Raw genomic sequence first — 144,179 nt, forward strand, 5'->3', positions numbered from 1 at the left:
AGAACAATGCTGCCCTGTCTCTTTCACGATTAACTAGATATTCGGCCATCGTATTGATAAAAGATTCGTAACAATCTATGTGGCTCTATGCGCCCTACCTGGTGTGTAAATAGTGGAACAGGAGAAGTTGAGGTGTGCCAGGTAAATAGCGCTGGAGCAATTTAGTGTACAAGAAACAATTCAATTGAACCTCAAGGAATAGGGTGCAGCAACCTGTGGAAAAAGCGGGCACCTCAAACCCACTTAACAAGACAAATATAACATTTGGTATTCCCACATCGTGGATGCGCTCCCACAAAACACTTCGAAAGAGAGGTGATCCTTGTGTAGATTTCCTTTACGATAAATGTTCTGAAATGCCTCAATGATAAGAGTTTCAAAAGTTAAATCTTCGTTACATCCAAGGTATGATGTAACTAAACAAAGACAAATGCCCTGAAATGCCTCAATAATAAGAGTTTCAAGAGTTTAATCTTCGTAAAGTCCGATAATGTAACGTAACAGAGAAAGATGCCTGTTGTAAGAGTATCCAAAGTTTAATCTTTGTAACATCCGAGGTATGATGTAACATAACAGAGAAAAATGCCAACACGTGTTTCGACCTCTCTCGGTCTTTCTCAAGGCAAAGCTCTGTACAGCAAGAATATGAATGCAATATTGTAATCCAACAAAGGTCCACATCAATAAACCAGGACATAAGGTACAGACAGCACATACAAGCAAAATTATTAAAAATTGCAAATATACATTACCAGCAGGGTGGATATAACATGATCATAAGCAGCACATAGAAAATAATAAATAACACGATTTAGAATTCAATCCGGAAAATCTGACAGTAAATACCACATGTACCAGTTAATATAAGTGTCTAAAAATTAGTAAGAAATACCTTCTGAAATCAAGTTCTAGACCATTCATAACATGAGTATATTACCCGAGGATAACCTCCCTAAAGTGTAACATGATATGCATTTGATTCTCTGTGCAACATACACCAGTGTGTATCACTTCCCAATTTCCATTCGTGCATGTGATCGCCAGGTGCCAATCCATAACCGGCACTGCACACAATACCGCACCCGATGGGTCAAACCTTGAACCATGTCCAAGTCGTCACCAATTGGTGTTAGGTAATGGATTCTTCTGTTCTACGTGGCCTCATTGGTTTTAACTATTTCTATTTTGCATGAGACGACTTGGACATGGTTCAAGGTTTGACCCATCGGGTGCGGTATTGTGTGCAGTGCCGGTTATGGATTGGCACCTGGCGATCACATGCACGAATGGAAATTGGGAAGTGATACACACTGGTGTATGTTGCACAGAGAATCAAATGCATATCATGTTACACTTTAGGGAGGTTATCCTCGGGTAATATACTCATGTTATGAATGGTCTAGAACTTGATTTCAGAAGGTATTTCTTACTAATTTTTAGACACTTATATTAACTGGTACATGTGGTATTTACTGTCAGATTTTCCGGATTGAATTCTAAATCGTGTTATTTATTATTTTCTATGTGCTGCTTATGATCATGTTATATCCACCCTGCTGGTAATGTATATTTGCAATTTTTAATAATTTTGCTTGTATGTGCTGTCTGTACCTTATGTCCTGGTTTATTGATGTGGACCTTTGTTGGATTACAATATTGCATTCATATTCTTGCTGTACAGAGCTTTGCCTTGAGAAAGACCGAGAGAGGTCGAAACACGTGTTGGCATTTTTCTCTGTTATGTTACATCATACCTCGGATGTTACAAAGATTAAACTTTGGATACTCTTACAACAGGCATCTTTCTCTGTTACGTTACATTATCGGACTTTACGAAGATTAAACTCTTGAAACTCTTATTATTGAGGCATTTCAGGGCATTTGTCTTTGTTTAGTTACATCATACCTTGGATGTAACGAAGATTTAACTTTTGAAACTCTTATCATTGAGGCATTTCAGAACATTTATCGTAAAGGAAATCTACACAAGGATCACCTCTCTTTCGAAGTGTTTTGTGGGAGCGCATCCACGATGTGGGAATACCAAATGTTATATTTGTCTTGTTAAGTGGGTTTGAGGTGCCCGCTTTTTCCACAGGTTGCTGCACCCTATTCCTTGAGGTTCAATTGAATTGTTTCTTGTACACTAAATTGCTCCAGCGCTATTTACCTGGCACACCTCAACTTCTCCTGTTCCACTATTTACACACCAGGTAGGGCGCATAGAGCCACATAGATTGTTACGAATCTTTTATCAATACGATGGCCGAATATCTAGTTAATCGTGAAAGAGACAGGGCAGCATTGTTCTCCCCCAAGGCGACCCCAGGCAATGCTTTCACGGGTAGCAATCCACAGATAGAGACCTTAGCGAACAAATTCGTTAAACTAGAAAGATTAGCCAAGAAAGAAACTAATAAGTATTGGGAAAAAGTCTCACTTGCCAACTATCTAGAGCATAGCATGATACCAAGAGGACTTAGAATTCTAATCTTTCCTGATTTTACCAATGATGCTGATCAAGATTTAGCTCGTGAATGGGAGGACAATTTGACAATTAGTTCAGAAAAAATGTTGCAACTCTTGATTACACATGCCGAACGTGAACATGAAAGAGTTTCAATTCAAATTGAGGCTCTACATAAAGAAATTGAAACAATGGGTAATCCGAAGGCAGTTAAAGATAAAAATTATACTACCATGCATAACATATTGAAAGATTACCAGGATGAGATTAAAATTCGCAAATTTCGCAAATTCTTTAGGGATGAGAGAGACTACAAGAATGATCGAGTGTACACGTTCCAAGCTAAGTATGATAAAGACAACACAGGCCCATTAGTTAAAACACCAACTGGCAGTCCAACTTCCTCAGAGGTGGACTCTGAGGAAGAACCCGTGGGCATTACAGTAGGTTCAGGGGGAGAAAATCCAATCCCGTCCTCTGCACATCGCAGGAGAGGGTTTATGGCAGAAATTAAAAGGTACAAGAAAGGTAATTTTTCCAATTATAATGCTACTGTCAACAAACATGTTAGATTTACTGTCCCTTTAGGGCAAGTTACTTTAATACCCAATACATCTTCAGAGGAAGAAGAGGAAGAGGATCTAGGGCAAGGTACAGGGCAAGGTACAGGGCACATTGCAAACAAACGCCAAACCCGGGCCAGTCTCAGGCACCTACAAACCAAATCGATTCTGAAAATCTAGTATATAATCTTTCTTCTAGAGTTCTAACCATGGCGGAAGTGTCTCTTTTGAATAAAGGTCTCTCATTTGCACCAAGTTGTCAACCTGATTTTATTAATTTCCAAATAGATTTGTTCAAGTTTATACGGAAGTTGAAGCTCAAAAAATTTTTTCATACCAAGGTCAAGCAATTCTCACCTAGGAATATTCCTAGATCTCCAAGTTCCATCACAATATCAGATATTGAAGACACAACATTATTGTTGTCCTTGTCAGAAGCTCCTGATCTGCAGCAAGGACAGCTAGAACAGGAATTAGGTATACAACAGCTACCATTTGAAATGTTAGAACACAAGAAACCTTCCAAATTTGTACCACCATCACAAGATGAGAGTGTAATAGATACCTTTCATCAGGCTGTTTTGCAAGATTTGTATCTTTTGATGGACCACCCCAAGAATAGGTTACGACACTATAATAACCTTTCCGAGGCAGAACAACAAGCCTTAATCACATTAATGTTGGATCAGGATATAGTTATTAAGGAAGCCGACAAAGGCGGTAATATTGTTCTACTCAATAGAGATGATTATATTCAGATGGCGAATGATCACCTTGCTACTCCGGGTTGCTATCAACTACTGTCAGGCAATCCCTCTCTGCAAACGGTGGCAAATTTGTCTGACCTAATTCAAAAATGGCACTTACGTGGGTTCATTACTGATGACGAAAAATCTTTTTTGTATCGGACGGCTCCAGTCATGCCGACCATGTATTTTTTACCCAAGATACATAAAGATTATATTCTGCTACCTCAAGTGAGACCGATTCTGAGTGGTTTAGGTTGGGCCACAGAAGGGCTTTCCCAATATATAGATACTGCCATTAAAAGCTTGGTTGCCACACTGCCTGCTTATTTACGAGACACCACACATACTCTTCAGGTTCTAACCTCCATCAAGTGGCTAGACCACTTTTTGTTAATTACATATGATGTTAAATCACTTTACACCGCTATTCAGCATCATTTGGCTCTTGATACCATTGACTTTTCCTTTAGAAATCACTCTGCTTCGTATGCTGACCATATATCAATGATCAAGGATTTCTTGGCCTTTACGCTTCAACATAATCAGTTTCTATTCAATGGGCAATATTATGCACAAACTCGAGGAGTAGCCATGGGGGCAAAATATGCACCCTCCTTGGCCAATCTCTTCATGGGTTTTTTTGAACACCGTTACATATACAGTACGCATCCATTTCAAGACTGCATAGTACTATGGAAAAGATACATTGATGATATTCTGGTGGTTTGGAGTGGGTCCATCGAATCTTTTCAGCAATTCACTGACTATTTGAACAATAATACATTTGGCATTGAATTCGTTGGACATTTTAGTACCAACAGAATGGAATTTTTGGATCTTGTTATCACAATTGTCAATGGTTGTATACAGACCCAAACATTTAGAAAACCAACGGCGGTGAATTCTATTTTGCAAGCTACAAGTTGTCATAAAAGAACGGTGATAGATAATATACCATTTGGAGAATTTTATCGCGCAAGACGTAATTGTAGTATCCCAGAGGAATTCACTAATGAGGTATCACAAATTACTGCACGTTTTAAACAAAGAGGATATTCAAGCCGTTGTATTCAAAAGGGCATAAATCGGGTGAGTGATATTTCACGCATCGAAATGTTAATGGACCAGAGGAGGCCAAGACCAACTGGGTTTTCCGATGTACGGATCATCACCAAATATGTTCACAATTCGGAGATGTTATACAAATTATTGAATAAACATTGGCATTTATTGCAACTTGATTCCAATATCACACCTTATATCACTGATCATCCCAGATTTATCTTTTTGCGGAATCGTACACTCAAGGAACAGCTATGTCCTTCATTTTTAGCTCCCAGAACGTGTTCCACACACTCTCGAACATGGTTACCACCCAAACCAAAGGGTTTCTTCAAATGTGCCTCATGCAATTTTTGTCAATTTGCCATACAGGCTGATAACTTTGTTTGTCATAATGGTTTAACAGTGCAAATACGCGATTTTTTGAACTGTAAGACTAAATATGTGGTTTATGCTATTTTGTGTATCTGTGGTAAAGTGTATGTGGGTTCAACGATTAGGGAATTACGGATACGTATCAGGGAACACCTTGCAAGCTTGAGGAAGTTTGATTCTAAACTACCGTTAGCCACACATTGGCAGGAACAGCATCAAATGGACAATGTGAATGACATCAGGTTTATAGGCCTCTTGCAGGCAAGACCTCACCCTAGAGGTGGGGATCGCGCAGTTTTGTTGCGACAATTAGAAGCACGCACCATCTGCAGGTTACGGTGTACCACTTTGGGCTTGAACAGCGATACGGAACTGCATGTGTTTCTGTAGATGGGTAGTTTTATATGTGTCAAATAAGGTGGATTCCTTTTTCGTGCATGTTTTTGCGGGTGTTGATTGGACCGGTGGGGCATTCTTGCTGTACCCATGGGCCAACAGAACTGATATATAATGTTGTATGTGCTGTACATTTTACTTGTTTGACCCTTCTAGATTAACGCACATTTAAAATTATATCTAGATATCATATCAGGCGTGAATGGGTTCACGCATCTCTGTTTATATTTTATTTTGAACTAGCTAGTTTTGACGAGGCGCTAACTTTCTATGCGACCCGTGAGGGAACTTGTGATCCTCAACACGGGATCGCAATCCTTGCTTTTGCTTTTGCCTGTCCATATACAATGTCTTATTCATTGTACCACATTTACTTGGTTGACCTTTTAAGAGAAATATACATTTAATTATTTTCGGATATTATATCAGGCGTGAATGGAATCACGCATTTTTGTTTATATAAACCTGTTAGTTGTGATGAGGTGCTAACCTTCCAATGCGAATCGTGGTTGAACATGTGACTTACATCACGGGTTTGTAACTTTTTCTATTTCTTTTCTTCTTCGGGACGTACGCACGGCTCTGTACATGTGACCTAAGATCACGTGTACGGAGGGTGCTTTTCTTTATTCTGTTCTCACGACCTTTTATAAGGGGACGCGGATCGCATCTCGTTTAGAAATGACACGGCAGAAAAGGGTTCACACAGACGTGAGATCATGCTGGTAAGAAAGCGGCACACTGCTTTATGCTGAGGGCGTATGATGAGTTACGCAATTTGGTTCTGGGAATTCCTCTACTCTAATAGAACATTTGGTCTATTTTAATTGACAGGCCAATCTAGGCGGGACGTTACTTTGCAGGACCATGTGCGAATTGATTTCAACTTATAAATCTAGAATGAACAGGTATTTGGTTAATATTTACTAACACTTTCACTGGTGACCTGGGGTTTCACCATTTTGATTGAGTTGCTTCACGACTGATTTCATGTTCTTTTTGTATCTTCGGGCTGCACATCATATTCAATACGTCTATATATTGCTTCCATTAATGGTATTTTATCTTAATGGATTCGGGTAATTCGTCACAATTGGTGTTAGGTAATGGATTCTTCTGTTCTACGTGGCCTCATTGGTTTTAACTATTTCTATTTTGCATGAGACGACTTGGACATGGTTCAAGGTTTGACCCATCGGGTGCGGTATTGTGTGCAGTGCCGGTTATGGATTGGCACCTGGCGATCACATGCACGAATGGAAATTGGGAAGTGATACACACTGGTGTATGTTGCACAGAGAATCAAATGCATATCATGTTACACTTTAGGGAGGTTATCCTCGGGTAATATACTCATGTTATGAATGGTCTAGAACTTGATTTCAGAAGGTATTTCTTACTAATTTTTAGACACTTATATTAACTGGTACATGTGGTATTTACTGTCAGATTTTCCGGATTGAATTCTAAATCGTGTTATTTATTATTTTCTATGTGCTGCTTATGATCATGTTATATCCACCCTGCTGGTAATGTATATTTGCAATTTTTAATAATTTTGCTTGTATGTGCTGTCTGTACCTTATGTCCTGGTTTATTGATGTGGACCTTTGTTGGATTACAATATTGCATTCATATTCTTGCTGTACAGAGCTTTGCCTTGAGAAAGACCGAGAGAGGTCGAAACACGTGTTGGCATTTTTCTCTGTTATGTTACATCATACCTCGGATGTTACAAAGATTAAACTTTGGATACTCTTACAACAGGCATCTTTCTCTGTTACGTTACATTATCGGACTTTACGAAGATTAAACTCTTGAAACTCTTATTATTGAGGCATTTCAGGGCATTTGTCTTTGTTTAGTTACATCATACCTTGGATGTAACGAAGATTTAACTTTTGAAACTCTTATCATTGAGGCATTTCAGAACATTTATCGGACTTGGATAGTGGGTGAGTACATGTCCCATCACACTGAACTTGCAGTACAAGGGACATGCAATGTGAGGGGGGTACCATGCATGGAGATTGCATGGCCTAACAAGTCTCTGTACATGCAGGACCTGCCCACACAACCCACAGGAGTAAGACATGACTCATGATGCAGCAGTAAATGGCCAAGGCATGTTACCCAAACAGGCCATCTACACACACTGGATTACAGGTACCACAACGCAACATCACACATCCCACAAAATACATGGGCTGCCAATGGGGGGCTGGGCCCCTTAGGGGCAGCCAAAGTATGTCCAGGCGGTGCCCAAAGAGTCAGGGAAATAGGGTAAAGAGGAGAGTTGGCAAAATCACTGATGGCCAAGGTTACCATCCATTCAGAGAAAAACCACACAGTACAATGTTTAACAATGATAGTAGTTGTCCCAAAGACTCTCTGCAATTCTGAATAGCCTGGCCACCCCCAGATACCCTTTGTACGACCTGAGGTGGGTGGCAAACAACTAGGTGCATGGCCCACAAACACTGATTGAGCTCCTGGCATGTCCATCATGTAGAGGTTTTAAGAACACTGCCATATATGAAATGACATTCCACTAAACTGCAACTAAGGGACATGTCACTGGCAGTTGACAAGGCATGTACTTTGGTGACCATGTATATGAATCCATCATGAAATCCACACAGACAACCTGCACATGTAACCCAGATTCCCATCAGTAATCGTGCATGAGAGAAATGCACAGGCCCTAACCACCCACCATTGCATGCTGCCCTGTCAATCACAGACCATGAAAGCAACAAGTGATGGCTATGTGCTGTGCAAAAGGTACTATGACAGACCAAACACACCCCCTGAGTATTTGACTCCACATTCAAGGACTGGAATGGGAAATTGTGTTGTGCGAGGAAACATGTGACACAGGCTGTTTATTGTGGTGCTGTTGTGACAGGCAACAGATCCACAGATCATCATGATTGACACCTACGTCCTTTGCCCTTGCAGGTGACTGGATATCCCGAGCTTCTGTGGCTAATGATCCCACTGTGCAATCACCAGATGGCACAGAAGATTGTATACAACCAGGCACATGTATCGACTAGTGTGTGTGTGTCGAGCACACCTTGGTCCTGTTGAAGACTTGCTTCAACTGTTTACACCACTCTGGATTGGCCCTTTTGTGTAGGCCCAATACGGTGCAAAAGATTGTCCTTGCACGTGCAATGTTGCACAATATTTGCATACCACGGACCATCCCCCAGATGTGGACAAGCCACCCCCTGATGAGGACGACACAGTTCCTGCAAGTGATGGGCATGCACTCACTGTGTGGCTAGAGGCCAGGGAGGGGGACCTCGCTCGCCAGGAACTGATAGACATTTTCTTTCTGAGAACCATCTCATTTCACATCCCTTTCACCTTTGTAAATTGTCACTTCTCACATTAAACACTTGCACACAATAAGGAATGTCCTAGCATTGAATTAAGTGGAACATATGTTTATGGGTAGAGGTGAGTTGACCTTCTCCAAGACAGCATCCAACCTCCCCAACAACCCTCCTCAACAACCCTCCCCAACAACCCTCCCCAGGTTCCATCTCAATACACCCTTGCAGTCTATTGCCTGCTCCTCTTGAGCATGGGGGCCTTCTCATGCTCCGTGGCAGTGAGGTGGCACTGTGAACAGTGCCTTGCGGTGCTGGGTAGGGAGCCTTCCTGGCCGAACTGCAGGGTGAGCGGGGTGGCTTGGTTGAGTGACTCCACAGAGGCTGAGGATGACTCTGTATGCTCCTGCAGTCTTTGTCCCAGTGAGACCATGGCAGCAGTGGCATGGCTGAGTGACCAGGCAATCCTGCGGTTACACCCCTGCAGGCAACCACGCATGGCCTGCAATTCATGCAGTTGCTTGCCTACATGTCCCTCTATGGATGCCTGCTGGCACTCAATGGCATCTAGCCTTGCCCATACTGCTACCATGTTGGTCACAGGCAGAGATGGTGGACTGTATGGGCTTTGTGGTGGCTCTGGGATGAAGCATGGAGATGCCTCCTCCTCCTCCCCCTCTTCCTCATTGGTGGTAGGAACATGGGTCTTGCCACAATGTACCAGTTGCTGTACTTCATGTGATGGACATGAGGGCGTGCTGGAACAATGACAACTGCGCACCACTGCTGGGGTGGCATCAATGTGTGCCATGACAGATGGTGGCTGTGGCATGGCGGTGGTGGCTGTAGTGACAGATGTGGCACCTGCCTGGCTGGTGTAGGGGCCACTGTGCATCACCATAGGGATGGTGCCATCCTCAATAGTAGCTGATGTTTCCACTGTGGTGTTGGGTGGAGGAAGTATTGGTGGTGGTGGCCTTGTCGCCCTGCTCTGCTGCTTGCTCCCACTGGCAAGGGGACTGGACTGTGCAGGGGTGGTGGCAGCTGATGCACCTGCAGTAGAGGGTCCTCTCACGTCGCTGTCTGTGGACTGTGTTCCTATTGAAAATAGAATGGCACACTGTCAGTCATCTTGCAGACTTGTTTGTGGCCTTGCAGAACACTCGTACAACAATGTGGGTGTTCCAAAGATGCCCATTTTGTATGATTGGAATGGGTGGTATTGGTGCAATTGGTGCTGCCACTTCTACGTTATGGTAGTGCCTGCTGAGGGTCTATACGGTGCATGCATTTGCTCACCCTCAGTTAGCCTGCCAAGGTGGTATGTTGTCCTGTGTGCAGTGGGGTATCACTTGATGATATGGATTTATATGGCACGCATGGATGCTTCTCATGTGTCCATAATGTGACATACACATTTCACATACAGTGCATGTACATGACTACATTTACCTGCCTCCCCTGGCACATGTGTGTCCTCACTGTGCATTTGCTGTGATGGCCATATGGTGTCCCATTCCTTTGCCCATGTTCTATATCTCTGCTGGGGGATGCATGCTCCTGGTCACGGCATTCACATGTACATGGGGTCAGATGGACTCACCTGCATCACTGTGGCACCCATCTCTGGCCTCCGTGCTCCCAACCCCCTCGATGTCCTCCATGTGGAGGATGGTGCTGCCCATCTCGTCCCATAGCATGAGTTTGAAGGGTGTTACCGTGCCACCTCCTCTGGCAGCACTCTCCCTCCTGTGTCAGGCTACGAGGCAACGCATCCTTGCTTTTAAATCATCCCACCGCTTGTAGCAGTCCCTGGCAGTGCAGGGTATGCTGCCCACTGCCGACACCCTTCACATGATCTCAGCCCATATGCTGTCTCCCTCTGTGGAGAGGTCTTGTGCTGTCTGCACCCAAATTGCCCCTCAGCATTCCCCACAAGTGCATCAGTGAGTGCAGTGAGCTCTGCCTCTGAGAACTGTGTCTTCCGCAGCTGCAGTTCTTGGAGGCGTTCCTTCTTCTGTTGTGCCATGATGATGCCACAAGTATCAGAACTGGGTGGCAACAGGAAATGGGGGATTGGGAATGGATTATGTTTTTAAAGATTGTCTCCGCTGCACTTTCTGCTCTGGCGGCAGCATTATTTTCGCAGCCGATATTACCAGTCATGCTAATACCGGCAGGGGTGATACCGGCTGATGTGTCACCGGTCTCGGTAATACTGCTGTTTATTTGGTCGGTGTTACCAGCAAATGCGTGTTGTTGCCGATGATACTTGTTCGGCAGTATTACCATTACGGCTGCGGTGTTGCACGTGCCCACACATGATCGTAATAAGGCAGTTCTTCAGTCGGTAATCCTTCCAGTAATGGTAACACTGCCGAACCGGTATTACTGCTGTTTTACCGGCATACTCCTGATGAGGTCCAATGTTCCGAACCTGTCTTCCTGGCAGTGGAGGAAGCTTGGTTCAGGGTCTGGGTTGGGGCAAACTGTGACCCCTTCTTAGCCTGTAACCAGGGGATGCTAGTTGGGTAGCTCCAAACATGATGTTTCACTGGAGAGGTGTGGTGGCTCATCTGCCAGCAGTGTTTTGCTAGTATCTCAGTGGTGCTCATTGTCTCCCCTTCTGAAGGTTTTCCATCCTGCATATTTGTATTTATTTGAGCTTATATAGTGCTTTTGCCAAAGCGCTGTGCAATTTAGAAAAAAAGGTACAAAATGTAAGTTGTGATCACACATTTTATAGTCCAGGTTTAGAGAAGTCAATTAGTGAGTGAGTGAGGAGAAAATGCTTTAATGCAAGTGTGGAAAGATGCAGAGAAGAAGCAGACTGGATAGAGAGAGAGAGGGCGTTCTAGAGTTTAGGTGCAAGAAGTAAAAAGGAGCGGAAACAAGAGGAGGAGGGAACAAACGAAAGTCACTGGGGCACGGGGAGGAGGCAATAAACAAAAGTCAATGAGGGCATGGGGGGAAGGGGGAACAAACGAAAATCACGGGGGCATGGGGAGGGAGCGGTGAACAAACAAAAGTCACGGGAGTGTGGGGATGGAGGGGGAACAAACGAAAATCACTGGGGGCAAGGGGAGGGAGGGGGGGAACAAATTAAAGTTATGGGGCAAGAGGAGGGAGGGGGTAACAAACGAAAATCAGGTGGGGCATGGGGAGGGGGGAACAAACACAAGTCACTGGGGGCATGGGGAGGGAGGGGGGAACACACACAAATCACGGGGGTCATGGGGAGGGAGGGGGAACAAATGAAAGTCACTGGGGCATGGGGAGAGAGGGGGGAACAAACAAAAGTCATGGGGGCAAGGGGAGGGAGGAGGGAACAAACAAAAGTCATGAGGGGCAAGGGGAGGGAGGGGGTAACAAACGAAAGTCATGGGGGCAAGGGGAGGGAGGAGGGAACAAACGAAAATCAGGTGGGGCATGGGGAGGGAAGGGGGAACAAACACAAGTCACTGGGGGCATGGGGAGGGAGGGGGGAACACACACAAATCACGGGGGGCATGGGGAGGGAGGGGGAACAAACAAAAGTCACTTGGGGCATGGGGAGGGAGGGGGACAAACACAAGTCACTGGGCCATGGGGAAGGGGAAGAAATGAAAGTCACTGGGGGCATGGGGAGGTTTGGGGAACAAATGAAAATCACGAGGGCCATGGGGAGCGAGGGGGAACAAGCGAAAATCAAAAGGGACATGGGGAGTGAGGGAGTGAGGGGGAACAAACGAAAGTCACCCGGGGAATGGGGAGTGATTGGGGAACAAACAAAAGTCACTGGGGGCATGGGAAGGGAGAGGGGAACAAACAAAAGTCACTGGGGGGATGGGGACAGAGGGGGGAGCAAATGAAAGTCACAGGGGCAAGGGGATGGAGAGGGGAACAAACGAAAATCACGAGGGACATGGGGAGGGAGGGAGGAATAATTTGGCAGCGAAAGTTCCAGCAACGTCTGGACCCCTACCTCCGTCAGCTCAGTCGCACTTGCAGCACACATTTCATCGCTATCGCTGTATGCTTGGGTTGCAGGATTCACAGAAGGCACGCTGCTTACCTAATCAGCACATATTCTGCTTCATACTCCGCTGCACACTGTATTCGCTGGGGCGGGTTGGGGGGCACGTGTGGTGGAGGGTCAGCACTCAGCAGGGTTGCTTGCGTCGTATCACAAACATCTTTCGTTCAGGGGCTGGTGTTTGCTCTTGAACGCTAACAATAATCTGAGCTGTTTGTGGCAGACACAGGCATCGTGCATCATCTCACACTCGTCAATATAACTCATGAGCAATGCAAACGAGAACGTGTTTCAAAAGGAGCTTTTACGTGTAGAAACAAATATCACATGTTACTGAAAACAACATGTTTTTCCAGGATTACCTTTGCACTGCTGCCGTGCGGGGTGACAGGGTCCCACTCATAGCCGTCTGTGCATTGTTGTGTGTAGAAGACAGGGAAATAAAACTGCCAGACAGAGACAGTGGTCGGAAATTGAATCATCTGCGCGCCAAATGAAAGTGTCTCCACACGCTCATGCCACGCCACTGCACCCACCTCAGCAGTGTTAACAAATTTCATTGGCTGATAAACTTAATGAAATTAAAGTAAACTTTTGTTACCATGTAGATTCAGGCCTGGCCTGTCTGCTTTAAGACTGTGTTTGTTGCGCCTCTTGTATCAGGTGCAGGGATGGTACAGTAATTAAGACGCCGGCCTGTTAACCTGGGGATTGCGGTTCGAGTCCCGGGGACAGATGCTTTCAAAAAAAGAAAAGAACGGATGTTTCTTATTATTATACACATCCATCGCCTCTAAAATACCCAGGGGGACGGCGCAGCAATGAGTTCCGGTGCCCAAAAAGGAGTGCCGGTGTTGCAAAACACTGGCACAAATTAAGCACTGAGTGTTGGGTATGTGGGTATGCGGGAAAAGAAGGACAGAGAGTGCTCAAATATGACACAGAGATTTCTTTTTCAATGGGTAAGAAGGCAAGAGAAGTTGGGGGAAATAACTGAGGGTGGGGAGGGAGAAGGGCGAGTGTTAGCAGGAAAGAAAAGAATCTCAGTTTCAGCAGAATTGAGTTGAAGAAAAAGGGGCATCATCCATAATTGGATAGAAGAGAAGTAGTTAGAAATAGTAGAATGAAGGCAGTCAGAGAAAGAGAAAACGATTTGGGTGTCAGCGTAGAAATGGCAAGATAGGTTGCAGGAAGAACTAATGTCATATAGAGGAATAGTACACAGGGAGAATAGTAGGGCAGCCTTGAAGGACTCCATGGTGTAGTGATGAGGTTTAGCAATACAGCCAGACCAAGGCATTGAGTGGTAGCAGTCCAGCAGGTAGGATTTAAACCATTTGAGGATCGATCTGGAAAAACCCAAAGAGAAGAGTGAAGACAGGAGGAGGGAGTGATAAACAATGTCAAATGCTGCATACAAATGCAGACGAATAAGTATTGCTTAGAGGATTACTTAGAATGACATGCAGAAAGAAGAGAGTTAGTAACATAAAGAAGATCAGTCTCAGTAGAATGGGAGGGGCGATAGCCAGATTGAAGAGAAGGAAGGAGTGGGTGTAGATGTAGGTAGGAATACACATGTGAATAGGCAGCAGGCTTGAGGAATTTGTAGGTGAAAGGGAGAAGAAAAATAGGTCAGAAACTTCTGAGAATGGTCAGATCAAGGGTTGGTTTGCTATGAATGGGAATGATAATTGTATGTTTGAAAAGAAATAGGAAACATGCAGTATTTAGAGAGATATTCAAAGGACAGGTGAGATAGGGAAAAAGCTGGGAATAGACAGAAGGAATGAGTAAAGAGAGAAGTGATTTGAGGGAGGAGGCAATACGATGAACTTGAGAAAGGAGAGCAGTGGTGTCTTGGTCTGTTGAGGGGGATAACTATGAGAGTGATGAGACACAGAGGGGGAATAGAGGAACAGAGAGTATGCGAGAAAAAGAGGAGGAATGTAGGGATGAAATCTTAGAGGTGAAATAGTCAGCAAAGTCAGAAGAAGAAGTTGGAAGTGGCTACGAGGGTGGTGTGACAAAGATGATGAGATCATAAAAATAGCACTTCTTTTGTGACCAGAAAGTGGTCATAGGAAGAGTGGAGAGAAGAGAGTGGTGCGTTCAAGTGAAGATTGGATTTCTTCCAGTGGGGTTCAGCCCTGTGTAGGACTGTTCGCAGAAGAACTACAGAAGAGATGAGTCAGGGATGAGGGGGCTTAGGAGGAGGAGAGGAAGAATGCAGAGGAAATAAGGAATCAAGAATGGAGAGAAGAGGCAGCCTGATCAAGTGAGATTGTGGCAAACTCATTAATAGAGGGAAGAGAAGAGCTTGCAGAAAAAGAAAGATGGAGAGTCAAATGACCGTAAGTCATGATGAGAAAAGGTAGGGGACACAGAAGTTGAGGAAAAAAGGGAAGGAAGTATAGGCGAGAAACATGGAAGGAAATTATAAGAGAGAAAGGCAGGGTGGCCAGAAACAGAGAGAGTAGCAGGAATGGAAGAGAAAATAAGATCAAGGGAAGATCCAAAAATGTCAGAAGGAGGAACAGAAAACTGGGTTCAATGTTGTACATCAAGAAGAGAGAGAAGACGGGAAGTGAGATAAGTGAGCGAGAGATGGAGTTTAAAATCTTCAAGATCATCATAGCAGTCCATAAGTGGGCCTTGAGATCGATACAATATAAGGAGTGGGAGGGGATGAGGTTTAGTGAATTAAGCAAAATTATATACAAAAGAAAAGAAGCGGGAGTACACACACTCTCGAAAAATGTGTTGTTGATAGTTACAGACAACGGCCCTCATTACGACCCTGGCGGAAAGTAACTGACCTGACCGCCATAGCGTAAATAGCGTTTCCGCCATTGCACGACAGAGTAAAGTGCGGCTAATTCCGACCCATCGGGCACGAGCACTACGCCATGGCGGAAGTGCAAAGTCTGCGATGGCGGAAATGTCCCCAAAACGCCCCTCACCGCCGTCGTACGGCACCCTAGGTGCAATTCCGCCACCCATCATAGCGGTCACCGTAATGAGCGGCAATCGGAAAATACGGTGACCGTAAATATACGGAAACGGAAGTAAAAACATGGTCCCGGAACGGGAAACAGCACGCCGTACACCTATAAAATCAGAATTCCCACACAACCATTAAAAATACTACCCTGAGACACATCCCAACCCGTCATCCACCCTAGTGAAAACAATAAAAATGGGAAAAGTAGCGAAAAAAGCGCGTGACCGCAAGCGGCAGGTCCACTTCTCCCGTGAGGAACTCACCGTGCTCACAGAGACCCTCCAGGAGAATGCTGCCGTCGTCTTCTCGACGCAAATGACCAGGACGGCACTTGCGAACAAGAAGGCCATATGGGCCCTGGTGGCACAGTGGGTAAGTGCGGTGGGGACCGCATCCCGCAACCCACAGCAATGCAGAAAGCGATGGGACGACTTGCGGATACGCGTACGGAGCATACTATCCGCCAACCGTAACATTGCCACAGCTACCGGGGGAGGATCGGAATCACCCATCAAGTTGACCCCCTGGGAAGAAATCTGTGCCTCCACCATTGGAATGGAGAGTATAGAGGGAGTCGGAGGGATGGAGAAAGGAGTGCAGACATCCGAAGAATCAGGTAGGTGGCCCAAATAAAACAATGCTAAATCCACAATGTCCAATCATGTGAAGTACCATGTGTCCACATAGTGCAACAGAAACACATGGCCAGGAGAACGTCCACATACATTGGCCTGATAGCGCACTTTAAAACTCACATTAAATACATAAATAATTAAAAATCCTAAAAACACCCTCTACACGTGCAGCAGGCACACCCTAACTGCAGGCTGCAAAACAACTGCATCCTCAATCCACACAAAAATGAAACCACCTCCAAGGCCCTGACCCAAATCACCCTCAGGTACCACCCCAATGCATGTGATACATTGCCATTCCAATTTCCACAGACCCATCAATAACGCTCGCCCTCCTTTACTCCACCACAGGGTCCGATTCAAACGACGAGCTCCAGGACACCCCTACCAGCACACCTGCAAAGAGGGCCAAGACCAACGGCCAAAGACCCTCCACCTCAGCTGCACGGATCAAGACACGGCAGCAGCACAAATCAAGTGGCAGCACACAGGAGGGGACTTCAACAGGCACCCCAGCAGCCAGCATGCCCACAACAGCACCACCACAGGTCCCCCCAATGGATGCCACAGAAGGCACTGCTTCTGGTGGCAGCAGCACCATAGGTGACACTGCATTAATGGCAGCATGCTCCAACACAGAAAACGGTGATGTCGATGTAGGATCCATCCATGACCTGTCTCAATCCCCCTGTTTGTTTCATCCTGTACACCATGAGGATACCACGCAGGGGCACCCACAAGACGACGACTGGCCATCCCCCACAAGCCCTGTGGCAAGGCAACATGAGGTGATCAGCCCCTCTGTGACACCACCGCAAATGGCCATGGCACAGCAGAGGCAACAGTCCCTCGACCAGGTGATCGTGCAACAGCAGCAACTGGCCACGCTCCTCAAGGACCATGCTGATGAATGTGGGGGTACTAAGGCAGCCATAGAAACATCTACTGAGACACTTAGGGCAGAAATGGAGAGAAGTACAGAGACACTAAGGGCACAAATGGAGAGAAGCACTGAGAGCCTGAGGGTACAAATGGAGAGAAGCACCGAGAGCCTGAGAGTACAAATGGAGAGAAGCACCGAGAGCCTGAGGGGGGAACTGCATGCGACGTCCAAAGACGTATGTGCTGAACTTGCCGCTGTGCGCCGTGTGCTCACTGAGCTCTCACAAACCCTTAGGGACATGCATGGACGTGAGCAGGCAGAGACATCATCCGTTGCAAGTTCCGTCCAGGGCAGCCCCCAATGTAGATCTGGGAGGAACCTGCGCTCCACAGGCAGGGGTGCCCCTGATACCCGGAGAGGGGGCTTGCAATAGCGTCTGCCCACTGACAATGAGCATCTTTGGACACTGGTGTTCGGGGGGGAGGTAGGAGGGTGGAGGGGGTGTGTTGGGCTTACTTGGGTGGCGGGTCGATGGGGTGTGTAACATAATTTCACATATGCTATAAACATTGCACAATCATCCAATGAGATGTGTGGACATTGATCTTTGTGTACGAGGCCTTTATAGGCGTACAGTCCATATTGTGCATGTTCCAGACACACACAGTGCCACAAGTCCCGTGTCCATGTATCAGCTACCAGGCGTGAGTGCTAGAAGCATGAATCTATGATAATCTGACGAATTTCACGGCCCTCCTGTGCCTCGCGGACTCCTTGAGGTGCTGCCACATCCCCACCCTCATCATGACCATCTTCAGGTGCTTGCAGTTCTGCGTCAGGGGGCATGGGCACATTTCTACGTACGCACATGTTGTGTAGCATGACACATGCCATGACCATCTTTGCAACCTTCTCATGGCGGTACAGGAGTGCCCCGCCAGACCTGCTGAGGCAGCGGAAACGAGTCTTCAGTAGGTCGAATGCCTGTTCTATGACTACACGGGTACGTGAGTGGGCATGGTTGTAGTCCTCCTCATGCTGGTTCTGTGGGTTCCGGAGTGGTGTAAGGAGCCATCTCTTCAGTGGATACCCGGCATCACCTGTATGTGGACAATAAAGGATGTTTGTGGAATGACATTGCTACATACGCACCCCCCCCCCCTTCCTGCCAGGTCATTGCCGCATCACATACCCCACATTATCATGCATGAAATGAGACTCACCGAGTAGCCAGGATCTGTTCCCTGCGTGTCGCTCCATGTAGCGTGGTATTGTAGAGTTCCTCAAGACCATAGAATCATGGGTTGATCCAGGAAATCGGGCACAACAATGTGTAATGATCCTGTTGAAGTCACACACCATTTGTACATTAAGAGAATGATATTGTTTTCGGTTGCGGTACTGGGCCTCCATGGCATGTGGAACAACCAATTCCACATGGGTGCAGTCGATGGCACCAATGCAACCCGGTATGCCGGCAAGTGCATGGAATCCCACTTTTGTGTTCGTAATTTCCTGCTCCGAGCGTGGTAGAGAGATGTAGTCGTCTGCGTGCTTCAGGAGGGCATCGAGCACTTGCAATAGTGTCCGTGACAACAGTGGCTGTGAAATGCCATGCAACTGTCCGACTGTGTGCTGGTAGGTGCCTGTGGCCAGGAAGTGGAGTACAGACACCACCTTCAGTAGGGGTGGGATGGCGGTTGGGCTATCTATCATGCTGACAAGGTCAGCGTGTGTCATGTCCACAATGGCGGTTATGGTGTCCCGGTCCAAACGGTAGAGGGTGTGGATCTGCTCATCAGTGAGGTTGAACGGATGTGCTCGGAGGCGTGGGATTGCGGGCTGCCTGCGTGGTGGTAGTGGCTGTGCTGGTGGGCCTTGCTGGCCCTGCCTTGCCCTCCTCCTCCTCCTGCGTCTCCTCTGTGCGGCCGGTTGTTGTAGTAGTTGGTGTTCGTCTTCTTCTTGAAGTTGGAGTACTTGCAGTGCTATCAGGTCCCCCAGGGCCAACATCGCTAGTCCTGCCGGTAGCATTTTGGAGTGGGTGTGGTTGTGGGAGGGGGTTGGGTGTGCAATTTATGTGTTTTCAGGCTGTATAGCCTCCACCTGTGGTGATTCATTCCACCTGTGTAAGCTGCAATCCCCTTTGGGCGTGCACGTCCCGCACACAACGCTGCAATTCGACGCATGGCATCTTGCTATTACAATCATGTATTTAATCCCGATGGCAGTGAAATATTGGTTCATATGTTCATTCTGCTATGGTCCCATTGTTTCACATACTATCTTTGCAGTCGCGAACAAACTTGTGAAGGGTCAGTGGAATGTAGTACTCGATTGACGGTGGACCCTCATGCAGCACTGTACCGAGGTTCACCGACGGGCGGGGCGTCCCATTTGTGAGTGAAGCCAGTTGCCATTTTCACACACTGCCGCACTACATGGATGGATTTGTGATTTCAAGCGGTCACAGATGCCTTTTCGACGTGATGTTGCAAATGAGGAATTCGAAGGACAGCGCTTTCGGTTTTCAGCTAGCGGCGAGGAGACGCCCACAGGTCTGACTGCAAATATAACGTTCTATTGTTTAATGTCCTTGGGACAGGGGCCATGGCGAGAATGCAATGATTGATATGAATAGTATGGGATGCGCAATAGCGTAGTGGACGATAAGGCAGGACGTTCCCAAATACATGTTACTTCACAACACTGGAATTCCGGGCTGGAGCACAGTGGATTTTGCAGACTGCATTACGCACAGACTCAATGGAAATTTCACATGTTATGTGAGTAAATAATCAGGCGTTTTCATACCGGGATGAGGGAATGATGTATGGATGCATGGACAGATGATTTAATAGAGAGTTTGCCATGTACAGGGCTTTTTGGAATCTATCCACTTCCCCTGCGCTATGTGATGCACGGCTGCCATAGTGGGACCATCGTCTATCTGCCCTTGTTGAACCCTCCCTGTCTCGACGCGCCTTCAAACACTTGTGTCTATGCACGTTACTAATCCCATCTAATGGATTCTGTTTTAACAGACGCATGCACACAAACACTCGTTTGTAATAGTGTTTTCACCTCGATTTATATAGTTATGATTCGCAAGTGATTTTTGGGTGGGAATAATCCTTTTGAGTGGGCTAGCATGCATATGGCTGTGGATTTAGTGTGATCATTGAAGTGAGTAATTCAAATGAAGTTCTGATGCCCATACTATTCTTTTTCATTTCATTTGGGTGACAGGTATCTCCTCCCCTTTTGCCGCTGCCATCTGTATGCCACTCCTGCAGATGGCTTTTACTCCCGACACCTGCTGCTTCGTGTTAATCAGTGGAGCACCATTACGATCTTATGGGACGATCGCCAATGGGCCACATGCCCTTACGCAGTACTAGTGGCTAGGAGCAACATATCGACCTTTCAGCTGGACTAGTGCCTACCTAATGGGACGGCCCTGCGGTTCTAGGCGCTTCCATGTTGCCTTTTTGAACGTGAATGTAGCCCCTGTGTACCATGAAGGAACAGGGCGTCACACAAGAAGAAGCTGGTCATTTATTGCGGATGCAGCCCACAATAATGAAATATATTTTGGAGTTCATGACCTAATAGCTGTATGGGCTTGGTGATTTTGTTGTGCATTAAATTTTGATTATGATATTGACCGTGTAGCGTTATTCTTTGCAAGTAATGTAGCATATTCCTATTTGTGGAGCGATGTATTGTGAGAAGATCTGCATTGGGTTCCGGCTTCTGAGTATAGTTGCGTGGTACTGTACTGGGCGCGTTTGCCTACGAAGCCCAGTGAGGTCAGGGATAGGGGCTGCCATTATGACTGTTTTAATGATGTCATGCTCAGGGGCGGGGGATTAGCTTTTGTGTAACAGATGCCGGTCAGCCAGGTGGATTGGTGGAATGATGTGATTATCAGAATATGGCTGGTCACAGGTGCCTGTGTTTGCGTGCGTTTCTTGGAGGGAGACTGAGGTCATGTCCATTGGAATAGCTTCTGTATTCGTGCCATCTGTGCCCTGCAGCTCCCATTGGCCCCTCTTGAGATGAGCCTGGCTGCTCAGTCACTCTGCCAACTTGTGTGGTACATGCTTATGCTGATGGTTGGTTTGTTTACTGGCAGGAGTACAGGGCTGGTGCAGTCTCACTCAGGATACTGCTTTGAATGTTGCCTTACACTGGTGTCAAGCGATGGGGGGCCTGTTTTTGTTTGTCTCATATTTCAGTTCATGTTGCTGGACTTGAACCTTCACATGCCTGTGCTGCATCAGTACGGCAATGGTGCCATGGCAAATATGGATGGCCACTCACAAGGCACTTGGAGCCCCTAGATTCATTTGTTCGTTGGCATGCATGGGTGACTTGTACATTTCACTGGTTGCATTGTGTGACTTCATTGCACCTACGAGGAGTTGTGCAATGTGGCCAGGGAGTGGTGTACAGGCACTCAGTAGGGCCTTTTACGGTTGGTTCGCGATGCCGTACTTCTCACCATGGCGGAATGGTACTTTCCGCCATGCTTGATGGCGTTAGGTATATGTCCGCTAGGGTCAGAATTCGCGTACCGTTGCGCCATGGTGGTAATTACGGTTTCGCATGGCGCGCGTGCGCGTACTTGGTGCAGTTAGCGTTGGCGTTCACTACGGTGTCGCTAATGGCATCGTACTTTACGGTGACGGGTCATAATCGCACCGAGCGCTATTCGATGGCGGTATTGCATTTCCGCCATCGTTTTTCGATTTCCACCAGGGTCGTAATGAGGGCCAACGTCTGCAGATGCTTTACAGAAACTGCTGCTGCACATGGAGTGAATACTCATCTATCAACGTGCAATGGTTTTGCACACTCTCTCCAAACACTTTTCTGAAAGTGTCTTGGCAGATGGGGCGAATGAACATCTAGGCCCCCCTGGACCAGGTGATATAAACAGTTGTGCCCCCCAGTGTGGCGTGGGCTGGGGTTCGCTAGTGGATGCCCACAATTGGTGGGGCTGCCGCCAGAGACCACATATCTCCCTTCTCCACTGATCTGTCCATGACCAGGAGAGTTTCCATTCCCCCTTACACCTTCACTAATTCCCAAGGCTAAGATCCACATTAAACTACCAACTGCCAATGCCCCCAGCCCCCAGAAAACATCCAGGTACCGAATACTAATCATGCCCACTCTATCCCCATGAATATAGCTAAGCAAGTATATGTTTGTATGTCCATGGACGCTGCCGACTGCTGCTGCCACGGGCCTGCCCATGGCCCTGGGCTGTGCTTCTTGCTGTGATTTAATGTTCTGATCATTAGTTGGAAACAACAAATAAGACATCAGGTCCATCACAGAAGGTTATTGGGCCAAATTACTGTTAAAACAAATGCCCATTAGAGGGGCCCCACTAGACTACATGCATATTCCTGGTACCGTGGTAACAGCTATGAATGTAATATCTAAATCCCTTGTTTGTAGCCATTCTCATCAAATCTAATATATACAGTAGGGAAAGCGTTATAGTTCAACCATCTCTACATTACACTGCAAAAGGGTGAGAATGTGGGCATCAGAGATGCAGACATGTTCAGCCCCTTTGGTGATTCTGATGAAGACATGTGTCTCCTGCAGTAAAGGGAGACATGTGTGCCTCTCTTCACTACATAATTGACTGTATTATATGGCAGTATTCTACCTTATGAGTCAATATTTGCTGCCGGCACATTTCCTATGGAATATTGCTGGTGGTAAATACTCCTTAATGCCCAGGAACAGTTGGGCACTCTTCACCTACCCTTTTAACGTCACTCCTTCCCCTCTGAATGATTCTGTTCTGTCACTTTTATGAACACCACCCCTTTCCTTTTCTCCTTGTTCCTCAGAGGTATTCATTCAACCCTCCTCGTCTTTCGACTCTCCACCATGCTTTCTGTTACCTCCTCCTTCTGTTCCCATCCCTTGGTCTTTCTTTTCTCTGCTTTGCTTTCCATCACCTCCTCCTTCTATTCCTCTTTCCAGGTCCTCACTTTGCATTTCACTATATCCTCATTCTATCCTTCTCTCCAGATCTTTCCTCATTCCTGTCCCTCCTTAAATTGCCTCCTTCTTCCTTATATTTTCACCTCTCTTTTACTTCTGCAACTCCTCCATCACCTTCCTCTTACTTGGCCTATTCTCTCTTTGCTTGCCATTCCTCTCTACCTCAGATCGCCACCACTCTCCTCCTGCCAATACCTACACCTACCGTTGAGTGAAGGCTGATTATGTAACAGCATGGACCCGCCTCTCGGGGCTCGGCACTCTGAATCCCCCTCACCGTTGGTGCTGTGGAAGCTGGGCATGGGAATTGGTTTCTTGAGTTTGAAAAGTTCTTCACAGCTGCACTTATGTGTTCTTCGCATTCAAGCGCAGTTCTGTGGACCAACACCTTAAGATGGTCGACTGCCATCTTGAATTTCAAATGATTTCCTGCTGCCATTCTCTTCCTCTGTGGCCACTAATTAAATGCTCTGATGCAGTCTCTACGGTTTTATGTGATATTCTCGAAAATGAAAGGTTGCATACAAAAAAATACTGTTTTGTTTCAGCCGATTTGGTTTTCCCTTTAATATTCAGAAAATATCTCTTTTCACCCACCTCCCCGCCCTCACTCCTGAAATTGGGCAGTTTCACCACCCGAATTCCCCCTTTAGCCCTGTGCCTTCTCCCTGTCATAACCATCACTACCCTCAACATACACACAAACACACGTGAAGATACACACACCTCCTCTCCAGCCCCCTCCCCTCCACACTACAAACACTACCCCACAACATACACACAGACACGGAAACAGACACTTACCTCACAGCCTGCTGCAGTCTTCCCCTTCCTGACCTGGATGCGCCTGTCAGCCTCTGCAAATGCTTGTGTGCTTGTTTGTTTGTTTATTGATTTGTATGGCACACCAAACCCAAAACTATTTGAGGATGTTACATCTAAAGCTGTAATAGGATTGATCTATTCTAATGTCCAGTGGGAGTGCTGCGGGGGCGCAACAGTTAGATTTAGAAAGACCGCTCTGAGCGATCTCAGAGAAATCGTTCTAAATCAGTCTTTTATTTTTCGAGTAACATAAGAAGACTTTTCCACTCAATACCTTCTGTACTCCAAGAGAGCTCTACTTGGCAGTCTGTTATCTGCCAAATGGAAGTACATGGCGGTTTTCCTCACATTGAACCACTGTTGAATAGAGGTTTGGTTGCAGGTAACAGGATCTGATGGCAGAAGATTTCCTCACAGGTCCCACTGTAAAGGATTACCTTTTCTATAAATGTTGCTGATCACAAGTCTCACTTGTAAACATGTGTTCTGTGCAAAGTGGCTGCATATCCAACGTCCATTCATTAAAGGAATCCCACAGGTCTGGTGGGCCTTGACATAGAACTGGGTTTTGGGAGGCAAGGGGCTTGGTGGATGGTCTGATCAATATGGGTGATGGGTGATAATATAGAGAGAAAGGGACAGGGCAATGATGGTGACATCCCATGCTAGGATCGTCTGGGGAGCCTGATGGACCTTGCTTCATCCTCTTCCACCTACATATACCTCTATCTACATAATGAAAGAGGAAAGCGAGGGCACCACGCCCCCATGATCTCCTCAGCCTCACCTCCTAACCATAGGACCTATCAAATTGGAATAGTAATGGATGAGCCAGCTGTTCAATAAGATAATACATGATTAATTGTTACAACCTCCATGAGTTCAAAGGAGCTACAATTGTTGTGGAAGATTAAAAATTAACTCTTCTAAATAACTGTCAGGTGGCTGATATTATCAGTATAGTATCTGAAATCTGAAATATTTTTACTGTATTGCAGATTTTAGATATCTCCTCTCACCATTTCCCTTTCTCAAATATTCTCTTCAAATAGCATTACTTAACTTCTGCACTCTCCTTGCCCACAGAAAGTGCCAACCAGTGCCAAGGTCGGAACAAAAGAAGAACCAAGAAGCAAACAGAAACAGGGCACAGTGACAGAAAGCAGGAGTGAATAGATAGTACAGTGAGGGTAGAAGTGGTCATGATTTGGGGAGTAGGCAAGTAAAGACAAGCACTGGCAAAACAATGAGCATTACGGCAAGAGAGATGATATTTAAACATCCTGCTTTTGATACGTGCTACACGTGGTTTTCAACACCTAAACAGAACACGATTGTTAGGGAGAATTCTCCAGAATGGCTAATTTCCCTTACCTACTGAGTCCCTCAGCAGCTTTGCTGGATTTCTGGGATTTTTTTTTGTTTTACCTGGTAAGAGTGTGAGCCTTTTTTCCCACTCTTACATGTGTTTTGCTGTGTGTTTTACATTTTTGTGTTCATAGACTGTGGAGCCTCACCTACTCCATAGGCCTCATCTTTTTACTGTGTGTCACACAGCACCTTTAGTGCAGTGACACAGTGTTGTCTTTTTCAGACTTCCCACTTTAAACTCCATTTTCTGGGACTGACTACTGTCTCCCAGAACATGTAAAGTTGCCATTGACTTTATTAGTCTTTTTAAATTCACAGACCCAGTACAAACTATCTTCCCTAGAGTACTGGAAAGGGTTAATAGTTATGCCTTGTTGTCTGTTTCTCATGGAACATTATTTCGTTCCCCTTTCTTTAAGATTTGGCTGATGGCAGTGGTATCTACCATATTTTTCCTACCGCGGACTATGAAAATAGCCTTGGTACTGTTTTAGGCTAAATTAGTAGCCTCGAACTTTAATCCGCTGGACCCCATTTACTTTTATTTGGTTCCGGCTGGGTTTATTCACCATTTCTTTTTTGTAAAGGTCTTTCTCGTGTTTTACTATGCGCGCCAATCCAGCTTTGGTTCCTTTGTTCGCTGTCCTTTGGCGGGCTTCTGCACAAGCCCTCCTTAGCTGCCTGAGAGTCTAGGTAGACAGGATGTGAGGGAGGGGTATTAGGCCCCCTGCAAAGTCACACTCTTGTTTGATTGGCTAGGTGACTGTCCTGCCAAGACAGCCACCCTGCTGTGTGATTGACAGCCAGGCTGTGTGAATGGGGGAAAACTGCATAAAAAGCAGGTCTCTGGGACTTGGAAGGCAGAGTCCCCACTGGATCAAGAGAACCGAAGAGAGGCTGAAAGAAGGGAACTGCTGCAACTACTGAACTTCCCGGTGAAGCCCTGCTGCGGGTCCGAATCTCCTACACTTCGACGACAGAGAAGATCTGCAAGGAATCTTCTTCCCTTGAGCTGGTGGGACCAACCAGTTCGCCAAACACCAAGCAAGGCCTCCCTCCCTTGGTCGAATTTGCTGTGCATCGCTGCAGTGAACCAGATAGCCAAGAGGACCGGACCCTGTTTGGGTTTTAAGGAGCACACCTTTTATTTGTTGCTTTGCTCTGCTGCTGGTTTCTTCCCTGGGTAGTGCTGGACCTTCCAGTCTTCCTTCTTCGTGTCAGTCCGACAGTCGCTTCAGGAACCGTGAGCTTGCAGGATCTGCCAGGAACTTCTGCCTCAGCTACAGCATTCTTCTTCTTCTAAGGTACTGTTCAAACCCGGTGGTTCCTTTCGTCCGACCGCGATGAAAGTGTTTTAAATCTTTTGCCAATCTGAGGGCTTGTCCTTCTCTACTCTGTTAAGTAACTTTTCTTCCGACCAACTTCGTTTCGGACTCTTGGCAAAGACTCAACCATGAACTACTCTGAACTGTGTGATCCGCTGCAAAGACGCTGAACCATTAACATTGGCCCAGGTCTATTGATTTGAATCTGCTTTGTAGTAAGCCTTTTCTAGATTGCACTGCCTACTTACTTGTTGGTGCTGCTTGATTATGAATAACCTTGTCTTTCCCTCCCTTTTTAAATTGCTGAAGTGCCATTTTGCTCACACTTCATTTTGAGCTTAACTTGTCCAGAATTCATTGGGTGTTGTGCAGTGTATTAAGATTGTGGTTTTCTGCTGCTTTACTTAGAGAACTTTTTTACAAATGATTGTGTATATAAATGTATATTATTTTACTCAGAAACCTTGAGTCAGTGTTTGTTTGAACCATAGTAATTGCTGCCGTTTGTGTAACTTCTGATACATGCTCACTTACTTTTGAGATACGTCTGGCTGCTCAGCCATCGCTACCACTTTACTCTGTAGTACAAAGGTGAATTTGTACTGTCACTTGTAGTCTTAATTGTGTGTGGTGTTCCCAAAGGGTACTGCATATGATTCTGCCTAACGATTTAGTAATAAAGTGAATGCAGCACCAGGATGGGATCACATCTCTGACTCTCACATATGACACCCGACACCCAGTGTTTTCTCTTCAGGCACCCTTTCACCCAGGGCCCTTTTTGCATAAACTGACCAGGATAATGCAGCACTGTGCTGGGGATTATCAGTCTCTTTTGCCACACATGTACCTGTAAAATGTTGCAATCATAATGCAGTGCACTATAGAAACACATCTCCTGAGCTTACTCACTTTTACGGCCACGAAAGGACCAGACGCAACTTCCTCCATGCACTCAGAAACGGGTCTCTTGGAACACAGATCTAAGCAGCTTGCCATATGCCTCCCCCCTTGCAGGTAAACCTCTAAGGGCCCAAGAGACGTGCCCTAGAAAAATACTGATGTGTATGATTGAGTTAGTGAGGGCATGGGGCCATATACGGAGCAAGCATTGCAGACTAGACCACTCCATGGCACTGCTCTACACAGGCCAGATGATAAATGAATCTGGGGCTTAGCAGTTGTAAGGAAGGGCATTTAGTTGTGTGCTGAAATGCAGATAGTTATATTCAAGGCAAAGAGAAAAATTGAGTTTGCTCCATTGAAGGGGGCCTCAGGTGCCCAAACGTCTGCCACATCTGAAAGTGCATCTGGGTTCCACAAGAGGAGTCTGTCACGACATTGCAAAGGTTGAGGAGTTCAGCATAGTTGAATTTGTTATCCATGTAGTCAGATGGTGCACTGTAACAGATGTGTAGCTGAGGCAGAGGCACTTGAATGACACATATCATTTCATAGAAAGCTAATATGAAACCGTGTGGGCCTTATAGATGTGCTGTTTTGGGAGTGCAAAAAACAAGTCTACTAGTGCATTCGGAATGGCTTGCAGCTTTTGAATGGAGGAGGTTGGTGCACCAACGAATGCGTTATTATAGTACTGTGTGATTTGATCAACCCTCCTACTACATTCCCTCTGAGATTAAAAGGGAAAACATGGAGAATTCATTTTAGCTTACTCATATGGAAAATACATGACTGTGTTACCTTATTTGTGTGAGGAAAGATGGACATGACTGAGTCCATACTGAAGCCTAAATAACTGATATGCGGTAGACAAAGAAGATAGTGAGTGAAGAAAAGATGGGATAATTAAGGGAGGTTTCGACAGTTGCTCGAGGCAGCCTTAGGTAGCGAGGGAAAAGGTGGTCAGAGGGGGCACTAGCGTTCCAAATTATTCCAAGTCGAGTATTGTAAAAAGAGTTCTCCCCGAGAATATTTTTTTAAAAATAATTGTGTGAAATGGTGCATTTTACAGCACATTCTTTGGGAAAAATGGGTGATGGGCAATGCAATTGGCAATTATTAGTGCACGTGAATACCAGAAAAATCAAATAAATGCCAGGTTACCAATATTTTCAGATGCCCAGGCCCAAAGGCCCAAATTATATCGAAACATGGCCACAGTGAACACCTCTATGGTGCTGTTCTCACAATTTATACCAGCATTCCCAATATAAAGCATTTTCAAGATTCTGCAACCACGACATGTGATAACATTTCCACTGTATAGCTTTCATAATACTGAGCTTACAACACATGCCAGCATGCCCACTGTAAAGCACTTTCCTGAAGCTGCACACACGAATTAATGCTAGCATCCCCAATGTAAAATAATTTTATGATGATCAGTTCGCAGTAGGTGGCAGTATTACCAAGTTAAACACTCATGATGATGTGCACACAATATATGCCAGCATTCCCATTGTAAAACACTTCATGGTGTAGTGCAAGAGATGGGTGGAGGTTAAGAGAATGGTGCATGCCATAACTTGATGAAAGCTACTTTTAAGTAAAACTCAAAACCATGCAAAGGCAATATACAAATGGTGGGCAACAGCCAGCAGAACATCGTGGTCTACTGTATCTAAGGCAGCAGAGCAATCTAGTAGTAAAAGCAGTGCAGATCTACCATCATCTGCTGCCTTCAGCAAGTCATCCCATAATGACAAGGCCATCCATGTTCTACCGGTCAAAGACGTTTACCTAGAAGAGAATATACTCCAAGATACAAGATTGAAGGTTCTGGCTGGCAAAACAGTCTAGTGGGTTTCTTTTTTTAAACACGATGCACGCCAGCATGTTTAGAGCAAGTCAAGAGCCCTTCTGCAAAGGAAACATTTAAAATATTGCCCAGAAAAGGAACAAGGATGTTAAAGAAGGCTTTGTTGAAGGGACGTCCATTTTCCAAAACGCAACGGGCAGCAGAATTGATAACACACACCCAGTGGCATAAATGGAAGTGTGATAACATGACCTTTGACCCCAATGATGACATAGGGCATGATGTTGCATGGTATTTGTCACTAATTACATCACAGGAAGTCACATCACAATTGTAAAAAAATAAAAAAAAGTGTAATAAACAAGTGATGTCAGCATCGGGGTGAGTGTTTTGACTTATTGCCACGAGCGCGCTTGAACTTAGGGCAATGGATTCACAGATAACATTAGCGCAAGGTGGCCACGCCCAACATGTTGTTTTCGCATGTGTAAAAGTGAGGAAAACTAAGGTAAGATGCATAGGAAAAACCTTTACGATCGTTCACCATATGCTTTTAACGACCTGCCCGAACGATTGTGACAATAACATTTTTGAGCGCACTATTCCTTTAATACCAAATAGTACAAAAGCTGACCAAAGCCTGTTTTAATTGCCAAATACAAATTAACTAAGGTGTGGACTTGATATGACAAGGAGCACTCATGATATGTGGAGGGAACACACAGCAGTGCCATTAATGATTATGCAAACTGACTTCATTTTCAAGTAGAGCTTCCCATATCCAGGCACACTCCTAATATGCTAAGTGCAGCCTCGTATACCTAGTTAGTGTCATAGTATGTAATGCTAAGCCTCAAAGGCCAGGAATAAACCCCATATGCAAGGAAAAGCCTCATAAACTCAACTAATGTCATGGTAGGTCAGGGGAAGCCCCAATCACACAATTGCTGCTAGATTAACTCTAATGAGCCATGTATAATGATCATATGTAAGGTAAAGGTTCAAATGCCTAGCTGCTGCCAGAATGTAGAACACACAATCACACGCACAGTGGTATCTTGATGCTGAAACAGATAACAGATGTTTATTGTTATCCAACTCAATGGAATTCAATTGGCCAACCTCTGAAGGCTAAAGGGCTAGGTGGACTTGTCAGGATTCGAGCCTGTGACCATGAGATTAAAGACAGATTGCTGCAGTTGATGCATTAGTCCACTGAGACCTAAACGTAACTTTATTTTCCCCAAGCTTAAACGTGTTCTGCTAGGCCCTCAGACAACACCATCATTGTCAGATGTAATACAGAACAGGCCCATAGGCAACAATGTTAAAATATAACCAGGGTGTGTGTGTGTAGGTGGGGCAGATGAAGGGATGGGTTTTGACATACGAAGATTACAGATGGGCGTGTTAAAAAAGCTGATCTGCAAACCCCAGGCTATATTGATCTAATAATATAAAATGCATCTTCATAGAAACAGACCGGGTATCAAAAGTATGCTGCTCAAATAATTCTTCAATTTTCTAGCATTGTAGACAACAGACCTGACTGTTTTCCAACTTAAGTCCACTCAACAACAACTTAATTGTACTCAATATATCAACATAATATAGATGAAAGCCAGCTCTACTTGGATTCAAACCTGTGGCAGGCTGTAGGATAAGTACAGTTACTGGTAGAAAACACTTAACTCACTGAGCCGTTTCCACCCACCTCTGTGTACTGTATAAAAACGTTATTTTGGAAATCTACAACAGTCCACAGAAGTTATTGCTCTTCAAAGTGTGCAATTAAGTGTCACACGTAACACACGAAAAGGTACACTTAGTGTTTGGTAAACTGCAAACATTAAAATGTCCCACACACAAGACAGTTTACACATCTATGCAGTAATCATTTTAAAGGTCACATTTTTGGTGATAATGTGGAAACATGTCAGATTGCTTATGGCAAAGGATCAATAGATGTATTTATCACTTTAGCATGGATTCTGTGTTTTACTGACTCGGGCATCTCAGGCACCGAGTGCCAAAACCCAGGTGATGTATTTCAGGCCAACGTGTGTTAAACACGCCAAAACAACTCGTGCTGAAATAAGAGACGTTTTGACACTTATGTGCATGGCCCAGTCGTACCCGACAATGCTTTGTGATCAGTGGTCGCAGCTGCTGTGCCAGAGGTAATAAATGGAATGAGGGAGGGAGCAAGTGCTACCTCTGGCTGCCCTGATTGACGTCCTGCGCCGATGACAGAGGATGAAATAGGATCAACTAGGGAGGCATCAGAGTTCATCGAAAAAACAAGGATTGTTGCATCAGTGAATAAAGGAGAAAAGAAGAAGAGATCCATGCCAGGCTAGGAGCGGAACAGCAAAGCCAAAAGTGGTGACTGTACTGTATTGAATTAAGCCGAACCTCTGGCGATGCACTGCGCAGATTAGGAGAGGCAGCACAAACATCAATCTTGGGTTTACCCTCTTGGTTATAAGTCACGCTGCGGGTGACCCCTGAGTCACGAATTTGTTTCATGAATGAAGCAATGTTGTTAGAAGACCATAGGTAGTAGTAACAGTGTTGCCTTCTGAGGGAGTACTGAGGGAATACAAACTATTGTGGTCGAAAATCACTGCGAGGGCCCTTTTAAATGAGGGTGGAAAGCTTTGTGAAATTTTGATTCCAAAGCCTGTGCTTTTCCTTGTTATTAATGTGTCAGAGAACCACAAGACGTTACTTATGTTTTATTTGTATTGGTAGGGTTAAGGCAGCAGGGTAAAAAAGGTACATAATTTCGCTGATAGTTTAGCTGGAGAAGTGATCCCTGCACAATCCTGAAAAGTGGCCATCTGGCAGGTAGGCTAAATGTGCTGAGCCGGTGGTCACAATAGACCTGTTCTGAATTGTCCAACGAGAGTATTTTGGGCAAGGTGAAAGTCTAAGGGTTGGTATTTGTGTCAGATGTGTGGGGGTGATTGATGATTTTCAAAGTAAATGTTGAGGTCACCCAAAAGAAGTAGGGATGCAGAGTTTATAGGCAGTTCAGAAGGGTTTCAAACATGCCCGTCTGCTTTAAGGGATGTGTTGGAGGCATATAGAAAATGGGACATGTAAGGCGTGGCTGTACAGAAGGTCATACCTTTCATATGAGCCCCTACCGGGAATATGAGGACTGAGTGGGAGCTCAGATGCCTTTAACGAGTTGTGAGTATTCAGGGTTGCACCTTTGACTCAAGGGACAGTGAAGGATAGGTCAACGTCGTTTAGAAAGCCAGGTTTCAGAGAGATCCAGGAGAGATGAATGGGTTACATGCTTACTGCAGAGCGACTGTTGATGCGTCTGCATGTGATAGAAGCGAAGGGGTTGGCAGCTTGATAGAGTGCTAGTTTGACAGTAACTTCTGGTGGGATCAAAAAAGGAAGCATGACGGAACCGGAAATGTGTCATGTAGTCGGAAGATATTGAAGCTAATGATCTCAGAGAAAAAATGCTGAGGAGCAACATCAACATCTCTGATCAAGCGAGAGGCAGGCTGCAAAGATTTCTGGGACTCATAGCCCCTGACAGTGGCAGGCAAGGTCTGGTCTGCGATACACCTCTTTTTCCCCCCAGAGGAGAGGTGAGGTGAGCTGAGCAGTGTCGGGCCATTGAGTAGCCAAAGTCTGTGGACAATAGAGCAGCAGCACCTGCACAGGCACGATTCATCTCAGTGAACACAACTTAGACTTTTGTCCATTTATTATTATTTTCAGGCACTTCTACTGGATGTGTCCTGTACCTGTCGGGACACTGGCACTGAAAACAACATGAGATTTCAAACCTGAGGGGTAATACTAGATAGGAAATGAGTGTTCCTCAAAAAGATATGCCTGTCCGATATGGTTTTCCTGAGCAGTGCCTATGTACAGTAAAGTTCCTTCAGCTAAAGCCGGGGTGCTTCCGATTCCTGGCATGTGTCTTGCGATAGGAAAACATCTGATCATGTGTCTTGCACGCAAGCTTCTTGCACTCAAGCAGTCAAAGAGCGCAAACTCACACAATCTCCCTGTGCCCAGACCTTAGATGTTCCCATGCAAGTGCCCTTAGCATCTCTGATGCACTGTCCATATACACGTAAGCAAGAATCCTTGCGTCATTTGGCAAAGGCAGTTATTTAGTGACTAGTCCGAGCCTCTGAAAGAAACCCCCATCATCTCTTTTTAGAGCCCAGAGCCCCCTCCCCCTCTAGAGTGAACATGTGTTCTACATATGCGCAAGTACACATGCATCGTCTTCTCTGTGGTCAGCAATCATCCCCTTTTGCAAAACAAACCTCATAAAAATGAACTCATTGCATAATTGCTGGAGGCATCCTTCTAGGACCCTCTCTCTTGCCCACACTACCTTACGTGCTACAGGGTCTAGAAGTGCGCATGGCGAGAAGCAAAAGGTAAAATCGCTTGCCACACACAGTTAATGACCATTCTTTGATTTATTGTGTTGTGTTCTAGGACTGCTAGGTTAGAATTAGATCTGTACGCTTTGGTGTAAACAATCATCACTCGTGACTTGCAGAAACTGGCAGTGATATGATTTATGTCATTTATAATGCAACTGTACACAAGTGTTTCTATGCACCACAAGACAAGAGAGGGAGAACATAGGGAGGACAAGACAAACGATCCCATTAGGTCTTGTCTCATTCGGATCATGCAAGTGCGACAATAGAAGTGCAAGGAGAGGGTTAAGTGCAAGGGAGAGGAGGGGGGAGTGCAAACAGGGCAGCATGTAAGTGCAGGAGGCGGGGGGATCTAGGGGTTATAGTTACAGCCCCTAAGTGTACAGTGGGCCAGAAGGCAGTGCCTTGGAGACTAGTTGTGGATGAGCTTGGTACTCAATGAGACTCTGAGGGAACCAAGCAACCAGACAGGTAAGTTAGCAAGGGAACGAGTAAGAGAAGGCAGAGGATAAGAGGACAGTCTTGAGCTGCTTTCGGAACTTCAGGTGGTCCAGCTCAAGTATGAGCGGGGCAGGGAGTCATTTCCAGAGGGAGGCACCTGCAGAAGAGAGAGATCTACCGCCCGCCCCACTCTCTGCCTGGAGAAGTGTCTGACCCTGGTGCTATCTGAGCAAAAGGCTCTAGAAGGAAGATATTTCAGAATAGAGAGTTGGATGTAGTGAGGTCACTTGTCCGCGAAAACCTTGTAGACGATGCAGAGGGTCTTGAACTTCATCCTTACAGTGACCGGGAGCCAGGGGAGAGATTTCAGGGCTGGAGAGAAACAGTTCCTGTGCTCGAGGCCAAGGATAAATCTTGCAGTCCTGTTCTGGATTAGTTGCAGGGAGAGAAGAGTAGAGGTAGGCAGATTGAGAAAGAGGCTGTTGCAGTAGTCCAGCCTGGAGAGATCCAGGGCCCTGGAGACAGTGAGATTCTGGGGGAAAGTGACGAAAGGTAGAATACCTCTGAGGAGGTGCAGCAGGAAGTGGGCCTTTTTAGCAAGGTACGTGATGTGAGGAAAGAAGGAGAGGGTGGAGTGAAGATGATGCCAAGGTTTATTGCCTAACTGGAATGTGAAGGTAGAGGGCCCATGGAGGGCAGCCAAAGTGAGAGAGGGAAAGCGGGAGCAGGGGTCCCAATGAGAAGGATCTCCATCTTACTTGCATTAAGGCAAAGATCATTGGAGGTGCACCAATCCTGAATCGCGGATAGACAGTCAGGAATGAGCGAGGGAGGGGAGGAGGCAGAGAGAAGCCTGAAAGAGAGCTGAGTGTCATTCGCATAACACTGAAAGTTAGAATAGAAGGAGGAGATCAGGTGGGACAAAGAGGCCAGATAGACATTGAAGAGCCAAGGTGAGAGGATAGAGCCTTGGGGACAACATGCGGAGAGAGAGGTGGTGGAGAAACAATACCCAAGTTGGACCTGGTGAGGACGGTCCAAGAGGAAGGAGTTCAGCCATGCCAGGGCCTGAGCCGTGATGCCCAGATTCATTCAGAGTCTGTAGATCAGGATGGCGTGATTGACCATGTCGAAAGCAGAGGAAAGGTCAAGGAGGATGAGGACAGAGGGAGAGATGGAGTCGGGGTTAGAGAACAAAACTTTGTGGGGGTTCAGGAGAGCTGGTTCTGTGCCTCTGGCTGCTCTGAAGCCAGACTGATGGTCATGGAGGCAGCCATCAGATTCATTGTGGAGGATAAGCTGGGAGATGGCCAGCTTTTCCAGGATTTTACGCAGGAAAGTAGTGATAGAGATCGGGCGATAGTTTACCAGACATGTAGGATTGGCAGAAGGCTATTTTAGGAGGGGGTGCACAAGTGCGTGCTTGAGGGGAGAGGGGAAGGATCCAGCGGTGAAAGAGTGATTGCAGAAATTGCCTAAGGCTAGGGCAAGGGTGGCATTGTGGTCCTTGATGGTTCTGGAGGAGCAGGTGAGAACCTGTGTGGATGACACTTTCAAAGATCGGACTTGTCTAGAGACATCATCAGGTGTTGTCAGAGCAAAGGAGGAAAAAGAAAGTGGAGAGGGAGTAGCAGCCAAAGGGGGCCTGAGCGAGGTAGTGTGAGAGGAAAGCAAGGACAGGATGTCCTGAGTTTTAGTGGTGAAATTAGAGGCCAGAGTCATACAGATGGTCTCGGAGGGAATAGGAGAGGGATAGACTGCATTAGGATTGGCCAACCCCTTGCAAATTTTAAAGAGTTCAGCCGTGTTGTTAGAGGCCACAGAGACACAGGCTTGCATATGGACCCTCTTCTTGGAGAGAACAAGGCCAGTTTGTCAGGGGATGCACCCGAAGCCCTCCACTTCCTCTCAGCCACCCTGCTCTTGTGTTTCAGGGCGGCAAGGTCGGAGTCGTACCAAGAGTTGCACTTGCAGGTAGGCTTCAGACAGATTGTCATGACGAGGGCAGAGATGTCCAGGGTGTTGGATATAGAAAGATGCAGGTTAGAGATGTCTGTGTCAGACTGCAAGTCAGCGGCTAGAGTAGGAGGAGCATAGAAAATGAAGGCAAAGGCATCCACTGACACTCGCTTCATGGGTCGATTGACCAAGAAGGATGGTGGGGGTGCTGGGGTGGCTTTGCTTGAGGGGGAAAACATTTTAGGTGAGAGGAGAGCAGAAAGTGGTCAGTCAAGAAGAGAGGGGTGGTGAGAGGGTTAGAGGGGGGATGTATGAGGAGATGACAAATCCAAGGTGTGTCCAGCAGAGTGTGTCAGACCAGAGGGTAAAATGGAAAGTGAGAGAGAGTTACATAGGTGCAGAAATGCCCAGAGGAGGGATTAGAAGCATCCAGGTGGATGTTGAGCTCTCTGAGAAGGAGAAGGAGAGAGGACGAGGTAAGGATGGAAGAAGCGAGGTCAGCCTTTTCTGAGAGGAAGAGGGCGACCTGGCCATGTGAACTATAGATGGTGGCCACAGTCATAAAGAGGCCAGGAGAGATAGAGAGCCTGCAGACTAGGCATTCCAATGAGCAGGTGGCCTATGGAGGAATGACGGATGCAGGGGACCATTCTGGAAAGATCAGGGCCACTCCACCAGCGGGGTGGTTGGTTATGGGCTCAGAGAGAATTTTGTAGCCCCCGGGGAGGAGAGTGTCTAAACTCTTGACAGAGCCAGCCGCTAACCACGTATAGGTGAGAGCGAGGACATACAGGTTAAGGTCTTCGAGGAGGTGACAGATGTCAGAGGAATGTTTGACAGCAGAACGAGAATTGAGTTCCCACATTTGATTGACTCCTGGGGTGGGTTGCAGGAGTGGGGTACACCCAGCAGAGGTGGTAGAAGGGCCTGAGAGTAGACAGAGGCAGGAGATGGAGATGGCATATGGGCTAAGAGAGGTGTTAGACGGAGTGGCAGGAGAAGGGGGGAAATTGATGAGATGCAAGAGACGCCTATCAAGAAGGAGGAGAATGGGCTGAGAGCCCTGGACCATGACGGTACCATTTAGACAGACAATGATGATGGCCTTGCAGGACTGGAAGGGGGCCACGAGGACCTCCCACCGGGTGCCACCATTAATGGGAGAGGAGGAGAACGGAGAGAGAACAGAGAGTGTATGAGAGGTCCATAGGTCTGGAGAGGGAACAACAAAGAGGATATCGGTAGAGTCTGTCTGGAGGAAGCGCTGATGTGGGTATCAGCAATAGGGAGGCCTGGGTTGGAGACCAAGATACCCCTCTTGAACTTTTTCCTTCCAGTCTTAGTGAGTGGAGATCGATTGTCTGATTTGCTGTATGTTACATAACTTGGCAAGATAATTTAGATACCTAGGACAGAGTGATTCAAGCACAAGCAGGCTACCACAAGGCTACCACTAAGCTTTGTGACATAAAACAGTAATAATGTCAGATCATTTCACTTAATATTGCTCACATTTTCTGTTGTAGCAGATTATATCACAAAGGTGGACATAAAAATGGGCAGGCATCCCATGGAACTAACAGTAACAACTTTGGAGAGACTCAGGGTAGATAAGGACACTGGAGTCATACCCTGGTTAGGGCCACTTATTATCACAAACAAAGGATCCCAGTGCCACTATACTGTTTCTTTAGGTCCCAAGATACACCATGACTCAAATACCACCACCGTGTTCACATGATAAGACCACCTCTTCCAAGCTGCAAACCACACTCTTTAACAGACATTTTAAAATATGTTATTAAATACACAGTTTAAAAATACATCAAAAACAACAATCACTGAAAATACAAGAAATCAGTAAAGTGACATGTGCTGTGCAAAATGTAAAATATTATGTACTGTAACCAATATAAAATCACCACAAGAGAACCCTAGAAGGTACACACGTACCCACTCGATCCCTTTGTTCATGCTAGTAATACCCTTCTGATTACAGATGTACTTGACTAGCTAAACACATTCACCAATTAGCAGACTCTATGCATGCATCTTGTATTAGCTTAATACATGAATACCCAACACTGCCAGATTTCACAGTGGATTTGACCCAACATGTTTAATTCTTTACATCATTCATCAATAATCAAAGAACTTTTTCGGGAGAGATAATGTAAAAAACATGTTCTCAACACTCATTAATTTGATGCAGAGTGTCCAGTCTTAAATATTCAGTAGTTGGTTTCTCAATTCGAGTTCCGTACTTGAATCTCTGTCAATTTCATAAATGTAGATGCAACGGTTGGTTTGGTAGCCTAATTAATAGGCAGCCATCTTTGAGGCACCTCGTTGTATCGCCTGCAGCTTTCTTAATTATTTGCTGGAGGTCGGAAGGCTATCTTAAATAAGGCGTTCGGTAGGCAGGTGTCTGCAGGTTGTCATGACCTTATTATAGCAACTCTAATCCTCTGCCAACTAAGTGTGTGAACTTCCTTCCATCGCGGGTACTATCTCACGGTAACTAAACCATATGTATAAACTAGCAGCAGGGATGCACACCACACATGAGTGAGCTGTGCAGTGCATAGTGAGTGTTGGTTGTGTCTCAGCTGTGATATGAATAGTGATTGCTCCCATAGGGTGGAATATTTGTCCAGATTATTCATTTACTGTAATTGTATCTCATCACCATGGTGGTATTTCTTGTTTCATTGAGAACCACTTAAATCAGAGGCGTCAGCCCATGTGGTGAGAGACCGCACATGAGAAGAAGATCAGTGGTGGACAAATGTAACAATGAAAAACATCAAAACTCAAAGATCTTTCTGGTGTCCCATTACAAAAAGGAGTTTAATTATTTTTCTTATAATCTTAGATTCTTAAGAGGAATGCTTCACAAACAGACATGCTCTCTCAGGGGCTGGCATGGATGGTTTCTGTTTTGTTGCATTTAGATTCCACCCACAGCTGTCCATCGTTTAAAACAATGCCTACTTATCCAGAATTCAGTGATACCCATCCGGATGTACATTTCCTGCAGCAAACAACTTTATTCCCCCTTAGATCTCACCATGGGTTTCTTGTAAGAAATGCAACTTTTTAAAAACTTTGTATATTACCCATTAGATCGTCCACCGAGGATCATAGTAGTTACTAAGTTACAGCTTTTCCTGGCAATTACTAATTGTTGTTTTCAACCCTACTCCCCCGCCACCTTCGGAGCTCCCATACTAACGCTATTCCCTCTGTCAATTACACATACCTCCTCTACCCCTCCACCATACTTGTAACCCCTGGGTATGACCCCTATCTACAGCCCGTCATTGCTTTCTAATTAGGTTTTCTCCTTAGAAATCCCATATATATATATATATATATATATATATATATATATATATATATATATATATATATATATATATGTATATATATATATATATATATATATATATATATATATAAATAGAAATGTGTAGGACATACATCTTCTGTCATGGAAACTCTGGGACCATAAAGCCATGCGCTGCCATGCCACCCCAATGTGTGTCTTTTACGTTCAAGCAGTAATTTGGTGGAATGGCTTTTGGAAGTTGGTTCACAAGAAGGAGTGAGGTTACAGGTAACATTCACAGCTAAACAAAAGTCACCATCTAGGAACCTGTGTGGAGGGGAATGGAGAGGGTAGAAACTCCTGTCTAGGATATTTGGAGACTGGTTGGTAAGGCATGGGAAAAGAGGGGATTAATACAAGATGGATTGATTGTCAAGAATAGGTGGAGGCCCACTTTCAGTAGATCTTTTATGCGGAGCAAAGAGAGGAGGATCAACCCCACCCTGCCAACCCTAATAGCAAGACCATGTTCACTGAGCTGGAGATTTGACTGTCCGATAACCAATTGAAGAAGGGGAAATCTGTTGGTGCGGACGGGCTGACAACAGGCACTTTTGTGGGGGTCTCTAACTGGTGGGCTCGGATTGTGGTCAAATTATTTGGGGCAATTGACGAGGCCTCCAAGGTTCCGAGCCTTTGGAGGCGTAGAATAATTGTCCCAATATTCAAAAAAGGTGACCAGTATGATGTCCACTGTTAGAAGCCAATTTCTTCATTGGATAATGCATCCAAAATGTACTTTAAGTGTATCTTGGGTAGGTTGGAAGAATGGGTGACTGAGAATAACATCATACAGCCATTACAATCATAGACAAATATTGACAAATTTTGCAGGCTGAAGGGAGGTGCTGTTTATGCGGCTTTATTGGATTTGGAAAAATCATTTGATGCTATTGGTAGGTGTACACTGTGGAGAAAATTGAACACAATTAGAATCCCACCATGGTTACTAAGAATGGTTCAATTATGTTATGTGCACACTATGACAGCGGTGAAGTATGGAGTATGGAGGATTAGGCATGAACACACCATATTTCGAGACCAACAAGGGGGTAAAGCAGGGTTGTCCCCTCAACCTCCTGCAGGTTATTCTCTTCATGTCAGAGTTCGAACCAGATATGTCTAATAATAAGATCTATATAAGATCTGCCCCCCTACGTTGAGGAACAAAAAGTATAGCGGACAACACAGTCATTTTGGCGTTAACCCCTGGTGGACGTAACCAGGGGTTTTGTTACACCAATGAGTTTCTGGAACAACCGTGACTTAAAACTAAACAAAAGCACAACTAAAATCATGATTTTCAGGAAGAAGGGAAGACCCTTTAGATGGGAAATAAAAGGGGACCCAATTGAAGTGGTGAACTCTTATATTTACCTAGGACTAAGGTTTGCAGGGAATGGCCTGTGGACGACACATATTACATTTCAGGTACAAAGAGCAACAGCCAGACTTAAAGTGCTCCTAAGATATTTTTTACCAATATGGATGCCTTAGGTTTGATAAGAGTATGGAAGTTTTAAAACTGAAGGTGTTGTCGCTGATGCTCTGCGGTGGCGGAATCTGGCGACATGGAAACTGTAAGCTTTTGGACACACAATAGTCAGAATTCTTGCACACGGATATCGAAAACGTGCTTTAAGAATTGAATTAGGGCTCCAGATGATTGCATCTTTTGCACAGAATAGATATCTGACGTATTACACCATGCTACAACTGGGGCTCTCGGATTACCCAAATGCACTGGCGGGTTTCCTGACAAATATGCCTCATATAAGGAAGGAAGGCAACTCTGGGACGATTTTCTTGTTGGGAGTGGGGTGGATAGACAGAAGGGCAATTTGGCACAAGCTAAATCAACTATAAAATCCTGGTCTAAAGAGAGGGTGTTGATTGCGGATGCAGATGGAACCAAATCTTTGTCTTCCCTGCTCTCGTACGTTGAAGTAAATGAGAACATGATATGCCCAGGGCCCATTATTAGCATAAACTCACCTGCAGGCAGGAAGCTATTTATTATGGCTCGACTAAATGTACTCCCCTGTTTAAAAGAGCATGTTGGTGTAGGGACTCACCAAAAGGCCTGTGTGTTATGGGGCCCACTTCCTTCTGATTTGCCCATTCTATCGCTTAGAGAGGATTGAGTGGTTAAAGCCACATTTCCTGAAGTATAAAATTAGATTAAGTAAGGAAGCCTTGGCCTTGCTGAAAAACTGTGTCGAGTCTCAGTTCTTTTTTAAATTGGTGAGGTTTATTGATATGCGCCTAAATGAAAGAACGTTTAAGATGCATTCTCAGGTAGCATGCCAAAGTTACTAAAGGCGTTTTTTGCTGAGCTGACTAATTAATAATTAGTATACATGCTTTTACTGAAAGACTGCTCTGTGGATAGTTTCATTTGTGATTTTAACTTGTATTTGTATCAATTAATCTTTGTTGTTTGAAATGAACTGATTCACAATGTAGACTGATTTTGTTATGTATGTAATGTTTAATGTTAATGGGGTAATCCAAAATAACATTGTAATTGACTCAGCACTGTTAAAGTGGGGATCCCACTTGCTGGCTTCTACCACAAACTGCTGAGACCCCCCATAATCCCATTTCACTGTGTCTGCTAAATCTGGTTTATTTCCCAACTATGCTCATAATGCAATAATAATAAATAATGTGTTACTCATTAATAAATGGTTGTTACCCTTTTGTTGTATATGAATATTACATTTAAGAATGCATTGTTAGTGCACCTGATAATAAGTGATTCTTATGGGTCTTGGCTTTCCCACACTATAGCTACTAACTCAGTTCAGCAGTTCCAGTAACGTGAGTTCGGTATTGCTAACTGAATGCTATACAACAGATTTTAGATAATTATCACACTATAAACTACTGTGGGGAATCAGAACTCACAGTGATATGTAGACCTGTACTGCTTTTAATGTCCTCAAGAGAGTGTTAATTGATCTTCAATCTTTCATTGCAATACTCCCCGCAGAGTGTTCTGCCTCCATTTGTATTCTGTTACTGTCAGTTCCCATATCGTGCTTTCACTATTCCCTTTGTAAAGGTATATATATATCATTTGACTGTGGTACGGTCATTGTTTCCCTGTCAAATGGTCCACTCTTGTACAATGTTAGCAATTATAATAAAACTTTCACGCAGTTGATTGCCAAGGCATTAGGGGTGAAACATTATACGAACGTACAGCACCGGTCTGTGCTGTCTTACATTTCTCTTTTCCTTTCTGAAGATGGGGCATTCAAAATTGGACGTAACACAGCTGATAAGTCTACTGGGAAAACGTATTTTAGGAAAGAAATTGAAGGGGTTGCAAAGCTTTCTAAGTGCAGTTCTGTGCTTCACCACCACGCCACCGGCATGCACTGAAACATCATCTAACAAGGTTCAGCCTCCCTCCGCCCAAGACCTGATATAATGGGGGTCATTACGAGGTTGGAGGCTACCCCCTTACCGCATTCCGGGTCTGGGTTCCCGGAATAGGGACTTACCGGGTCATTCCGACCTTGGAGGACCCCGTAAATCCCCATTCCGTGAACCATTGCCCATTCCCATTTGTGCCCCCATAGGACTCAATGGGAATGGGGATGGAGCTAATAACGGGCCCGCTACTAGCGGGTCCGTTATTAGCTCTGAACTCCCTTAACGGGTCCCTTCCATAACACCTGGTAAAACCAGGTGTTAAGGAAGGGACCCGCTAAGGGACCTTGTAGCAGGGCGGTAAGGGATTACCGGCACCGGTGCCCTTACCGGTGCCGGTAATCCCTTACCGCCCACCTCGTAATGATCCCCAATGTATTATAAAATCTTACACATTACTATACACTCACAGCTAATGAGATCTCCACCATGTCCCTGTTGTTTTGACAGGAACACAAGGCCAAATCACAGGAGTCCTTCGATCCTGCTACCATAACTGACCATAACTAAATTGGAGCTGGCAGACGGGGCATACCCTGTGGCTGCGGGTTCCCCAAAAGGAGTGAGCATCAGATGTTCATTGACAAGATGGGGAGCACCATCCTTGAACTGACACTATAGTGTTATTTTCTTTTACACACACCCCCACTAGTTTTGTCATCCATCTCAGAAGCCCATTACTCACAAGAGGTGGAGCATATCATATCTCCATATGTGCCTGATCAGTGTCTTGTAGGGATTTATCAACCTGAACCATAGAGTTTCTTTATCCTTGACGAAAGTCTGAAAAGCAACTATAGGGCGTACACCTTTCTGGGTTTGAACCAAGTGTGATGCAGCGATAATAATGATGGCATACTGTGGATTTATGGGAGATGTTTTAAATCGCCAAAGTGAACAATTGTTCTAAATGATGATGTTAGTTTTAAATTGCATTATTGTTCTAATGAATCCTCAGGAGCTCTTGTCACATGATGGCGAGGCAGTATTATATAATGATGTATCACAGCTTCTTTTAAGGAGGTGTAGGTATCCAATTTTGGAATAAGTGGGTTTATTAACAACCATTGAAATGCAGAGACCCCCTCTGGAGCATGTCTTTCCAAGCAGATAAAGGAAACATTTGATTGGATTTTTCCCCACATGGCCTAGCACAGAGGCCACAATATGCTGTAGATATCAGGCACCTTTCATAATGCACCCTGTTAAAAAAACAATTAGTTAAAATCTGTATCTTTTAAAAGGTTTTCGTTCAGGCTACTTCTAATTCTTGATATGTGCTCCAACGCCACCAATTTAAAGGCATTTGGCCTATTTACTCATCAACAAGAATCATGAGATGTAAAGAGCACTGATTGAGTCTGAGTTTCAAATCGCTCCCCGAAAAAAGAGCTTATGGCACTAAAGGAACTGGCATGCAATGGATGGGTTCACAGAATAACTCTGGGTTCATATAACTGAACCAACTCCGGAAGATGGCAAAGAAACTCTTTTATTAACAATTATTTAAAACAGGGAGTTACGACGAACAGCAACAGACATATGTTCAATTGCTCTCAGCGATCTTTTCACAAAAATACATTTATATACCCGAAATTACATAGCAAACATTTGAAAACCTACTGTGGATCTGGATAAGCTTAAGGGGAATGTCTAAGTATACTTTTTATAGGAACTAGGATTGTTATTGGCTACCTACTGTCAGGTGGACAATATATGCCTATCTCTAAAACATGTCATCTTCAAAACCATCAAGTACACAGTCTCTTATCAGTCTTCAAACGATAAGATCCTTCATTATATGGACCGCTACAATTGGTTGGCACACTTGTACCATGTCTGAAACATTCAGTTCATTTAGCAGCACGAAAGGCCAGACCCAGGTGCAGGGAAATGGGCCTGACTCTACCTCCCCACCCAATTAGCAACAGCATCTCTCATCACCCAAGCCTTCTGCCATGAAGATTGTCTTTGAACTTGGCCTTGCAAAGTATCCTTGTGTCTGAGAATACATGGGAGTGCAGGCATTCTATATCATGTTCTAGGACTCTGAGTCCCCACTCTATTTTCATCCTTGGCCCACGTGACAGGAGACCAAAATGTGGTCCATTTTGCAGTTTTTAAATGTTCTAAATGAATAAAACATTGCACTCCTGATGTTCTTTCTTTGCATCTAAACAAGAATAGATAGACGACGTTGGATGCTCCAATCTTGACTTCAGGCCAGACAGCTTCGCCATGCAGCTTTGCAATTCAGCATATCTTTGCTGCGACACAATGCTCACCTTTTCTCTTCATGGGGCCTGGCTTACTAAATTCATGACACCGGTGTTCATCTCTTATATAATGGTGGCTCTGCCTGCATTCTATTCACTACATATAGCCAGCTTCTATGATGACTTAATCTACCTTGCATTTCAGCGTCTGTACAATTGAACGGTTGATTCTCTGCATCACTTGATGCACGTTTAACCTTCTTTCTCACTTTTTAACAGATCACTCAGATTCTTTACATCGTCATTAGTTTCTGTAGGATGCATACATCCTCTTTAGCCAATATTTTGGATACATCTTTCATACTTTCTCATGATGTCACAGACTTCTTTCCTTGCTATTTTTATGTTCCTAAAGGGAGTTCCTCCCTCAGATTGACGTCTCTTCAGGGATACATTCGATAAGGTTGTTTCAATGGGTATCTTCTTTCCAATACACGCTGCAGTATTGGCAAAACTGCTGGTGTCAAACACGGCACGATCTCAACCTTCCAACATATAGGAGGTAAGGAGGCATGCAGCTGCTCCTCTACAAACATACCAATGAAAGTTCATTGCTGCCTCAGACTATACGCATGACAGTGTCACATTTGCCAGAAAATGTACCATTCCAATTTTACAGAGCCTTTGGAACATTTCCCCCCTGCCAGTAGGACATTGCCTGTGGAATTTGTCGTACTAATTTCTCATCGTTCCTGAAAATGGACTCTTGACAGTTTTATCTTAGCCCTGGAATGCTGCCATCTCTGTTCCATATGGCCCCCAGTGAGTTACCATGCTAGTTCAACGCTGCTTCCAGCAAAAACCATCAAGCCAGTTTCACAGTGCCCACAGAATCCCAGCTTCACTAATTTCACAGTGTCATAGGAAATTACTACACAAGCTTAATACGGCATGCAAGAAAAATGTCAGTTTTTTATAGTCCTCAGAACATGGTTTTGAACTGAATTAAGAAACCTAGCAATCAGTTTCACATTATTGGTGAATATTGCCCCATGAAGTCCAAAAAGCTTTCAAGCTAGTTCCCCATGTTCCCAGGCAGCTTTCCACTGTATGAAGAAAGTACTATGCCAGTTGTGCTTTGATTCCCAAAAGGTGTACCATAGCAGTTTCACTTTCTCTCAAAGAAATAGTTAAACTGGTTCACATTGGCTCCAGAATATGTCCCCATGCCAGTTTGCAACTGCCAAAAGACAATAAGCACACCAGTGTGACATTGCCTGCCATATTCATTAAATTCCAGAATGGCAGTTGGAAGTTGCCCAGAAATTCCCAATGCCCAGGTACCTCCTGTGCACTCACCACATGCAGTGACATTAGTCCCACCACTTATATCACCCTTAACTCACACACAAATCCTGTCATGCTGTAGGAGGGTCTGCAGGATCTTCCAGATAATTGTAACGTAATGTTGTAGGCCCACTAACACTCTCTCACATATACATAGACAGACACATGCAAATCAATAGTACACAGACACACAAACAACCACTCACATGTCCAATCACACACTTGACTGCCACACTTTGTAATCCAACACTCAAACAGCATGTGAACCGTGGTCCTTTCTACTGTCTCTAGTTGCTGAGGGTCTGTGTCACGGTCTATATACATGCAAGGGCTGGAAGAATGGAGTCACGCATTATTGAGGGAACACCCTTTTGGGCAGAGCTGAGATGGGGAGTTGCCCAGAAAAGATTTACTCTGCAATGAGTGACCTTTAACTACTCAAGGCTGACAGCGCTGCCAAGTTGGAGAGATGTTAGTGAGGCTCACTTAGATAACCACAGCCCCAACCATTTACAGTTAGGGGTGCATGTGTGGGAAAGAGACAATTTCCCTGAAGGGGAAGCCACCTAAAACAGGGAAATGGGCAAAGGAAATCATATCCCCATCTACTCTTCTGTCCATTAAAATATATGTTGTGCTGTGAATGGGCAATGTGAGGTATTTCATCAGCCATCCACACACGAGTAGCATCAGCATCAGGGCACAGAGATAATCATCCCCAGGAAAAAAAGGGTGCAAGGACTTCCAGCAAATTGATTTCATGGCACCAATATGCTGACTCCCAAATGCAGATGTCTAGTGGGTGCAGTAGCCTCACAAAATACCTTAAATGGGTTGGTGTTTTATAACGATAGAACACCTCCTAGGCCAGAGGCCTGCTTGAGTTATTAAGAGTTAATTGGTTTTCTAAGCACGCACTCAATGCTTGCAGATTTCAGCTTTGTTCACTTTCACTGCAATGTATGTTCCACATAAACAGGTACGAGATTGCACAAGAAGTTCAGATTGACCATGGTCAGTGATAAGACCACATTCCAGAAACGCTTCCCAGATGCCCAGCCAGGCTATTGGAGGGATGAGGGAAAGAGCAAGTTGGAACCTTGGAGTAGACAGTTCAGTTCCATCAAAAATAAGTTCAGGAGAGTGCACGTAACAGTTGATGGACAAGCACAATTGATAAAAGCAAAGAGCAGGCAGGAAAAGGGGGGAATTTGCCAGAGATCTAGCATTGTACATGCACTGCGTCCTGGAACTGAGGTCTCAAGTGAGGGTTCCTGCCTGCTGTGTTGTATTGGGTGCATGCCTGCGGGCATAGATAGAAAGTGATCCACCAGTTCAGTGTCCATAAGGGTCCCAAGCCAGCCAAATGAGCAAAGGAACGTAAAATCTGTGTCCATGTAACTTGTGCGGATACCTATTTGTCAGCATAAATTCCTGTGAAGTTTGTAGTGATTATTTGCCATTTTATCGACTAATTGATAAATAAATGCAAAGTATAAAGCATTTCCTTTTATTCTGAGTGAGTTCATTGTTTCTACCTAAGACAAACATGCAGTGGTGTGCTCGTATGGGGATGATCCTAGTGAATGCGCGCGCACGCAGGCACGCAGGCGCGCAGGTGCACGCGCACGCACGCACGCACACACACACACACACACGCGCGCGCGCGCGCGCGCATATGGCTCTTATTGTACAGGTGGAAGAGCCCATCTAGGCCCACTAGGCAAGCTTCTACTTCTCAAATCGTAGGACTGATGACTTTAAGAGACTAGTGGAAATGGAAGACATCAGAGAGGCCCATAAGCGTGGCTTTAGTGGAAGTGGCAGTAAGACACAATCTACAATTTAGATCAAGGACTAATAGTCCTCTAGATACTCACTAGACAACTGTGTTGAAGCTTACTATTGCTTGGTTCTCTCTCTTTTCAAGAAGTTATCTATGGCCAAACTAAAAATAATGGGCTCATTATATATAGTTTGGTGGTATCCCGCCGGTAGATACGGCAAGATACCACCAAACTGTATTACCGTTACTGGCACTCGGTCTGCTTGAATTACCGGCAGATTACAAGTGCTGGTAAAGGTGGGTATTCCCCATTCCATGGTGTCCCCTAGGACTCTCTGGGGGGAACTGCCCGTATTACCTGCACCACTAATACCAGCATTTTTCGGTGGTTGGGTGCCGGAATTACCGGCAGCTCGAATTGGCAGGTAAATCCAGCCACCCCACCACTAAAGTTGTAGTATGCCGTTGTGAAAACATGCCTGTAAACATTATTAACAGCATTTTATTTCCTCACTGGCATACTTGTAATGAGGCCCATTATCTCTGCTATAGCCATATGTCAGCATGAGCTTCTCAACTTCTAAACGAAAGGAATACCCAATGACAAAGTAACCATTGTTGTGTTTAAATACAGAAAAGGGGGCTAATGTTCATGTGGTGTATTCCACTTCAAGTGATCAGGGTATGTTGTGTTTTGAGAGTAACCCTTGAAAAATCATCTGGCTTACTGTGTCACAAGGTTGTGTGTTTGCTCATGAATTAATTAAATGCTTTCTGCCCTTACCCACGTTTCATGTTGTGCTGCCAGCTCCTATAAAACTATGTGGTAAAATAACTCACCCATGAAGAGCGTTTCCCCCTTAACACTTCTTCAAGTTCCTTAATGTTCAGTCAATCTTACATCGGATTGCTGAAGACAATTTCCAGTTTGCTATGTCTCACACGCTCATCAAAGAGAGTGGTAGTGCATGTGGCCACTTTAAATCAGTTTCTGAACAGATTCTTGGAATATAGAAACGTTTTTTGGGATCCATTATTCCTTTCTACCACTCCAACTGATTGTGCATCATAAAGACAATGGGCCTCATTACAACCCAGGCGTTAAGGGTTAACGACGTCGTTAACCCTTAAAGCCTATTCTGATTTTAACGGCTGCTTTTAGCTTTTAGCACCCGTTAAAATCCATGGCGCTAACCTGCCATGATGCTAATTACGCCACCGTAATTTACGGTGGCGTAATTAGCGCCTTCCCCACTCCCATTATGCCCTATGGGGCAAAAATGGGAATGGGGAAGGGAAAATGGGAAATGGGGATTTACCGCCCCACTCACCTTGGAATGGGGCGGTAAATCCGCCATCCACCATGGTGGTAAAGTTGTTTACACCATGGTGGTAAAGTTGGCGCAATTAGCGCCTGGGTTGTAATGACCCCCAATGGAGATTTTTCTGAATATTTAACACTTTACAAGTCTCCTGAAGCAAGGTTCCTCTGAAATGTGTTCCACAATCACTATTTATATTCATTGACACTCTGAAACACAAAATAACATCCTGTATGACTCCTTCATATGCTGTGTGTCTGCTATTTGTTTATTTTGTTTGTTTATTTTATTTGTATGGCGCTCCAAACCCAGAGGTAGAAGGGCGCTTAAGAATTTGGTTACAGCATTGAGAAGTATCTTTGTGTTGCATACTTCGTACAAGTTTATAATATATACAGTGGTCAATAAACAGAACATATGCAGTACGTACAATATACAATTTTCAGAATAAATAGAGTGTCTAAGCCAGTTACCGCACGGGTCTAGAGTTAGTGGTGTTATTCTTTGCTTAGCAGCCAGCTGATGACCTGCTTCCTAAAGATCTGGAAGGATTCGACAGTTTTGATGTTAAGCGGTAGGGAGTTCCAGAGTTGGGGGACAAGCACTGTGAAGCTTACCCCTCCAGCTCTTTTTAGGTGGAACCTGGGCCAGATTGGCAAATAGGCAAAGAGTGTTGTTGGATCTGGTGAATCTGGTGGCAGGTTTCAGGGTGAGTTTATTAGCTAGATAAGGAGGTGCTAGGTGATTGAGGGCTTTGTACGTGAGGCAGATGGTTCCTAGATCAATTTTATGGCGTATGGATAGCCATTTGCAGGCTTTCCTAGTAGCAGAGATATGCTCTTGTCTGGGAATTTTGAGGGCTGCGCGCAAGGCGTTATTTTGTATTACCTGCAATTTGTTGAGAACGGATTGATTAGCACCTAGGTACAGGCTGTTACAGTAATCCAGTTTGGATTGTATTAGGGCCCTGGCAAGGGTGAGGTAGCTGTTGGGTGATAGGAAGGGTCTGCTGGCCCTAATAAGCTTGCCGGTATAGGCAGCGGCTGAGGCGGTCATATTGGTGTGTTTGCTAAGGTTGGTGTTGGCATCTAGATAGAAACCAAGGGTTTTTACGCTTTTGGCTATGGGAATGGAATGACCATCGATGGTGATGTTATTATAGCTAGGGTCAAGTTTAGTTTAGGGGGAGCCGGCGATTAGGAGCTCTGTCTTCTCATCATTCAGGCAGAGACATGGGAGGCCCATCCATGCCTGAATGATGGGGAATATTTTGTTGATCCAGGGGGAGTCTTCTTGGTAATTACCAGAGTGAGGAGTATCTTGGTGTCATCTGTGTAGTTTGTGTAGGTGACACCCAGATGGTCCAGTTGGTCAAATAGAGGCTTTGTAAATATGTTTAACAAAGTGGGGGATACACAGGAACCTTGTGGAACCCCGCATGTGATGGGGATGGGGTCTGCTGCAGCTGTAGTGGAAAAGACTCGTATGGTTCTGTTTGCCAGGAAGGATTGTATCCATGTGATGGCAGAGGAGGAGAAGTGGGCTGCGGTGGCAAGGTGATTACAGAGGACTTCATGGCTGACCAGGTCATAGGCCACTGAGAGGTCTAGGAGGAGTAGGATTGCAGCATTGCCTTTGTCTTTAATTTCATCAATCTGGCTTTTGAGATCAACAAGGGCGGTTTCAGTTCCGTGTTGAGGTCTGAAGCCAGATTGACGTATTCCTAGCAGTTGGTTGGATTCTAGGTATTCCTGAATGTGGATGTAGGCGACTCTGTCCAGGATTTTCAGTAGGAAGGGGACTGTGGTGATGGGCCTGTAGTTTGTGGGTGTGGCCGGGTCGAGGGATTGTTTTTTCAGGAGAGGGAGAACCCATAATTGTTTTAAGTTGCTGGGGATAGAGCTATTGGTGAAGGATAGGTTGATGAGTTTGGTGATGAAGGGGGAGAGCTCTCTGGCTGCATCTTTTATGATCTGAACGGGCAGCTGTCTCCTTTACAGTTAGAAGGTTTCAGGGAGGTGATGATTTTTTGAACTTCCGGGATGGTGACTTTTTTGAACGAAAAGCCTGCGCTAGTGTTGTTAGGTGTGGGTAGGCTAAAGTTGGTGACATTATTGTTGAAGAGTTGTTGCCGTTTGTCTTCGATTTTAGTTTGGAGTCCTAAAATGTTATTGTTGAGGGCGTTCTGGATGTTGGTGCACCAGGATTTGTCTTTCAGGCAGGTTTCCGGAGGTGAAATAGGGTTTTCTAGTTCCTTCAGAATTTTGAATAATTCTTTAGTGGAGGATCCTGCCTGAGTGATCCTGGTGTTGTATGTATCTTTTTTGGTCCGGATTATCTCGATTTTGTAAAGTGAGGATAAGTTAGTGAGGTTGGATTTGTTTTCTGCAGTGGGGTTAGTCTTCCAGGTGTGGTGAGCCTTAGCTTTCTCTTTCCTGAGTAGTTTGAGCTCAGGGGTGTACCACGAGTTCAGATGAGCTTTGGGTTTAACTTTGCGTATTTTCAAGGGGGCAACGGTGTCCATTGCTCTGGCCATGGAATCATTGAAGGTGTCGATCAGCAGGTTTAAGTCAGCGTTAGCTCGAAGAGCATTGAGGGTAGGTAAGACCAGTGGTAGTAGGGCTTCAGCAGTGATGTTGCGTTTATTCCTGGTGGGGCATGCTGGTGCCATGGGGTGCTTATTGGGCAGTACCTGATTGGTGTCAACCTCAAGGGGGATCATGTGGTGATCGGTCCATGCCAGAGGTTGGGGGTCTTTGCAGGTTGTGTTGCAATTATGGGTTGCTACCCAATCAAGGGTTCTGCCTTTTTGGTGGGTGGGGAGTACAATGAGTTGAGTGAGACCATGATCGGTTAGGACATTGGCTAGGGATGCAGCATGTGCATCGTTTGGGTCTTGGTAGCCGAGGTTGAAGTCTCTGAGGATCATGATTTGTGCTGTTGGTTTGGAACTTTCGGTGATGAGGGATGTGATGTCTTCTTCGAAGGTCCCAGGGGGTTTGGGGGTCTATATATGAGGTGGATGGTGATCGTGGTTGTGGGGAGGTTTGTAGTTTGGTTGTGAGTAACTCGCAGGATGTGAATGCGACTGTGTCGGTTGGTCTAAGGCCTAGGGCGGATTTGGAAATGATCGCTACACCTCCACCTCTGGCGTTTGGTCTGTCCACTCTGAGGATAGTGTATTTGTCTGGGATGGCTAGCGATAAATAGGGTCCGGACGCCTCATGAAGCCAAGTTTCTGTTAGGGCTAAGAAGGTCATTGGTAAGGATGATGTCTGCAATTTCTGTGGGGTGGGCAGCCAGGGATCTGACGTTGAGTAGGGCGCCTTTTAGTGGGGGAGGAGTGGGCTTGTTTGGTGCAATGTGCTTTGTATTAGTTTTGGTGTAAGGTCTGGAGTTAGGTTTAGAATTTGTGGTGGGGAGCCTGGAGCCTAATCTGTCATTGCGGGCTGTGATGTTGGGAATAAGGGATGGGGGGGGGGTTGGCCCGGGCGGCTTAAAGCGGGTGGGAGGTTTGGTGGTCATTTTGGTTTGGTTAGACTTAGCAATGGGACTGTGGTGGCTGTTGGTAGGTAGGCCCTGGATGACAATGGATGTGGATGTGAGAGGGTGGTGGTAAGTGGAGGGGAAAGAGGGTGTGGAGGGTAGGAACGGAGTGGGGCAAGGGATGGGGTGGTGTCTGGGGCACCCTAGTTTAGCCAGGCCATCCTGGTGGGCTATGTAGCTATTGTTGCTACAAGGTACATTGTCCTGTATTAAGCAGAAAGGGAACATGGTTAGGGCGAGCCAGAAGATCATGGTCTGTGGATAGCGGTGGAGTCTAGTGGTGCTGGTGGGGAGCAGGCCAGACTAAGATAGTTGGTGGCTGGTTAGAGTCGGGTAGAATCGGTCAGGTACAGCCTGTGCACTATAGTATCTAGATTGGATACAACTAGTTGTGAGGTTGGAGCATACAACAGGGGCACCTAGATGTGACAATTCCTGACATTGACTAAGATGCATACATCAGAGGGCACCTAGGTGTGACAATTCCTGACATTGACTAAAATGCATACATCAGAGGGTCTGTTAGCGACCATAGGGCACAACTCAGTTCTGGTGGTCTGTTAGCGACCATAGGGTACGACACAATTCTAGTGGTCTGTTAGCGATCATAGGGTACGACACAATTCTAGTGGTCTGTGTGTATCTGCATTGCATCACAGTATGGTTTGAGAGAGGTGTGCAGCCGTGAGCAGTGTGTGAGGAGGGCTGGTTCTGAGTACAATTGTCATATAATGGTTGGGCAGCTGCAGTGACTAAAGCAGTGACCGTAAGGCACAACACAGTCTAAATGTGGTCTACTAGTGACCATAGGGCACAACACAGTCTGAGTGTGGTCTGCTAGTGATCATAAGGCACAGCACAGTCTAAATGTGGTCTAGTAGTGACCATAAGGCACAACATAGTCTGAGTGTGGTCTGCTAGTGACCATAAGGCACAACACAGTCTGAGTGTGGTCTGCTAGTGACCATAAGGCACAACACAGTCTAAATGTGGTCTGCTAGTGACCATAAGGCACAACACAGTCTAAATGTGGTCTGTTAGTGACCATAAGGCACAACACAGTCTGAGTGTGGTCTGCTAGTGACCATAAGGCGCAACACAGTCTAAATGTGGTCTGCTAGTGACCATAAGGCACAACACAGTCTGAGTGTGGTCTGCTAGTGACCATAAAGCACAACACAGACAAATGAGGTCAGTTAGCATTCATGAACCAAATAGGTATTGGCTCTATAGATAGACCAGCACTTGCCACCGGAGTAAACAGAGCGAGGCAGCAAAAAGGAAAGGGTGTAGAAAATTGAGTGATATATTGTACGTCTTAGCAACCAAGGCCAGGTAGGCTGCAATCTATAGCTAGAACGCCTAAATTCAGAGTCCCTGTGGGACGCTATAGCACTTAAGACAGTGTGATTGTCAAGACCGTGTTATACGAACTGGATGACCATCCATCTAATACACTGACACAATGGGCATAAAGTGTTGGGTATAGCAGAGTGCTGGTTTACTCACATGGTCAGGTGGGTATATGGATGCTTGATAGCATTAGCTCATCAGTGACGCCTCGTTAGTCGATAAAGCATATAACGGAGGCCCAAGATAGTTCTGCAGACGGGGTAGCGAGTGTTCCGGAGCCTTCACTTGCCAGAACTAAGGGGCAGCATCTGTGGCCCAGGCCCACAGTGCTCCGAACAGGCCCAGGATCAGGCCTTTGTATGGCCTTCAGACTGGCCGGCAATTCCGCCTGCCGTCGGATCTTCGTGATGAAAACGAGGTTCAGCCTCGATTTTGCGACGCACAGCGCCCGGCATGGGCAAGTCAGACCCGGTATGGGGACAGGGTCAGGCAGGCCCTACTCCGTGCAGCACGCTCTGTGCCTGGATCCTCTGCTGGGTTGGATCCTCTGCTGGGCTGGGGGGGCTCCTGCCCTCACCCCTCTATGAGGATGGATGATGTGGGGGCTATGTGAGTGAGGTAGGCTTTAGCACAATTTAAAAACATATCCACTATTGCCAACACATACTGTATCCCATCACCTTTGCCAGTTGAATGAATTTGCACTGCTTTTGGAAAATGGTGTGCAGAGGCAGGGTGCATCCCCTGATCAACACATGTGCATTTCCAGCATTTTGTTCCTAGCATACTCAGTATCGCTTAGACAGATGCTCAGTTACTGATGAAAATCATGGCACATACTATTCACATTGTAGTCGATTCACTGCCCTCCTTTTGCTACATAGATGATTCCATATAGTACAAATGCACAATAATGCAAAAGAGACCTAGGAACAACTAAAGACCATCTTTGGATTGCCAATGTTGGTCAGTGTGAAGAATACATCCTGCATTGTCCCATGTGTTTCCTTTACATCAGGACCATACTTTTGCATTTCAGCAAGTACACCAAGGTAGAATGGGGTGTGGCAATTGGATTCACTCACAATTTGAAAGATCATTTTTCAGCCAAGGAAACAGGAGAAAGTGAAGCCTTACTTGCCAGTTTTGCAAACTATGCATTTGGCAGTGTGATGGCATTGCAAGGGGGCTGATGTGCAGTACATTTAATCACTGCTGATCCTTTGGGCAGAATCAATGAGTGGATAAGATCATCTACATATAAAGAGTTTTTTAATGGTTTACTGCTGCAGTTAAGTTATAGACCCCTGTACTTCCATAGTAACCCATAATCATGCACAATGCCAAAGAGATAAGGCAAATACTGAAGCCCTTTTCCCTTCAACAAGAGGGCATGCATGTATCAATGCAACACATTCTAAAACCTAGGAGGAGAATGCATCCGAAAGCTCAGCGCTCTCAATTACCTCATGTGCAGTACATGCAGTATACCATGATTTCAGTTTCCCTTTTTCATTTCTCAAACATAAAAAATCGACATAGAATTCTTCCTCAGGGTTTTGAAATGGGAGTCTCATACAAATCTATTCCAGGTATGGTAAAGGCTGTTGTAACTAAGACACAATCATGGGGCTCACTGTCCATTGCACTCAATAGCTGCAGAACTGGATTCAAAACGAAGAACCTAACATTTGTGGAGTTATGTAAGACCATTTCATATCTTCTAAGGGTTGAAGGAGACAAGTGCTGTGTTTTTGTTTCAACAGAGACAGAGACAACCTTTCTGCACGAGACACTGCTAAAACCAGGGGACCTCGCAGCACGTTTTCTGAAGATTTCATAGCTAAATCAGCCACTGCTAGTAACTTCAAACAAGGCGACAGTCCAGCTGTGACTGTGTCTAATGCAATACTGTAATATGCAATTAGTCAATGTTTGTCACCATGTTTCTATGTCAATACTGCTTGTGCATACCACATGTTCTGCAATATTACTAAATAAAAGTCTTTCTGTAATTGGTTACTGCAAGGGCTAGTGCACTGGCAACTTTCCCCTCTCAACATTTTTACTGTGTGGCTGAGGTCCATAATAAGGGCTCTGAAGTATGTAAATATGTCATTTATTGTAATGGGCTCACTACATTTGGATAACCCATTATTAATTGCTGACGTCCCCAGCTATCCCCGGAATGAATCTCATTTAAATATTTGTTTTTGGCAACTTTAAAATAGCCTGCACACACGTGTTTGTTAGACCCTGAGCACTGATAGTTAGTCCACGTATAATCCAAACCAGAATGAGTTAAAGCAAAAAGGTATTGACTGTCACGATATACTGGGATAGAAAAGAAAGCAGAGCATAAATCAACAAATGAAATCCTTTCCTGATTTGTTATTGATAGCATGGGGGTGTTGCATGGTCTGGTTGTGGGTACAATAATTCTCTGTAGTAACAATGACTCTAATGTGGAAACTGTCTGCTTCCGGTTTCAAAGAATATTGGGGTTCTCTTTGGAAGGGCTTCAATTGATCCACCTGCATTTTCACTGGTCCAGCGGTTCTGATACGACCCACTTCTTGCTGTGAACACAATGTATTAGGCACCTTAAATAACACCTGTGGGGGGTCATTACGAGTTGGGTGGTATTCCAGCAGTAAAGCCACCAGAATAGACCCCAATCGACTTACGGTTACTGCCACTTGGTGTGGCCAATTTACTGCCAGATTGCAAGTGGTTTAGTATGTCCTTATTTGGACTCTATGAAGCATTTCTCATGCAATTACTGTGGCAGAACTTGTGCTGTGTTCATTTCACCAAAACTAGGCAGAAAGCTGGCAGATTTGCAGTCATCTCATGACTGGAGGTGAATCCTCCAACTTTCTACCAAAATTTGGCAGGGAGGTAATGTGGCGGCAACGGTATTACTGCTACTTCTTTTACCACACTGCCCAACTCGTAATTAGGCCCATTAAAATTGTTTTCACATCAATATTGTTGTCACAAGGAATGTCTATGAACAGCAGGTTTACTGAGGACAGCTGGATTGAAAGGAATGCCTGCTTATCTGAGATGGGATGTAATGTTTCTGATAAGGGGCCTTAAGAGGATGAATCGCTGGGCTAATGCAAGTGGCAACATCTTTGACAGTCGTAGAAGAAAGTGGCATATGTAGAACACCTCTCAATCTGTTTGCTGATTGCTTTGCATTCAAATAAAGGACCTTCCTGATCTACAGGCATTAATGTATAAATGACGTCATGCATTTCCTTGGGATATCTTTACCTTCTAGCTTTGCGCAGGGCGGACATTCTGATGATTCACATTTGAAAAAGGAGGGTAAGTGGGACTTACAGCAGCTTTAGGCTATGCCCTATTTGGGCACTCAAACATCCAAAGTCCTTACTGTTCACAATAATGACAACCAGTGTTATTCAACACATACCTATTTTGCAATCTCTACATGGCCAAAATGCTTAGGAGCACTACCACCTCGTCCTCTACCGCGTGCTCTGCTGGATCCAGCTACTCGAACGTTCGGTGGCATCCCTCCACCAACATTTGCATTCACTTTTGAGTGTGCCCCTTGTTATGGGCCTGCCCTGGACCACCGGGCAGGCCCGTGTACGTGTCGGGAGAACGAAGTTAAGTTAGTCACGTGGCTACTGCCGCGTGACCCATTACAACATCCTGGGGGCTACCAGGCTCCCAGGAGGGCTGCCATGCAACACTCCTCCTTTTTCATAACAAAACTAAACCCAAAACCCCAGCACACCAACACACTAATACTAATATCACCACTCTACTAGTTTTCACACCCTTTATTAACCTGGGTGAGTGGTTCTACTATCACAAAAACACCAATGAGAGCCACTGGCACCACATGAAGCATTCCGCATGTGCGGATGTGCACATTACATTGCCCCCCGCCACCCGGGCCATTTTAAGCAAGTCTGCGTCTGCCGGCTCCGAGTCTTCATGGGGTTGTCGGTGATGATGTCCGTCTTCCGCCATCGTGGAGTTGCAGGAAGCCAGTTTATGTCCTCACCAATCTTCAATTTGGACAGCCACTCCAGAGTCAAAAGAAAAAAACTGGCAAAGCCGCACCTGGGAAGGCCCAGGGGCCGCATCGGCCAAGTCCACAGTCTGGGGTGCCTGTGATGGACTACTGGCACCTTGGCGGCAGGCTCCTTGTTCTACTTCCTCTGCCTCATGGGCAGGTGGCAAGAAAACCACTGGTGGCAGGGTGCCTGATCTGCAGGGTTGGGAGAGCGCAGAAAGGACCCCCAAAAACTGCTGGCCCTCCCACTTGATGTTGGCCCTGCTTCGTCATGAAGGCGGATGGGGAAGATGATGGAGGTCTTCATGTTCTCCTAACCCACCCACCCTTGACAAATGCGGGCTGGGTACTTGCAGCGTTCCTGTGAGGTCGGGTGACCGTCATGCCTCCTTTTCTTTGTTCCTTGGGGATGCATCCTCCCATTGCCCCGTGTTATTTTTTTTCTTCTTGCGGACCCAGGTGGAGTTGGGCCCGCCACCGATGGCGAGAGAGGTGCCTCAGCTGTCCAGCAGTCGGCGGCCCAGGTCTGTGTAAAGCCGGGGAGCCGTGTCTTACTCTCCTCATTTCTTTTGGCTACCCCATGGAGCGCTGCAGGCAACATCACCGCCGGGCCCGGGGACCACTCAGACAGGTGGGTGGTGCCGGCATTGAGCACACACCCACATTTTTTTTTCTTGCGGCGACCATCACCTCCACGGCTTGCGGGTGGGGGAGGGGCAGCTCTCCTCTTCGTTTTCCCGCCGCATCGCTCTCCCCACTCCGGCCATGGATGTTGGCAGGCTTTCCGGGGGGGTGGGCAGCTGGCCCCCTCATGTGGCGGATGCCCCTCTACTCACCGTTGTGGCCAACGCCACAGGGCCATCTCGCTCCCCGCGGGAGTGAGGGGGCAGCCGCTCCTCCTCCCGCAGCTCCAGCCATGGCATCTCTTCCTTCCCCCCTGCCGCTCCATAATGTCTTGGAGGCCGCACCTCCCCATGCGGCAGATCCCGCATGCATGGCTGCCCCGGTGGGGGATGGGCAGCTCCACTTTGTTGCGGCAGGGGGGCCGCCGGGTGTCTGGTTATGGCTCCGGCCACCAGCATGCTCTCCTTCGTTGTGGCCGATGCCACTTTTCCTATCTCCGTGCGGTGACGCTGCTTATCACCAGGGGCCGCCTCCGCTGTGCGGCAGCCCCATTCCCATTTTTCACTACCGCGGCCCAGTATATTGAGGCCATGTTCCTTCTTTCCGCTCTGCGGCTGATGCCGCCAAGCATTTCTCCTCCTCACGGGTGGGGGCGGACAGCTCCCTCATCACGGGGGAAAGGGGCAGGCAGCTCTTCTCCTGCCGTGGTGGTGGGGGGCAGAATTCCTTCCTCATGCGGCCGAGGCCGCTGTGGAGCCTCCCCCTCAAGTGGGGTGTGCAGACCCACCCGCTTTATCTCGTGGGGATGCCGCTCCATTTCTTCTTTGGGGTGTGCACCATCTCACCCTTCCTTTGTGGTGAATGCCGCTCATCTCTTCTTGGGGGCGTGCACCTCCCTTCCCCCGCTGCGGGTGATGACCCGCATCCGCCTCTGTAGCAGGGGGAGTCCGCAGGTTCCTTCTCCCAGTGGGGGAGGGGGACCGCACACACGCTGCCACCATTGTCGTGTGGCCGACCCCGCACCTTCTCGGGGGGACCAGGCGGCCCGTGTGAACGTACATGGGTCCCTGGACCACCCCCAGTTCTACTGCAAATTCTGCGGCTGATGCCGCACTTGGGCTCCAGCTCTCGTCACCATTGTTGTGGGCCTGCCCTGGACCACTGGGCAGACCCCTGTACGTGTCAGGGGCACCCGACACAGTCCCTCGGTGTGGCGCTCACGCCGCGGACACATGAGTGGGGATGACCTCACCCGCTCCAGGGCACTGGAGCGATCCACGTGCCTGGGGGCACCCAGCACACAGTGGCCCCAGCTCTGGGGGCACCCATGCCGGGGTCGCTCCGACAGCCATGATCACATGCCGGCGGTGGCCTTCAGGGACGGCGTTGCCTAGCAGGGGCACCGTCCTCATGCAGGGCCCCATCCTTAGGCCCACATCACAAGGTGTGGAACTAGCATGGTGCCGGACACTAACCACACCAGAGTCTTTGTTGGTCTGACTGACAACCCGGAAACGGCTTGTCTCTTTTATTAAGTTAGTCACATGGCTACTGACGCGTGAACCGTTACAACATCCCGGGAGCTACCATGATCCCAGGAGCGGTGCCATGCAACACCCCTCTTGCCTGTCATTGCAGACTGTGCAATTAGAGTCATTGAATTACACACTGTCATTGCTTTCTTTTGATCTTGACCAGAAACATAATAATTTGCTACCATCTAAAGTTTTGTGAGGGGTTTAGTGTGGCATCCTATGCAAATTGTCTTCAGCTTTTGCTGAATCTTTGGCATCAAACCTTGAACAAAAGCTGCTCCCACGGCTTTTGTGACCTTTTAGCCGGTGTATTTATCCCAGAATATTGAGTCAATAAAGTCTTCATTTAATACTTAAGAGATTCATCCTTTTGCTGACTATTATTTATGTATGCCCAATCCCTCTTTCTGGGGCTTGTCCCTATTCTGCGCCCATACTCAAATCCTCATGCGTCCAATCACTATCTTGGGTTAAACATCATCACCCTCATTTGTATCCGCCCTAAGTCCTCAATATATCAACACATTTGTCTGGTTCTTCTGTCATATTTAGAAGGTCATTTGTCAAATCTCTCAAGTTCATGGGTGTTCAGGGGACATGTACTATAAATAAATTACCTGCACTGTGCATGCCAACCCCAGCAGCTGCTATAACAGGGCCTTCAGTTGAGTACCTGTAATACTGTATATAACCCCTGTGTAAGGGGTGTGTTATAGATGTGGAAGCACTGCTTGCTTGCCCAGCCAGGACACACCTGATCCATAGTGGGTGTGTCTGTGCACCCACCCCCAGGTCTTTGTATTGTGCTTGCGATGGAGCTGTAACTCTAGGCCTAGGGCGTGTGCAACTGGGCAGGGCGTGGCCCAATGAACAGAACTGGAAGGCACGTGCTACAGGCCCAAACAAGGACAAGGTGGAGTTTGTAGGCGGAGCTATGGGAGGGGCCCGAACCAGCCTATATAAGGCCAGCTCATCCACGTGCCCTTGCTTCCCGTTATTGTGCTTCCAAGCAGCGTAACGCTCTCCGCTGTACCTACCTGTGCCTCGCTGGATTACAGCCTCATCTTCGAGATTTCCTGGGAACGCTTCTTACCAGCAGACTTTCGCCTCATCTCCACGAGTGTCTTCTCTCCAGCTACTCCATCGCTGCAGACACATTTTACCTGCTGCCAGTCGGTCCAACTGCTACCAGCATCTACATCGCTGGGCGCGCATCTTACCTGCTACCAGTGTCCACATCGCTGAGCGCACCTCTTACCTGTCGCCAGCCGCTACATCGCTGACCACACATCTTACCTGTCATCAGCCGCTACATCGCTGAGCATGCACCTTACCTGTGACCAACCTGTACATCGTTAGCACTTCAGGTGCTGCGTCGCTGAACGCACCTCTTACCTGCAACTCATTGTGGCCTGTGCTGAACTCTTCTTCTTACCTCTTCTTCCGAGCCAACATTCCACCACGGTCGGAGCTGGAGACGCCCTCTTGCAACCACAAATCTTCATCGAAGTCCCGGACACCATTCTTCATCGTCGGCCTGCACGTACGAGGGAAAAGAACAAACAGGTTAGAACTTATATGCGCTCACAAGGCCGCATATATATACATGAGACATTGCAAGAATTACCGCTAGACGGAATACAGTTATTCCGACCGAACTATAATCATACTATAGACTTACCTCATACTAGGATTGGTCGCAGCCAGTCTGGATCAACCTTCCTACGGGCCAGTGAAGTTAACTCGGCCCGTTCTATGCACCCCGAAAGGCAGGACGGATAGCTCAACATTACAAAACTACAGGTGAGCGTTCTTATTGCCTCTCTTCTTCACACAGGGGACACACCCATCTCCTGAGCCGCAGGTCCAACCACTCTCGGAGGGGGAAGGTGATTCTGAGGAACCAGACTAAGGGAGGGCTCCAACCGTGCCCCAGCGCCGCAGCGGAAACCAGGTGAGCGTTACAGTGGTGTGCATTTGAAAGGCCTAGCACTTCGATTATATCTGCCATATCTTATTTAATTATCCGACATACACTGAGAGTACAGTGCAGTAATGGGGGACAAACAAGGTCCAGAATCCATTCCTTGCTCCAATCCCATTCCCTTTCCGTGTCTATTTTTTATTTTCTGTAATTACTTCTTAGTCTGTCCTTAGTGTCTTTCAAGCCCAACCTTCTCGAGTACCCCAACCAATTTCATAGCTTCCCGAAACCGATTGGTCAGGTGTTATCTTTCCGAGCTGTCATGGCTAATTTGAAAGTGTGGAAAAATCAAAGACACCTACTACAGGAAACTGCTTGTGCCTATCTCCCTGTGTTATGGACCTCCAACTCACAGCATGCTCGCATGCACTCGGCGCATGGCAGATGTGCATATGATGTGCCCGAGGGCCCCTTTCAGGAAACAAACATTCTTTGCATTGTCCTTTTCTCATTCTCTCTTATTTTTCCAACTCGGTTTCACTAACAACATTTAATATATTATTTTTCATTTCTCTTGGCTCCAACCTCAGCTTCTTGCTTTATCTTGCATACCGTTTCAGTTTTATTTTCTCTTGAGTTGGTTTAATTTACAATTTTATCCCATCCGGAATCAGATTATCACGCATTCTCTCTCCTGAGTCTGCCCCCTTGTCTTTAAAATTAAATAAAAGGGCATTTGTGCAGCCCAAGAGGAGACACCATCCTTTATATGTGTCCCTCCCTCAAAACCCCACAGAGGTTTCAACTAGGCCTTTTTCCTATGTTTTGTACAAGGAGAAGCAGTCTGCTAATCTCATTTAAATCTCAACTGGGAATGGCAAATCTGAGGCGTGGCAGCAGCGAATGTAGAAACCCACCAAACATCGTGTATTTCTAGAGAACTGAACAGAAATGCAGAGAGAACGTGGCAGAGTTTTATCTAATGGGATTCATTCAGAAAACAGCATGCAACATTTAGTCTGGTGCATTAACAATGAGCTTCGTAACAAAGTATCCTCTAACTTTTGGGGTCCGGTTTAGCAGCATCATGCTAAGTCTGCACAATTACACCATTTAGCCTACCCACGTAACAAACTCTGTTCTGGCTTTTTTCATCATATGCAACAGGCTCCAGTTGGGTAATTACTCCACGAGACTTATTATCACGGTTCACATGTTTCGTGGATGGTTTATGTCTCTTGTTATATTGAATCTCTATTCATGTATGTATGTATGTATGTATGTATGTATTCATTTATTTATTTATTTATTTATTTATTTATATAGCACACCTAACCCAAAGGTATCTGGACACATTCTTGGTATCAACAGTCACAGTACGGAAGTGTTTAGAATACATTTATAGATAGGCATGACCCGGTCGTACCATTAGTAAGGGTAAATTCCATAGAAGTGATACATTACGATGTAGTGGGTACATAGCGGTACATAATATGATAGGTAATACATGTCAATACAGTTACAGGTACCTAAGTTCTATAATATGATAGGCAATACATGGCAGAAGAATTACTGCTCTTGCCCGAAGAACCAGGTTTTCAGTTTTTTTCTGAAGGTCCAATAGGGCGGTTCTGCACTTAATGTGCGGGGCAGGAGATTCCAGAGTTTCACGAGTTGAACTGGGAAGCTGTTACCTCCTGATATTTGTCATTTAAATCTGGGTATAGTTGAGAATGAGTGGACCGTGAAAGTCTGTAGCTCAGATGCTTTGTACATTTGTTGGTTAGATATTTTGGAGCTTCATTAGAAAGGCACTTGTTGGTTAGTGATAGTGTTTTGAAGACGATCCTGTCCTGGACCGCGAGCCAGTGTGTGTTGCGTCTAGCAGCTGAGATATGGTTAGTGTTCGGGATGTTGCCGCCACTCTTAAGGCATAGTTCTGTAGAACTTGGAGATTTTTTAAGCTGAGACTTTTAGTCCCAATGTGCAGGGCGTTGCAGTTGTCAAGTCTGGATACTATAAGGGCCCTAGCCAAGGTAATGCAACTGTCTGAGGAGTGGAAGGGTCTACAGGCATAAATACATTTTGAGGTGTAGGCGGCTGCAAAGGCAGTCACATTTACTTATATAGTTAGCGTGAGGGCTGAATACAGGTAGATGCCTAATGTTTTAACTTCTTTGGAAACTTTGATAGTTGTGTTGTCAATGTTAAATGATTTAAATTGGTTGTCTAATTTCTTTAGTTGGTTCTGTGAGCCAATAAGGAGTAACTCAGTTTTCTCATTGTTAAGACATAGTCCATGGATAGCCAGCCATCCATGCCTGAATAATTTGGCACCTTTCATTCAGTTTCTTATAATAGTGGTCGTAGGAGCCTGAGATGGGTATGAGGATTTGGGTGTCATCTGCATAATTACTGTAGGTGACAGCCAAGTTGTCCAGGTGGTCAAATAGTGGCTTCGTAAAGATGTTGTATAAGGTGGGGGACACAGAGGAATCTTGTGGTACATTGTAGTCAACTGGGGAAGACCCTCATTGTCCTGTTGGAAAGAAAGGATTGAATCCATTCGGAGGCTTTGTTGGAGAAGTGGGCAGCCAGGGTCAAATGATTGCAAGACTTTATGGTCGACCAAGTCAAATGCCAGTGATAAGTCTAGCAGGAGTAAAAGAGCTAGGATGCCTTTATCTTTAATTTCATCCATTTGGATTTTTAGGTCTATCAAGGCTGATTGGGTCCCGTGTCCTGGTCTGAAGCCTGATTGGTGAAGTCCTAGAAGATTGCTTGATTCTAGGTAATTTTGTATTTCCAGACAGGCTGCCCTGTTCAGTATTTTGAGTAGGAAAAGTACAGTCGTGATGGGCTGATAGTTCGTGGGAATGTTAGGGTCCAATGTTGGGTTTTTTAGTAGGGGGAGAACCCAGGCATCTTTGAGGTTGGTAGGGACAGTATGTGTTTCAAAGGAGACATTTATTAATGTTGTGATGAAAGGGGTGAGTTCTTCCACCATGTCTTTTTGATAACTATGGCTGGGCATATGTCACACTGACATCTAGAAGGCTTGCCGATGGAGATAATTGTATTTACATCTGTTACAGATACCAGGATGAATTCAAATGAGGTGATCTGTTTCAGTGGGGCATCAGTTTGTTTGGCAAAGTGAGTGTTAGGTGCTAGGCTCAATTGCTTAGATTCAATTTTTGTTTGAAGAAGTTTGATTTTACCCAGCAGGGCATTCTGAATATTCATGCACCAGGTTGCATCTTTAGTACAAGATTCTTGTGGTGACATGGGCGATTCTATTCACAAAGAATGGCAAACAGTGTTACGCTCACCTGGCTCCCACAGGGGCGTCGATCGGAACTGGACAGCTGTGGTTTCCACCCACGTGACGCGTAGTGCAGCGATGACAGACTGGACTGGTCCACCTAATCTCGTCTGCTTGACCCGAAGAAGTATTCTGAAAGTGGAGAAAGGGAATTAGCCACCCGTGGATTTGAGTGATACCCCCCCACTGTTCTCCCCTCTAATCACCTCCGATGTCTCTTTTTATATTCTCACCGTAGGTTTTTAAAGGATGAGCTCTCCATCCTGCGTAGAATGCAGGGGCGCGTGGATAACCAGTTACTTCACTGGTCCGAAGGAATTGGAGAGTTCCAGAACAATATTGACTCTGAGTTTCCTGGCGAGGAGTCGTAAGTATATAGTTTGTAAGAGTTAAAAATGTCTGACTTTCACTCTTGTCCGATTCCTTGCAGCTTGACCCTAAAGAAGATTGCCCCGTGCGGCTGGTAAAGTTCAGGTAAGAGTCTGTATTATCCAACACTGTCCAGCAAATGACCCCTATATGTAATCTGTTGCTTTCTCCCTTATTACAGGTGCAGAGTGAGAAATTATGGTGTTTTGAGGAATAATACCTCCGGCAGTAAAATCAGGTAAATCTATTATGGTGAAAGCGATTCCCTTAGTTTGTTCTTTTGGCTCACCTGGCTGTCCTTTTGTTCCCCTTAGGAGCTGGAGTTCGGCGAAGATGAATGGAGGCTGCGCCGGCCCGTGGAGATGAAGAATGCCTCCGGCGGTAAAATCAGGTAAGTCTATTGTGGTGACTAATATTGCCTTATCTATTCTCTCGGCTCACCTTGCTGTTCTTTTATTCCCCTTAGGTGCCGGAGTTTGGCGAAGAAATGATGAAGACAGAGGTGGATCGTGAAGGTGCTGCGAAGGCTGGTGAGTATAGCGCGGCGCTGCAGCAGGCGATGCGACGTGCATTAAATAACGTCTTTCTTCCTATTCAAAGGCGCGATGGATCCAGAATCAGGTGAGGAAATAAGTATTGTTCTTGTTCTAACCTTTTTCCTTCTTTCTCCCTTTTTTCTAGGAGCTCCAGACTCGAGGCGGGCGTGGCAGAAGACTGGATGCTGGCTTGCAGGCACGGTGAGCGTTACGCTGCAGGATGCAGAATAACGCGAAGAGTGAGCTGCTCTTCGGGCATGGTTTAAATAGCCTTCAAAGTAGTCCCAGGTAAGAAGTTCCCAAGACCACACCAGAGTAAGAAAATAGTCCCTGAAATAAAGTAGTCCCCCTTGAAACTTCACATTGGCTTGAATGCTGAGCAGCATGGTCTGCATGAGGTAAGTGAAAGCAAATGAGCCTGGCGCCTATGGCGCCATTACTGACCCCTTCTATGAGCCTGGCGCCTACGGCACCAGGACTGTACCCAGATAGCCCCGAGCTGGGGCTGCTGGGTTTTTCCCAAGTATCTGGATGCTTGCTCCCGGGACAGATGGACCTGGTCCGGATGCCCGGGGGTAGGAATCATGACAAACAGTTCCTTAGTGCAAGAGTTGGCATTTAGGATTCTTTCATTATATGTGGTGCTTTTGGTCTGTAGGATGGCTGTTTTGTAATTGTTAGAGGCGGTAGATCATTTTTCTTTGTTCAAGACGGTTGGGTTTCTCTTCCAGTGCATTTCTGCTGGTCTTTTTCCCCTGTGCAGGGTTTTAAGATTGGTAGTGTACCACGTATTTAGATGTGTGAGCGGTTTAGTTTTGCGCACTCTTAGTGGAGCTACTTCGTCTACAGCTTGTAGAAAGGTACGATTATAAAGCTCGACCATGGAGAATGGATCCAGCCTATTCCAGTTAGTGTAGCTAGTGATCTGGAGTAGAAGAGGCAGGAGCCTCTCGGCTGTGACGTTACATTTGCTCCTAGTAGCTACCGGCGGTGTCTAAGAGGGGGTTATCCTGGATGGTGAAGCAGATGACATGATGGCCCAACCAAGCACAGGGCGTTTTAGAGAGAATCTTGGTGTCGCAGTTCAGATCAGCCAGCCAGTCTAAAGTTTAGCCTTTGCTATGAGTACGGGTAGTGATCCGGTGTAAGAAGCCATGTTCAGATAGAGAGTTGGCTAAGGCATTGTCATCATTGGTTTTGTTGAAACCTAAGTTTATGTCACCTAGTGTCATAATTTGCGACCCTGGTTATGGCTGCAGTGCTGCTCTGCTCATAATACTGTCACAGCCATTGGTCTATAGAGAATATAGGCCCGATGCATGGGGGCATTTTTCCCACAATTGCCACACGCCGAGAACAACACTGTGCAGACCTGCGTGCAGGATAAAGAATGCACACCCTGCGTAATCATGGAATTACCTGCGCAGAACCACCACATGCGCAGGCTGCGTGAGGAATGCCCCCGACACACTCATATGCAGAGCCATATCAGCCATGGAAACTGACCTTTGTGCACTCCCTGCATGCGATTCAATGCACCCTGGAAAACCTGACTGCAAACAAACCACAAGCAAGCTAGCACCCCACCAGGGTGCGTGTGGTCCTCCGTAACTATTCCCAGCACCCCCTCAACATGCATAACACGTATCATAAAAGTCGGCATTAGCCAGTAAATATGCGTGCGAACCTTCAACCACTCCTGCACCCTAATACGATGCATACGCACACCTGTAAGACTTATCGGAACCCTGACTGCATGCACGCACCCCCTAATGCAACTTACGATCTTATTATCACACGGCGATTCCATTCACAAGTGCCTGTACGCATGCCTTCATGTGACGTATAGTGTAAAGGACTTGCATGGCGAATTCCCTGCCGAGAGGTATCGCGCTCAAATTCATGAATACATCTCATGCCCCACAATTGTGGGCTTGCGATGGACTTCCTGCTAGCCGTCTCTCGCAATGCCCACGTTTTCGCATGTTTTTCCCCATTTTCCGTGTTCCGCCCCCTAATCCACTTAGTGAAAAGAGAAATTGGTGGCAGAAAGGTCATACAGTGGTTATCAAGCAAAACATTGGCCAGAACAATTAAATTAAAATCTAGGACCTGATTATGTATTATGAATTTGCCCTTGTACAAAAATAGGAGCAAATTAATTTAACACCATATTAGCTCAAAATCTTTTCACTGGCGCAATAATGAACCAGAATGTCTTCACTATGTTTGCAGCATAACATGAAAAAGAAATGTTTTATGTTATTCAGCAAAAATAGGGCAAAGCAGGTCTGCTTCAATTATTCCTTAGTGCACAAGTTTGGAAATAATATGGATTGAGAAAAAACCTGTGTGCTCCATCCCAAATTACCTAAGCACCGAAACTGATGCTACCTGCATTTGCTCAATTTGTACCACGAGTGCAAATGTGAGATTGTCTGGCCCCTACTTGTGACAAGTCAAGCAAGCTAATGAGGGTAATTATCACCTTTAACAGCTCTTTCATTGCAGTATTATCTATGGAGGTGGTTTCTTTTTTTTGGTCAATTTTTTCGATCAGACTTTCGAAATCTATACAACTCCAGGGTATATTCTAAATCTTGGCCAATTTCCTGATATGGCATTTATTACTATTCAAATCAAACAAATGCCACAGGTTATATGGTTTCTTATTCAAACTCTTTCATTTTTGTGGAATTAAAGTATCTGAAGATTGCACAAGATCATCACACTACTCAGAGAAAAGGTCATTGGATGACACATTGTTCATATTAGAAAACACCGAAACAAATACTACCTAGAAATCTTTAAGTGGGTGGGGAAAGCATACCATATCCTTTTCACAGGGTAGAGAGGCGGTAAGGAGGGATGTCTTAAGAGGAGATGAGGGAAAAAGGGACCATCATTCACCCAAGGGAGACCAAGGGTAGATTGGCAATGCTGCTGTGCCAAAATAGGTGGATGAATGTGGCATCTCATGACACAAGTGTGTCATTACATCACTATGATATGATATGATATGGCATTTGTAACACGCCTATACACAAGTGTTTCAACACTAAGAAAAGCAAACTGTGGACAAAATTGAAAATGGAAACGGTGTACTTGCATATGATGCAAGTAGCCTTGCATGAAAATGTAGTGGGTATTTTTAGGAAACAGAAGAAGTTTTTCCTCAAGGGTGCCCGTGGGTTGCTGAAGAAGGGGGCAGCTGTAAAACCATTTCTTCTGAAATCTAGCAATATGGACATGGCGAGGGGAGCCCGGGAAGTGGGCCCCTGAAAGCCATCATAGCTAGAAGGTAAACTAGGTGCCATAGATGTTGATAGGAGAGTGGGAGGTGGAGGGGGGGTGCATGTAGTGAGTATGGCTAGCAGTTTGAGACAAAAATGCCATCAGTGATAAGGGAGAATGAGAAGATGTGGCGCAAACTGGATTGACACCTAGGAAAGGGAAGATACATGCTGTGTCTGTAAAACTATGTGCACGAAGACAAGAGAATAGGAATAGCATCAGGAAGGCTGGGCAGCAGGGTATTGTAAGGGATGATTCAGCAATCCTTTGAAGCTATCATTGTATACCCAGAGCTGGCAATGTGCAGTCTGGAAATAACTTCCTCACAGAGCAAGATAGTTAGAAAGGTATCCCTGTGGGCACTCTTGTGCTGAATTTAGAAATGCTTATTCTTCGACACATAGGGCCTCATTACGGGTCTGGCAGTAACCGTGCCTGTAAAACCGGCAGGTTGCCGCCAGACCCGTAATTAATTACCGGCACCTGACTTTCCGGTGCCACTGGGATATTCCGAGTCCGGCGGCCGGGAAATAAGACACCGGTAATTTTGTAATTCGTCATTCCCATTGAGTCCGTTAGGACTCAATGGGAATGGTGAACACGGAAGCACCGGCACCATTAATAACGGGGCCGGTGCTTCCGTGAAACTCCGTGGGCGTTGCCATTCAACCGCCAGATCTGACCCTGGCGGGTGGGATGGCACCAGCCCTCAAAGTCGTAGTGTGCCGGTCCGGAAACAACAGTGGGGGGATTTGACCTAAATGAAGCAAAGTCCAGGTGAATCATCTTTATTATGCCAAGCTAACTTGGTTATTGGACACACAGTCTTGTGGAAGACTTTTATTAAGTGAACTGCAGTGCATGCAGAGATAGTGGTTCTGATTGATGCACATTGCAGTCTTGGAAATATAGCCCTTTGTGGCATCTGCACTCTGTTTGTCAGAGTGCAATGTGGAACATACACTGCAGTTGAGCATATTTTAGATCAGTGATCCCCAACGTGTAGCTCGGGAGCAACATGTTGCTCATGGCACCCTAAATCGTTGCTCGCCAGTTGCACTGGGCCATGGTGTGGAGGCCAAGAAGGAGATGCTAAGGGGATGAGAGCTCAGTAGCAATATAGTCAGGACAGTGCGAGAATGTTGGCCAATGAGCCTACTGTGTTTCCAGCTGGCTTATTTTGATACATACAAGATTTGTGTTTGTTACCACCATGGAAATCATTTTTCGCTAAATGCCTTTGCTTATATAGTAGTGTCATTGTTAATACGAAACATGTCTGGGGATTCTTGTGGTCTCATGCAGAAGGGATGTGACCAATCAGTTTGGGCTGGACTGTCCCTTTTAGGGTTGGGACCAAGGCTGATTTGCATATGGTCTGTCTCCTTTAGTAATGGCTTAGCAGGTGAAGAACGATGGTCTGGAGGGTTGCCCAAAGCAATGCCAGAGGTTAAGATTATTTCCAAACCTTCCAGCTATCACCTCTTTTGTTTTGCTATTGTTCGAACCATGTCATATTCAGATACTTTGCCCAGCTGATGAAGGTATTAATGAGTACAATAATTGAACAATGTTTGTCTCCTGGAGAAAATGATCATATGCTGTTCCTTTGTACAGCTAGAAGGAGCATAATGGACAAATAAGTGACATGCACATTCAACTTTCCTTTATTCAATATTTTGCATGCGCTGCTTTTTGTACAAGTGAGGTATGTGTTTGATGCCACCATGCATTATATTTATCAGAAAAATGTATTTTAGTGTCACCTATATTTATTGTTACATAGTGTCCTAGTGGAAAAGTGGTCATCGTTTGATACTCTGCCCATCTGGCACATGGATGATAGGCAGATAAGGTAAATGCATGCCACATTTTTCATAGTTAATTTGCCCTACATGCAAATTCAATTAAGTTACTGTTAAGTTTACATTAACAAGCCAATTAATCCAAATACTTGGGTTCCATGTGTTAAAATCGCGGCAAAAATGGAAGTGGACACAATAAATTGCGGCAAAAAGGCTGTGGTTTTGCCACCGCAATCCATGTAAAGGATGCGGGGGACACCCCTGCAACCTCCGGACCCATTATAGCATTTAAAGGGAGCGGGGAAAATCCCTGCTGCTCTTAAATGGTGTAATGGGGTACACCTTTAACGGGTCAAACCACTGCTTTTTTGCCACAAATGTTTGTACAGGCAACATTTTTGCCGCAATTTTATCACTGCATACCAATACTTGCTTAACACCACACATCCCTATGAAGTGGTCATCAAATGCTTAAAGTTTTGAACAAGGTTTGCCACTAATTGTTGTGTAAAATCCATTTTGGGTAAAGAAAAGAGGCTCCGAATGCATCAGAAAAATAATATTTTTATTCCCAACCACCTTTTCACCAATGTAACAGGCCTCAGGAGCTTTAAAATGCACTATTTGCCATTACATGTCAAAATAATTCTTAGGAGGTAACCTCCCAACCCCCAGTGAAGTAAACTTTAATGAAATGACCAGTATTAATCAATCAATATTTATTTAATTGTATTTCTACATTAAGTTAGCAACATTTAAAAACATGTTTCATATTTCATAACATTCACATAGACAGAGCTCAAAATAAAAAAGCAGCTGTTACATACTCCAACAAGCTAAATATTTAATCTTCATCATTATAATTAATGATATAAAACGGCTCCAATGCATGTCCACGCTTATGCAAAACGGAGCAACAACGACAAACTAACATAAAATGAATAACATTTTCATCAACTGCTATTTTGCATTTACACTTTGTGCTTCTTTCTGCACACCTTCTTAACCTAATGAGCGGTGGGTATTGTCATTATCAGCCTCCTTCATTCTGGGGATCTTATTTCACAGATTTCCCCTTGCCATCTTGTATTTATAAATACGTCTGTATACAAAGCTAAAGAGGTAAGAATAGGTATATGTTGCCCATCAGACAAGGTCTTGGTTTAAGAGCTATTTTGAGTTGACTTATGTGCCAAATTTAGTTACATCCCACCCCTTATCCAAATGGACAGTACTGTACAACCCACCGTACCACAACCAGGGGAGGCTGCAATAGCACTAACACTGACAGTCACTTCATCTTTATAATTAGCAGAAAATCCCTAAGTATAAAATCGTAACTGGCCTCACACCTTTAAACTGAACATCCCCAATTCAGCTCGTAAGGTGCTACCATGTGTATCTGCAAGGAAACCTGCAATTTGGCACACACAATTATTATGCAACCCCTCCAGGACAAAACAGTTTGAGTCACCCTAGATTTTATTGCCATTAAAATCATGGAATAGACTTTTGCATTATATTCCTCCAGGCAATCAGAATGCCCCACACTTGAAATACAATTGTAAAAAGCCATTTAATCCTTAATGATGCCCTTTCAGCTGTCTTCTTTAAATGATTGACCCAAGCACCGCTGCTTGAGAAGAGTAGGATGAAATAAAAAGGAGACTGCCCCCTCACCTCTACATTCATTTAAGAACTAGCTACACGATTCCACCTTTTTAACGAACACCCTCATTTTTGGTTTTATTATATTTAATGTATAACTATAGTTCCCAAAAATGTAATTTGTGTTTAGCAGGCCCTGTTGGAGACATGCTGTGGTTAAGTCTAAAAAATAGCTTTAAAATGCACCCTTCTGAGAGGGTGGATTAACTTTCCTAAGAGAAGTACTGGAATCAACGTCTGAAAAGAATACATTGGGGCCAACTGACATCCCTGCTTTTCACCTTTATTGATCTTTTATACGGGCAGATGCTGAGATGTCTGCATATCACAGTTGGATAAGATTTTAGAAAACATTGCCACAAGATTTTGTTACTTTGAGTCCGCTCCTCCAGTCTGAACAAAATACATTTGGAGAATATCTTACTGGCAATGTCCAGTGAGGAACTTGACCTATAACCGTGGTGTTGCTGGTGGTCCAAGGACTAATTTTCCAAGGAGATGGCACAATGCCTGTCTCAACAACTGCATTAAACATAAAACAATTTGGTGTCCTTCAAAAGGCTCCCATTGTTTCTTAAGAAATTCGTTTTTTGTCTTTTGGAAATTTCTATATGTCATTTTGAAACTATAAATCTGACCAGCCATGTGCGCACCACTCATTAAATCATGGTTCAATTTTCTTTTACAGATTCTGCATCCAACCATGCAGCCTCCCTTTCTATAACCTGCAACTCATGAATTTGGGGATGCCGTTTGCTGATAGCTCTGTCCCAGATAGTTTCAACCAAAGACTCAAACTAGCACTTTCCTTTGTGGCCTCTAAACTGCTTAACTGTTTTAAGAGAATATCTTAATTTCTTTGGATTAAGTAATTCTATCCAAATGCTCCTTGTTGAGATTAGGCATCGCCAACCAGCCCCTCTGGCTGTCAGACATCTTCTGAGTGGTGCCTACTCTGCCCATTGGAAAATTAACTTGAGAGTATAGTGTTCTGTTGAAAAATGGATGTTGCTCACCATTTCATTTGATCTGCACATTTTGCTCATTGCGCCCAAAAGGTTGGGGACCTCTGTTTTAGATAATGGGGCAGAATGCATTCTAGAACACTTTTTTTTTATTGATTTAGCTGTTAAAAACAACTTTTCAATACACAAACAATTTTTTTTGATATAATTATCAAAATAGCAACAGGATTTTAAAAAATTCATTTTAGAATGTACAGACTCAAGCAGCATAGATGTTATTGCCATTCATCTAATAAATACACAGACATTTAGCTGATACATTGTAGGAATAAAACAAATACACTACACAAATAATTCACTAACATTATCAAAAAAAGGAGTTTCCTCTTTTTCATTTTCGGGCTGCTTGAGACTTAGACTTCTTCTCAATTAACTTTATCCAAATTTAAAGATAGTAAAAAGTTGGTTAATGCAATCTGCAAAAAATAAGTATTGGAGCACAATAAAAAGGTCCATCGCATTTCTTGATACACAGTTTCTATGATGGGTAGCACTTTTGAAAAATTCATTAACCATAGAGCACTCAATTTGGGTACAATAACAGACTAGATGTTTCAAGGATTCTGTGGTATTATCTTGCATACAGAATCGACATGCTTGTAGTGCTAGTGATCTCAGATTTCGTCTTGCCTGAACCTGATAAGTAGGCCATAAAGCAAATCGAGCCCTCAGGAAGCCTGCTCTTAATTTAGCAGAAGGAAATTTTAAAAGATAAGATTCAGGGCATTTCATTGGTTTGGGCCAGAAGCGAAACTTACATGGTTGACAATACTTTTGGCATTTATCGATGGTATTGGACCAGTCTAAGTTATAGAATGTTTTTTTGGAACCCACAGGATTGGTTATTAACTGATAAATTGAAATATTTACAGATGCTAAGGATTCCAAATAAAGATTAATCCATAGTTTTACAAAGTTCTTGTCAGATGTTAACATGTAGTCACCTATTACAGATAGCATATTCGTTTTTTGATTTGCCATGAGGCATTTACGGAATAGCATACAACATCACCAAATATAGACTGCATGCATGGAAATAAGGCCTAATTCGTAACGCAACCAGGTGCTTGGTACACAATGGGGTAGGTTGAGCACAGCCCGCCAAAACTTTCCTTCGAGTCTCTCAAGATGCAAGTTATTAAAATTCAATAGGGTTTCAGCCCCATACAGAATGGAAGGGATTGCTTTCATGGACCAGTAAGTTATTACCGGTTAGATTGTACATTTCCCAAACTTGTGCAATATGATTTTAGATTGTGAGATTGCCATAGTCAGTTTTGCCTCCATGCGGTCAATTTGACTATGTGGTTTGACCGAGCCACTAAATTCACAGCCCAGATAAGTGTATGTTTGCACAACTTCCAGAGGAATATTATTGAATGTCCACTTAAGTTTAAACTTATGCAGCCGATTTGCCTTATAGACTACAAGTGTTGATTAACAATTGATTCTCGATTAAATACACATTAAATGCATCAATAAGGTTCTGCAAGCCCTTCGGCGTTTTTGAAATAAGGACTATATCACCTGCGTAGTTTAAGTTGGTAATTTTTTGTCCTTTAAGGACTGGGGCATCAGAGGCGATCTGTAGAAAAATTGAGGTTAGGTTGTGGATAAAATAATTAAAAATTGCTGCGGCCAATAAACAGCCTTGCTTTAGGCCCCGGTCTGTCTTGATTGGGGCGGACAACAAGCCCTCTAAGGTGAGCCTTACACGAATCGATGTAGCTGCATGAAATGCGTGGATAATATCGTGAAGGACTGGGGGGCATTTGTCTCTTGTTAGTTTCATCATAAGCAGGGCACGTGAGACGGAGTCGAAGGCAGCATGTAAATCAATAAACGCAAAATAAATGGATTGTTTATGAGACTGACTGTGGGCTTTTATTGCATTTAAGGTTAAAAGGTTGATACAGGTACCCATACCTGAAACAAAACCCGTTTGCTGCTGATCTCGTTTGGCAGTGAGTTCCGTCCAAAGATTGAATTCGGTTAAAACTAATTTAGCAAAGAGTTTTCCTGGGACGTCCAGGAGGGCAATTGGACGGTAATAACAAGGATCAGCACGATCACCCTTCTTATAGATCGGGACTATGACCGAGCATAGCCACGAAGCTGGCAAGATACGGTGTTTCATAACTTCTGCGAAAATGCCGAGATTTTTTGCCCATAGCCTCGGATTTTCTTTCAGGATTGCGTTGTGTAGGCCGTCAGGACCAGCGGCTCGGGAGGGGCTTAGCTTTGCGATCAGCTCTTCGAGTAGGGAGGGGGAATAGGTAATTTTCCACTGGGTTTTGGATTGGATCTTATATTCATTATGGTGGAAGAGCGGGTCACGATATAAGTCTGAAAAGTGTGCAATCCAGGCAGCTTCGGTTACCGCACCAGTTTGAACATGAGCCTGTGATAAATTAGAATTCGAATTAAGGAGGCGCCATATTTCAGCCGAATTCTTTGACCAGATTGAGCAAAGCATAGCTTCGCTATCTTGTTGATACATCCATGCTCGACGTCCACGAATCCAGTTAGAGTATTTACATTTAATAGTTCTTAGTGCATTGTGAGTATTGATGTTATTTAACTGAAGGATGAGTCTCTTTTCTTTGCGATATTCAGCCCTGCGTGCTTTGATTACAGGGTCATAAAGATGTTTATGTTTTTTTATATTTGGGTTTGGTACAATTGTATTCCGGAATGGGTCTAGAAGGTCAGTATACTCAATCAATTTATGTGAATTGTCTAATGCGAGCAATGCATTTGAGAAGTGCATAAGGGTTCCCTTGGACCATTTTAGACGGTTTTTTGCATTATTAACCGTTAGATGTTGGGTCAACCATTGTTTGATAGGGGGGGTACCTGACCAGCTAAGTTGTAATGAAAGAAGATGGTGATCACTTGTGGATTGTGCAATTATCTCAAATGAGTTAACACTACTATACATAGATTGGTCAATGTACATATAGTCAATAATGCTTTGACTCTTGCCACGCTGCCATGTGGGTTTCGGGGGGATATCACAATCCACTGAGCCATTTATTACTCGCATATTACGCTCATGCATAAGATGGGACCAGGTGGATAAGGCCTTTGTCTTATTTTGGTTAGCAGAGGATATGCAGTCCATATTTAAATCACCCATAATGAGGGTGTCAGTGATACCAGTTGTAATCGAAATTTCATCTAACAGGCCCGTTAACCCCGCAAAAAAGGCCGTGTCGGATAGTCCTGTCGGATTGCGATAGATGTTTATGAAGGCTATTATATGGTCACTATGGGTGATCTTTACTAGCTGCATGAAAATACTGACATGCAACCACGCCTCAATTTTGAACCCAAGTTTCTTATTAGCTGCAACCATTAAACCTGATGAAGGGCGACAACACGTAATCCCATCTTTGCTGGTAACAAAATGACATCAAAATTGTCCCAAGTAGGAGGGACCAAATACCAAGTCTCCTGGAGTGCAATTATAGCATAGTCAGTCAAGGATTGTACAGAGGTATGCAAATGAGTGTGACCTCGGGTATTCCAGGAGGCTATTTTGATAACATAAGACTGAGGTGCAATTGATGGTTAATTGTTAGGGGCTTGGAAGTCATCACAAGAGCTGTAGTATATTTGTGATTGATGGTGGGGTGAGGCCTCTACACGTTCCTCTATGCGGTCCGGGTCTTGCGCCAATAAGAATCCCATGTTAAAGAGGGACCTCTTGGCTAACCATATCGTATTCCGAACAATGCCTGAAGGAATCCAAAGCCTCACAATTGCTGTCGAGTCATCATTCAAATATTCTACTTGGGCTATGTCATGAGATGTCAAATCTTCTAATTCTAGGACATCACTGAAAATATTAAGTACACTTTGTCTGTTTAGATTATAGGTTGGATGAGAACCTTCACGGCATTTCAGAATCAGTGTATGACAGGCAAAAGCCATAGGAATAGAGTGCCGGGAATGGGTATTTTTGGAGTGTTTCATGCCATTACCATGAAGTGAGTGTGTGTGTCGTTCCGAAGTGTATTTTGGAGTCACTGGCATCAAGCATGAAGGGCGTGTGAAATCATGCGCTTCGCCATGGTTTGCCGGGTTTGGTAATTTTGCCGGTTGTGCCACCGGAGAGGTCCAGGATACTGATTTTGATGAGATGTCAGTGAGTAGCTTCGTTAGTTGTTGGGGTGACCATGATTACGCTCGTCCATATAGGCATCAAGCGCCTAGCGCATTTCCTTCAAAATCAGAGATCTTTGACATTCGGATTCAGTGAGTCTGGGCACAGGTATCACGCTGTCCGTTTGGGGGGGTGATGTCTTTGTAATCGCCAGGTCATGGTGTTTGGCATTGGAGCCAGAACTGAAAGCATCGACCAGAGCGTCCAGCGGTTCATAAGCTTCAATAGTAGCAGGGGGGGCTTGGTCATTGGAATGCGATGGCGGGCTAATTGGGGCAGCTGAAGTCATTTTTGGAACAACTAAAGCGTCAGCACATGGAATGGACATTTTCTTGAAAAAGGCATTTAAAGATGCTTTAGTCACACGTGCAGCAGGCATGTTTTTGGTTTTCCTTTTTTGTTGTTGGTGTTTGGCAGTAGATCTGATGATCTTCTTAATTTTTTGATAAATTCCAGGGACAATGCCATGAGTAAGAATTGGGGCAGACACAGGGGGAGGCGTAATGTCCTTCACAGGGACCATCACAGGAGCGTGCTCTATTGATTCTTGTACACTGACCCATGAGTAATTTAGGGGGTTCATGTGAGCAAGAGACTGTTTTGGAGGACTTGTTGTAATTATGTGAGGTACAGCAGGCAATACCGGATGAATTGTAACGCTCGGTGGGGGTGACCTCGGTGCAATCGTCTTGTTGGTTAAGTCGATGCACGATATGCCGGATCCTGAAGAGAGAGAAGCTTGAGGAGCCAGTTTGACTTTTTGTGTCCATAATAGTAAGTCATCTAGCTTTGATTCTTGCTTCGTTATTTTGGCATCTAATATTTCAAAAAGCTTGAACATAGACAATAAGGTTGTGTTAATTGCTGTCAAGGTGGTTTGTAGCAAATGTGGGTGCATTTCAGCAGAATCGCACTTGGGTTGTGTTACAAGGCGACGCTGGGTTGGGTGTACATAAGAGATTGCGGATATAGAGTGGGCTGAGGATGGGGGGTCAGAGTATAGGCTATGAAATGAAATGTGAAGATTGCGAATCGGTATTGATGACTCGCACTGACTTGCGTAAAGAGAGACCTCTTGATTATCTGGGGAATCGGAAGTATAGTCAGTTGACATAGAGGAGTCAGAGGAACTTACAACCAATTGCGGGAGTTGTTGGCATGGCGAGTTTAACATGGTGTTGTCAGATAGTTCGCCAAGTGGCGTTAATCCCGCTATGACTTTGATAAATGGTTGTTGTATTGTAAGCCAGAGCTGGTGCTTGATTTGTGTGACTGAAGGGCCTGTGAATTCAACTGAGCATTTGGTTTCGGTGTTGATAGAGAGGTCGGATTAAATGGTAGTGTACCAGGGCCTTTCGCGGTGCTAGAACATGGAGTCAGCACGATGGACTTATGAGAGAACAGATTTTTGTGTACAGTGTTCGAGTTGCCATTAGGGCTATTGCTAGCAGTTATCATAGGAGGCCTGCCAGACTTTAATGAATAAACCTGTCTACGCTTTGACATGGCTCACGGACAAACAGCCCTAAGTTAGAGTAACAGCCAAGAAGCCAACAGGAGATGAGAGCTTGCACAACTGGACAGCAGTTAAAAAAAAATAAAAAAGGAAGGATCTCTTTTGGGCACTTACTTTTGTACAGGGTTATTGGGGAGGGCCACCTTCACCGCCAAAGCGGCAAAGCGGGTAAGCGGTACTCAGACCGGTACTCACCCGTGTGCGCGTGCACTGTGCGCGTGCGCGAACAATTTGTAGAGGTGAGTGACTCCTCGCACAACCAATCGCCGTGATAGGTGGGCGGAGTTGGTGGAAACAGCCGGAAATAGGCAGAACTGGCGGTGCAAACGCCAAAACAAACAGAGATTAACTCTAAAAACAAACAGAAAAACACGGTGTCACTTTCACTTGGGTAATTTTGGTGGGTCAATAAAGTTCGAATTGACAAGTTCAGTTCGTCACCTTTATAGTAAAATAGTCCAATTTCAAAGTCCTCGAGGAGCAGGAGTGCAGAAACAGGAACAGCAGGTAGTGCAGGTAAGCGGTACTCAGACCGGTACTCGCCCGTGTGCGCACGTGCTATGCACGTGCGCGAACAATTTGTAGAGGTGAGTGACTCCTCGCACAACTAATCGCCGTGATAGGTGGGCGGAGTTGGTGGAAACAGCCGTAAATAGGCAGAACTGGCGGTGCAAACGCCAAAACAAACAGAGACTCTTTATAGTAAAACAGTCCAATTTCAAAGTCCTCGAGGAGCAGCAGAAACAGGAACAGCAGGTAGTGCGGGTAAGCGGTACTCAGACCACCTTTGAGCTTCTGCACTGAATCTGTGCACTGTGTTATGGGAAATGTAGTCCTGTGTTGCCTGTGTTGCCTGTGTACTTTGTGAAGGAGCTAACATTTTTGAGCTAAAGACTCTGGGTAAGTCTCTCGCAACCAGGACTAATGTCTGGCAGAGAGACTCCCAGGACCCCCCTTGTCAATTTGCAAAATTAAGTAACTTTGGGTCACACCCTAAATTACTAGGGGAATCCAGATGTGAACCCCTTGCTCACTATTCTTAGAGAGGCACAGCTCCTCCCTACTGATGAGGTCCAACCAGACCGAAACACGTGTCTGGGGATGCTGTTGGTACTCTTGTTCAGAGGAGATTTGCCTAGCATTTCCGTGCTGGACTGCCCCAGGGCAGGACAAAGACTGATATGTTTGGGATATTTCTTCTCTGTGAAAGATAGTGAGCTAAAGACTCTGGGTAAGTCCCTCGTAACCAGGACTAATGTCTGGCAGAGGGACTCCCAGGACCCCCCTTGTCAATTTGCAAAATTAAGTAACTTTGGGTCACACCCTAAATTACTAGGGGAATCCAGATGTGGACCCCTTGCTCACTATTCTTAGAGAGGCACAGCTCCTCCCTACTGATGAGGCCCAACCAGACCGAAACACGTGTCTGGGGATGCTGTTGGTACTCTTGTTCAGAGGAGAATTACCTAGCATTTCGGTGCTGGACTGCCCCAGGGCAGGACAAAGACTGATATGTTTGGGATATTTCTTGTCTTTGAAAGATAGTGAGCTAAAGACTCTGGGTAAGTCCCTCGTAACCAGGACTAATGTCTGGCAGAGGGACTCCCAGGACCCCCTTGTCAATTTGCATAATTAAGTAACTTTGGGTCACACCCTAAGTTACTAGGGGAATCCAGACGTGGACCCCTTGCTCACTATTCTTAAAGAGGCACAGCTCCTCCCTACTGATGAGGTCCAACCAGACCGAAACACGTGTCTGGGGATGCTGTTGGTACTCTTGTTCAGAGGAGAATTGCCTAGCATTTCGGTGCTGGACTTCCCCAGGGCAGGACAAAGACTGATATGTTTGGGATATTTCTTCTCTGTGAAAGATAGTGAGCTAAAGACTCTGGGTAAGTCCCTCGTAACCAGGACTAATTTCTGGCAGAGGGACTCCCAGGACCCCCCTTGTCAATTTGCATAAATGAAAACTAGACCACCTGCATCAAATAGCGTTAGATGAAGGCACGCGATTGCCATCGTATGTGCAGAAGACTTTTTGCCAACTTCAAAAACAGTCAGCGAAGAAACACGCATATGTATGAGAGACGCTCTTAGATGGATGTCAGACACTTCCATTACAGCCTTTGAGGTACATGACACGTTCAACCAATACTCTCCATCCATGCAGAGAAAGGTATTACAAGTAATGGCAGAATATTTACAAGATGAATGTTTGAAAAATAATGTGTGCTGTCCTGCTGACATTATGGTAATTTATAAACGTTTTTTTTTTGTTTTTGCTGACACTGCTAACTTCATTGTCACTCGATTTGACTTTGCTTCTTAATAAACATTTGAACATTCCCAAAATGCAACTACCTATGAGAGAGGTTCCTCCAACTCTTGTCCCGAAGGTAGAAATACCTGCGATAGGGGGAGCACCTGCCACGACTATAACAGCCCATTACATTTTGTGAGTTTGTTCATGTTCGTTTTTCAAGAAAGGAAGTAAACACCCTTAAACAATCGATTCCAGCTATCAGGAAGAATCTTACAGGATTTGACAAAGAAATAGAGTCCGTTTTGAATTCGTCAGTATTCACCTCAGGTGATATTGATCTATTGTTCCCTGTAATATTGCCAACAGATTTATAACTATAGATGACCAAGCTGCCATGGGAGATACTTGGGATACCCTTGAATTAGCTGACAAATATAGGAATGCTGGCCACTACAGAGCATATTAATATTACCGAACCACATAGTGACTAAACTTAAAACTTTAGTACCCAAGAAGAGAATTTTTTGGGATAAGCTCACCGCATGTATGCAAGGCAAAAAAGAAGGGGCAACTGAGTTCTTTAATAGATTTTAACAAGTATTTTCAGATTTTTGTGGTCAAGATTTGAGTCTGGAGCCAGGAAAGAGATTGTTTGTTGACAAGTTTTTGCAAGGATTGTTGCCGGACATTCAGTCACAGATCACTGCTTCTGAGAGTGCATGGCAAGCAAAATCTCAGTCAGAAGTTCTGCATATGACTCAGTATTATGAAAATAGGGTAAATAATGAGAAAGAGAAGGTAGAGAAAAAGAATGGAGATTTAAAGTCTAGGGTACTAATGCAACAGATTCCTAGAGGACCACGGGGTGGGAATAATGGGAATACACAATCTAGGAACCAGTTCATGCCACTAATGGGGCCAGTACATGCAAACCAGTGTGAATATTGTAGGCAAGACGGTCACTGGAGGGCACAGTGTCCGACCCTTCAGCAAAGAGCAATGAGAGCCCGCAATGGCATGCCCAGTTTGAACAGAAGTCATTTTACCCAAAATCAACAGAACCTGCCACAAGATAATAATGCAAATAATCAGGGAGGAAAACAATAGAATATTACTGGCAATACAAACGTTTTTGACACCAATTTGCATGCCTATTTTACTGAAGATTTTACATCAGATGATGTTTTGTTTCACTAGGACTGCCCGAAGCAGAATCTGGAACCTATTCCTATTCCCGTAGATCGGAAAGGACCCTACGTTGAAATGAAAGTCGGGAATAGAGAGCATGTTTTTCTAGTAGACACAGGAGCACAGAAATGTTCCATTGATCGTCTGTGAGTTCCAGATATCCCATTGTCGGCAAAATAATGTTTCCGCAGGGTTTTCAGGTACACCGGTAATAAGCACGGTTTCTCGACCGGTGCCGATAGCTTTGGGTCCATTCACTGACTTATGTCCGTTTTTGTTAACTACGAATTGTGGTGAGAATCTTCTGGGATTAAATCTGTTAAAGAAGTTGAACACAGTGATTTACTGTTCGCCTGATGGAGTATATTTAACTATTTCACCCTGTTAGGCGGAAACCTGTGCAGTTCCCTCTGGGACCACTGCAAAAGATTTAGGACTACAGGTGTTTGGCAGTAAACCCACTTGGTTGCAGTCTGTACCACACAGATTCACTTGGTAGCTGTGGCTGAGCAGTCAGACTTCCCTCAAGAAGAGTTAGGCAGTATGAGGAGTATACAATATAGGGCAATCTACACAGTAGAACAAGAAAACACGGAACAAGGCTTCGGTGTAAAGATATAAGGGTATTTATTTATAACAACACATCTATAGAAAACACTCTGGCACTAATACGGCAAACAACTTCAATCACAATTACTATTTGAAGAAAAAGATCAATCCCCCTAACAATAGTTCGACAAGTCTAGGTTCACCGGCATCACTTATTTGCAGACAGAGGTGTATGCTTTAACCTAGCTGGCACTCTAGTATTCGTTAGGATGGGAGAGAAAAATAAGGCAGGTTATGAAATCAACTCGGTACGAATACTTTACGGACAAAAGCAAGGCAAGTAAGGCAGGGTCTACTGCAGATCACAAAGTTCAGAGGCCAGGCCCACTCGGAGAGAGGCAAGGCGATATGTCCCAAAAGTGTCTCAGTGGAAATGCGCTTCGAGTCTTTATCGCAAATTGTTATGGAAAGGTTGGACCAGTTCAGAACAGAAAGTTAAAGAACGCTTGGAGGCGACCCAATGGAAAGGCGAGGATTCAGACACCTCACTCTATCCGGCAGAAAGGGAAGCCAGGCGGGTACGGTACCTTGTTTGTGGAGAGTCAACTCCGGTGGGGGCAGTTGTTCCTGGTGGTGGATGCACGGCGGGTCTTTGCCAAGAGTAGAGATGATCTCGTCATCGAAGAAAAGTGAAGTCCGGTGCACCACCAGGGAAGAGACCAGCCGCGGAGTGCTCCGTCACAAGGCACCACCTTTTGGTCACGGTACAGGGGTAGTGGCTATCCGGTTGCCGAGATGCTCTGCACGGGCAATTCGACCACTGCGTCCTGGAGTGAAGAAAAAGCAAAGGTGACTGGTTGTTCCCACCAGTCAGGGGAAGAGACTCTCCGGCAGGGAGATCTCCTTTGTCGTCGGGAAGTGGTGAGTCAGTTCAGCAGGGCTCCATCGGACTTGCCATCGTTGCAGGTCGGCTCAGCTTTACCCTCGTCGGATTCTTAAGTCCTGTGGCGACTTCTGAAGATCCAGTCCCAAAAGCCCTGCTTTTATGCAGAAAACCCCCATTCATTCAGCCTAGCTGTTAACCCAGACAGAATGGCACCACTTTGGAGGGTCTCTGTACAGAAGCCCGCCTAAAGTGGAACAAAGGGCTCAACCTTTGGTTTAGGAGTCACAGAGATGGACACAGACGCCATTTAAAAAACCGAGTTCTGGCAGAAAATACTATCCGATAGACTTATTTAAGATAAGTAGACCGGTGGTATGTTAGAGATTAACGAGAAAAAGTATCAATCTCCAACAATGGGAAGAATCCCATAGGGTTATATTCGGGGTCGAATATAACAAGTAGTTTCCACTGCCACCAGCCAAAACTCGACGAGGGGGGACGGGACAGTGCCCCCTCGAATAACCCAGGAGTAATCGAATTACCCCTACTAGTACTTCCACAATAGGATGGTTTGTACTAGTTCTGTTAGTAAATTTTAGGTCTAGTAAAGCCAATGGTGACTTTACATGCCCGGGGAGATAGTAGTCAGTCCCCGGGTATGGAGTCTATGATGGAGGTCCGCTAGGACGCCCCAGTGCTATGGCACATAGGGTGTGGTGTAACACACATAGAAAAAAACACATGAGACCCTATGGAGTAAAAGACCCCATTACCCATGGAACACATTGACATTTACAGGAATTACACACATTCATGTCCAAGAGTGGGAGAAAAAGAGTCTCACTCTTGGCAGGATGGAAAAAAACGAACTCCAGAAATCCAGCAAAGCTGCTGGGGGACTCACTAGGTTAGGAAATGCAGCCTAAACAGAGAATTCTCCCTAACACACCCCAGCTAAATCCCACTTCACAATTTATGACTTTGCCTTTACCGAGTGAATTACAGCAAGTACCTATGCATTTATGGGCAATAAATGACAATGACGTAGGGTACTGAATGTTGAACCCGTACGAATAGTTTTAAAATCTGGTATTACATTGCCACACATTCCACAATATAACGTATCGGTAGAAGGTGAACAGGCGCTTAAAAGCATTGTTTCGGATTTAATACATCAAGGCGTTATTGAAGAAATTTCAAGTAGTATATGTAACAGTTCTGCCTGTCTATAAGAAAGGTGATAATGCTTTACCATACTGTTTCGTTATTGATTTACGTGCGATTAACAAGGAAGTAGCTACACATATTCCCATTGTCCCTGAAATCAAGACCATTTTAACTATGATTCCTACCACAACTACACATTTTTCAGTCATAGATTTGAAGAACGCATTTTTTAGTATACCGATTCACCCAGACAGCAGATACTTGTTTGCATTCTCGCTAGGAGGACACTCTTTCACGTTCACGCGCATACCACAGGTTTACACTTAAAGTCCTAGTATTTACAGTAGAGCATTCAAGGAACAACTCGACATGCTTGAATTACCTTCCACTTGTACATTAATACAGTACATTAATGATCTACTTATAGCTGCTGATTCTGAGGAAGCTTGCAAAGAGGGTACTGTTTTATTGCTAAAGCATTTAGCTGCACATGGTCATAAATCTTCTTTGAAAAAGTTCCAATATTGTTGACATGGGGTCACCTATTTAGGCTATCAAAGGAGGGTAGACGGCTTGCACCTGAACATATAGGGCCTTTATTGGCATGGCTTCATATTGTAGGCAGATTCTGAATTTTTCACTTTTGATTAAGCCAATGTTGGCATTAACAAGGAAGGATGTAATTATGCCGTTACCTTGGGATACAGATTGTCATAAACCTTTTGATCTGCTCAAGACTGCATTATGTTCAACGCCGGTTCTGGCACACCAAATTACAGAAAGGATTTTGTCTTGTTCATGCATGAGAGGGATGGGTGTGCCTTTGCTGTATTGAAACAGGAACATGGGGGAAGAAACAGACCGTGCAGTTAATTTTCCTCCATTTTAGACCCTATTGCATGCACTTTGCCTAAATGTCTAAGGGCTCGAGCTGCCGCCTCAGGGAAACAATGTGTGGGTATGGTCTTGGGTCACTCCTTGACTGTAATGGTATCCCACTCAGTGGAAGTTCTGTTAAATAGAACACAGACTCATCCTCTCACATTTGCCAGACTCACAAGGTATGAATTGATTTTATTTGCACCTCATATCAAAATTAAGAGATGCTGATCTTTGAATCCGGCTGAATTATTGCCCCCTTTAAACGAGGATTGCACTGATAGTGCATCCCATGATTGTTTGTATGCTACGGAGCAAGATACCAAAGGCAGGATTGATCTGAGCAATACCCCATTATCATCACCAGAAGGAGAGCTGTTCTGTGACGGCTCTTGTTTTAAATTACCAGATGGTACTTCTACTGCTGCCTATGCGATTACAACTTTAGACAGCATTATGGAAAGCAAAAGAATTCCACACGACTCCATTCAGGCTGCAGAGATAATCGCCTTGACTAGAGCTTGTGAGATATCGCAAGGGCTCAGCGTTAGCATTTACGCTGACAGTCAGTACGCCTTTGGAGTCGCTCACAACTTTGGATGGGTATCCCTGCTAAATATCCCCACCAAAAATATCGCCGTACATATGGGCATTCGTCTCGCCATAGGCGATATTTTTGGGGGGGATCATTTGTAGGGAGCAGGGATTGCGGGGGTGTTCTCTGCACATTTTAAAATAATGCAGGGGTTGCGGTGGCATCCCCCGCAGGGTCCATGGGTCAATATCGCTGCAAAAATATGGCGATATTTTTGTATCGTGATATTTCTACAGGGATATTAATACATGGAACCCTTTGGATGGTTATGGGCTGAAAGAGGATTTTTAACATCTCATAGAACAAAAATTCAGCATGGTCCCTTGATATTTAAATTGTTGTCTGCATTAGCCCTTCTCAAACAACTAGCTATAGTGAAATGCACAGCACACCAGAGTGTGACTGTCGATATTGGAAAAGGAAATGCTTTCGCAGACAAGATAGCAAACAGACTGCTACTGATCCCCACTCACGGATGTATGTGTTGGACTCCTCAAAATGGGTTGCTGAAACTGGGGTGGTGAAGGAGGGCATTAGTAGTGTGAAAGAGATACAGGCTAAGGCCCAGAAAGAGGAGATTGATCATTGGGCTTTGGGACTTGGGCTACTGGACAAGGAGGGATGTTGGGTAGACCAGGAAGAACACAGATGGATGCTGCCTAACGCAAATGTAACCACGATAGTTACTATGGCACATGGACCAGCACACATTAATGCAAAGAGCATTTGTAAACACTTAGATGCAGTTTGGTATAACAACAACATTCCCAAAGCTGCTGAACAACTAGTCCAGAACTGTATGATGTGCTTACAACATAATATTGGTAAAGGTACACCGGCACCTACAGGTAGTTTTGGACCTACCAAGATGCCATTTGAAGTAATCCATTTTGACTTTATTCAGATGGAAAGATGCCAAAACTACAAATATGTGTTGGTAGTGATATGTGCATTCCGTAAATGGATTGAAGCCTTCCTTCTCATGGATAACACTGCCATGTCAACCGCAAAAGTAATGTTAAAAGAGTACTCTCCATGGTATGGCCTACCCAGAGTAATTTGGTCCGACAATGGACCACATTTTATAGCAGCTATCATGCTACAAGTATGTGAAGTGCTACAGATAGACAAGAGATTTCACTCAGCCCGGCATCCTCAGAGTGCTGTTTTGGTGGAACGCCACAATAGTATCCTTAAGAATAAACTAGCAAAGATATGTGAACACAGCAAACTAAAATGGCCCAATGCGTTACCTTTAGCCGTACTATCAATGAGAACCACAGCACAATCCAGAACGGGACTTTCTCCTTATGAGATCATCATGGGGAGACCTGCTAATATATGGAATGCACCTAAACCAAGGAAGTTAAATGAGATAGAATATCCGCTATTAACTGACTATTGTGATCAATTGACTCAACACCTGTGTTTGATTCAACAACAGGTTCAAGCTGCTCTGCCTGAGAAATACGAAGGACCTGGTCACTGCATTCGACCTGGGGACTTCGTTCTGGTGAAGGACTTCGACAGGAAGTCTTGCCTTGCAGCTCGTTGGAAAGGTCCATATCAAGTGCTACTGGCTACTCAAACGGCTGTTTGAGTTGATGGAAAGCGCCACTGGATCCATGCAGCACACCTGAAATGAATACCTTTGCCTTTACCCTGCAAAAAAAGGGGTTAAGGTGGAGGTTGTTAACAACATTGATCACAAGAATGTGCCCATGGACAAGGGCCATTCTGATCAGCGGTAACATTTTTAGCCTAAACCATTTCTCACTAAGGATTCGCCGCTTTCTTCAGAATCTGTTTCTTTATTCACTGATCACACTGTACTTGGAGCCACGAGGTACAATCTTCGACAACAGAATAGAAAGGGATTGACATTTCTGATAGACTAGGAAAGTGTAGTTTTGTATACTGCACCCACAAGAAACAAACAAACCAACCGCTCTCCCTTCAAACCCCCAAAGACGCGGGAACATTGTTTTGTTTTGAACTAACAGCAGGGCAGGGAGAAGAACATTGAGACATTTATTCATCGATCCAGAATAAGACCACAAGCAAGATGCCACGTGGTCAAGTGCCACCAACGGATGAATTTATAAAACCTGTTTAGTGAGGCTTCTTAACGGACACTAAAAAGAAGAGACTATGCCTATCTTTGGGACAAGTATAAATGAGGACAGATGCGAAATCGCGACTGGAAAGCCCATATCCAGAGGGCTATGGTCAACGAAAGAAAAATTGATTGTGATAACGCTTACAGCAGGTGTAATGATGATTTTAATACATGCGTTATGGTATCTGGAGAATTCACATCCACTTAGCATACTGATGCCTACTGCTATCCCCACTTTATCTCCCCTTCATGTGCATTCTCATACTCTTCGACCACATGATATGAAACATTGAGAGGGTTACCACAATAACACACTCATACAGATCATGAATGCCACACATTCAATTTTGAATAAAACCAACTGCTGGGTATGTTCTCACCTACCACAACACGGTGAGAAATGTTTAGGATGGTACATCTATCTACTTCCACTGTCAACTTTGTGTTATGCATCCTTTAGAGCCCTGTTCTTTGGGAAGTGAAACGATAGTGCCGCTTGTAGTTTTGATGGGACAAACATTAATTAATTTGATTGTTTGGTATTACTACCCCAAGGATGCTCTGTCTTTGCGAATAAAAGCACCACAAATATCACCTAAACTAGGAACTCTGATAAACATTTGAGACCCTTCCCGTCTATGATCTCCTTTAAGATGGCACCTGTAGGGAACCGGGATGCAGTCCCTCCCTCTTATACCATTAATCATGATCCAGATACAGTCACATTCTGTTTGAGAAAAGAAGGATCGAGGTATATGGGCACACGTGATAAATGTATGAATACTGCTGTTTTAGTGAATGAAAATAGGCCCCTGTACATTGGGGGACCCATATATTTTGTTTGTGGAAGAGAAGCCACTCCATGGTTACCTAAAGATTGGAAGGGGACTTGTTATCTGGGAATATTGTTGCCTGGGGTTCATGGCACATCCACCGCAGACATACTGAAACATAGGCCTAGGAGGAGAATAGATGATGACATCCTCCGCCAGGTATTGGGTGATGTAGCAAAAGCCATGATTCCTTTTTGGGACCAAGTCCTTAACTCGATATTAGGAGGTTGGCGATAGTATTGGAGAACACGATTAATGAGACTACTGACATATTATTCAACATGACCCTGGAGCAGAAGGCAATTAGATTAGTGGCTCTTCAGAATAGAATGGTCTTAGAATTCATGTTAGCTGAACGTGGTGGTGTTTGCAAAATGGTCTGGTGCGCGTGTTGTGTGTACGTTCCTGACTCCTCCCCCACAGTGTTCCAACATGGGCTTGGAATCTGTTGAAAAACTGGGGTTGGAAAATATTTTCAGCACTTGCTATTATCACTTGCTATTATCATTGGGATAATACTATTTTTCTGTTGCTGTATTCAGTGTCTGCCTGTCTTAGGTTCTGCACTAGGTAGCTGTTGTGCTAAATAGCTAACGAAACTTAGGCCTGGTCCCCATCCTCCTGTAGATGTAACTAATGTCTTAATAATGCAGGAAACTATTATCAAACAATTTATGTCTATCAATATAGAGGATGGTGATGATTCTGGTTGCTCTGATGATAACGAAGATACATGGTCACTTGTTTCTGGTAATGTGTTGACTTAGGTCAAAATCAGGGTTTGTAAAAGTAGATATATTTTGCCTTATGATGTTGGCCTAAGCACATACACATACACGTTGAACATACACACTGAACCGTGCCATTGTGTTGTTCAGAAATGCCATCTTGGCTGTTTTGCTCTCATTGCTCTGGGTCCAAAATATCTTCAACTATCCCTCTGAAAATACCACCCCTCTCGAACTCTTCGCTCCTCTACCTCTAACTCCCTCAGGGTCAGTCATTTTTCAAAGAAACGAGCTGAGGGTAGATCTCTGTCTTTGGCTGGTTCTGGAAACACCTCAAGACCATCCTCTTTTATTCTGCTTTCGCTCCCCCTCTCCCCTGCAGATCTGTTCTCTCTTGGCACCGTGCACCTGGCAACCCTCTGACCTCCGGTTCCAGGTACCTGCTCACCCTGCCACCCTCCCGCATTGCCTCCAGCCCACCCCTTGCACTGGGGTCTGTATCTGTACCCATACAGCCCCCACACTTTTTATTCGTGCACTTATCAGACCTACTCTGCTGCCTTAATCCTAGCACTTGCAAATTGCTGGCTGCACTACCACTGTGTGTTGTTTTTATTATTTATTTATTTATTATTATTATTTATCTGTTTCTCCTCTGCTTCGCACTCTCCACTTCTCCCTCCTTCCATGCACTTTTCCCCTCCCCCTCTCCCATGCACTTGCACGTTCTCAATGATACTGGGCCTAGTAAGATCGCTGTTTTGTTCTCCCCTGTTCCCCTCCCTTGCCTTGTCGCGCTCGGAAACACTTGTTTATGAGCGCGATAGAAATAAAATATCAATATCAATATCCATTTCCGAGCTTTCATTCAGAACACAGTGAAAGCTTGCAAAGTCACCGCTTTGGAAGCTTCCCTGAAACCTGCCCCCACACAGGAATTCTAACAATTACTGTGTACGCTGAACCCTGCAACAGAGAACCTTGAAGCAATGGCACAAACATAGCTAATCTTTAAATTAGGTGCGATCCTGTCTTTCCTGACTGTCTTGTTTTCGCAGTTAATTGTGAACGTACTCAAATGAACAAACTACTGAGTAGACATACAGACTGACCTTTTAGCTTAGGAAAACATAGTTAAAGTAGTGCAAAAAATGTTACCTTGTACTGAAGAACACAATATATTCCTAAACCCTTTCTGTCTTGCTTCCTAGACAGTAAATAGTCTGCAGGGTGAAATGGCGTGTTCAAGCATATGTTACCATGGAGAATTGCCCACAAACATGGCTCTTAGGTCAAAAGTAATTATCACCTGATGAGCTAGCATCCATTCGTCATGATATTGCAGAAGTGTATATAGTATTTGTATGCCCACCAGTTGGGGCTCACTTTCTTATGCTTGTATGCCATGCATTTGTAAAGTTAGCCCGTACTCGAGTGCAAATAAACAGTTGTTTATATCTTTGTTCCTCGTGAATGGTGTGTCTTCATTGCCTTACAGTAGCCTCTTATTTTCGGATTGACAATGTCAGCAAACCTGCGTCTGAGGCTGCCTCTGTGCACATAATGGTTGTATCTGGCACACGAGAAAGCAATTCATTTTAAGGAAAGCCAGGACCATTTACTTTTTAAATACTTGTTTTACTTTCCTAATACAATAACTCAGGCTCACTACAGTCATACCTGAAGTTATCCCTGGATTCATGTGAGTGTCCTCAAAATTGGTATGTGTGCTATGATTTTGCCAGTCTCTTCCAAAACGAGAAACATAATATATGCATTTGACTATTGACCTGCACACGAGACTCACTGCAGAGATAAAACACAAGACACAAATGCTGACTGTGGATCACAAGTATTCCTTGACTGCTTGTGCAAGTGTAACGTTAAAGTATCAGAAATATAAATCTCTCATTCATTTTGAACAGCCCTGACTTAGGATCTCAAATAGGCTTTCATTTCATCAAACATTAAGCTCCTCATTTTGGACATGGCGGTAAGAGTAACAACGAGGGATTTGAAATACCGCCTAACTTTGGAAATAGCATCTAATTATAAATTAAGATTGCATGGGATATTGATGGCATGGTGTTCATGGAAACACCACATACCACTCGCACCATTCTTGTAATGAGGACCAATGAATCTTTTTGTACATGGTGCTACAGTCTCTGGTACCATGGAGATCATTTTGCATGTAAGCGGTAGCATCTAGACAATTATCATTTGCATGGCAGAGTTAAATTGGGGCAGAAGCACCTTTATCCCTCCCTTTTGCACCACACAGTGCAGAATGAGTAAACACCACCTGCCATTTTTGCATGGCAGGTGGCCTTGACAATGGATTGCTATGGGATCCACCAGCTTTTTTCTAGTTTAAAGAGCAGACATATTCCCTTACTTGGGTGGCGCCTCATGTGCCATTTCGGGTGCTTGATTCTACGGTGGACCCGGAGGGTAGAATGGTGGTGGTGACGGGTCTCCTTGAAAACAGGGAAGTGCATATAATAAATTTGTACGCCCCCAATAACGACACAGCGGCTTACTTTAGGACCCCCTACAGCACCGGTGGCCAAAGCGCTGGGTACCTTACTGAAAGACCTAGGCCTAGAGGATGCGCGGAGAAGGCTGCATCCCACGGATAGGCAGTATTCACACTTCGCAGCGCCACATGACTTGCACACAAGGTTGGACTACATGTTTGTGTCAGCCGAGATAGTGAGAGACATAGAGGGAGCGGAATACAAGGCCTGAGTACTATCTGACCACTCGCCCTTGGTGGTGGACTGGAGACACCAGCCCCCGAGACCGCGGATCCCTACATGGAGACTCAGGACCGAGGCTCTGCAGGATGAGGGGTTTCGGGAGGGCCTGAGGGAAGCCATCGAAGAATACTTTGACATAAATACGGAAGCATCAGCTCTGTGGGCACACTGTGGGAAGCGTTTAAGGTGGTGGTGCGCGGGGTAGCCATTTCCCAAGCTAAGGGGCTACAGGGGGGTATCGAAAGGGAACTCCAAGAGGCGGAAAGGGAGCTAGAGGATCTCACGCGTTGCGAGAGCACCGCTCATGATAACAGAACCAAAGTAAAGGAGCTGCAGTTGTCCTGCGGCGCACTCTTGGATAGGCTATGCAGACTCAATTACAGGAAATATACGGAGAGGATACACGCAGGGGGCGACAAGCCGGGCAGACTGCTGGCCTGGCTGTATAAGAGTGAGACCCCCCGCTCGGTGATCAGTGAGATCAAGGATGAGAGAGGTTGCATATGCAACTCTCAGAAAGAGGTAAATGAGGAGTTCCTTAAGTTTTACAGACACTTGTATGAGGACACGGGGGAGGACATGTGTCAAGACATAATGGACACATTGGAGGACATAGAACTGCCCACCCTGGATGACCTAGAACACGCGGAGCTAGACGCACCCGTCACCTCGGATGAGCTGGAGGTAGTGATACAGAATTTGCCCACTTGCAAGGCGTCTGGTTTGGATGGGCTGCCTAGTGAGTTCTACAAAACGTACAAGCAAGAGCTGCTTCAGCCACTGCTTGCCACTTTCAACGAGGCCTATGAGCAGGGGGAACTCCCATTGTCCCTCCGCGAGGCTGTGATCATCCCACTCTTGAAACCAGGCAAGCCGGCCGTGGAGTGCGTGTCTTACAGACCGTTGTCCATGCTTAACCAGGACAGCAAAATTCTTACGGCTGTGCTGGCCAATAGACTGAAGGAGGTGATTGGGAAACTGATACACCCAGATCCGACGGGATATGTTCCAGGCAGGAACATCACCAATAACCACAGGAGGCTACACCATATCATTGACCAAACCAAGGAGGACACGGGCGAGTTGGCTATAGTGTCATTAGACGCGGTCAAGGCCCTCGACTCGGTACGATGGCCCTGGCTGAAAGCGGTCCTGAAGGGGTACAGAATGGGACCTGGATACCTCAGATGGGTCCAGTTGTTTTACAGCACCCCGATGGCGAGAGTCAAAACAGGGTCCACAATCTCAGATACCTGGCAACTTTGCAGGGGGACCAGACAGGGATGCCCCTGATCACCCATGCTATATATACTGGCATTAGAGCCGCTGGCAATATGTCTGCGACAACAATATGGGGAGGTGGGCATAAGCACTGTCAGTGGAGGGCACCTGATATCACTATATGCGGATGATATGCTCCTTTATTTGCGTTATCCAGAAGAAAACCTGCAGTATGTGCAGGAGGTAATAGAACGGTACGCCACCCTTTCGGGCATATCGATGAACCCTAAAAAGTCTAGTCTGTTTCCTTTGGGAAGATACAGGAATGTCCTGGTACAGAGGCTGCCTGTCCTGCCAATACCATGGCAGCCCGTGACATTTAGGTATTTGGGAATAAATATTTACCACAAGGTCGAGGCAGAACACAAGCATAACACTGAAAAGGCAATAGAGTGGATCAAGAACAGCATGTTATTTTGGTCTAGATTGCCCCTGACCATGATGGGGAGGGCGGCCTTGCTCAAGATGGTGGTCCTGCCTAGACTCTTGCACTTTTTCGTGAATGTCCCGTTTTTGATACCTAGGAGCCTATTCGCGAAACTTCACAGCGTGTGTAGGGGTTTCGTGTGGGGCAGCTCTAGGAATAGGGTTGCTCTGTGAAAGCTCCAGAACCCATGTGACAGGGGGGGATAGGCCTGCCTAATTTTGAACTCTATTACCTGGCGGGCCAGCTGCAGTACGTGGCCAGGTGGCTTTCGGCTGAAGACTCGGCGGAAGCTAGGCTTCTGCATGGAGACTCAGCCCCATACTTTATGATGGAAGTGGTGTGGTTGTGCAGAGATAAACTGGTGGGCAGGGGGCGGCTACTGAGGCTGGGCTGGGAGATCTGGCACAGGACATGGAAGATTGGGGGGGATTCAGAGCCGTACTCCCAGCAGGCCCCTTTGGCGGCGCTGTGCGGGAGCGACGCACAACTACTCGAATAGGTCCGTAGATACTGGGAACAGGTAGGCCTGGCCACCCTTGGGGACATATGGCAGGAAGGGGAGGCATTGGACTTTCAGAGGTTGCAGGAAGAGACGGGGGTACATGGTGGCCAATATATAACTTACACTAGGCTTGTGAGAAAGACTAGAGAAAGATGGCCTGAGACATTGCTAGCGGAAGACCCTGACGCCTCCCTGGAAACTATGTATGATGTATCGGAGGGCGGGCACAAAATATCGAGGATATACGAGCTCCTGCGAGTAAGGGCAGGGAAGGAGTTGCTTCAATTGAGACAGGATTGGGAGGAAGAGGTGGGAGGACCCATGACAGACGGGCAATGGGAATGGGTCCAGAGGTACCATAAAAAGGTGTCCCGGAACGCGAGATTCCAACAGCTTCAATTGTACGTTACTCACAGGGCTTATTTAACTCCCGGGAAGATCACAAAGTTTGAGGGACCAGCTACGCAGCAATGCCCCAGGTGTGGGGAGGTGAATGCTGGACTGCTACACATGTTTTGGGCTTGCCCGGAAGTGCACAGATTTTGGGTCGAGGTTAGGACAAAACTGGCTGGTTGGGGGGTGGTGCTGGATGTGGAATCGGCCTGGTCATGCATGCTTGGGCTTTTTCCAAGACCCCGGCATTCAAAACACATAAGCAAGATGAAGGACCTGGCTTGTGTTTTGGCCAAGCGCAGGATTGCCATGGGCTGGAAGGTGGCCCACAGACCCAGGGTGGAGCTATGGTGGGCGGACCTCTTGAGGTGGGTGGAAGCTGAATCTGTTATCTGGTTTGAAGCGGTCACTAGGGGGGGCGAGGAGGAAGTAGGGCCCTTGCTGGCCTGGCGGCAATTGGTGGCCTCTATGGCAAACTCTCATCAGAGTAACAACGGTACAGAGGACCCGGATGATGACTGCCTAAGTACTGTGCTACCCAATGATGCTCCTGTAAATGACATGTGAGAACTGGCTCTAGTTTAAGGGGGGTGGAGTTGGGGAGTTCTAATGAAAATGTGTTGGACTATGATGCTTTCTATGCTTTGAAACAGTTGTAGTGTGTTTGTTTCACCTCAAAATAAAATAGAAATATTTACAAAAAAAAAAGAGCAGACATATTCCATAGGAATCCTTGGTTTTTCACAAGCATGAAAATGTCATGCTGTCGTGAAACCAAGTGGATATTGAATGAGGAGAAAAGGGAGGACCAATTGTGCCACCCCCTCACATTCAAGAATCACAAAAATACCCTAGAGCATATATGAAGGTGTTATGACAGGGGCAACACCTTTACACCTGTCTTTAGCACCTTCAATTACACTCTGGGGAAAATGAGTCCCCTTGTATCTTCTATGTCACTGTTTTGTTTTGACAAGCTTTGGTGGCATAGACACCAAATTATAGCCATCGCCGTAGATAGGGAGTAAAGGGGTGCCAGAAAGCTGACTTGGCATGATAACTTGAAATGCTGTGGCATAATCAGCTGACACACTAGATGTTATTTCCTGGCTAATTGAATCCAAAAGTGGCTTGTTTAACTACCTTTATCCCAATCAGGAGTACTGTATTATGTCACATGTCTGTGTCACTTTCAAAGCTGGGGCTGCAAGCTGGGGTGCAAAGTGATTTTCCGTTTCACAGTCAGAGGGAGTTGGGCTGTATTTGGGATACTTTCCTGGCACCGTCGGGCTACATATAGGTTTCCCTTTCTGGATACTGTTACCATGCAAGCAATTGGTGTTTGAAGATTTCTTATGAGGACATCTGTAAGTTGTCAGTGGTACTGCACTTCTCCAATCTCAATGTGATTCCTCATGAGGACATGTGTATGTTGTCTGTAGGACTGCACCTCTTCACTAAAATAAGTTGTGACAACGTCTTTAAGTTGCAGTTCATTGGGGAGGTGCACTAACACTGTCAAATATTTTCTCCTGCTTATAAGCTGTTTCCATTTCTATTTCTTGTTCCTCTAATTCTTGTTTATTTTATTTCATGTTGTAGAGAGGTGCAGTGTCACTGACAACACACAGATGTCCTCATAAGAAATCTCAATATGATTTCTTATGAGGACATCTGTTTGTTGTCAGGGGTACTGCACCTCTCCAATAAAATAAGTTGTGAGGACATTGAAAGGTTGTATTTCTTTGGATAGGTGCAGCTCCACTAACAATATACAGGCATCTTTGTAAGAAATTACATTGAGATCAAAAGTGGAATATACACAACTATCACCAAAGGCTGCAAATATATATATACAGCCAACAGATGTCTCTCCCCACTTGTGCTATTGTTCCTTTTCCCCTTGCACTGTCCCCCCTCCAACACTTGTGCTGTCGCTCTTCCCCCTTGTGCTGTCCCTCCTCCACCATTGCTCTAGCCTTCATTCCCCTTCCACCATCGCTCCTTCCCTATCGCATTCCTTCCCACTTGCGCTGTCACTCCTTACTTCAAATCTTGTACAATGCTCCTGTGTACTGTTGCTGGCCTAGCATTCATCTATTGGATTTTTTTATTCTCCCTCTTATTGCCATTTATTTCTTATTCGTCCCCCCACAGTGCTTCCCTCGCCCCTGGAACTGCCTTTCATTCCCACCCAGGCTGTGATTCTTCCTCCCTATGCTGTCATTCTGCATTCCTTCCCTCCATGCTAAATAGACAATGGAATAAACAACTACAAACGTCAAAACGATTGACATTGCCAGTGCTTGTTTCCTGTAGATATACATAGTAATGAGTCACGTGGATTTTGGAGCACATTTCTCCCTTCCTATTATCATCTTTATTACAATTGTTTGCCGAGGGTGCTGCCACCTTTTGCGACCTATATCCAAAGAAACACAGAACATGCTAGAAGAGAACTGTCCTTAGGCTTCCATAATCTCTCCCTCAGCATCACAGTGAAGCCTCTTTAAGCCTTTTCAATTCTTTCTCACCTTTTGTGGCAGCGGTTTTGTTTGCTTGGTCTCCCTGGAGACAGCTCTTATTGTTATATATAGCCTGGCTTCCTTCAGTGCACAGTAAGAATGCCAGGCAGCCCTGATAGGATTGAACTCAAACCTGTTCTCAGTTCTATTCCAATTCTGTCTGATTATTATGGCCTCCATTAGGTTGTTAGCATTTCTTTTAGACATTGCAGATTGCAATGCTTTCACAGCTTTTAGATTCACTGTGGTTAATGCGCACAATTTGGACATTACAGCAGCTCATAAATAATGTTGTAGAAGTACAATGATTTGAAGTTAGTAAACCTATAGAAATAGCTCCAGAAACCTATTACTAAACTGTTCAGACAGATTCTGGGGGGATGGAAGGAATTCATATGATATAATCACCATACTAGCACATAAAAACAACATTTTAGAAGTAAGGAAATGTTGTTTCAAGTATGTTCACCACATTTTGCATTGACTCATAATTCATTCGTTGCCAATGGAAAGAACAGTTTTGAGTGCAATCTGTGAGGCTGTGGAACAGGCTCACTGTTACAATGTGATCATAGCAGCTTTGCTCGCTGTTTGTTTTAAGTTACTTTGGCTGCATCCCTAAGAGAGGCTCGGTATTGAAGGGTTCCTTGCTTTGTCCTGAAAATGGACTCTGTATTGATGGGTTCATTGCTTTGTCCTGAAAATGGACTCTGTATTGATGGGTTCCTTGCTTTTTCTTGGAAAGGTTCAGCCACAAGGGTAAGCCATAATCCTATCAATCTGTTCATTGTCATAATAGTACTACCTGGCCCTAAAATGGCAACAGTTGCCAAATGGTGTTTGCGCCTGGGAATTAATTTGGGTGGTTTAACAATGACGGATATGTTCGCGGCCGAAATGACTGTAAGGATTTTGACTGAAAATACGCATTTTTTTACGGCAATTTCTGCTGCAAACATATCCGTCACAACAACCCCAATCGCCATCGCCCACCTATCCCTCCCCCCATTTATGCTGTTTAATGAGCAAGCCGCCCCGTCTCCTCTCCTGCAATTCACGGTCCTTTTTTTAAATATACTTTATTCATGGGTAAGCAGAAGATACCCCCGCAAATCCTGATGCCATTGTAGTGAATAAGGGTGCGGCGGACACCCCCCCCCGCAAACTCTGCTGCCCTTATTTGTTACAATGGCACTGGTAAATATGTTCCTATTTTTCGGCTGCATGTGATTTTCGTACAGCCCAAATTCGAACATATTTGCCATACAGGATTTGTTATATGATCTTTTTTGGCCAACCCCCCGGGCTTATTATGGCAGTGCCTGGGAAATCACCAGTGTCAATGCCTGCTTTCTAACGGGTATTCCGTGCAAAGAACACATGCTGCTTATAAGTCAAGTGGTTGAACACATATGTGGTTAAGAATGTTTCATTACCCAAAAGCAGGTTGACAGATGTAATCAAAGCACAGAGCTAGCACAGACAGACAGACCCCATGGGAGAGTGGTGGTGTTTTTGGCAGGGAGGGTCAGCTAATGGAAGGGAAAGGCCATATGTACTAACATGTTCATGGGAACACAATGGGTGCGCAATTACCCAAACATCACCCACAGCTTTGTGTCCCTCCTCACATTGCATCCCTCTTCTATCTTTACTACTCATGACAATAATTTTGGTTTACAGGCAGGACTTACTGTGCCACCTAATCGCCAAAACAAAAACAAAAACTGTATGTGAAAAAAAAAATGATTTCTGGCTTTTTAAAATAAACGTACCAACTCAGTTTTTAAAATATCAAGTTGAGTAAATGAAAATTGATGTCGTATAATAAAGAAAAATGTTGGTAATGTTACTGTGTTACTCTGCGCTTTGAAGAGGCTGTACTGTAATGTGGCACATATTAAAAATACAAAAAACAAATTAGGCAAAGTAAAAATATGCAGAAAGTATATCTGTTAATATAATTGACTTAGACAAGAAAGGCAGTAAGATATTCAAAGAAAAATAACTATGTGTAAACATGTCAAGGCACTTGCAGAAGTCCTTACTAGGGAACAGCTTGTGGAGGACAGGCAGTACGATTTAAACAGAGCGCACTCCTGTAAAGAAAACGTTGAACTCAGTCTCATTGTGACTTATGCAGAACTTACAAAGAATGTGTGTAAAATGTGCATACACAATTTCGCGCCCCTTTGTAAAAACCGCCAATTTCCACTCATCCTCCGGGTAAGTTGTATGGTAGTAAAGTTACAAGATCCACTTTTTAGTATATGCCAGTTAAGAGGTCATTGCTAATGGCACCATTTTCTTTTACTTCTTCCCTTCCTGATGAAGTGATGAATCGACTGGAGAGGTGCTGCACGGTAGAGTTCTTTAAGATTGAGTCATCTGTGAATATAGTCTGGAATGCCATGAATGTATCCAGAAATGTGTCCCATATACACCTTCATTATATTTGTACTGGTTGGTTTAGACTCTGTTGGCCTGATTTACAATAGCGTGTTTCCATTGGAAAATCTCATGGAAAACCGCCTTGTAAATCAGGCCCTAAGTTCGTGGTTAGGTTTTGCATTTCCAGAGTTATGGGTGAGTGGCCACATCACTGCTTGGCTTGGCTTACGAGGTTAAAGTATTTCCAGCTCTGCAGCTGCACAGTTCACAGGTTGGACAAATCCTGAGGCAAATACCCCTAGGAGCTTGTTTGCTGTTCAATGGTTTTTCCCCAGTGATTGAAATTCCCTAGTAAAGTACAAATAGCCTTTGGCCCAGAGCTTGCAGAACTACCATGGGAATCAGGCACACATTGCTGTCCCTTTCTAAAGAATCTGTAGCATTGGGAAACTGGTTCTATGTTAAGAAGCTGGACAGTCAAATGTGAACACCTGTCATGCCCTCATCACGGTTGTTTTCAGAATAATAGCTGCTAATTGCAATTGCACAGACGGGTTCACACAGGCCACCGAGTGGAACAACACCTGTAGATTGGAAAGAGCCTGCTCTGAAGACCTGCTCCAGACATTTACCTTAGCAGATGTGCCATTTATTTAGGAAACATTTTCACATTCTGCTTGCAACATGGCTTCTGGCAGGAATCGCAAACTCTCACGAATAGGAGCTATTGGTCTCTCCAGGCAGTAATTCTCTTTTGTGGTGACTGGACATCTTACTTGCATAGGTTTTTATCTAATGATGAGCCAGCTCGCTTGCAGATGGCTTCCTTCCCCTGTCTTCCTCCCCAAATGTTTCTTTCTAGGTCTTATTTGTATGTCTGTTCCGTAGTACTATATATATTTGTTTTAATTGGCGCAAATCTAAGAGGCCCAAGTATGCCAGTGTAGAAGTACTGTAAGGGTGTTTGGAAGCTGGGAAAACATATTAATAAGACTCTGAGAGATGGCTGACAATCGCAATGATGGCAGCGAAATAAAGCATTTTCCATAAAGGAAAAAAAAAGCTACCAGACCCTCAGACTGTTTGGGGTTAAAAGACTCGAGCAAGCCACAAGCACATTGTACACCGACTCCATGAGGAAGAAGAGACCTTTACTGAACTTCAATCCCCTTTTCTGGAAAGCATTACACATGTCCTCCAAAATAAAAGTCTGCCAATTAAGAGATCATCCCAATCATTCCCTTATTATTGCAAGTCAGCTCACAACCATTCAGACAATGAATTTGGACCCAATCTAGTTTTTATTGCCGATGCTGTGTTTGCCAAAAGCAAAAGGATTTTACTCAACATACATTGTGCCCTCAACTCAATTAGTCTTGTACAGTGGTCAAAGTGTAAGAAAAGAAGTAGTGGAACTATGTTCTCTGCTAGACTGCCCCGCTCCTCACAAACCCCATCGCCCTGCCCCCTCCCAAACACAATACAGACCCCCAACCACATGTGCCTGCTGTTTAAGGGAACGTCCAGTGCAGTGCACTGAAAGTGCAAGTTTAAACCTCTTCCTACACTGTTATTTTAAAACGAAACCGTTCCGGAACTGTTTCTTTTTAAAATAAAAGTATAGGAGCTGTGAAACTTAATTTAAAAAAGTTGAGGAGCACCGCTCCCGTCCGCTCCTGCTCACTTCGACCACTGGTACTCTTGTAGATAGTGTTGTTCTTGATTCAATAGACCTAAAACACCAAAACCCGACATTTGGTTTCAGTTCTGTTTTCTATGCAATCGTTGCTTCAACTGAGAATATAATTTAAACATAGATGATATGCATAAACTTAAGGCCTGATTCACAGATGCATTTTACAATGGTGAAATCCCATTTGAAAATGCTCTGTGAATCAGGCCCTGAAAACGAAGCTATAACTCATGATAAACCGGCCTAGTTGCACACATAAGCGTCCAACAGGCCTAACGCAGCCAGAACCCAGTCTCAGTGTTCACCCGCCTGACTGCACACATTCAACCGATATCAATACGTCATACCTAGTGCTAGGATGCAGCTTCCACCAGGCAATCACATCAGCTGCATACATAACTGGTGCACCCAAGCACCCTACGACACCCTACTCTCTCTACTGACCGGACTATGGTCCCCAAGGGCGTTCGACCTACCAGCGCTTTGAGGTCATACCAATGATATATAGAGCGCTTTATAAATGACAAATATAACATAACATACCATTGGCACAGGTTGATGGATCAACAGACAACCCAAAGCCAACTTGTATGTCTCAAGGTTCTTAATTAAACAAAAGAAAACTAAGGCTTCATGTGTATCTGAGGTTACTGGGCAGTAATTCAATAAAACAACACACATCACCCAGCTTTGTAGGATCATGGTCCTCAGACGTTTCCCTTTCCCTAAGGCTCTGCTTTCCTTGTAGGAGTTAAAAAGTCACTGGCAATCAGAGGGGTTTTGAAGTGCCCATACGTGTTTATGTTAGGGTCTTTCTATTTAGCTGTATGACTTGCCAACACCCCCACCCAGGGTGCCCTGGGACATCTACATGTTGGTCAGTTGTCAGACTCTTTAAGATCTTTTGTAGGATCCTAATAAGACCTGGAATTCTTACTCTTAACCCTTTGGCATGCTTCCGAAGATGGATTGACATTCTTGTCCTCCAGCATACTTGGTGTTTTCCAGGTTCTCAGTTCCAACCAGCGCATTCTTTGGTTTCCCTTTCTCAACGGTAACCTCCTCCTTCCCTCTCTGGTTATCAATCTTACCTTCCTCCTTGCTCTTTTCTCCTCCTCCTCTACTCTCCTCCTTCTCTCTCTGACTGCTAAACCCTGCTTCCTCTTTTCTCTTTCACCTCTACTACGATTTTTTCTCACTTCCCATTTCCACCTTCACTCCTGCAGATCTCTTCCCAGGCACCTCCTGCTGGCTCCTTTTGGATGCAGATACCTCAATTCCTTCTCCTTTATCTGATCTTCTCCCTTGCTACTCTGTTCGCTCTCCTATACTCGGTTACCTTTCTCAAGCCTCCTGTATCCCTCCTCTGGGTTTCTCCCGTCTTCCTTCTTCATCTTTGTACTTCTTACTGTCGCCAATCTCCTCCACTCATCCTCAATTCTTCTCTTTTTAATCTCCTTCACATCTAATCCTCTCTCCAACCTCCTCTTCCCGTCGTCTCCTCTCCACCTTCGCCCTTCTTCATCTCACTCTCTCCTCCTCATTGCTCTGAAATGCAATTCCTCGACCTCTCCCCTCCAGCTCCTGACCCCCACAACTCGCTGGATGTCATTTCCATTTTTATACCTAAATTGATTGGTCGAAGTGAAATTGCACACATCTGAATGAGTATTTAGGCATTGTCAGACATCTCAAACTGAAACGTGATGTCATCTACTTCTGCATTTCGCCAGCTTGCTTGCCGAGAGAGAAACATATTATGGTTCTTTTGTTCATTATATTGGAAGTATTCATGATATTAATTTTTAGATGTTTTTTGACATGTTCCCAAATTTCTTTGCTATTGGCTATACTTTTTTGTAATGTTTTTATTCCCAAGCAATGAGTTAATGAGGCCTGTTCCTAGTGTGATAGAAACTTAGGAGTTCTTGCTCTCTTTTTTCGTTTCTTTTTTCTTTTTCTAATTTTTTGTGGGAATACACTGACCCTTTTCTATTGTATCTACCTTTGTAATGAATTGGAATTGAAATTAATGGACTTTTCTTTTTTATATTTCTGTGACGATAATGTCATATTCGATTTTTTAATTGTTTGTTTTCATGTGTAAAGTTTCTGTGAAAACCAGAACACAAATTTAAAAAAAATAAGAAATGGCTCTTTTTCTCTACCTCTTGGGTATCCTGACACAGCTAATTAAATGGTGTTTATCTGCCTTTATTGTTTTGTTGCTGCCATCTCATTTCTATATTGTTTGTTCACTACTGGCCTCATTCATTGAGGTCACGTCACTACCAGCCGATAATTGTACTGTGTGATCGGTGTCGGTCTATTATTGTACTGTTTGGTCATTACCAGTCGTTTATTGTACTGTTTGGTTGCTACTTGCTTGATGGATAGTATAGTTAGCAGCTGTGAGGGCAGATTGTTAAATAAATAAACACATGCATAATAGAGCAGGAGAATGGGCACATTTTCTGCGGGCAGACTCTATGTGTTAGTCATGGATAATGCTTGTTTGGACTATGGGCTCATGCACACACAGATCAATGACTATGAGTATCTCTGATGGATTGCCGTTTGGCAAGGGTGCGGAAGTTCTGTTTTTTAAAATTGTATTAAATTAATAAAATGATACAGGCAATTCCATCTCTGGAAGGATAATCTGCCAATCAGATTTCCCCTTCATAAGCTCCATGCCAAAAGCATAGTGTACACCTGTGCCCTGATGCATTAGTAGACTGATCTGCAGAACTGGCCCTCCAGAGGCAGAGCAGGGTCAGAGGTCACAGGTGCCTACTTGACAGCTGCTGACAAGCAAGTCGCTCTGCAGTGCCAGGGCTGCAATTAAGATATACACAACGGTTCCAAGAATGACATACCTTTGTGTATGTTGTCCTGGTGGCACATAACACTTTAAATATAAGCCATACCTGAGTTTAAAGTATGGTGGGCAACATCTCTCATGGTTATCCAAGCCACATCAATTTGATATCACACATGTGTTAGCCCTGTGAGCCCAGTTCTGCTGTTAAGGATTTTTGTGTATCCTCCCCAGACAAGCTGTCCCTGCTGCTGCTAGCAAGACTGCTGACTTGGGGGTTGCCTCCCTTTGCTCCTTTGTGAGGGATAATATTACTCTCCACTGAGAGACAGCAACTCCACGGGAAGCTGTCCGGGGAATAGGAATCAAAGGGCACACCCATTCACAAAAGGGATAGCCTCATACCAGGGTGCTGCACACCAAAGAGGCATTTGGTATTGTTTAGAAGGGAAGGGGCAGGGTTAGTGTAGACAGAGGGAGCCCTTTACAGCTGGAGGGAGTCTCCGCCATCTCATCTTGTTTCTCTCTGCCTCTATCGTTCCTTCCTGTGCCCTCTACTTCCTTTAGCATAAAGTACTTTGATTGTGATGTCAGAAGGCAAAGTTCACTTGCTCAAAGAACAGGCATTGGACCCCTAAAGCAGGCAAGCTTTAGTCCAATCACCTCTGGGTTTTTGCCTTAAAATGAAGTAGTCGCCCACTCCTTTCATTCACTCTCGAATGAAAACCAGAGGAAGGATTAATTGGACCTCTGTCGGGAGAGTTTGTGGGGTACATTTACAGGCCCTAGCAGAAATCCCTGTTACCTGAAAAACTACATTAAACAGTGCCTCCAAAACAGCTGTGCTTTGTTCCCTGGCACATGTGTGGCAAGCATTTGAACACTGCATTGAAAAATGGCCCTGCGTTTGCTTCTCTTTCATCTCCATCACCAGAAGATATGCATTGCATTGAAGAATGGCCCTGTCGTTTGCTTTATTCCATCTGAATGTCAAAAAGTATGCACTCCATCATAAACCAGCCTTGTCTGACTGTTAATTCACATGAGGGGTAAGGATTTAATCAAAATGCAGCAAACCAACGCTGCTTTTGTTTTCCCTTTCATGTAAACCACAGTGCTCAAAACTCTGCAAATGGAAAAAAACAGCTTTGCTTTTCCTTTTCATTTCATGTCACACCAAAGAACCGTGTGGCGTACATTTCCGTGTCCATGAACCAACAGTAATTTCAAACCCACTCAAAAGGTCAATCTAAAAAAAAATCCCATGACCTACAGAACCGCATTTCAAACATTAAATGAAATATGGCTTGCACACGTGTGAAAGTAAATAAGGAAAAATGACGTTTAATGTGAAATGGCAACCTTTGGCCGCACAGAATTGTCAGTGAATATGTTGTGGGTGGGGGGTTGGCTAAGCAATGTACATTATATTTCCCCCCACAATACTTCAATCAACTTGGAGGAGGCTCAGAAAGGCGGTAAAACCAATTTTTGGGCTCAGGCAGGACACTTCTCAATTGAAAGCCTTGCCTCCCATTGGAAGTTGCACCCATAAGTGAACCATTCCACAATGACATGTGATGTGGCGGAGGGTGTGATGATCCTCTGCTCTGTCAGACTAGAAGGCAGTACTGGCAGGAAAGACAAAGAAAGCAAGTGTGGCTAGTGCTTGACCAATAAGTGCCAGTTCCTTTTGCACCCATTCTCAAAGACAAACTGACAAACTTCAAAGGGTGCAATAAAAGTCTTTTGTTGCAAGCTGAGGCAGGGGGCGCCATTTCGCTGTGAGGGTTGAAGCACCACCCTCTCATATGTGACAAATCCTCCAAATTGACAGTAAAGGATTTATGCATTTTAGGCATTTTCGCCAGCACTCAGAATGAGAAATATTTTTTTTTTTATTATATTTTTCCATGTGATTTCCAGGTGGATTTTCATAGACTAAGTGCATGTTCCTGGGACTGTGCTCGTGTGCTTGCTAATCCGGCCTCTCGTTATCCAGATTTATATTTTTTTTTCCTTTTTGAGTATTGTTGTATGTTTGGGAACACAATTGATGAAGCTTAGGGTAGGGTCAGTTTTCTTCTCTATACACTCACCCTAAATAAGCAGACCATCAGCTCATTATAGGTTTTGCATTCACATTTTAACAAGTTAGTATTGGTTGGAGGGACATGTTATTGATTAGCCGTTCAAATAGAGGAATATACATTTGTACCGATATTCCTTTCTGTGTGAGATGACTGCAGCATTGTTTACGGAATGGAGTCCCCTTTTTTACTGGTCCTCTTGTGTGAAAATAAGTCTATTGAATATCTGCAAAGTCTATCTTGACCTCAACTACCTCTCCATCAAAATCCTGTTCTCAACTCTTGTCCCCTCACGATGCACTATGGCACCCATACTCTCTTTAACCTCCACCATTCTTCAACCACCTCCGATCATTGCCTCCATGAAGGGTAGCTCACATCAGTTCCTCTTCAAATTCCTTCTCTGTGCCTATGAATGTATACATGGCTGTAATCCCACAACATAACCACTGTACTCCTTTCCCTGCTCTACCCCTACCATCTGCTGCCCCTTTATTTGCTCTCATTTACCCTCCTTACCACTTAAAAACCTCACTTCCTGAAATGAAGAATGCTACCACTATTCAGGCTTCAAGATTGCACTCAAGATTTACAGAGGCGTCACCTCCATAACCCACTACCATGGTACCACCTGTCATAACAGTGAATTAATGTAAATTCCTATATACAATTGATATGTTGGTCTCTACTATCCATCTTAATGTTTCCACTCCCCGAAAAACCCTTCTGCATGTTGCATCCAGATTTCATTACTCATATTTTAAAGCACCCAGAAAAGGAATGCTCTCCCATCTGTTGTGACTCATGCACCCTGTGACTCTTGAAGCACTGTGTTATCTGCAATGAATAAACACAAAATAAATCTACATTTCAGCAATGATGGCACAAGACAAGATTTGCATGGGCATAATAGGACTATTGTTTATCATAGGCTAGCTCGTTGGTAGATCAGTGTCTGTCTATCCAATATGTGGAGTGCTAAAGTTCATCTCAACATGTGCATGCTTCAGCATGGGCAAAATGTCACTGCTTATTTGGAAAACACTGAAAGCATCAAGTTCTGCCATTTAATGAGATATAAAAAATGGGCTCCATTACAGTAAGCATCATATGTTTATGCTACTGGATCAAGATTAATACTATGCAATAGTTACTTAAAAACTGATTCTCAGATCTAGACAGGCATCAGTAGTCTAGGGGAAATGGACGAGGCCTAAACTCATATTTACCCAGTACCCAGTTCTATCCCTTCTAAGTAATCAATGGTTGTAGGTTAACTGACAAGCTCAGGCATGATAGTGACACCATCTGTCTGATTTGGGATTACAGAATGAAATCCCCCCTATATGACCAATGCTTCGTTTCTACAGAATCCCTGTCTGGGAAAGCGTCTGCAGAATGGGATGAACCATGTTGGCAAATATGTGACTGCAGATTGTAATGTGATGACTGGTTGCTTCTTCTGGCTCTTCTACAGTACATTCTCCCATCTCTTTTTTTTTTTTTTTTTAACTTTTATTTTTGCTGGCAGTGGTAGATGACATACACACACATTAGGCCGGTTATGAGATAACAGTGCAAGACAAATGCAATACATGGGGATGTACATAGGCAGCGAGGGATGACCCCCAAGATGAGGAAAGCATAACATTGTTGCAGAGAATTCAGTACATAACAGTGGAGACCTAGGGAGAACCAACACCGGAGGAGGGGACATCAAGACCGTTAAGATAACTGTTGAAGGCAGTCCAAATGTTTTTTGGCCGGGAACGGGATGGGAGAGTAGTAATATAATCTTCCTCACAGTTTCGGGACCAGGTCAGTAGATTCAGCCATTTCTGAAAGGTGGGAGGAGCAGCACATTTCCAATTTTGAAGGATACATTTTTTGGCTATTATACAACATACATTCAAGAGTTTGGTCTCCCCTCTGACCCCTTCATCACCCCAGACTCCGAACAACACCCCCATCGGGTCAGGCTCAATCGTCGCATCACAAATCTCGGACAGTGTTTTAAAGATCTCATCCCAGAATGGGGCAAGTTGGGGGCAGTCCCAAAACATGTGGAGATGGCCAGCGTCTTCCGCGCCGCAGCGGGGGCAGAGCCGCGTATCAGAGCGGGCAAACTTGGAGAGTCTACGCGGGGTATAGTATAGCCTATTCAGTAACTTGTATTGTATAGTGCGGTATCGGGAATTCAGGGATACCTTGCTGGTATGGGAACACAATTTACCCCACAATTGGTCTGTAATGTCAACCCCCAGTTCAGAGGCCCAGTCGTCCCGAGCCCGTAAGGGCGGTGGTGTGGCAGCTGTGAGCTGGAGTTTATATAGCGATGAAACTACCCCTCGGGCCCCACCGGAGTTGGCAATATAGGCAACAGCGGGATGGTCAGGGGGTTCGTTGGGGAACACAGGCCAAGCGGTCCGGAACGCTGCTCGGAGTCTGTAGTATTGCAGCAGTTCCAGCGGTGTACCAGAGTGGGATACATTTTTTGGCTATTATACAACATACATTCAAGAGTTTGGTCTCCCCTCTGACCCCTTCATCACCCCATACTCCGAACAACACCCCCATCGGGTCAGGCTCAATCGTATCATCACAAATCTCGTATCATCACAAAATCGCGTATCAGAGCGGGCAAACTTGGAGAGTCTACGCGGGGTATAGTATAGCCTATTCAGTAACTTGTATTGTATAGTGCGGTATCGGAAATTCAGGGATACCTTGCTGGTATGGGAACACAATTTACCCCACAATTGGTCTGTAATGTCAACCCCCAGTTCAGAGGCCCAGTCGTCCCGAGCCCGTAAGGGCGGTGGTGTGGCAGCTGTGAGCTGGAGTTTATATAGCGATGAAACTACCCCTCTGGCCCCACCGGAGTTGGCAATATAGGCAACAGCGGGATGGTCAGGGGGTTCGTTGGGGAACACAGGCCAAGCGGTACGGAACGCTGCTCGGAGTCTGTAGTATTGCAGCAGTTCCAGCGGTGTACCAGAGTGGGATGGCTTCCAAGTCTGTGGTGTTATAAACACCCCATCCGGATAGAAGTCAGTTAGGGCCAGGTATCCTAGGGACCGCCAGTGACGCGCCAGAGCTATGTCATTCGTGGGTTCCAACCCGGGGAGCTGCCAGGCGGGGAGCCTCTTATAGTATGGGTGTTCCGCGGAGCCTGCAGCAAACAACCGCCCCCAGGCTGATAGCATGGTCTGGACTGGATCTATAGGTGAGTCAGGTACGTACCGACGATGTAAAATTAGGGTCATGATATTGGCGCCGGAGGCAGCAAGGTTTTCAAGCTTGACGTGCGGGCGAGGGGAGGGTCCGGGGTACCAGTAAGTGGCAAATTGTGCCTGCGCTGCTATCCAGTATCGCATCAGGTCAGGGGCCGTGAACCCGCCTCTGTCGTAGGGCAGAGTCATATCCCCCCACTTTTTCCGCACAGCACCGGAGTGCCACAGGAACTGCGCACACAGCCTGTGCAGATCAGTGAAGTATTTCCTGCCAGGCCATATGGGAACATTTGTGAATGTGTACAATAATTTGGGAAGCAGAATCATCTTAACCAGTGATAACCGCCCAGCTAGTGACAACGGGAGAGGGCGCCAGCGCGCAATCTTGGTTTCGGCTAATTCTGCCACTGCTGGGTAATTGCTAGTCAAGAGAGTCTCCTTGGTCAAAGACACCTGAACTCCCAAATATTTAATCCCGTTGGGGGACCAGCGGAGTGGGTATTCAGTGGCCGGCTGGAGCGTGGAGTGTGTGAGGGGGAAAATTTCGGATTTGGAGTAATTGATAGTAAAGCCTGAGTATGTTCCGATACGAGTGATGTCCCGAAGGAGACGGTCAAGGTGGAGATCTGGGCTCCTGACGAACAGCAGGACGTCGTCAGCGTAGAGTGAGATAATTTCGGGTGTACCCTGGAGGCGTATCCCTTTGCATGAGTGACGTTCCCTGACATAGTCCGCCATGGGCTCGATGGCAAGGGCAAACAGGATCGGGGAAAACGGGCAGCCCTGTCGGGTGCCACGAGAGAGAGGGAATAGGGCAGATGTTTGGGAGTTGACGCGAACCCTGGCGACTGGGGATGTGTATAATAGTTTGATGTATGCGATCATCCCGGGTCCGACGCCCATGTTTTCCAGGACCAACCACATGTACTTCCAGGATACCATGTCGAAGGCCTTCTGGGCGTCCAAGGTGACCGCCACCGCACATACGTTTTGACTGATACGAGCCATGACGTTAAGGAGCCGCCTAATATTGTGTGATGTGGATCTACCAGGGACAAAGCCGGATTGGTCTTCATGTACCATGTATGACATAATGGGAATGAAACGATTGGCGAGCACCTTGGCGAAGATTTTCGTATCCAAGTTCATGAGTGAAAGGGGCCGATATGAACCACAGTCATCGGCTGGTTTGCCAGGCTTGAGGAGGACCGTAATAACGGCTTCACGTAGAGACGAGGGAAGGCATCCCAGCCGGAGAGCCTCATTCCACACCTCAAGCAATTCGGGTCCCAATATGGCCACATGCTCCTGAAAGAATTCAGCCGTAAGCCCGTCGGGGCCCGGCGCCTTCCCCTTCGGGAGACTAGATATGGCTTCCACTATCTCATCTAGTGTAATGGGGGAATCCAACTGTTCTCTCGTTGCCGGGGAGATGATAGTGGCGGGTATCTGGTCTAAAAGCTCGCGCATATGGGATTCGCTATGTTCGGGGGGTTGAGAGTATAGTTTGGAGTAGAAGCTTGTAAAGACCTCCAGTATGTCCTGGTCGGACCACTGAGTCGTCCCATGATTATCCTTAACACTGGTAATGTGGGCTTGGCCCCACTCCCCCCTGGCCAGGGCAGCGAGTGTTTTGCCGGGTCACTCTCCCTCACCGTATTTCCGTGCAGTCTGTGGACGACTGAAGTACTGCACTTCCCTGTTAGCCTGTTCATTGAAGGTCTTGAGTTCCTCACTGATCTGGGAGAGTATACCAGGGTCAACTGAGGCCGGGTGGGCCCGTTCCAGGTCTCGTAGCTTAGTTTCAGTGCGTGATAGGGTGGCTCTTATGGATTTGAGTACCCCCGACTCCCTAGAGATAGACGCCCCCCTAATGAAGACTTTGAAGGCGTCCCAGCGGATCCCCCGGGTGGTGTCCTGTGGTGAGTTGTTGTCAAAGTAGGACTGGATATCTGCAAGTATGTCCGCTCTAAAGACTATGGGCCTCATTACAACCTGGCAGTCCGGGACCGTGCAAAATCCGTGATGGCGGTAAAAACCTTTCCGTGTCCGCAAGGGTGCGGAAAAACCGCACGATTACACGCTGTCGGTCGCGCGCACCACACGGACTCGGAAACGTTGTTACCGCCGTCACGGAATACCCCACGGAAATGGAAATAACGAAGCCACAAGTGGCGCAAAACCCGTTTCCGCCTCCGCCGCCACGGACACGGAACCGGAAATACCATGATCGCCAAAACAGGAAACAGAGAGGCGGCCATCATATAAAAGCACAATCCATTGCCATCCAGAGCCAGCACAAGCACAATCCTGACTCTGAGAAGCCAAAAGGGACCACCAGCATGTCTGCCAGGATTCCTGCTCAGAGGCAGCGCAAACAGCGCTTCAGCGAGGCGGAGCTAACCGTCTTGGTGGAGCACATTGTGGACAATGCTGAGATGCTGTTCAGCGCCGACCAACGGCGTGCCACACAGCAGCGGAGGAAGGAGGTGTGGGCCGAAGCTGCACGCAAGTGCACCGCTGTGGGCGTGGCAGTGAGGAGCGTGAAGGACTGCCACAAGCGTTGGGACGACCTGAGGCTGAGGGTACGCAACCTCATTTCCACGCACCGCCAACGCAGCAGTGGGACAGGCGGAGGACCCCCTTCCCCACTGAGGCTGCAAGCATGGGAGGAGCGTTGCAGCAGCGTCCTCCACCTAGAGGGAATCCATGGGATTGGGCAGGCTGAGGCAGGAGTGAGCCCACCTGCAGATGCCGGTAAGTGCCCAAACATGAATGCCACATGTAAATATGCAGTTGTGAGTACTGGGCCAAAGGACCCATTAACAACCCCCCCCCCGCAGGCAGTGCATGTGTGGGCCAAAGGACCCATTAACAATCCCCCCCCCCAGGCAGTGCATGTGTGGGCCAAAGGACCCATTATGATCCGTATGGCAACCAATATCACTGAATGCAGACACCAGCAATCAGATGCATGTGACTAACACTATTCAATGTACAATCTTAATGATGCATGTGATGCACCCATCTGCCACCACAACAACACTAATTGCATGCCCTTTGTGTCCCCACAGCCGTTTCAAGTGACAGTGATACTGCACAACAGGCCAGCCAATCAGCATCGGCAAGTACACTAGCCACCGCCACCACACAGGAGGATGCTGCCGGCAGTTCTGCACCTCTGGCCACATTACCAGCCACTACAGATGTGCAGCACACCACCACCACCACCAACATCCCCACCATCTCCACACTGGCTGAGTCCAGACAGGTGCCACAGGAACCTATCATGGCCACCCAACAAAACACCGAAGGCAGCAGCACTGCAGAGGGGGCGGCCTGCAGTGATAACAGTGCCCCGCAAGAGCACTCGGAAACGGGGCCACAGGGGGAGATGCCCACATTGGAAGACCTGGGCTCCTTCCATGAGCTGGGGTTCAGCCCCACTTCACTGGGGAGTCCCATGAGGTCGCCCACCCCATCCATGGCCGAACTGAATGCCCGCATGCAGCGGATGGAGGACCAGCAGGCTACCCTCACCCAGCTGGTGGAGAGGCAGCTAGAGGAATCCAGGCTGCAGAGGGAGAGCTACAGCGCCTCAGTGCGTCGCCTGTCGAGGTCCATTGGACGCTTTGCGAGCACCATAGTGACCCTTGCACGCCATGTGCGGGAGGGCAATGACCACACCTCCAGGCTTGTGGAGGCCATGTTGGTTGGCCAACAGGCAAATCTGGCACGGATGCCCTCAATCCCTGATTCTGGCCAATCAAACACTACCACCCCATCCAGCTCCACTACTGCCAGTCCAAGGAGGCGCTCGAGTAGGCTAACGGGTCCCTTGGGCAAGGTTGCACAGAAGCGCACACGGAAGTGATGGCATGTGTGTGGGGCAGTGCAGGACACATGTGGACTACAAGGGTGTGAGAGGGGTGGTCACGTTTGGGTGGTGGGGTAGGTAGTTTTGGGGGTTTGGACAATGGGCTCTGGGTGGGGGTGGGCACGTTTGGGTGGTGGGTGGCCCCGGGTGTACAGCTTCCCTAACCAATGCACCTTCTTCCCTGTTGTTATCACATCAATACATCACCATTTCAAATCAAGACATACATGTGTGGACATTGATCATTTATTTTGCAGTGCAACTATTAATTCATTGTCGTCACCATGTTTGTGCATTACTGTGAATGTGCTGTGACTCAAAAGTAAATGCGAATCAGGGCATCCCGTGCTCTCTGGCCATCATGTGCACCCCCAGGGGGAGGCGGTGCCATCCCATCCCCATCTCTATCTCCATCCCCATCTCCATCCCCATCTCCATCCCCATCCCCATCCCCATCCCCATCCCCATCTCCATCCCCATCCCCATCCCCATCTTCCTCATCTGCGTCTGGTGGCATTGGGATGTTCCTGCGCAGGCATATATTGTGCAGCATGGCACATACCAGCGTGATTTTGCCCGTCTTCACTGGGCTGTACAGCAGTGATCCGCCAGATCTGCTCAGACAGCGGAAACGGGCCTTCAGCAGTCCAAATGTCCTCTCAATCATTCCACGTGTGCGGATATGTGCCCTATTGTATGCCTCTTCATGCCTGTTCCTTGGTCTCCGTACAGGTGTCATCAACCATGGCGTGAGTGCATATCCCGCATCACCTACATGGGATGTAGATGGGGGAACATGTCAGTGTTTGTGGCATCATGTCCTCATCTGCTGCTGTGCATTCTTGTATCATCATTCATTCATGCATATGAACCATGCAGTGTCTGGAGGTATGTTTTGGCCATCACGAGGAATGTCGCTGACTGCATATGGGCCTACACATTAACTTGCATGTTTGCTGTGCCCTGCGGGTGACATTTGATTGTGTGCATGTCATGGTGCAGTGCTGTCCACACATGGCAGAGTGACTCCACTGTACGGAAGTAGTAAATACTCGTCGTATCATTTACACGCCTCTCTTGCTTTTTGGGGCAGTGTTTCAATTGAGGGTGGGTGTCTGCAGTGGCACAGGGTTCATGGGACAGTGACGGGATTGGCTGTGGCAGCGTGTGCACGGGCACATTGTGGTGCCCTGTCATGTCTTCCTTCATGATGTTTGGCATCCGCTGTGTATTTGGTAGATGGAAGGGGGGTGATGCATGTGCGGTCACAGCGGCACACTCACAATGCTCATTGCCTGGACACACACACACCACTCCGACAGGGTTGGAGCATCGTCAGCTGTACTCACCCAATAGCCACGTGCTTTGTCCGGCATAGCGTTCCATGTACCGTGGCAACGTGGAATTCCGCAGTACCATTGAGTCATGTGATGAGCCTGGGAAACGTGCGCAGCAGTGTGTAATCAGTTGCATGGCATTACAAACCATCTGGACATTCAAAGAGTGATACTGTTTCCTATTGCGGAACACCGCCTCAATTGCATGTGGTACTGTCAGCTCGACGTGGGTGCAGTCAACTGCGCCTATGCAATTTGGCATGCCTGCTATGGCATGGAAGGCCAACTTGGTGGCAATGACCCCGGGGAGGGTGCGGGGTAGGGCTATGTGTTCCGACACATGGCGCAACATGGCATCCAGTACCTGTACCAGGACTTTTGAGAAACACGGTTGTGATATGCCGTGCAGCTCACCAACCGTGTGTTGATAGGTGCCAGTGCCAAGGAAATGCAGAACTGAGACAACCTTCAAGAGGGGGGGGATGGCGGTGGGGGTGTCAATTAGGCTGCTGATGTTGTCCTCAATCATGGCGGTGATGTGCATGATTGTTGCACGGTCCAGCCGGTATAGGGTGTGGATCTGTCCTGGGGTGAGGTTCCAGGGTGAGGCCCTGATGCGTGGTATTGGTGGCTGGCGGCGGGGTCGGGCTGGCTGGGCAATGGGGTTTGCCATAGCTGCAGGGTTGGCTGGTTGCCGCCTGCGCCTCCTCCGCCTACGCCTCCTCCTCTGCGCCATTGCTGCCACCATGTGCAGTACTGCCTGTTGGTTGAGTAGGCCCAGTCCCAGTGCTACTAGCCCTGCTGCCTGCATGGTTCTGTGTTGTGTTGGGCTGGGTGTGGCCCTTTTGTAGGCTCCCAGTGGCCTGCTAGGTCCAGCTGGGCTGATTTGGTGCACCTGTGCCCTGATTCAGTTCAGCCGGCAGTGTATAACGCCATGTTCGCAGTGGCGGCGGTTCCGCCACCGTGATCACGGTATTTCCGCCATTTTTTCCACGGTATTTCCGTGTCCGCGCTAGTTGTGATGCTCACGGTGTTTCGTGTTGCCGGTAACGGAGGGGTTTCCGTGCAGGCGGAATTAAGGGGAACCCTATTTCCGCGGTGGCGGTTTAGGGTGGTGCTATTACCGGGGCCGCGGGTCATGATTGCGCGGACATGCAAACGGTGCCGGTATGGTTTTACCGGCAGTGTTAATTCCGGACCGGAGTACTTGTAATGAGGCCCCTATGTCCTGTAGGGCGGCCGATTTAAAGCGCCATGTGTTAATAGTGGGGGCTGGCATGCCCATGTCAACAGACAACAGGATCGGTGAGTGATCAGATAGTGTGCGAGCGAGTATACATGTCTTGGAAACCCTGCCTAGCATAGGACCAGATAGTAGGAATAGATCGATCCTGGACGAACTGTCGTGGACTGATGAGTAAAAGGTGTATTTCCGTGTTAACGGATGTAGAGCTCTCCATGCGTCATGAATGTCAAGTGTCTTGCAGTGGGATAGGAGTCTGCGCGTTGCGCCCGACGGGGGCCTGGGTGCTATGCCAGTCCTGTCTAGGGAGGTGTCCAGAATAAAGTTCATATCCCCACCCCAGATGATTTGCACATCCATGTATCCTAGCAGTATGGAGACCACCTGGTCAATAAATTCGGGGGAGTCGACATTGGGGCCATAAGTATTTACAAGTAGGTAATCTCTATTGGCAATGGCGCAGTACAGCACAATGTATCTCCCACAAGGATCTATATAGCTCCTATGGAGGACAAACTTAAGAGACTTGTGGATCAATGTTAGGACTCCTCTGGCGCGTGTGGAATAAGAAGTAAAATATCTGTAGGGTCCCCAGGTAGGCGCAATGCTTCTGGCCAGCGGACCAGTGGAGTGTGTCTCCTGCAGGAGCAGTACCTTGCAGCCGTGTCTATTGGCATAAGCCATGATCCTGCGGCCCTTGGTGTAATTACTTAGGCCTCGGACATTCCATGACATTATCGTCACTGACATCTTAGCGCATCAAACAAGAATATCACTAAGCACAATACCCATGGAGGACAATCTCCCACTAGGTGACACTCACGCCCGTGTCCCCCACCATGTGCCGCAAACTCTGTCTCCAGAACCCCCAATCCCAGGGTGATTGTAATTGAGACGATTGCATGCATCTCTATGGTTTTAATGTACATCCCACGAAATTTGTTGAATTTCAAATAAGAGAGTGAGCATGCACAAATATAGGTGAGCCGGTGTGTAGCGCCCTGCCATTCCGCCACTGCCTTTTTCTAAAACATTTCCCGGGTACCCAACCATACCTCCCCCCGCCCTCACTGCCCACCCCCAACTTGCAGTGTAAATCCCTTGCCCCCCAAAAAATGTGTCACCAACAGGTCCGATTCTCCCCGAGGGGTGGAGCTCGGAGGGCGAAATCCAACAGGGATAAGGCCCATTCTGTGCCCAACAGGGGCACCAAAGCAGTGACAACCAATAAACCAAAACCGTTGCCATTGCAGCGAGGTGTGCTGTAGCCGTGTGGGCGGTTCTTAGACAAAGATGTAGGACAGCCTAAGCTGTCATGAGTAGGTTCTGCGATGGGCGGATCTAAAGACAGGAGCCCATGTCCAGCAGAGCTTTGCAGGAGAGACCAGAATGAGGGAAGTTCTAGGGTTCGTAGACAATACGATGCTCCGCGCCGCAGGGGGAGCATTGTCCACCGTACTTTGGTCTAGTCTCAGCCCGGTCAGGCGCTGGGGGAGCCTGATGCGATGGATCTGTAGTGCGCTGTTTCCATATGCACGTTCAAGGTGTCGGATGTTCTGGATGGAGAAATAGTGTCCGGGCCGTGTTGCCTCTCCTCACCCCTCATCAACCGGGGCTCCCGCTGGGCTGGGGAGCGGTAGGTGCGTCTCAATGAATTTCACAGCCTCCTCTGGAACAGTGAAGAAATAAAGTTTCCCATTATGTGTGATTTTGAGGCGAGCCGGGAACAGGATGGCATACGGGATGTTACGTTCTCTGAGCAGCTTTTTAACTCCGATGAACTGACGCCTCTCCTGCTGAACCGCTATTGAGAAGTCCGGGAAGATCCTTATAGTATGAGATTCGAGGCGCCGGTCCCCCTTCTTTTCTGACAGCCGGAGGATGAGGTCTCTGTCCCGATAGTTGAGGATCCTGGCAATAATGGGTCTTGGGATGTCGCCCGGTTTGGGCCTCAGTGACAGAGCCCGATGAGCACGCTCAACGGTAAAGTATGGGGACAGGACTGGGTTGCCCAGGAGGTCCTTTAGCAGGGATTCCACAGCGTCTTCCATGCGTCCCTTAAGGGCATTCTCAGGGACACCGACGATCCGCAGATTATTTCTGCGAGAGCGCGATTCAAGGTCATCGCACTTCGCTTTCACACTGCGCATGTCACGTGATAGGGATGCCACTGTGTCCTGTAGTACATGTATTTCATCCTCATTGGTGGATATACGATTTTCAGCGTCGCTGATTCTGGTCCCCGCCTGATCCACCCGCGTTTTTAAGGAGGCAACATTGGCATTGATGTCGTCTAATTTCTCGTGAAAAGACGCAAAGTTTTTGGCCATCGATTCCATAAGCGTAGTCAGATCTGGGGGTGCGGGAGTGGGGTGATGGTCAACTTCCAGTTCATCCTGAATGGGCGAGTCCTGTTCCACCTCTCCCCTCGGGACAGCTTTAGCGAATCTGTCCATGGCACCCCCCTTATGGTTCCCCTTTGGCATTGTTGTTTTAGGTCCACGGACAACGCAGACAGAGGGCCCGGCCACCGGGGGGAAGAGTGTGGTCCCAGGTCAGGGGTGCAGACTGTAGATGTTGGGATTACCCCAGCCGAGATGGGAGCAGGGCTCAGAAGGGGCACGGGTAGGCAGAGATTAGCTGGTATGTTGGAGCAAGGTGGTTCCAGGGTCTGTTAATGGGAAGGTGCTGGGACCACGGGGTCAGCCGCCTCAGTAGATGGATCCGGGGGGTGGCGTCGCGGCACAGGTGAGGAAGCGGGATCTGGCTTAGTAGTTGTTGTCCCGCCTGCCACCCCGCCGAAACACCAGAGCCACACAGGGGTTTGGAGGTCAGTGTCTACCAGGATGCTGGGGCAAGAGGTGCGCACCCTGGGTAGAGCCCACGTCGAGGGGCGCACGGCCAGGCGTGAGTTCTCCAGGGAGGGGTCCCTGCGCTGCCCCCAGCAGGACGTGAGTAGGCGGCCGCTCCTCGCCACAAGGGAGCGGAGCCTGTCGGGAGATGTTGGCAGCCACTCCTCACCTCGGGGGGAGCCGCTCCGCGCTCCCCAGGGGCCACGACACCCTGCGGGGGACGGCGAAGAAGGCCCACAGCCGGATGGGCAGGCGAGGCCGGGGCGCGCTCCCGCGACGGCCCCAGCAGCAGATCACCGGTGAAACAGTTCGCCCAGAAGAGGCAGCTGCGGTTCGCCGCGCAGCCTCGGGGATCACGATCGGGCCGCAGTCCGCCCAACAGATCGCCAGGAGGGGTAGGCAGGCCGAGAAGCGGGGGCGGGATCCGGGTCAGTACCGCGGCCTCCGCGGGGACGAGGGCCGCCCCGGCAGAAGGCTCAGTCCGGGGTTCCCAGGGACGAAGAGTAGCCGGAGTTCTCCTGGCGGCAGCACGATGATGTAGGGTAGCGGCACTATGAAAACGGGAGAGAAACGCACGTTGTGGCCGCAGATGTAGGCAGATTTTCGCCGATCCCACACAGAGCTCAGAGGCTAGGCAGCCATCTTGGGCTGCTCCACAGCGCCACCCCACCCTCTCCCATCTCTTGATGTTATTCTGTCTTTACCCCATTACAGTGAAGCACTGTATGTTGAATGGTCTTTTTACAAGTACACGCAATGCCCATTAGTTCAAAGACTGATTACCCCCACAGCTATCAAAGGCTACGGGAGTCATGCATAATCACTGCCATCGCTAAAAGTCGGCTCTATGTTGTCTGCATAGGCCAGTATTGTCAGACACCTACTACCCAACCTGGGGATATCCGGAGGGGATTTAAGTAAGTGATCATAAAGACCATTGATATACAAACAAAAGAGCAGGTGGGCCAGCACAGAGGCCTGGCGCACCCCCCGCTCCACCTGGAAGAGGGAAGTACACCGTCCATGTACCCCACTCCAAGGATTTATCAAATGTCAATCTTCAACTGCTGCAATCAAAAGGAAAATTAGAACTGATAGAACAAAAACATTCAATCCCAGAATAATGGCAAAATAAGTATGTGTCATTGTCTTTCACCTGTTGATGGCTCATAATCTGAATGTGATAACCTCTAAGACATTACATGAGTAATTCTCATTGCATCTTTCCCACAAAATTGATAGAATTACGTTTGCTATTTTAATACCCCTCCCAGACAAACCTATGAGTGGCAGTGGCAGCAGAAGAATGATGTTGGTTTTAATAGATCTGTCTTTAATGCACCTCATTGATTGAGGGTCGGTTTTATCAATCATGATTTATTTATATCCTGGTTATTTAGGAACCCTCCATGCTCCTTGTCCTGCCTGGTTTGTGAAACAATTAATAGATGTGGTTAAGGTATATTGTAATACCACAGTACCAAATACCTTATTTCACCTCTCAAAGTCATACCAATCTACTCTGGAATATCAGTGCAAATATCTCACATACCTTTCTTGCTGGATTTCGGGATAATACAATAGGAACTCGGCTACAATAACATGCTGAATCCAATGATATAATGAATGCCCTACTGACAAGTTTCGGATTCAGTGATTCAGAGATTCTAGAACTAGAATGCAATGAGGATGGTTGCATAAGAGCTGAGCCCCCAACCATGCACTTTGGATGGAAAACCTGTGTAATTCATGAACCAAAATTAAGTTCTAGGGACCTCTGGAAGAAAAACTCCAACCTCCCTTTTTTTCAATTTCAAAGAAAGCTAAGGGAGCGGTTAAGAAAGTGCAAACGTCCTCTCTGACACCCCGGGGAGTTATAAAGAAGATGGTCCTCATTACACGGATGGCGGTAAGGATTTACCGGTACCGGTAAAATACCGGTACCGGTAAATCCTTACCGCTTTACTACGAGGTCCCTTTGCGGGTTGGGGGATTTAACGCCTGCTTTTTGCAGGCGTTAAAAACCAACCCGCAAAGGGACCCAGGGAGATAATTACGGTACCGCAATTTGCGGTACCGTAATTAGCGCCTTCCCCATTCCCATTAAGCCCTATGGGCCAAAAATGGGAATGGGGAAGGGCAATGGTGGAAGGGGGAATTACCGCCCCGCCAACCTTGGAATCGGGCGGTAATTCCCCTTTCCGCCAAGGCGGTGCCGGTATTTTACCGGCATGAACCATGGCGCTAATAGCGCCATGGTTCTCCGCCATCCGTGTAATGAGGCCCGATATCTTAAATTACTAAGGGAGTTGGTAGCTGGCATTGGTGATGTCAGTAGTCTTCCAAACCCTGTGTAGAGTTGATCTGATACAACTGAAATGGAGACCCAGGAACCATGTACCTGGAGTTTAGAGAGGAGGTGCCAGGATGCCTACCAAGCCTATAATCAAATAAACAATAATAGTGTAGAACTTGACCTGACAAACATTGCCTGCCCCGCATTGGCCCTGAAATTCCCAACAAGCTACTGAGCACAGCACCTGAGCATGTTAAAGCGAGATCTGAGGCATCTCCCAGGCTGCCAACCAACATACTAAGGAAGGTGAAATAGGTGAATGGTCCTCATATTTCAAACAAACCCGTCTCTGAACTAAACGCTCTTGCCTACCACAAACCTTAACACAGAGTTTCAAGACTGCCCCTTTCCCTTATATGCTAATTCCCAGATGCTTGTTTTATTGAACATGGGATACAATGTATCTTTTTTAAACAGAAAGACAGAGGGGAAAGAGGGAGGAAGAGAGCGAGTGAAAGACAGATTGAGACAAGAGAAACAGAGAGAGGGAATGTGTGTGTGTTACTGACCAGTGGGAATGTGATCTCTTGAAATGTTGGTAGTAGTGTAGGGCAGGGTTCCTGGTTGTTTTTCCTTGTAAGGCCTGCTCCACCCTCCCCCCAACCAATGGACTCCCCTCTGAGATCGCCTACCACCTTACACTACATACGCAAACCTCCACAGATGTTCGCCATATGCCTCGGCATTAGCACGTCAATATTACCAGAGACACAACAAAGTGCTCCTCTTTAGTTTAGTTTAGTTTATAGTTTAGTTTAGTTTATTTTAGTTTAGTTTCTTCATTTGTATTGTGCACCAGACCCGAGGGTATGAGGGCCCAGGAGCAACAAGGCTATTCACAGCTTGGTTACAAGTTACAATGCTGTACAATAATTACAGTGGGGACAATGGTTGAAGCAATCACAATAAAGGCAGTAGTTTGCACATTTACAAGTATACATATTTACATAGTTTACAGCAGTGAGGTGGGTTGAATAGTCAATTAGCGGTCATTGTTCTTTATCCAATGGATATAGTTATGTCTAAAGTGTGTGTATGTTTGGGGTGTCCTTAGAGAGGGTGGTAAGGAATTCCAATATTGGGCTGCTTTGACCTGGAAGCTGTTCCTGCCCATTTTGGTGAGTTTGAACCTGGGAACTGTGAGCAGATTTCCGTAGGATGTTCTAGTAGGTCTATTAGAAGTGTATTTACTTACTCTGTCGACTAAACAGCGGGGGGCAGCGTTGTTGAAGCATTTGTGTGTTAGTGAGGTGACTTTGATCAGGATTTTATCTGTAGTGTTGAGCCAATTATGGGTTCTCCTGATGTTGGAGTTCTCTCTTGGGGATGCTAAGCTCTGCTCTAAGAGCATTGTTTTGTAGCATCTGGATTTTGTCGGTAACCTGTTTGCTGGCTCCTATGTAGAGGGCATTACAGTAGTCCAGTTTTGAAAATGCAAGGGCTCTGGCTAACGTGGTGCAACTCTGGGTGGATAGGAAGGGTTTGGCTGCTCTTATAAGCTTACATGTGTAGGCCGTGGAGGATGCCATGGAGCTAACCTGTTTGTGGAAGGAGAGGGAAGAGTCAATGTATATTCCTAATGTTTTCACTTCCTTGGCGACCTTGATCGGGTTCCCGTTGTAACGCTCACCTGGTATCCACGGGGACGTCACTCAGCCTGTTCTGACCTCTTACGACCTCGAACCTTCCCTGGAGGCTATTCGACTGGAGACTGGGCCTGAAACACAGGATTGGTATAGTTTAACTCCCTATTGCCTCTGTGTGCTTGAACCCCTTCTTCCTCGGGGTCCAACCCTTCCCTTTGATCCACAGCTCATCTTGTTTTCTTGGATAGTGTGCGCTCAGTCCTGCCTTCTGCGCAGGGGCGCCTTGATTGATGCGGGCTCGTTGCTGCCTAGTTACTTCACTGGCAAGAGTCCGACAGGTAAGTATAATGAGTCTTTTGAACAGTTCTCTAACTTCGTTCCTTTCCTTCCTTAGATGATGGCCGGCGTCCGGGGATGGCGGCGCGCTGCTGAGATGAGTAGCGCTGAAGGTGAGTGAGAGCGCGATGCACGATGCACCCCTTTCGTATTTGCATTGAACTGAGTTCTTTTTCTGTTTCTTTTAGGTGGATGCCGGTTATGAAGAACAAATGAGGTGGGTAAGCGCGGTATGCAGCGCCTCTAGATGTTTCCACGCTAATCTGGAGTGTCTTTTCCCTCTTGCAGATGGACGAGAAGTTCCGGAGACAGAGTTCCCCCAGAGCAGCTGGGATTCAGGTAAGCGTTTGAAGCTCGTACAGTATTTAAAATAAGCGAAGATTTGCAGAATGCTTACTAATGCCTTTTTACTGTTCCTTTCCCTTTTCCTTAGGAAGCGGCGTGCCGGGATGGGAATGACACCGCCGAAGATGCCCGCAGAACAGAAGGAGCGATGACTGATGGGCAGAAGCACCGCAAAGTAAGTCTGTTCCTAACGGTGTTCTTGTTCTTGCAGGAGCTGAGCACAGAAGAAAGATGCAGGCCTACTGGAGACCAATCCCGACACAGTGAATGTCACGCTGCAGGTGCAGAAAACGCAAAGCATGTTTCTCAGCCTGGGTGTGGCTTAAATAGTCTCTGGGTATCCCAGGTCCCTCTGGGCTGAACCACACCCAAAAGACTAGACCGCACATGCAGTTCTGGGAACCGAAATATGTGGGGGCATCCATCTTGTCCCCATCAATGCACTACAAGTCCAATCCCCAATGTTATCCTATGGGAGTGAGTGAGTCTGATGCCACAAGCGCCAAGTCTGCCTCCAAGTGGGTCTTTGGAGGGATGGAGAGGCCCTTGAGGGCCATGTAGGTGATCGTGTCCTGGCTCCAGCCTGACATCTTGGAGAGCTGGGGACATGAGGGGCAGGAATCATGACACCCGTCTATAATGAAGCTGGTGTAGTTGTGGTCCAATTTGGTTAGGTTAGAGGTGGAACCAAGGATGATGAGTTCAGTCTTGTCATCATTCAGGCACAGACTGTGAGAAGCCATCCATGCCTGGATGATGAGGTACACCCTGTTCACCAAGGCCAAATCATGGTTGTAATCTCCCGTCAACGGGATGAGGATCTGCCTATCATTGGCCTAATTAGTGTAGGTGATACCCAGACCATCTAGATCATCAAACAAGGGCTTTGTGAATATGTTGTACAGTGTAGGGGAGACGCATGAACCCTGGGGGACCCCACATGTGATGGGGATGGGGTCAGCGGCAGTTGTGGTGGAGAAGACACGCATGGATATGTTGCTGAGGAATGACACTGTCCAGCCAATGGCTTCTTGGGAGAAGTGGGCAGCTGAATCCAAGTGGCTGCATAAGATTTTGTGATCAACTAGATCGAATGCCGCAGAGAGATCTAGGAGAAGCATTAAAGCAGTTTTCCCATTGTCTCTCAAGGTGTCAATTTGGGCCTTCAGGTCGATGAGGGCCGTTTCTGTAGATACCTGGTAGGAACATTTTGAAAGCAGGTAATGACTAAGTGCAGTAGGACTACGGGTGCATAGGCTAGGGAGTACACAAAGAACAGATTTAGCAGTGGCTAGGATGCACACAATTAAACTCAATCGGCATTGACAGGATCAACATTGGCTAAGAGCATTGGCTATCTACATAAGCTAAGAAGCGTAAATGAACAGATTAGCAGTGGCTAGGTTAGGGTGCACACATTTTATACGTATTTGAATTTAACATGATGTAACTCTATTACAGTGCAATATAGTGTTGAATGGACATATGGAGTTTAGGCAGGGTGAGATAGTGGGGATTGGGCATCAGGTGGGAGCGGTGGGAAGAAGGACGTAACACGATGTTGAACAGTACCGTATTGATTACTTGTCGGCCCGGAATCCAGCAGAGGTTTCAGGCGACGGCGAGGAAAGGCGTGGACAGGCTGGGACAGGCATACAGCCTTGGAGCAGGCCTTCAAGCAGAAGCCAGCTCATGCCTCCCGGTCTGCTATTGGCCCAGAAGTAGTAGTGGATGGCCAATGGGAGCGTGAGCAAGTCCAGGCACGGTAAGAGAGGTGCCTACATTTACCGGGTGGCCATCTTGGAATGGTGCCAAGGCAGATCACAATATTAGGGTCTCGTCGGAAAAGGAAACAAAGCAAGCGTAGATGGTTGCCTCTGCGGCGATTTCAGGGCAGAGGGCTGCAGTGGTGATATTCTGTGAATTCACTTCACAGGATGGCAAGATATAAATAAATCTTGCGTTTTAGGTGCAAAGAGCCAGGTGGTCTACCTAAATGAAGGAGGTAGCTCCGGCTTCCCACATAGGCGGCACACTGCTCCAGCAGTGGTGGATGGGTGCCACTCCAGTGGTCGCAGGATAGTGAAGGCAGGATAGGCTGGGACAGGCATACAGCCTTGGATCCTCTTTAGTCCTATCACACTGTCCCACATCAGTGACTAACTATAGCCAGAGGGCTTAGTCTATCATAGCTAGGGCACTTCCAAATGTACACCATATTACCATGTTTCTCTGCCTAACACATAGAAACATGACTGGCACACAGGAACTGGATACTTCTGACCTGCAAAATTCAACACTACAGGTTTTACAACTATTTCTCCCATTGTTCCACTAATGGCCCTTTCTTACAGAACCATGTACAGCAAGGCCACCAAAAGTAGCAGAAAGGTGCTATTCACAACACTTTCATTACATTACTTGAAAACTGAACTCACAAGAAGTTCAACATAGGCAGCATAATATCAGAGTCAGATGGATGCCAGGCAGTTAAATCACTCAGTAAAGGATTATGTTAATGTTGGTTACATTTGTTGAATGTCGAGTTCTTATTTATTTATTTGTTTAGTTATTTCATTTATAAAGCGCGCAACAACTCAAAAGCATCAAGGTTCTGTTACAGTGAACCAGTTACTCGCAGGTGATACATCAACAACATCAGATAACATACAGCATGTGAGGTGGGGCATTGCAGGGGGCTGTAGTGTGTGATGGGAGCTTAGAGTTAGAGTTCTCAATATGCAAAAATTATGCAATAGAGTCCTGCTATATGCTGGGCGAGTAACATCAACTGGTTTCACTGAATGGGTTGCTTGCTGGAAAGACGTGTGTATTTTATTTTTGCCAAACTCCATTTCTTTCTCAGTGTCATATCTAGGGGGAACTGCCTTCACATCATCCGCTTCAGTGGAAAAAGGGCAGTGAACAAAATTGTATGTTTCTATGGAATGCATAGTACATTATATGCCAAACATCTGTGTGAGAAACAATATGAAAAGCCTTATGTCATTAGAACCGTGAACATTCCTTTAACTGTTACAATTCCATGACTGCTGAATAACCTCAGGTGTTTGCTGAAGAGGTTCAGTTTATGTTTTGTGGTTTATACAGAATTTGCTTTGGGAATATGTGTCCCTAATCTAATGTTTCAAGTGCAAGGTTGTTCTGAGCACCCTTGACCCACACCGAATTGCTTATAAGATGCTGGCCCTGCCAACGAGTATCTACAGGTTTCCCTTCTGAAATGAAGCCTAGGGCTTATGGTTATCATCCATTTCGATTTGTATTTCTTATGTGGCAAATAATTAATAACTTCCAAATCATTTTCACTTGCAATTCAACCAGTTCACAATCCCAGGTTAATACATACATGATAAAGAACTGTGACGGTCCCTTACATGCAATGATACATTGTTAATGGGGCTGAAAGTGCCCCCCCTCTGTGTGGTGAGTGGTATTGTATAGGTGATGGGCACAATGGCGGGGAGGGTCTGAAAAACGGACTCTCCGTTTTACTGCCTCTCTGCCTTATAGAAAACATACTTGATGATCGGTTGCATACTATGCTGAAAAGCACATGTATTGATATTCGGTGCACACCCAAAGCAACATAAAAGGGTCACTGCGCTGTTTCCTTTGATGCTTCCTCTTTTTTTTAATTAAGGTATGAGATAAAATAATAGTTTATAAATATGGAGAGTAGCTAGGTGTGTGCAGCTGTGGCACCTTTTCCTCATCTCCTCCTGTGCATCTGCTGTTCTGTGCATCTCCTTCGTTAGAAATAGCGGGGGGCTGCATTACTTTTCCCTGGAAGCCATCTTGGATTTGTGTTTTCAGTGATGGAAGTAGGTTTGTTATCTGACCACTGCCTTGATATACTGGGATGCTAATATCTTTAGAGCACAACTGCAAGACCTGTTAGTTTGCTCGAGCTTCTGAGCCCTTACCAGAGGCATTGCTAGGGGGGCTGATGGTGCTATAGCACCGGGTCTTTTGGTTGTAGTCCCATGTAGAAGCTCAGGGGCTACTACCAAAAGGCTAATACCGAGCACAGATGGAAGTGTAATATAAATCATTGGTACGCCGTGCCACGAGTTTGTTTTTTAAAGAGTGTACCATTAGTTTAAATGCTCAAGAAAAGCGTCCATAACGGTTTTTCTCTCTCCCAAGCCAAATAGAGAAATCAGCTCGTACCGGACATTCAAGCACTGCCAATTTCCCAAGTCACAACCAAGCATAGACAAACACACAGAGTCTGCACAACCTGAACACCTTAATGACCTCGCAAACACATTTGTTTTATCAGCAGCAGAACCTTTCATATGCATAATGGAACATTTTCAACTGAAAAACCTTGCAACACTATAGTTACCTTAGAAATCTATGATAGTTAATGAGAGCAACATAAAGCACCCTTTTAAAATTGTGTGTATATACATGCACAAAATAGAGTTGCTGTATGCCACTAATCAAATGTTCTGAACATCATGAGAGATGTTGGTTTGTGACAAAGAATCTCCATCTCTATCTGAGTGTATTATTTCTTTTATTGCATGTCTTAAATTGCTGAAAGTACAGTGGGGTAAATACATTTTTCAAGTTTTTTCAGAATGCCACAATAACATCTGTGTGGCTTAACATGTTGCTAAAAGGATTTACATGTTGTGTTGCTTAACTATGCAAGGTGTGTATTTTGTAAGCTCTAAACACAGTATTATTGTGGCCTTGAAATCCAATACTTAAATGTTTGTACCAAGTAAAGCTTAGAAGGTAGGTGGTCAAATTTGCAGAGTGGGTTAAAATCCATGCTTCACCCTTTAGTCAACGTGTGTGATCCTGGTCAGTTATTTAATAGCTTTTTGTAGTTAAGTTAGAGTGTGGAGTCCTAATTGCAAAATCAATCGCACAATTTAAAAAATAAGACACCCTTGCAATGAGAAAGATTTAATGAATAGGAAGTAAATAGTGTCCACTTGTGCTTCTCTGTTAGTGGACCCCAAAGCTGTGACCTAGAATTTCATTATTGGTGCACTGGCCCTCGTCCAGTCCAATAGTCTCAGCAGCCAGTCAGTCCACTATACTAGAATCTATGGTACACTAACTGTGGCAGAGCCAACATCAATCTTCTCCCCTGATTAGGCCATGCAAAATACTACTCCACAGAAGAATGAGTGAAACTCTTTTCTATGTCCTTTTATGCTATTTATTGCCTCTTGAATAGCACATCTGCTGTCATTTTCTCACTTTCTAGGAGCTTCAGGATCTGCAAGCAGTTGGGTAGGAGACCAGTGCAGTAGTGCAGGAACAGGGCAAGATTGCTTGTTACAATGTTGATGTGTGCAGATCTGCGGATGTGGCTCTCTGTGGTGTGAGATATTTTGCGAGCTATCTTGAGGAGTAGTTAATGTTTACTACAGGTTGATAAGATACTTGTTTGTGTGGTTGTCCATGGAGCCGTCAGAGTGGTGGTTAAGGAGTGTGGAAAGTTATGTTGGTTTTTCTGTCGTGGATTCGTTTGATGCTCAGGGAAATTTAGTGCATATATGCATGTTCAGATTGTGTATATGCCATTGTGTAACCTGTGTTTTTTCGGCCCACAGGTTGTGTGTCTCAATGTATTTTCATTTAGGGTGGGAGGTAGAAACGACTATCGTAGAGATTTTTAAATGGCTATTGTTACCATATCTTTCTTAAATCAATGGTGAACTTGATTGCATTGACCCATCATGCAGGAATGGGAATTTGAGGCTGTCAAAGTGCACATATAAAATGGAAGACAGCACATATAAAATGGAAGACTTTTGTTTCCATTTGTTTTTGACATTGGCTAATCAGGGAGTCAAGAACCAGACAAGGGTTGGGCCATAGAAGCAGCTCCCAAGGGAGCCAAGGACAAGAGGATAGTGACTCATCAGAACAGTGAAGAAGCAGAGGGGTGACGAACAGCGGGTCATCTAACCACAGCTTTACTTGTACCGTAGTTTTACCTCAGTCAATTTGTATTCGTTTTGGCTATTAGGTGGTGCTTATAAGACAAAAGTATTACACTGGAGTTTGTTTATTTATTTATATAACGCACCAAACTCAGAGGTACCCCGGAGTAAAGCTAGGAAAGTCAATACAAGTGAGGGACACACAATTTGAGGGTGGGGTTTAGTTATTTACCAGCCCATTGACTGCCCATTGCCATTGTGATCCCTGTGACCATTACCACCCACCACCGGCTCCTCCCTCCCTGTCCAAAACACATCATTCCTGGGAGCTCCAATGAGCTATCGTTATTAAGCAATAACATCAAACATTTGCCTGTCAGTGTTATTTCTAAACAGTGGCATGTTCAGACTCTTTTGACTAGGGAGTCAAACATGGGGTACTTATGCAGGGGTGCCATGAAGTACGAGCGCACACACACAAATTGATCATAGATTAGGATAATCGGGTGGCACCTAGGGTGGCCAATCAGACTCCAGGGGTAGCACATGCGACCTCAGGCAACTCCCTGGACACGCCACTATGTTTCTAAGTAGCCTGCTGTGAGTTAAAAGTTAATGGCATATTTGCAGCTGCAAAAGTGATACAGGTGTAATAAAAATGCCTTAAATGTGCCTTCAACCATTAGATTTATATATGTACGTGCACTGAAGTCCTGTCTAAACACAGTTTTGGTTTCTGCCTAGGTATTAGGTAAGCATATGCCAGACACTCATATTTCTGGATAATCACACCTTGTTCCAGCTGTTGTATCTTATGGCCAGGTAATGCTATTAACCTGTCCCTTCTCATAGATGGATTAACTTCCTGTTGCATTCAAGTTTGAAAACGGCATTTATACCTTATGACAATGTATCGAGCACTCTGCAGTTCACATTTTTTTGCCAATCAATATAAGTATAAAATATATTTGTAATTGCGTACTTAGTGTAAGTGATGATTGACATATAACGCTAATAAACATGTTCTAAAAAGTTGTATATCCAATAGTTTCTTGTTTAGTTTACATGCACAGTTGTATCAAAGGTGTCTACTCCTGAATATATGATTTTGATATTTCTGTCAGGGGGGAGAAATCTAGTGCCATTATAGTTTATGATTCCAACCAAAATCCAGTCTGGCCACAATGCAAAAAGAGGCATTGAACATTGCAAAACAAATGTCAAGCCCCACCCTGTCCCTTCCTCAACAACCCCCATCCCACCCACTACATTTTGAATACAGACAGAGTACCACCAGTTCCTTTTTTCCACTTCCACCACTGGCACTGAGTCCCAACTTTCAGGGGTGCCGAGTATGCTGGTGCTCCGGTGCCCAGGCTCTTGCCGGGAGAAGGAATTTGGAGCTAAGCCCCCTCTGGCCCGGAGAGAAGACGTAGTATGAGTTGGTCTTTGTTTGGGGATCCATATTGTCTCTCTCTCTCTAGCCCTGGAGTGTCACCTTGACATTTGATCTGCCTTGGCCACCAACAGGCCACCATGACTCACTGTCAATGCGGCCTGCTGGTGAGGGCAAGACCCTGCCCGCGCTTCACTGACTCACCAATTTGAAATTTGAAGATAAGCCAGCCCCACCAGGCCTCCAATGGGTGGTTAGGCCTCGAGGGGAGGGCTAGGGCTAAGGGACAGGCTGCCAGAAGCTGCTGCAGCATGTCCTTGCAACCGGCACTTTCGTTTCATGTGCGGTCGCATGTGGTGCAAGGCAGCTCACATCTAGCAAGCTGGCCCACGCAGTGCAGACACAATGTCAACCTAGCAGCAGCATGCCCCAAGAAGTCTAGGAGGAGGAAACATGATTTTATGTTTCTCCCAACACCTCCAACACCCAGCCCTTTTAGACTTTAATCACCCCACCGCTGGAACATCTCTCCCCCCACCGACCCTTATACTCACCAGCCACATTCCCAGCGCGGCTAGGTAGGTGTCCCCAGGGTCTGCTACTTCTTTTCTCAATAGTACAGGTGCACAACTTGGAGGAGCTAACTGTAGAGACAGCGAGAGGAGGGGCGAACTTACTTGTGGGTGCACCTAACTTCTTTACATATTCTAAAGATACTATTCAGTGCAGCTGAAATGTTACAAGCTGTTAACTCGCTGTGTGAGAATGAGCTTTTGTCTCCTATCCACCATACCCTGCTAATCATTCCCTGGCCATTACATGAAAATGCTTACAACACCCTATCACGATCTCAATTTGCCGAACAATGTATGCATACGAATTCAGCAAGTGCTAACAATGAAACACTTTACAAAGGCCAGCCCTAGGATTTGAAAAGCCCTGGCCTTCCAATTTTAGCAGGTACGGCATAGTGTGATTAAAGGGGTTTGCCCGGGAGCACTCACTTTGATTAAGTGGTGAAGACGGGATTTCAGAGCAGTATGGAAGTCAGGAACTTTAACACATCTCTTCCCAGATGTTGTTGGTAGAAATACTGTTTGCAAAAGTTCTTTTTGAAACTTTGGTTTGAAAACACTGACGAGAATGGATTGCAAAAATATGGTCATTGTGTTTTACTCACTGAAACTAATTGCTGTTTTTGCAGAAGTTTCACGATTATTCTTATTGTGTGCATATTTGGTCATATTGTCCAAATTAGCAATATGCTTTTATTTTAGAAGCTACAGATAAGGATTATTTTGACAAAAGAAATATTTGCCAAGCAGATAATAACTACGTTTTTCAAGTGCTTCTCATTACAAAATGATATGGGAAACGTATTAATGTAACTCCAACAACACAACCTTGATTGGAAGGGGTGAGCAGCCAAAAACTGTTTGCCAGATGCAGGAATAGCGGGGTATCTCATAGCAGAATTTTTCAAAGGCAACTCGGCAGGTTAGGAGACAGTTGTGAGATGTTATGTTTATACCTTACTGTAAACCATATGGCTTTTTTCCTATTCCTGTAGAAACATGTGTTGTAAATGTGCTATTTTGACTTGGGGGATGAGTATGGCTCCCTCGCTTCACTCAGTGTGGAACTTTTGCCCCATAGCAAACCTAATACAGTATCTTTGAATTTAAATGTATTAACAACAATTGGCTACACATTTCATTGTTTAAAAAGCTATTTTGGAAATGGAAATGCTTTTCATGTCAGTTATGTTATCTTAGATTGGGTGTTTGTATCCTGCATGCTTACCGCTGGCCGCAGTTTATTAGTAGTATAGTATTCGGGTTATATTGGAAAAATCATGCTGAAATAAATATGTGTGATTTTGACTGGGATTTTTCAAGTTCGGGCTTGATCGTTGCACTCGCTACATTGTATAATTAAATTAATTATGCCCCACCACTTTTTAAGTCCACTAGCTACCCCCGTCAGTTTGTCAAGTCCAACAACCAGCAGCAAACGGCGGTATGGCTAATGTGGCAAACAGGTAGCTTTCCATCTTCTGCTTGAATACAATTTCTAAATCCACATCAAGTCTTTGGCTGTCCTGACCAAAGGCTTTTCTCTGTCTTATATAACTTCACCAAGTATAACCTAGCACTAGTGGATGAATGTTCATACAGTGGCAGTATAGCTACATGTTAGCAGTACTTCCAAATGAGTATGAGCAGTATAGTATGAAATAATTAACGGGCGCCTGCATTCATATGATATAGTTATGTGACATCTGAACGTGTCATGGCATGGGCTCTAGCCCCGGATCCTTTAGAAACTTATCAACGCCCTGGCCCTTAGCAGTTGTTATAGCCCGCAGCTCCAAGCTGGAAATCCATATTATGCTATCTGTCCTCTAAATCTCCCAACCTTTACTCCATTATAGCACGGAGGATTTAAGGGTTGCATTCATTGTGTTATTGTGTTTGTTTTTTTCTTCTTTCCTTGAATGTGAATTCTTAATATCTATTTTTATATGTACATTTTTGGATTGTTTTATGCTATTACCAGAAATAAAATATACACTGGCTGATTGACTTTGCATTCCTTCCTATTCATATATGTTTAATATGGGTTACTGTTGTCTTACGATGGAGGTTTGTCCACCTCACGGCACTATCCAGCCCCTTCAGTTTGTGCAAGCTTGTGAAATTGAATATTTTTAAAGTCCCGCTTAAATGCTGTCTTTCACTGCAAGCCAAGGTTGGTAAGTCTGGTATTTCATGCAGTGATGAGAATTTCTATTCCATTGTGCGTTGCTGACGGTAATATGATTGACTGGAAGCTCTTGGTTCCAGATCAATGCTGTTAACAGTGCAACATTTCCTATGGACTGCCAAACTTCCTCCAAGAGTTATTGTCTTTGCTAACTAAGTGCCACCACCGCTATAATGTGCTCTCAGTCACAAATGCAGGCACCAGAACTGAGCAAGGTAGTGTATTGCTCATTTCGCAGATATCAGTAAAGTAGCCTGAATAGTTGGAGCAATATTTGCCAATAAAGCTGTAAAATTTACTGGCTCACTCTTCCCTTCCCAAATGCAATGTCTTTGGAATTTTACAAGTTGTTATTAGTCCTCAAATTGAGTAGTTTTATTTCTGACCAAAACAGTAAAAAACGATCTCTTGCCAATGTTGGTTGTCTGAGGTTTATTAGCAGCAGCTTCATCTGCTGGGTGTGAGTTGCCCTATAGGAGGAGTCATATATAGATCTAGTGACTTTCTTCAGCACCTACAAGTTCGTAACTAGTGAAGTTATGTTAAAGCTTATGAGCTTGTAACTCATATGCGCTCATGTCACCTTTACTCTCAGGGTTGACTTTTCATTATAGTTATTCTCAAAAACATATTGTTTTGTTCAGTTGTGTTTAAAAGTGCTATGGAAGTTATGTGTCACACAAAAGCCAACACATGTTTCGACCCAGATGGTCTTTCTCAAGGTTATTAAGTATAGTTTCCTGGGTATCTGTTTGTCACAGGTATTTAAAGCTCTTTATTGATACAGAGCTCAATTGTTTCCATGTGTCCTTATTGGTGCATGTGTTTAATATGTTCTTCTCAGCTGATAGTTTCCTTGTATTCCAGTGCGTACTTCCCTTATTCTTCCTCTAAGTGACAGTATACAATATCGTGTTCGGCCTTGGAGTTCCCTCAAGCATCTATATGCTCAATCTTAAAACGTTCACAGTTAAGTTATGTGTTCTGTTTTCAAGGCTACTATTCTTTAAAAAATCAGAGATGGACGATTGGTGGCATCATTAGTCCCAGGGTAGAATGCAGCTTGGCAAGAGTGAAGAGAGAACCGTGGAAGAAGTCCTGCTTTTTGTGGCACTCTCGGTCAACCAATGAAGGTCAAAGCAGAGCAAGAGATCTTATCAGCCATCCCCTTGGGCTCCCATGGCCCACTCCGACTATACCTCTTATCTCCAGAGGCTTAGCAAGGAGTATGCTTCAATGCAACCCAATGAGTGTGAGTACCTTCAAGGTATTGCGAATAACAGATTCGACTATTTCCCAGCTAAATGGTACTTATTTTATCAAATCCACAGGGATAAATGTCAGAGGCAGATCATCAAGACATGGATCATCTGCATATATAATTCTAGAGATCTATGAAGGTGTATCCCTGATCCCATGCGATGATCCCACTTAATTGGCATAAGGAAAGGCTTTTTTCTTCTTCCACTCAATAATAATCTGTTTCCAATTAACTGCTGAATATAAATATTTGAAATCCCACGAATATTACAGTACCTGTCAGCAACAACTGTACAGATTTATTTTTTAATCCACCAAATTTGCCACACTGTTCACAGATCTCAGTTATGGTTTGGTCGTATCATATCTTCAATACTGGTCACACGCAGCTTCTCAAGACGCTTTTCGTCACATCACCACCAAGTGGCTCCTTTCCATTCAATGAGGGCGTTCCAGCGACAGGTGAGTGAGACATAGCACCCTTGCGAAACAAAGATGCTCCTATGCTCACCTCTTTCTGAAGCATCTGCGTCTAATGGGGGGAGAATCCTGCCTGATGCTCCCTTGATAGATTTAGGGACCAGGGTTTGAACTGCTCCAACACTGTTATTTTTTATGTATTCAGTAAATCATACATTTTACACATGGGGAATGTATTTATTTGGTTTTGATGTGTCCACTAAAAACTCTGATTTTGGGGTGCGGGAAATAAGAGTCAGAAATAAAGGGCATGTATATGGTTACTAGTTTATTTATTATTTTTACAGTGTTTATTTCCTCCTGCATTCAGTAGGTATTTAATGTATGGGGCATATTCATATGTACAACATGCAACACACAACATAAATAGAAACAATCCACTGTGATATACACTTCTTAAAGAACCACAAATCCACCAAATTGTCCAACGTGGTGTGCATCTTAGACAGCCTTCCTTCAGGCATTTCCTCTCTCCCAGCCATTCACACCTGACAACACCTGGTCCCATGTGAAAAGTTGCACTGCCTCTTCTGGATGCTCTTATAGCATTCATACTTGACTTTAAGCAGCTCCTCTGACATGGACTTTAGTAATGTCCATTGCCCAAATAACTGGCGCACTGGACAATTGTGGGCCACGCACCATACACTTTGCCCCTCCTCTCTGGTGTCAGCTGCAATCAGATTAGCATTTTCACTTCTGTGCTCCATGGTGTCCCATTTTAGCGAGTGTTGCCCCGTCACCAAAAACATCAGAGTTTCTGTGGTTGTCTATCAACTCTGTAATGAGAATTTGGCAGCTGCTGCTAGCCAGTGGCTATGGTCACAGGTGGTGTTGGGGGTGGGTGGCAGCCATGTAATTTCAATGTACTTGCAATACACTGCAATATTAACATTTTCAAAACAATTGAGTCAGTGATTATAGCAATCTAAGCTTCGGGAACACCATGGCTGTTGGATCAATAGACAGTAATGGCATGGTGGATTCATGGAATATGGCACTGCTCAATGTCATAAAGCAACAGCACGCACACAATGGGATAGAAAAACATACCCTAACATTAACTAGGGGCTTTTTGGTCACAGCACCAATGAGGGATCTGCAAACTGTGGCGCCTCAGATAATCTAGACTACAGCCCCCGTCAGCCCTAGCTGTTCTTGTATATGGTGGGTGCAATCATGGAAATTGTAGTCCTGCAGTCGCAATATGCAAACCTCACGTTTTAAGGATACTGTGTATGCTTACTTACAGGAGTGCTTACTTTACAGTCTGTACATCAGATACAGGATGCATGACTTCCTTCCATGTTCCCGGGCATGGGGTATCCATTTTGGGATCTTAGATATTTTAAATATACAAAGATATGTACACATGGTTTCTACACTCATATGCAGGTCTATATTTAATGAACATTGCTAAATGTTGCTGGTACATGGCAGTTGCAAGACCATATCATCACAGATACATTAGGCATGCTGGGTGTGTGCATATCCTTCACAGGAAAGAAGTCCACAGTGCAATAACATGTAATATCTCTTCCTCCTCACATTGGACAAGAACAGAACATCTAAGAACAGACAGCTATGCCCCCAAAGCAAAGAACAAGAAGAGGTCCAACTATCTCGGATTATGAGGAAAGGTCTACACATATATACCTATTGTGTTGTACAGTTCAGTCGCTTCTGGACAAAAAGTATTGGAAGAAATGATTGCATGGGCATTCCTCACTTCGGTCCAACCATCTGCCTTCCACAGCTGCTCAGACCTCATGTTTGGCTTTACCCACATGAGGGAGTTTCCACAATTAGCATACAAATGGCTCTGTAGCCTTGATAATGAGCAGCGTGCTTAAAAGCATAGTTGATATTGCAATGTAGCACCATTACACCCTGTATTGAACTATTTGCTGACTATGGAACCAGAGGATTTCCACAGGACAGAATCTCTGCTTTGATTACCTAGACCTTGAAAGACCACTCCCAACTGAAGCACAACTGGGACTTAATAAGAAAGCACCCCAAAAAACTTTCTGCCAAACCTGCAAAACTGGCATGTGAGAGCAGAATACTCAGCATTGAACTAAGTAATGTACTGTTCAGTCACTAAACTCTCTTCATTTTTTCTTTACCTTACTGCAAAGTGCTCTGTGTACATTCTCAATTCATTATGTTATGTCACTAGGCTTTATACCATGCACTGCTGCCAATACCAATGGCTTGGTCTCCCTCCCTCTCTGTCTTGCTCTCTCTCTCTCTCTCTCTATTTCTCTCTCTTTTATCCCCTTTCTTCTGTAACTTGCTGCATTGTGTTCATTCCCTTTTTATGATGAACCTTCTGTCAAGTAACTGTTAACCTTTTCCCTTTTCTTCCTTTTCAAAAGGCCCTCCGCAATTCCATTTGTATACGGGGACGAGGAAGAGGCCAACTAGGAGGACACATCCTCATTTGGGCAGGATCAACATATCAGTCTACTCTTGTTAATACAGAGAAATATCAGCTCAATACCAAAATGAGAAAGCAACAACCGGGAGATATGCACACCTTTATTCATTCAAACTTCCCTACACACCACTTTGGTGCTGAGACAAGGAAGAGGGCCTTGCAGGAGTTCATTTGTTATAGCTAGACATGTCCCGCTAATAGGCTTCATCATGGTCAGGCAATTAAAGTTAAAGACTCACACCTGCAATCGTTAGCCAAGACACATTTGTAAAAAAAACGGTAACCGCCCAACACAAGGAGATAAACGGCCTGGAGAGAAGGATGTGGTCTGGAGGAGCAGAGCGGACTGGAGAGAAGCAGTGCAGAGTGGGAGTCCGGAAAATGCGCCGGGGTCGAGGCTGACTGAGAGAGGGTCTGTGACCCTGCTGTCCTCCCTGTCCAGTGCTCACACCAGGAGCTGTAGAGCACCGAAACCTCCCGATTGTTCGAAGACTCCAAGAGACCGAGTGGCACTCTCAGCTTCCACTGGGGAAGAGCGGAGCTACATGCTACAACATTCCAGGATGGCGAACACTGCTCGTTATAGCCCCCTTGAAAGGAAAGCGGACCGAACAAAGCTGGGAAGTGAAGTTGAGAGACCCGAAAGAGCTGCCACAGAATACCAGTGAGTGACAAGAAGGGAACACTCATACCGGGGAACCCTGGGGACTGGAACCGAGCATGTGTGAATGTTGAGCAAGTTAAGCACTATAATAACTGCGGTGGAAGGTCAAAGTCAGTATATCTGAATACGGAACAAGCGGTAAGCTATTACCAGTGCTTATGAAAGTTGAAATGCGTACCATTGAATTCAAAGTGACTGAAAGACGGAGAGTATATTTGGATACTGTATAAAACAAAAACAAGTAAAGAACATTTATGAAGGAAATAGAAGCAAGGTGGTACTAATGGGAATGACCATGGGATGAGAGGTGTGAGACATAAGTGCTGGCAAAGCCAGAAAGCTATCATGAAATATCTGAAATGAAAGTTGAATCCACAAGAGGTGGCCAAGTTAAAAGATTGCTACGAAGGATATGAGATGTGAAACTGAGCACTGGTTGAATATAAAAGAATACAAGGAATTGCAGGTTAAGAGAGAGAAAACCTGTATTATTTGATACCAGTTTAGAGCCACAGGAGTATAGAAAGCATATTGAAGTGCACAGGGGTATCGGTTGCATGCCATCTAATGGGTGGACCGTGTTGTCTGACAACTCCGCCTAGAACAAGTAACCTCTACTGGAGAAAAGCCAAGGAAAGCAAATGTCAGGAGGTTAGTGTTTGGCAACAGTTGTTGAAACAAATTATAAATGAAGAAATAGAGCAATCAATGTGAATTCTTGAAAAACCTGGATAACCAAAGATTTGAACTGGTATTGTTTTGAAAGCTGGAAGATTTGAACTGGCATGGTTTTGAAAGTTGGAAGAGTTGAACTCTTGGAGAAGGGAACTCCGAGAACCTAACCAGAGAAATCCTGGATGACCAAGAAGGTTTAACTCAATATTGGTTTATTTTTCTTCTTCCTTTTTCAAGTTGCAAGATGTGTGCTCTTGGGGCCGGGAACCCTGAGATGTTGTGAACTGGAGCAAACTCCTAGATAATAGAATCCCAGGACTTTGTGAATTATGGTGAACTCTTGGGGAAGGGAGCTCAGAGACTTTGTGAACTGTGTTGAACTCTTGGTGAAGGGAACTCTGAGGTTTTTGTTGAACTATTCTGAACTTGGGGAAGGGGACGCTGAGTTTTAACCAAGAGCTGGAAGAAACTTGGAACTTTATTTTTGAACACTACTCTTTTTGCTGCTGACATCCTTTCACATTGTATACAGTTAGTTGTGAGGGAAAGTATAGGTTTTAGACATAGACAGACTTTTGATTTGAACTTACTGATGCAGACAATCTTTAGTTTTCTTTAGGTCGGAAAATCCCACCTTAGTATAGGGCAAGTTAGGCCTTACTCCATCCTGACATTTTAGTAAAATAAAGCCTTTAATTAGAAAGTGGAATCTGTTGTCTGTATCTTACTTCATGATGCCTTCACAGTATATTCTGAAGAACAAAATGGGACAGACTACTTTGACAAATCGTTAAAGAAACATTCTGGTTAGTTGAAATTTTACTTTTCAAAAAATGTTGGCTAACAGCACCCAAAATATGTTTGTGTTGTGCAAGAAAAAAACATGAAAATGGGGTACTAGTGAGAACGTTGCAGTATGTTACATTCTCAACACAAAATTCACGACAGGAGATAGGAAATGGCGTGTTAAAAACTTAAATAAAAAAGGTAAGCCATTTACAAACCTAAATATAGGTAGAATTGTGTCACTTCAGTAACGTTTCAACTTTTGTATTCCTAAAGGAAGCAGATGCCCCTTTGAAGGCTCTAGTGTTGCACCTTAGAAATGCATTAGAAGGGTAATGATTTTACAAATAGTGTCTGGTAGTAACAAGAATTCAAAAGCCTTGGGAAACTTGTAATTTACTGGTCATTAACCAGCTAGTTTGAGGGCAGAACCCTAAAGTAATATGTTTCAATGGTGTTTAACTCAATAAAACACATAGCCATATAGATTAGTGGCATGTGAGCATATCCCGCCGTATTAGGCTATACAGAGCGTGGAGTTCGACGTTTTGAACCTATATTTGAAATAGTGCAGATACCATTCAGCAATACACAAATGAGCTGCATGACTTTGATTTACCGTTTAAGAAATATTTACAGACAAGAATGCTTCTGAATGTTGATCCATTTTCAGCTAGTGAGGAGATTAACACATACAGCAGCAGTGCAAATTACTTCCGTCAAGGAGATTTGTTGGGGCTGAATAACTCGTTTTTCTGTATCAGCTTTGAAAAAGCCTGTTTGGCAAAAAACATGACCATGATGTTGCATAGTTTTGTGTTATGTTAAACAACTGGCTAATGTTGTGTTGTATTAAACAACAATGGACTCATTAAGTGCATATGAAATTACATCTTGCTAATATGCAACTTGTTCTTTCAAATTTAATATATGGTTTGCAGACTACATTAACTGTGAACAATTACTCTATGCATACGATATAACAATATTTTTTGATGGAGCATTCGCATAAAGGTACTTATTTAATTTGTAATTTGCGATTACAATGGGGTTGTAGGGCATTACCCATGTTTTGTTAAGCAGCCTCACAGATATTTTCATATGCTATAGCTTTGTTTGTTTTTAAATCATTTTTTGATTAGCCACAGTGAGAACGACAACCAACCCATTTGTGTTTCTGAACATGATGTATATATATATATATTTTCATTTAAATTCATCTTCATTTCAGATTATAAAATGATGCAAATCCATATCTCTGTCATTTGAGATGCTAGTAACCCAGACTGAACAACATATGAATATATTCTTTGTTGATTTTGAAGACAATGGCAACCCACATTTCTAGAACACCAAATTATTTGATACCAGTTTAAAACTGCATGATGTCACAAGATTGAGAGAGGTGGTTTTATGGAGAAATATTATTGAAACCGAGATCTGAAAATTACCCCTGTCAGCTTTCTCAACCAAGACAGCATTATTTGTCAGTAGGATAACAACAAATGATATAGCTCATCAAATGGGAATTAGATGTGTGTTAAGGATTTCAATCAGGCACACACCCGGGTCTCGCCTTGCGTGTAATGCACAAATGAAATACTTATTTATTATGTCTATAGGTTCAATATTCCGAGTGATATACCAAACATATCACACCCGTCTCAAAATACCC

The sequence above is a fragment of the Ambystoma mexicanum genome, chromosome 6q (assembly GCF_040938575.1).
Source record: "Ambystoma mexicanum isolate Mex_15411 chromosome 6q, UKY_AmexF1_1, whole genome shotgun sequence".
Classification (NCBI taxonomy): Eukaryota; Metazoa; Chordata; class Amphibia; order Caudata; family Ambystomatidae; genus Ambystoma; species Ambystoma mexicanum.